Source organism: Carcharhinus amblyrhynchos, chromosome 8, assembly GCF_965287045.1.
Source record: "Carcharhinus amblyrhynchos chromosome 8, sCarAmb.v2.hapA, whole genome shotgun sequence".
NCBI lineage: Eukaryota > Metazoa > Chordata > Chondrichthyes > Carcharhiniformes > Carcharhinidae > Carcharhinus > Carcharhinus amblyrhynchos.
Genome location: NC_137331.1, coordinates 85,616,441 through 85,755,856, shown reverse-complemented (window position 1 = coordinate 85,755,856; position 139,416 = coordinate 85,616,441). Strand labels below are relative to the sequence as shown.

At 41.1% G+C, this 139,416-nt stretch overlaps 2 protein-coding genes across 3 annotated transcripts; one reads left to right on the top strand and one right to left on the bottom strand.

Moving 5' to 3' along the window:
• Positions 1 to 2,304: 2,304 nt before the first annotated feature.
• On the bottom strand, positions 2,305 to 26,860 carry otud6b (OTU deubiquitinase 6B). 2 transcript variants are annotated; one of them, XM_080194393.1, is made up of 7 exons: positions 26,701 to 26,860; positions 22,587 to 22,741; positions 20,120 to 20,218; positions 19,636 to 19,948; positions 14,274 to 14,335; positions 4,780 to 4,886; positions 2,305 to 3,100 (listed from the first exon to the last, which is right to left on the bottom strand). In XM_080194393.1, exons 1-7 carry the CDS (start codon positions 26,768 to 26,770, stop codon positions 3,016 to 3,018), a joined length of 891 nt encoding a protein of 296 aa, XP_080050519.1. In that variant the 5' UTR covers positions 26,771 to 26,860; the 3' UTR covers positions 2,305 to 3,015. The 2 variants fall into 2 exon arrangements, with proteins under 2 accessions (XP_080050519.1, XP_080050520.1); XM_080194394.1 differs by lacking the exons at positions 2,305 to 3,100; positions 4,780 to 4,886 and adding an exon at positions 6,106 to 6,198.
• An 18,383-nt stretch (positions 26,861 to 45,243) lies between these two features.
• pip4p2 (phosphatidylinositol-4,5-bisphosphate 4-phosphatase 2) lies at positions 45,244 to 120,300 on the top strand. The gene is made up of 7 exons (XM_080194392.1): positions 45,244 to 45,422; positions 74,233 to 74,381; positions 84,771 to 84,877; positions 91,540 to 91,663; positions 97,776 to 97,828; positions 108,466 to 108,556; positions 119,340 to 120,300. The coding sequence occupies exons 1-7, from the start codon at positions 45,311 to 45,313 to the stop codon at positions 119,481 to 119,483; spliced, it is 780 nt and encodes a 259-aa protein (XP_080050518.1). The 5' UTR covers positions 45,244 to 45,310; the 3' UTR covers positions 119,484 to 120,300.
• The last annotated feature ends 19,116 nt before the right edge of the window (positions 120,301 to 139,416 follow it).

Here is a 139,416-nt window from a genome sequence, read left to right as displayed (position 1 = left end):
GATGTAAATATTCACTAGAAACATAAAACGTTATAAAATAGTAATAAAAATTGTTTTACTGATTCAAATACTCTATCGCCCATGTTTCTATTCCTAAAGTATTGAATCAAAATTATACCACACTTTGCATAGGTACACAAAAAAATTCCAGACAACTGATGCTTACGAACAACAGATTTCCAAACTGGAGAGGTTGCAGTTTATAGCTAAATGTGCTGAATAGATTCAAATAGGTGAGAAATAAGCTGTTAGAAAGGAGTTAGGCACAGGTTAATTAAGCAGTCCAGAGTGTGACATAATCTGTGGGAGGTGCATAATTATACACTTTGGTAGGGAGAAATAGGAAAGTAGATTTTTTTAAAGAAAGAGACTCGTAAATACTGGCAGGGAGAGAAATTTGGTGTACTTGCTAATAAATCACAAACTAACATGCAGATACAGCAAATAATTAGGAAGACATTTTGGTCTTTACAGCAAGTGGAGTGTAAAGGATGCCTTTTCATAACTAGATAGGGCTAACATAAGACCATACCTTCAGTACTGTATAGTTTCTGTCTTCTTACCAAAGCAAGGATATACTTGGCTTAGAATAGGTACAATAAACATTCACTAGATTCATTCAACAACATACATAAATACAGCACCTTTAACATAATGAAATATCCCAAGGTATTTCACAGAAACAATAGAAAACAAACCACATACCAAACCACATATTAGTTCAGGAAACCAAAAGCTTGCTCAAAGATGTAGGTTTTATGGAATGTCTTAAAAGGGGAGAAAGTGAGATGGAGAGATAACTACACCGTTCCTGTTACAAACTTTGTGCCCTCGAACTTGATGTGTTGCACACCACTCTTCTGGTTGTTGAATAGAACTGTCACGACCACCTGAAACAATATCACCTCTTTAACGCTGTCTGCCTCCTTCAATTATCCTAGGTTTCATTGCCATGACAAAAAAAATCATCAATTTCTTGGTGCAAAAAGCAAAGTGTCTATTTCATCGCTTCTAACACCTTCACTACCATGGCCACACCATAGCCTTACAGTCCTCCATCCAGAAATGCTCATCATTACCCTCCATCAACTCCAACCATATGCAACTTGTTATTTAAATTTGCCCCACCACACCACATCTTTCTCATCTGCAAGTCTTTCAAAATCTCCCTCTTTGACCACATTGTCTGTCACATAACCCTTCTCCTCTGTTTCTTGTGAAACACCCCGGAACATTTTATTAGGTTAAAGACACTAGAGATGTCTACTACATTTAGAGTTGTACTACAACTCTACTACAACTAGAGTTGTTTCTTGCTTTATCTAATAATATAACTGCCAAGCGTTGGTCACTGTAGAACAACTATTACTCATGTTCTAAAAATATGATCTATTTTGATGCATCTCACCGTTGAACAAATAGATAAACAAGTATTAAAACATTTACAACCTGCTTCAGTCTTAATCATCATAAAACTTAATTGATAACATTCTTTATATGCTCTTGTGCCCACTTAACTGAAATCAGTGGGTTTTCATTTTCATTTCCACTTTCTATCAGTTCAGTTGTTGACTTATCCGAGATGGTCAGTGATGAGTTTCTGGCAAGTGCAAATACAGAATTCCAAATATACCTGACATATTGAGGTATCATGTTTTCAAGTGGAACAGGAATCTTTTCCACCTGACTCCAACCCAGTACACAAAGATTTTTAGTTTTGCACTGGAATCTTTCTCCTGCAGAAACGCACAAGCATTTCTTAAAAAGCTATGAACAGTATTTCTGTTTTGTCAGAAAAACGTAAAAGATTTGAAGAGGATTTTATTTCAAAATCTGCCAGGGGTAATGCTCCTGACTTCTGGCTGGAATGAACAAGTGGACCCTGACATGATAGAAACAGGCTTTGACGATATTCAATACTCTCACTCTGGATTAACATTCAACAGATAGAAGTTTACAAAATGTTGAGAGGAATAGATAGGGTGGACTCTCAGAGGCTATTTCCCCGGGTTGAAATGGTCGCTACGAGAAGACACAGATTTAAGGTGCAGGGAGGGAGGTTCAGAAGTGATGTTAGGGGTAAGTTTTTCACTCAGAGGGTGGTGAGTGAATGGAATCGGCTGCCGTCAGTGGTGGTGGAGGCGAACTTGCTGGGGTCTTTTAAAAGACTCCTGGATGAGTATATGGGGTTTAATGAGATTGAGGGTTATAGATAGGTCTGTAGGTTGGTAGGTGATGATGTGATCGGCGCAACTTGTGGGCCGAAGGGCCTGTTTGTGCTGTAGTGTTCTATGTTCTAACTGTTCATTTGTCTGAAACAGTATAGGCAAGTCAATATCCATGAAGCTATATCTTATTTATGTATAGATAAGGGAGAAAACTGGAAAGGCAAATTTTGCATGGGCAAGAAACTATTCCTGATTCATTTTCAAAACCCAAATTATGAATTTTTAATAATAAGTCACACCACAAGTTATTCTGCCTTTCCACATAAAATGTAGTGTCATTTGCAGAGTTTCAGAAAATTACTCAATCAATAGATCTTTGCAATCTGTATTACAGCATGATTTGTCTTAAGATTGAATGGCACAAAATATATAGTAAGCATTACACATTGTGTTATAACACTGAATAAAAATTAAAAGTGATTTGCTGCAACTTCCTTTACAGAAAACATGGATATATGATTGAGACAACCTACTGGGTCCATCTCCATTGCTTTTCACATCTGAAATTTTATTTGTCTCACTATGCACAGCATATACTGAACAGCAGGATCACTGACATTGTTTAATACCAATGAACACATGCAGTCTTCATTCAGCTTTTATCGCTGGTCGTCACACGATTAAATGGGTCTGTCCACAAAAGAAAAGCTGGGATATGCATCGTCATTTTCAAGTTCTCCATATGAACTGTGCACACAGTACAATTTTCAGCTCAACATGAAAATTACAACATTGAGAAATTCAAATACTTTGATGTAAGAATTGAAATGTGAATGCTGATCAGTATTTAGCATACATCTTCTGCAGGTAAGTCAGTTAATTGTTCTACAGAGTTATAATGTTCTCCTAAACCATATGCATGTCTCATATACCTGTAAACAAGAAGAAAATATTCAACATCGTAAGATTGTAAAAACTGCTTCGTATCAAAGAATAAGCAGCATTAGCAGATGTTCCAATTTCACAGCTAACACTCCCGGCTGAATTCCTGACTTTTTTTTCCATTTATAACCCATTTGTTACAAATTAATATATTCTTTGACTGACTATGACAATAGTGCAAGACATTCATTCTTAGACCATTAAAAAAAAGCACAGCCAGTAACGTTTCCTAGTTTAATCTAATCTTCAATGCTTACCCTGAAATAATGTAATTTCCCTTCACATTGAAGAGTTTCATCATCCAAAATAACAATTTTTACATATACGTAACTATAGATGCAACAGCACTGTCGATATTAAAATTCTGACTCATTGGATGGGGAGTCATTTATGCACATATTTCTGATGCAATTTTTGTTTCCTCTAGGCCCAGTGAGAACTACTGACTGTCAACTTTGGAAGTGTCGACTTGCCAGAACACATTGAGCCACTGTCAGCTCGCGATATCAAAAATATGCCCAACCTACAATATAAAGTCAATCCACAGCCATTGCACCAGTTATGGGGTTGTGTGCTCAAGGCGGGGTGTGGGTGCTATTTTCTTTTTCTAAGATAAAATTTATAAAGGAGCAGGGATATGTAGTCAGCGATGTGGAGCAGCAAGAAACCAGTGTGAAATACAAAGGAAGAAAGATGATTTAAGACTATAAAGCTAAGTCTAAAACTGAGACCAGTGATGTTGAACTCAGCTCAGAAATAAGATTTGAAGACAACTCATTCTTTGCCGAAAGAATGAATTAAAAAACAAATTTTCGAACAATGAATTGGTCTTAATTTGTTTCCAACTTTTAAGACTGATGTTTTCATTCCTTGAGTTTTACCAATTTCCATATAAAAGGTGTTAGCTAAACATACAACTTCAAATTATTTTGCCATCTACAGGTTAACGTGTATTGTAGGTAAATCTAAAATGAAAACACAGCCACAGAGGTTAATATAGGAGTTTAAATGTGAAATGGAATGTTTTGATCCTCTTACCATTTTTCTTATACATAATAGATAATGGCAAATCTGTTTCACAGGTGAATAACATGAGTAACACTTAGTTTCTCATCTCAGCGGGACTGTGCTGAGCAGAGGTGCAATTCTTTCCTGTGCGCATCGGAAGGAAATGAAGTCCATTTAGTGCCAGATAAAGTGGAAGGAATGTCCTCCTGCCCTGCAGTATCTACCCATGGTAAGAAGTCTCACAACACCAGGTTAAAGTCCAACAGGTTTATTTGGTAGCAAACGCCACTAGCTTTCAGAACGCTGCTCCTTCGTCAGGTAAATGAGAGTTCGTCACCTGACGAAGGAGCAGCGCTCCGAAAGCTCGTGGCGTCTGCTACTAAATAAACCTGTTGGACTTTAACCTGGTGTTGAGAGACTTCTTACTGTGTTTACCCCAATCCAATGCCGGCATTTCCACATCGTATCTGATCCATAGCAGCGTTAGTACAGCCATGAGAACAGACCACCTTTCACCTCATTGCCAGTGTGTTACCAGGAAAGATATCATTTTTAAATAGGAATATTTGATCCAAGTGACCTTTTCTCAATTCGATGGAAAAAAGACTGTTGTGCAGGACCAGTATTATTGTAGGCCGTAGTCTCCAAAGTTTCCACTTACACTAGAATTATTGGTTTGCTTCCATACTCTTCACCTATTGTGACTGGAGCAGAGTCAGCTTGTATCACCTCCACTGGCATTTTCAAAACATGTGATAAAGCCCTCAACTGCAAGGAATTAAACAAATATTGAAGGAAAAAAGTTAGATATTTCTATCCTCTTGCAATTTTGAATGAAATGCAAAAACATTAAATCAATTGCATGCGCAGTTAGTCGACAGCCCTTGCATTTTCAGGATATGCATTTATCATTCTAAATAAATGTAATATAGAGTTCATTAGTTTAGAAGTTAGTTTTAAAATGAAAATAATGTTCTCCAACAATTGACATCTGCTTAAAAAATATCACAATAGAAGCATTAAATAGTTTGAAAGGTAGAGCAAAAGTGTATAGCAGGAAGACTTTAATTTTTATTGAGTGATAACAATCTTTCCAACCAAGATAAAACTACATTAATTATCGCAGAGGATTAAATAATATTTATAGTATCAATATAAAAGTAAAAATAGAATTCATGTATCAATTTCAATACTACACTTGGAAATAAAACTAATCCTGATAAGTATAAAGAATGAAATCTTGCAACTTCAGATTTGGAGAAGTTCTCTGGACTTCAAAGATATTTAAATGAACTTTATGATTCCCAAAAGACTTTGCACAAGTTACTGAAAAATGGCATTGGCATTCGAATACAATCTCACTGAAAGTGGTGGCTTCCGACATTATGCAGACCATCTATGCAATCAGAAGATATTATCAGAGTACCATAAGTAGAATTGAACTGTGAAAATTATTGAAGGGCTGGCATATTATCCAATTATGGAGACTAGCACCAACTTTATAAGGATAATTAGGGATGGGCAACAAACACTGGCCTTGCCAGTGATGCTCACTTCCCATGAACAAATAAAACAATTGCTAACTGACCTCTAAGAAGTTAGAACTAAATGCAGGGAGAAATCTACTGAGACAACAATAGATAGGTGTTAGCAGATTGACTGTTAAGAACCAGGAAGAAAAGTGACAGAAGCCTCACTGCTCTGCTGGCTTATGCAAGTCTTCAATGAAATTAATTTGGATAGCAATTATAATAACCATTACAAGGCAAAAGTAATGACAAAAAACAATCATACTAAAACAAAGCAAACAATACATTTCACTGGTTAAGTTTATTAATTGTAGAATCATTCAATACTTAATTGTATTCAAGTGATGGATATTAACTGGGAATTCACTTGGGGTCATATATATGGGAGCAGACTGAAACTATGGTAATTAGGTTAGGAAGTGCATGTTTGTAATGTGTGAGACTCCAAATATAAGCATTTAAGCATGAAAACATTAGATTCTAGCTCCATCCTTCATTACTTTCTGAGAGTACAACAGGGTAGCAGGAAATAATTGCCAGAAAGTGAAGATCTGAAAGAAGTTCAGAAATAGAACAAAAACACCAATGAACATTGTGGAAGAACTGGGTGAAAGAGCACAGAGTAAGAAAGCATAATGCAAGTATTGATAGAAACTCCGGAAATGATTTTAGCATCAGAAAAATTAACCCATACTGGAGAAAGAGTACCCGATAGTGCACGAGGGACATCTGACAGTACTAGTCCCAATTAAATTAGGCAATGAACTAAAGGCCACACAATAGTCTTACAATAGATCTAGAAGCACGAGTGTGAAGGTTTACTGGCTGCCAGTAAACTTGATAACCTTAATGTAATGAGAGAGGCAAAACAAAGGGTGTTAAATAGTTGGAGATAATAAATTCCAAACTCAGGAAGTACCAAATAAGAGTCAATCACCTTTGATGCAGAGGTGAATTTGTACTGAAAAAGCATACAGGTGGTACGGAGAAGGCTAAAGTGATGTCATTTTCTGGGAATTTTGTAGAGTGACTGAGTGATAACGAAGTTAGAGTGGATTCTCCCAAAGCTGGAAAAGTAAATTTAAAACCCTTTTTTAGCTCTTTTGGCTATATTCACAGAAGTGTAGATCAATCAGCACAAAATACTCATATTTGCAGGGTGATCTTTTTCAGAAAGAAGTTTCTGAAATCACTAAAGAACTAGTAGATGCAGAAGGAAAACTATGGAAACTAAACAACTGAGGCAATGATCTGATGTTATGATATTTTTCAGTGGGGATTGCTGAAAATACATTGTTTCATTGAGGAAAGAATCAAGCATCTATATTTTGATTTGTCACATGCATTAGTATACAGTGAAAAGCATTAGTTTTTTTGAGCGCTATAGATGTCAAAGCATACTGTACATAGAGAAAGAAAGGAGAGAATGCAGAATGTAGAGAATGTCTTTCTCTAGCATATAGAGAAAGACCAACTTAAAACAAGGTAGGTCCACTCAAAAGTCTGACGGCAACAGAGAAGAAGCTGTTTCAAGTTGGCTGATACGGGTCCTCAGACTTCTATATCTTTTTCCTGATAAATGAGGGTGGAAAAGAGTATGTCTGGGGTGCATGGGGTTCTTAATTATGCTGACTGCTTTTTCGAGGCAGCAGGAAGTGTAGACAAACTCAATGGATGGGAAGCTGGTTTAAGTGATGGACTGGGCTTTGTTCACAACTCTTCATAGTTTTTTTGCAGTCTAGGACAGAGCAGGAGCCATACCAAGCTGTGATACAATCAGAAAGAATACTTTCTATGTTGCATCTATAAAAGTTGGTGAGTGTTATCGCGACATGCCAAATTTCCTTAGCCTCCTGAGAAAGTAAAGGCATTGGCGGGCTTTCATAACGATAGTGTCCGCATGGAAGGACCAGGACAGGTTGTTGGTGATCTGGACACCTAGAAACTTAAAGCTCTTGATGATTTCCACTTCATCCCCAATGATATAGACAGGGATATGCCCTCCACTACGCTTCCTGAAGTTGATGACTATCTCCTTTGTTTTGTTGACATTGAGGGAGAAATTGTCATCACACCAGTTCACTAGATTCTTTATCTCTTTCCTGCATTCTGTCTCATCATCATTTGAAATCCAACCCACTATGGCGGTGTTATCAGCAAACTTGAAAATCGAGTTGATGGGGAATTTGGCCACACAGTCACAGGTATATAATGATGTATGCTTTGATTCATTATGGAGAAATATTGCAGTCTTTGAGAAATATGTTATTAATAAGATTGGAGTAGAATTTAAAATAGGAAGTTGAGCTTGTGGGCTTTTAAAAAATATTGTCTAGACATTAAGCAAAGTTAAGTCCTATTACAGCAATTTCCTCATAACTGGTTCTCACAGAAATATGATATTATATCTAAATAGACAGAGCAATTGGTCAGTGGAAAAGGAGATTGGATAAACACTTGAGGGAAATTGGACAGACTAAATTGTTCTAAATAGAGCTGGCATGGACTTGATGGACCAAGTGGGGAGGCAGTGATGTAATGGTATTGTCACTGGAGTAGCAATTCAAAGACCCAGGGTAATTCTCTGGGGACTCAGCTGATGAAGGGGCAGCCAGCGCTCTGAAAGCGAGTGGCTTTTACTACTAAATAAACCTGTTGGCCTTTAACCTGGTGTTCTGCGACTTCTCACTGTGACAAATCTACCCATGGTTGATGGTGAAATTTGAACTCAATAAAAAAATCTGGAATTAAAAGTCTAATGATCACTGTGGAACTATTGTCAATTGTTGTAAAAATCCACCTGGCTCACTAATGTCCATACTTACCTAATCTGGCGTACACGACTCCAGACTCTCAGCAATGTGGCTGACTCTTAAAACATCTCTAAAAGTTGAAGGGCAATTCAGGATGGGCCCAGCCAGTGATGCCCACATCCCATGAATGAATAAAAAAAAAAGAATGACCTCCCTCTGTGCCCTAAATGATGCTATAATTGGTTGCGCACTCAGACTAGACAAAATGATGGTTTTGATGTGTTAGCAATAAATACCGCAATGAAATATTGTAAATTCCATAATGTTTTAAGAGAAAATAAACAGTAAGAAAACCAAATCTGATAAATGCATACTTTAGTTCCCATCCTTAAGTATCCCAAAGAGCATGAAGCTGGTTATTTTTAGCGGATGTTTCACATGTTATTTTCCAAATGGATATTCTAGTGCACTCAGTTTCATATTATTTCTCAGGAGCAAGAATGGGAAATACTTGGGAATCCAAAAGAAATATAAAGAGTCGTTAGAAGTACCCTGTCTCTGCAGGGGGGCAGTGAATACGGAACTCCATTTGCCAAATATTTTAAGTGAGATTCTGCAAGTTTGAAATACTGGAGAGAATGGACACACTAAACGTGATGTAGGTAATTATTCATATGGAATAAGATTTGTGTTATCCATCACTGTACAAAACCAGAACGCTCTAGTAACTGGAATTTCTGACATCCTACAATCCTTGTCAGTTCCAATTTTTTTAAAAGGCAGCTGGAAACCCATGAAGCTGCCCGAAGGTCAGAAACAGCAATTAACGCTCAGAGCAACTGTCAGTAAAACAGGCAGCTTGATTCGTTTTTTTAAAAGCAGTTCTGAAGGTCAGAAATGAAGATTGTAATGGTGGAAATTTCTCATCCCTGATAACACTGCAATAATATATCATATACTTCATAATTTATTAATGAGAGTGCATTTGTTCACATCGCATTCTACTGTCAAATATACTCGGAGTGACCATCTGGATATCCATACTCAAGAGTCATTTATCCAAACCAGTGAGAGTTTCTGTTCAGCTTCCGTCTTCAGCTATGGTAGTGATCTGTTTCATCCTGGGTTTACTAATCAACCCTGCTGTGCTGGGGCTCTTGACTGCCCAGCTGCTTGGTTTCTCCCCTCAACTCCTCAAAGACTAGAGCAACACCTTGTATTGTATCTAGAGTAATGCAAGTCCTCATTAATTGGCATTTTTGATTAACTGGCAGCACCCATTCTTGGAACATGCCAGATAACAAAAATTTTACTGTATTCTCTTTGAAAAGTGTATGAGTTAGAAAGGATTACAGATTAACCTTGCTGACTTGAAGCATGGGCAGCACGGTGGCACAATGGTTAGCACTGTTGCCTCACAGTGCCAGGGACCCAGGTTCAACTCCGGTCTCAGGTCACTGTCTGTGTGGAGTTTGCATATTCTCCCTGTGTCAGTATGGGTTTCCTCCAGGTGCTCTGGTTTCTTCCCATACTCCAAAAATGTGCAGGTTAGGTTGATTGGCCATGCTAAATTGCTCCTTAATGTTAGGGGGAATTAGCACAGTAAATGTGTGGGGTTGCAGGAATAGGTCCTGGGTGGGATTGTGGTTGGTACAGGCTTGATGGGCTGAATAACCTCCTTCTGTACTGCACGGATTCTATTCTAAATGCGAGCAAGAAAGAATCTCTTTAAAATTAAATGGGTGGATGTTTTAAAATTATTTAATTGGTAAGAAGAGAATCTGTTTGGTATAGTAATTGAGTATTTAATAGCATTTGGGTAACGGACATTAACTCATAATTCATTTGGGCTCCTATATATGGCAGCAGACAGGAACTGTGGTTACTCGGTCAGAGGTACATGTTTGTCTCTCTAAATAAATGCTTGTAACTTTGTAAGATTAAGACTCCAGCTCTACCCTTAACCGTCCGGCTATCTGGATTGGTACAAGGTTAGCATTGTAGACATTATCTGTCATTATACCAAGACATTTGTCTTAAAAGCAACACTTGCCTGAGGCAAGCTTCTATCCTTCCACATTGTCTTGCTGCAAGAAGATTTGTAATTAAACTTTGTGCCAGCCAAACTACGTGGCAGTTTAAACTACTCACTGCCTTAATTTACTTTATCTGCGTCCTCTGAAATAATCAATTTTGGTGCAGAAAGTGGTCATTCAGCCCATCAAATAAGCATTGTAACTTAGCACCATTTTCCTACCTTTTCCCTGTACGTTTCATCAAATGTTCACTTGAATGTCTCAACTGAACTTGCCTCCACCATACTTCCAGCCAGCGCATTCCAGACCCAAACCTCTCGGTGTGAAAAAGTTCCTTCTTGCATCAGATTTGCAAATCATTTTACATCTGCGTCCTGTCGTTCTTGATTATTTTACAAACAGGAACAGTTTCTCCCTATTTACTCTGTCCAACTCACTCCTGATTATACATACCCCTTTCAAAACTCCTCTTAGCCTCTCTGAGGTACACTCACATTGTCTGTATCTTTAAGACTTGACTACCTGTAAAGACTCACATTCCAACCTTTATTTTGTGAAACTGAGTGTGCGTCTTTATATGCCCTGTTTGTGAACAGAACTCCCACTTATCTGATGAAGGGGCAACACTCCGAAAGCTAGTGGCTTGTGCTACCAAATAAACCTGTTGGACCTTAACCTGGTGTTGAGAGACTTCTTACTGTGTTTACCCCAGTCCAACGCCAGCTTCTCCACAACATAGCATCTACTTATGTGACTTACAGTAACCTATTTATCAATTGCTCCACTTTCCCAGAGTTCACACCACAACTCCACTCAAAGCATCAATTAATTATTCTGATTTAGATATCTACAGTAATGTTCTGATACAATACCCAGTGGTGCCAAATTCTCAGTTACCATTTAAACATAGTAACAAATATTAGTTTTCTATGGCCATAAATCAAATTTTTTTTTTCCACTCAGAATCCTATATTTTCACTTTGCATTCTTTAAGGACATAAAAAATAAAAGCATGAAAATTCCAGAGGATTCTTTGAGCCTGCTCCACTATTCGATATGATTGATCTTCACTTTCCTGCCTGCTCCCCATATCACTTCATTCCCCTAGGGTGCCAAAACACTTCTTTACAGCTTTGAATACAGTCAGTGACTCAACATCCAACAGCACTCTGAAGTGAAGAATTCCAAAGGTTTGCAATCTCTGGATAAAAAAATCCTGTGTATTCCTAGACAATATCCCTGGGTTCTAGACTCTCCAGCGAGGGGAAAACAGCTTCTCAGCGAATACCCTGCCAGGTGCCCTCTTTCTATATTTCCCATTCTTACATATAATCAAGGAGCAGCAGCAGCCATTCAAATCTGCTCCTCCATTTAATAAGATCACTGCTGATCTTAAAACTGCACTGCACTTGTTCCCAATAATCTTTCATCCACTTGCTTACCAAGATTATATCCACCTCTGCCTTAAAAAGATTCTAAGGCTCTGCTTCCGCAATCTTTTTGGGAACAGTGTTCCAAAGACTCACAATCCTCTGAGTAAAAGAAATTTGCCTCTTCATTTTAAATGGGCAACCCCTTATCTTTAATGTGACCTCTAGTTCTACATTCTCCACATCAATCCTGTCACGATGTCTCAGGCTTCTCAATGTTTCATTCAAGTCACCAATTATTTTATTAAACTACAGTAAATACAAGACTAGCCTGCCTAACCTTTCCCTGCAATGGCCCTTCCTAAGCCCAACAATCTTCAGCTACTTCATCAACGATCTTCCCTCCCTAAGGTCAGAAGTGGGGATGTTCACTGATGATTGCACAATGTATAACACTATTCGCGACTCCTCAGGTATAGATGCAGTTCCATGTTCAAATGCAACAAGATCTGGATAGTATCCAGGCTTGGGCTGACAAGTGGCAAATAACATTCGTGCCATACCAATGCCATGCAATGACTATCATCAATAAGAGACACTCTAGTCACCGCCTCTTGACATTCAATGGTGTACTAATCATTGAATCCCCCACTGTCAACATCCTTGGGGCTACCATTAACCAGAAACTCAACTGGACTCACCGTAAACAGTGGCTACAACAGCAAGTCAGAGACTAGGAATACTGTGATAAGTAACTCACCTCCTGACTCCCCAGAGCCTATCCACCATCTACAAGGCACGTCAGAAGTGTGATGGAATATTCCCCACTTGCCTGGATGGGTGCAGCTCCAGCAACACTGAAGAAGCTTGACACCATCCAGGACAAACATTTAATCCCTCCATCACCAATGCTCAGTAGCAGCAGTGTGTACTATCTACAAGCTGCACTGCAGCAATTCACCAAAGATCCTTAGACAGTACCTTCCAAACCCACAACCACTTCCATCTAGAAGGACAAGGGCAGCAGATAATGAGGAACACAGCACCAGCAAGTTCCCCTGCAAGCCACTCACCATCCTCACTTGGAAATGTATTGCTGTTCCTTTGCAGTCACTTGGTCAAAATCTTGGAACTCCCTTCCTAACAGCATTGTGGGCCAACCCACAGAACATGGACTGCAGCGACTCAAGAAGGCAGCTCACCACCATCTTCAAGGGTGCAAGGGATGGACATTAAATGCTGACCAGCCAGCGATGCCCACATCCCTCCTATGGATAACAAAATAACACAACCCAACTATTCTAAGCATCAGTCTGGTAAACCTCCTCTGAACTGCTTCCAATGCATTTACATTCTTTCTTAAATAAGGTAACCAATAGTGTACACAGAACTCCAAATGTGGTCTCACTAGCTCCCTGTGCAACTGAAGTGTGTCCTCCCTACTTTTGTAATCAATTAACCTCACAATAACTGATTACATTCAATTAGCATACCTGCAAGTAATTGTACTTGCATACGCATCTTTTGACATTTGTGCACTAGGACACCCAAATCCCTTTGTACCTCAGAGCTTTGCAATTTCTTACCATTTAGGTCACGAGCTTCCTTTTCAGTCTTCCTGTCAAAATGGACAATTACCTGTTTTCCCACATTATACTCTATTTGCCAGGTCTTTGCCCACCCACTTAACCTAGTGATATCTTTTTATAACCTCCTTATGCCGTCTTTACAATTTACCTTCCTACCTACATGTCATCAGCAAATTTGGCAATTCTACCTTGAATCTCTTCATTCAAACTATTTATATAAACGGCAAACAGTTGAGGTTCCTGCACTGTCTGTGTGGCACATCACTTGTTACATCTTGCCAACCTGAAAAAGACCCATTAATGCTGACTCTCCACTTCCTGTTAGCCATGCCTATATGTTACCCCCTATAGCATAAGCTTTTATTTTCTGCAATAATCTTTGATGTGGCATTTTATTAATGCCTTCTTCTTAACTTCAGACAGCACAATTTCATTTCAATGGGCATCCCAGGAATTAACCCAATGAACATGCTTTCTAATTGCCTGTTCCTTTATGCTAACTTGGTGTTTCTTGTCTATGAGCATGTACAAAACCAGAATTAAATAACTTCTTAGAAAGCAGAATATTTGGAAAAATTTTTCCCCAAGGAAACAAATGGCAATGGTGGCAAAGCGAAGGACTATTTTTCATAAAAGGAAAACACATTTTGACTACAATCACGTTTTGTGCATCAATTTCAAATCTGATTCCTCCTCATTAGGATAGTGGGAAAGCAGTTATAATTTTAACATAATGTGCTGGTTATGATTAGCTGAAGGACAGTGAGAATATTATTCCAGTGAAAGGACTAGCATTTGTACTGACGGATGACTTCTCTTATCACTTAAGAATTAAAATATGATCTAAAAATAGATGCAATAAAATGTTAATACCTTACCTCAAGTTGTCCACCCCAGGCTGTTGTGTTGGCTACTTCATCACAGTACTTTTCAAATTCCTCTGAAATAGAAATACTTTTTCAAGGTATGACAGAAAAAAAGTTGCAAAGTATGATACAAATTGTATTATTTCATTCAACTAAAAGATGCAAATCAAAGGCTTCCAATCAGGAACTCAGCAAGTCGGAATATTGTGGTCACATCCAACCAGTCTGTGACATTCTATTGCAATATATCACCAATCACAAAAATTGCATTGTTTAAACTAAAAGAGTAAGAACTTCAAATGGACAGATTCAAATGATAATTCCTGATACAGTATGGATGATGAAGTAAGAAATAACAGCTGGATTCCACCATCCAACTCTTTGTGAATACTCTGCCATTCAATAAAATCATGAAATTCACATTCCTACTGTATTCCCATATCCCAATGAACATGGACATTAACCAGAGAAAATCGCTTGTGTTCCTATACAAGGGGGCAGATTGAAACTGTGGTTAGTCGGCGAGTGGGTGCATGTTTTAAATGCGTATCTCTGAAACATCTGCTGATATAAAAAAAGTGTAAGATTGGCTCCGCCTAAAAGTCTGGATTATAACATGGTAGGCAAGAATGGATCTATGTAGATGAAGATTGGAAACTGAAAAAAATATTTTCACACAGGAAGTGAAAACCTCAGTGGCCATAGCAAAAAATGGCAGCAAGCTGTTGTAAATTCAAAGTTCTCAATCTGAAAATGACCAGTGGAAGAATAAAGTGGGCATGTGAACATGAAGTACACCTACCAAAGAGAAACAAGATGGTGTACTTTACTTCTCATTTTACTTGTAGAAAGCAATGTGAGAAGCCTATCTGTTGGATATTGATGAATCCTGGACTTTCTAATATAGTTCCTGGATAAAAATCAATAAAAAAAAACAATTAAATGCTTGCAAGTCACGGTCAGAATCTAATAGCTTTCAGAAACAGACGTTCATTTTGTTGAAAAATATATCACAGACTTTAACAAGTAAAAAAAAAATGGACAAAATTCAATTTCGGGGTCACTGAATCAATACTGGATGTCTCAAATGGACAGGTGTTTGGTTCTGGTGAGGGGGGTCCTATTAGATCAAATGTGTGCTGCCTTAAAAGGAATCCCTGGAGAAACAGACATCTCATTCACTCCTTCATGGAACAAATGAGACATTTGGTGACAGCACAGAGAATAGAGGGTATAATTATGACCAGATTTCAAAACAGGCAGAATGAAGATGGAAGTACCTTTAACAGATCTGATGACTATGGCAGAAGACAAAACATGAACAGCAATAACTGATGAATGAATCACAGGAATATCGAAGGAACAGTTATTAGGTGCTTCAGGTTTCATTCAAACTATCATTATGTGGTGAACTACAAAATTATATATAAAAACAGAATTCTGAGGAAGAGAATTAAGATAATGTGAACCTGAATTTATATGGGAGTGGGGGTGGGGGGGTCACAAGAAATTAGTCCTCTGATGAACTTGTTAACCAAGGACTATTTTACCTATGCAGTACTAGATTCGAGTACTTCAACAGTATGCAGTTGAAATTGGTCAAAATTTTGTTTTCACTCACCAAGTAGCATAAGGTAAAGAATATAAAAGCACTACTTAGGGTTTGCTGTTAATAAAACCTTAAGATCAATAAAGAGAATTGTAATTCCATGTAAAACAGCTAGTGTATGGCCTATTACTGATGTAGTCTCTAATAAGATACCATTCTGTTGGGTAAACTGTCTATATAAAAAAAAGAGTACAAATGAAACTTGGCACAGTACGACAAGGCAATTACTTTTGGAAAGCCAGTTGATCTGCAGTCAGGACATTATCGTATCCCCTTAATAAAAGTGACAGTTCTCTCAGAGAGGTCAATCAGGTGACAAGAATAAGGGGAAAAAAGATTGCCGTAAAAACTTACATGGACAATTTGGTCACCCTACTTGTTAAAGGTTTAAAAACACTGCTAAGAGATACAGGTTTGGTTGGTGACGAGTACACGAGGCTAATGAAAGAGAGAATGATGAAATCTGGAGAAAGTATCCGAAAGCATTGTCATATCCTATTGCAAACCCTCCAGTGGCACATGACTTTAGTGAGAGAGATGCCGTGGATCTGCTGGTATGAGATTCGTAGAAATTAGAGCACGGAGAGATATTATTCAGCCTACAATGTCAATGCTAGCTTTTCATCTGGAGTTATTTATTCTAATCCTATTTGCACACAACTCCATATTCACGAAAGAAAAGTTGCCCATTTAATACAATTACCTCAGCATGAAATAGTAAATATTCTGAACAACTATACATATATTGAACACGTTCAATTGAACATATTCATTGAAGACACAACCAATATGCACTTCAAGCAGTACAAAAATACTTTCAAACTTCAATATAATAAGGCTGAAGATCTAGTCAAGCTGAAAAGACTTAGAACAAAATGAGACACAGACAGAGTTGAAGTCAAACTCCTTACATCCATGCTATCTTAAAAACATGATGTTTTCTGTCAATTTTGTCTACAAGGTGGAACCAAGGATGTAATACTTGTCACAGGATTCAGAGCGTCTGACCTGTTCTTACAGCCACATTATTTACATGGCAAGTCAGTTCAGTGTCTGGTCAATGGTAATCCTCAGGATGTTGATATCATGGGATTCAGTGATGGAAATGCCATTGACCACCAACGGGCGATGGTTAGATTCTTACTTGTTGGAGATGATCATGCCCAGCACTTAAGTGGCAAGTAATATTCACACCACTTATCGGTCTGTTGCATTTGGACATGGACTTTCTCAGTATCTGAGGAGTCATAAATGATGCTGAACATTGTGTTATCATCATCACTGAACATCCCTACTTCTGATCTTGTGATGGAAAGAAGGCCATTGATGAAGCAGTTGAAGATGGCTGGGTCTAGGACACAACCCTGAGGGCATCCTGCAGTGATGTCCTGCAACCAAGATGATTCGCCTCCAACAACCACAACCATTTTTCTTTGTGCCAGGTATGATTGCAATCAGCAGATCCCAGTGACTTCAGTCTTGCTGAGGTTTCTTGATGCCACATTCAAGTCAGGTGTGGCCTTGATGTCAAAGACAATCACCTCTTGAGTTCAGCTCTTCTGTCCATCTTTGAACCAAGGCTTTGGTCAGGAACTGAGTGGCCCTGGTGGAACTCAACCTGAGTGTCAACGAGCAGGTTATTGCTTACCAAATGGTGATTTCTAGCATTGTTGAGAATAACTTCCATCAATTTATAGATGATCAAGAGTAGATTCATTGGTTCAGTTGGATTTGTTCTGCATGAGTCGCAAAAACCCAGCTTGCAGGTGCAGCAGGCGGTCAGGAAGGCGAATGGGATGTTGGCCTTCATAGCAAGGGGGATTGAATATAAAAGTAGGGAGGTCTTGCTGCAGCTGTATAGGGCATTGGTGAGGCCGCAGCTGGAGTACTGTGTGCAGTTTTGGGCACCGCACCTGCACAAAGATATTTTGGCCTTGGAGGGAGTGCAGAGGAGGTTTACTAGGCTGATACCGGAGTTGAGGGGGTTGAGCTATGAGGAGAGGCTGAATAAACTGGGCTTGTACTCGTTAGAGTTTAGAAGAATGAGGGGATATCTCATTGAGACGTATAAGATAATGAATGGGATGGATAGGATAGAGGTGGAGAGACTCTTCCCGCTCAAAAAAGACAGTAGGACTAGGGGGCACAGCCTCAAGATAAAAGGGGGGCGGTTTAGAACGGAGTTGAGGAGGAACTTCTTCACTCAAAGGGTGGTGAATCTCTGGAATCCTCTGCCCGTTGAAGTGGTGGAGGCTGCCTCGCTAAATATTTTTAAGACGCGGGTTGATGGGTTTTTGATAAGAGAGGGGATTAAGGGTTATGGGGAGAAAGCGGGAAAGTGGAACTGAGCAGCAACACATCAGCCATGATCTTATTGAATGGCGGGGCAGGCTCGAAGGGCTGGATGGCCTACTCCTGCTCCTATTTCTTATGTTCTTATGTTTTGTGTACTGGATGTACCTTGGAAATTGCTGGTTAGATGCTAATGTTGTAGCTATCCTGGAACAGCTTGGATAGGGGCAGAGCAAGTTCTGGAGTCTTCAGAACTATTCTGAATTTTGTCAGGACCCACAGCCTTTTGAGAATGTAGAGCCTTTAGCTGTGTCTTGGTACCACATGGAGTGAATTGAATTGGTTGAAGACTAGCATCCATGCTGCTGGGAATTTCCGAGTGGATCATCCACTTGGCACTTATGGCTGAAGATCATTGCAAATTCTTCAGCCTTATCTTTTGCTTAGTGGAATGCAATAGAAGGGTTTTTTTGGGGGTGGCCAATGTGTGGAAAGCCAAAGTTTAACAGAAGAATGTGAAGTAGGATGTAGACATTGCAGAGCTATGGTGAGAAAAGGGCAAAGAGATCAGTAGATAAAGACGAAGGTCTTGAGTTCAATCACTGAGGAACAGAATGCCAATAGAATTTGGTACAGGTAGAGGTGATGTGTGTGATTAGTGCAGGGCAAGATTCAGGCACAGAAGTTTTAGAAAAACTGTAGTTTAAGGAACAGTGGAGCTGCTGAGATGCCTCCTGGGGAAGTCAACTCCAGAACAGAAACCTAGTTAAGAATTTCAGCAATAATGAGGGGTAGAATAATAGTGCAGGGAAGCAATGTTGTTAGGTTACAATAAGCAGCCTTAGTTGTACAGAAGTATGGAGTTTGAAGTGCAGCTTCAGGTTGGACTGAATAGCTGAGGTCTGCATTATCAGATTCACCATGAGAGAACAGTTGGGGAAAGATTGTGTTTTTGTCAGGTGCCAAACAGGTGACTTCAGTTGTACTACAAAGTTCTGGCGGATCCACAGTTTAATGTTTAATAACTCTCACCAGTTCAAAGATTTCCCATTCATTGCAACTCCCAAACAGTGCGCCCTCTGAAGAAGCATAGAATAATTGGCATCAGTTTCTGGATTTCCACATTTGAAAAGTACACTTCAAGTTTCAGAGGGACAACAAAGGCAAATGTTGACAGTTTTGTAATCATTACCATGACAAACTCCAGGCCAAAAATCACTAAAATTAGCACATAAATGAGGAGCAGGAGGCAGACTAGAATCTTAATACAACTGAGTTGCCCTCACCCATACGTGAACAGAAAACTGGAGATGCACCAGTTAAAATATATTAATGGCCTCTATCAGAAGGAGAAATGGCATTACAATGTTTGTTCCTTTGTGCAACAAAGGCATACAACGTAAATATGATTGCGAGTTAACTTTTAACAGAATCTGTAACTTCAAGCAAGTGAAGCACCAGATTGACACTTACCAGGTGTATACATGTCTCCTGTATTACAGTTGCTCAGAAAAGGCAAAAAATCATCCATGTGACTTCTCATGAATTCAGCTGCCTGTGTTCTTAGCTCTGCAAGGGTCAATAGACTGTTCTGTTTTTTAAGTTGATCTTCGATAGCTTTGTACATGCAGTGACCGTCAGATGGAATCTGCTTGATCTGCAACTGCCTTTTAGCAAGGATTTCAGCAAGTTTCTGATTTTCCAGGTGCCTGACTCCTTTCAAATTCTCAATTTCAGCTTCAGCTATTCTCTCTTCCCTTTCTTTGTCCTGAGCAGCTTTCTTTTCCTTGCATTGGAGTTGAAAATATATATTTGTAAAAATGATTTCACTTAAATATTAGAAAATGTACTTAAAAACATCATCTTGAACTTAAAACTGTACATTTGCTTCATGTTTTCTTATCTCAAAAAAATCAAGAGGGAAAATACGATAAGATATTTGTGGTCCAAAACATACCCTTCTTTTCTGTGCCTTTGATATCCGAGACTGTTTAATTGCTTTCCCATTTTCTATCTCCAATTCTAAATTTGCAATTCCATTGGTAGATGATTCAACCTAAAGGGAAAGGATATGATCAGAACTGAAGACATTGCTCAGATATCCATTGTGACAAAGCTTTGGGGCATTAGTTCAGACTATTAATGCCATTGCCCTTATTTGTGCAAATCCCAGAACAGAAAAACAAGGCTTTCTGCAGCTTTACCAATCATCAATACTATATGACAGAGAACATGTAAGGTACAATGCATGAAATTAAGGCTTGCATCACTTAAAGTAAAACTGATCCAGAGAATCTATATTCCCCCAGTTCAAGAAGTCAGACTAATGAATAGTATTCTTTGCTTGTATATTATTGCACACTTTTTAAATATATGAAAAAGACATAAAATAGCACAAAATAAATCCAACAATAATCGTTTTAAAACACGCTGATAACTTCGGACTGCAAGGCTTTGGATTAGCTTATCTACGTTGAAAACTGACCCCATTGTAAATTGCAGCTTTTGATTGATTAGTAGCGAATTGCCGAAGTCAGCAACGTTAAAGCACAATTTTGAGATACACACTTTCCGTCAGTTATTACATAGTTCTGACTACAATTCCTGCAAGCTGGGCAAATGACTGCATTGGAAAATTTTATAAGATTTGGAAAACTTAATATTTTTAATCCATCAAAACAGTTGTTTTACAGAATTAGGCTCTATCATTTCATTCACTTTCAAAAAGTGAACACATTATATGGTAAACTGTATTAAGATATGATTACATGGTCTTATAACCTGTAAGGATTCAAGTGTTATGGGAATAAGGTGGGAAAGTGGAGGTGATCAGCCATGATCTAATCTCATTGAATGGCACACCAGACTCAATGGGCTGAATGGCCAACTTCTGTTCCTGTGTGTTATGGTCTTGTATCGAAGAATTTATTTTCCTTTCCATGCAGGATAATTTTTACTGATAGTACTCCCTTATTAAGATTTCTATTGTAACACTAATTTTTAGAATGCAGTTGAGAACTTCATGGATGGAATTTTCCTGTTCTGCCCGCCAAGGAAATTGTATTGAGTGGGACATGGACAATGCAAAGGTCTGTTGACTTCGGGCAAGACTTTCCCGGTCTTGGTGTGAACGCGGCCGGAACATCCTGCCCCATGTATCAGTATTTATCCAAAATGACATACTGAGAATGAACTGGTAGATATCAAATGCAGCATTTATTTTCAGCTTTGCTTTCACATGCAAGAATGCTTAACCAATGGAAATAAGAACATAAGAAATAGGAGCAGGAGTAGGCCATCTAGCCCTTCGATCCTGCCCCGTCATTCAATAAGATCATGGCTGATCTGTCGTGGTTCAGTTCCACATTCCCGCCCTCTCCCCATAACCCTTAATCCCCTCTCTTATCAAAAACCCATCAACCCGCGTCTTAAAAATATTTAGCGAGGCAGCCTCCACCACTTCAACGGGCAGAGAATTCCAGAGATTCACCACCCTTTGAGTGAAGAAGTTCCTCCTCAACTCCGTTCTAAACCGCCCCCCCCCTTTATCTTGAGGCTGTGCCCCCTAGTCCTACTGTCTTTTTTGAGCGGGAAGAGTCTCTCCACCTCTATCCTATCCATCCCATTCATCATCTTATATGTCTCAATGAGATCTCCCCTCATTCTTCTAAACTCTAACGAGTACAAGCCTAGTTTATTCAGCCTCTCCTCATAGCTCAACCCCCTCAACTCCGGCATCAGCCTAGTAAACCTCCTCTGCACTCCCTCCAAGGCCAAAATATCCTTGCGCAAGTACGGTGCCCAAAACTGCACACAGTACTCCAGCTGCGGCCTCACCAATGCCCTATACAGCCGCAGCAAGACCTCCCTACTTTTATATTCAATCCCCCTCGCTATGAAGGCCAGCATCCCATTCGCCTTCCTGATCACCTGCTGCACCTGCAAGCTGTTGAATCAAGAACTCTCACAAATTCACTTTTCTTTTCAATGTTGTACATCAGTGCACCATTGCGATATTTATATACAACAAATGATTGGAAATCTATGTTAAAGCTGTGACAGGCCATATATTCAAAATGTATACAAACCATGAGAATAAAGCTCAAGACTGTGGCAAAACTAAATAACTTTTCACTATTCTATTCAAAATTGAACAAAAATGATCTGAGATTTGGATTTGCAAGTTCAAGTTTAATGACGAACACTTTTCACTTCTGTGGTGAATCTTTCATTATAGCATTTATACGATGTAGCAAAAGCAAGAATGAGGATGCCCTAAGATTACAACTCTCAATCTGAGGCCGCATCATGCACTGACACCAGGAATTTTCTACAATATACCTAGAAATTGTATATCCCAGTTTATTTAAAAAGTAAGAAATCTGATGTATTTGCAGAATCTAAAAACAATGCCATTCCCTCACCGTACTAGATTTATCAAGTGACTGTGTGAGCTGTTTAAGTTCCTCCTCATGTCTTAGTTCCAATTCGGCCTCAAATTTTGCGACTTCCTCTACCAGCTGTTTTCTTCTTTTCTTGTCATTTTTAGCAACAGCATTTTTCATTGCCTGTATTTTAGCTGCAATTCAAAGGAAAGGTATAATATTTAGCACTTTTTTTTGCCTATAAGAATTATTTCTACATATACACATAAAAAAGGACATGCCTATTTAGGTGTAATTTAATTGAGAAGTTCAGTTATATCATATAAGTAGTAGTTTGGCACAACTGAGTGGGTTGCTAGACCTTTTCGGATGGCAGTTAAGAGCCAAACACATTGTTGTAACTCTACCATCACTTGTAAGCCAAACCAGGCAAAGATGGCAGATTTCCTTCCCTAAAGACCTTAATGGACCAAATGGGTTTTACAACAATCAATTCTAGATTCACTGTCACAATTACTGAGATCAGCTTTCAATTCCAGATTCATTAATTGAATTTTATTTATTAATTGAATTTAAATTTCAACAGCTAGCAGCGTAGAATTTAAACCCCTGTGCCAAGAGCATTAGCTTCGGCCTCTAGATTACCAGAGAAAAGACACTGCCACAACAGGTGGTGGTGTAGTGGGAGGGAGGGTGGCGTAGTGGGCATGTCACTGGACCAGTGACCTAGACTAATGCTCTGGGAACATGAGTTGACATCCCACCGTGGCTGCAGGTGGAATTTAAATTCAATTAATAAATCTGGATGAAAGCTGATCTCAGTAACGATGACCATGATGCTATTGCAATTTGTTATAAAAACCCACCTTGTTCACTACTACCCTTAGCTGGTGTGGCATATATGTGACTCCAAACACACAGTAATATGCTTGACTCTTAAGTGTCCTCTGAAATGGTCAAGCAACTCACTCAGTTTAAGGCGAATTAGGAATGAGCAGTGAAGTCTGACCCAGCCAGCCCATGCCCACATCCCATTCCGAACTTGCCAAACCTACTTCAACAGCAGCTTCCAAATTCAGGACTGCTATCACCTAGAAGGATAGAGGTAGCAAAAGTATGGCAACACCATGACTTGCAAGATTCCCTCCATCTTAACTTGGAACTATATCACCATTCCTTCACTGTTGCTGCCAAAATCCCGGAACTCCCGAACACCTACTCCAGATGGACTGCAGCAGTTCAAAGCGGCAGCTCACCATGACCTTCTTAAGGACAATTAGGGGTGGATAACAAGTGCTGGCCTAGCCTGTAACATCAACCTCCCATGAAAGAATAAAAACAATCATAAAAGTGAAACTCAAATCTGAAGCATAGTTCAGTAATATTTCTTAAATATCACAACTTTTGTAACTGTGTAAAGTAAATTAACACACAGAAGTGATACTGCTTACTATTCACATGGAATTATTCAAGCACCAGAATGTAAGGGACCACATGTTGAAATTGTTAGCTTGCACATTTAAATTTTCCCAAGTCTCTATCACAATTGCCCTCAATAAATACTTACTAAACTAACAAACTAACCTGTCTCTGGATACATCTGCTTTAGAGGGACTGCATTCTCAAACTTTGGCATAAAGTCTGTTCTTAAATAAAGGGGGCGTCTTGTAGTAATAAAATACAAATGCTTAGTCTCTTGCTAGTGTTACCTATTTTCACCAACTTTAATAAGAAAGCTCAGAGTCTACATAAGAACATAAGAAATAGGAGCAGGAGTAGGCCATCTAGCCCTTCGAGCCTGCCCCGCCATTCAATAAGATCATGGCTGATCTGTCGTGGCTCAGTTCCACATTCCCGCCCTCTCCCCATAACCCTTAATCCCCTCTCTTATCAAAAACCCATCAACCCGCGTCTTAAAAATATTTAGCGAGGTAGCCTCCACCACTTCAACGGGCAGAGAATTCCAGAGATTCACCACCCTTTGAGTGAAGAAGTTTCTCCTCAACTCTGTCACAGTTTTTCTTAACTGTCTGATTTCAATCATTAGTTAACAGTTTTAATGATTGCGATATAATCTCCATAAATATTAAATTTAATTTCTTACTTATATGAAACAGTTGTTCAAAATCTCAGTAACATAGAATAAGAATAGAACATTAAGAAAGAAAGCATAGCAGAGATTATTTACTTCTTTTATTATTTCCTACCTTTTTCTCCAACACTCTTTTTCAATCTGGTACTGCTGGTAACGCACTGTAAATCATTCGGGGAGTTCAAGTTGCAGTGACAACACATATATGTGGTTTGGAGCTATGGATTGTGATGGTAGAGGTTCTAACTTTCTTTCAATCACATGGCTAACCAGGAATCCCTCCTACTTGTATTAATTTCCATTTGTAAGTATTGGAAGGTAAATAACCAACCTGTTTGGATGCGCCATAAACGTACCTTTCTTGACCAACAAATCCCATGGTGGGACTAAAACCTAAAGCTTCTGAATCAGAGGCAGGGAGGTTACCCACCAGACCAGATAACTTTCTAATAAATATGCCCAAATATTTCAGAAAACATTAGATGTGTTTGGTACCAACATCCTGCAGCTCAATACAAATGCAACATCTTCTCAATTGCAATGTCGCTAGGTAAATAAATGTATTAGTGCCAACATTTGTGGAAAATGTCAACTCAATGTAAATGTAACATTCCTTTAAACGCAATAAACGTCTTGTTGCCAAAGCCAGTGTATGACAATGTAAATGCAGCAATCTTTGGATTGCAATGTTTGAATGTATTTAGTCAACATTGCCTGATATACCTCAAAGTGCTTTTGAGCTATGATTATCACTTTTGCAATGTGCAAGATGTTTTTGCAATGTACAGAATGTCTTTTGGGATTTTAATATATTTGCTTTATGAAAATCATTTCGTCAGTAAAATTGAATGAAAAAAGGCTATCCCTCAGCCCTGATAAATGTCAATTTCATAATTTTCAAAACTGACAGTTGTTAGGCCAGAGTGATCATTCATCTTAATTCCAAAGTTAACAATCAAACCCAATAATTATCCACACCAGTGCTGCGCAAACCCCACCCCCAGATTTGCTTCCAAGCTCAGTGTACAACTGTAAGGTAACCAAATGAGTACAGTCAAATTTTACTTTTCATTTAATAACATTACATAATTACAAAATAAACTGTATTTTGTGTCAGCTATGGCTCACCTCTGAGTCACAAAGTCCCAGGTTCAAGAACCACTCGAGGACTGTGCACAAAACTTAACACTCCAATGCAGTGCTATTTCAAAGAATCATAGAATCCCTACAGTGCAGAAGAGGTCATTTGGCCTATCGAGTCTGCACCGACACTCTGACAGAGTGCCCTCTTCCCCAGCCTATCCCCTTAACTTTGCACATTTCCCGTGGTTAATCCACCTAACCGGCTCATGTGTGTGGGAGGAAACCAGAGCACGCAGAGAAAACCCATGCAGGCACGGAGAGAATGTGCAAACTCCACACAGTCACCTAAGGCCAGAATTGAACCCCGAATCCCTGGCGCTGTGATGCAGCAGCGCTAACTGATGTGCTGCCCCACACCTGATGAAGGAGCAGCACTCTGAAAGCTTGTGATTTCAAATAAAACCTGTTGGACTTTTATCTGGTTCTGTGAGATGTCTTACTACAGAAGGGCAATGGAGTTAGTTATCTCTGCTGTCCTGGCTAATAGGTCACACACACAAAAAAAAATCATTTCTGTTCATCACATTGTTTTTTAGGGTGGGGGGGGGGTAATTTTTGCTGCATGCGCCCAAACTGATTTCTCACGCTGAAACAGAGCTTTGTGAGTGATTTGAGGGGTTTGGTGAGTCTGGAGGAAAGAGTCAGGGAAATCCCATGTGAGGGCCCAGCAGGCTCACTCAGCTCCAGGCCGGGGAGAGTGAGTGAGGCCTCGGCCCCGGGGATCGGCCCCGGGTCTGCTCCCCCACAAGCCGCGAAAAGCAGCGGCCGGGCGGTGTAAATGTCACGGCTGGCCCGTCGGCACCGTCCCCGCCACACACAGCCGGCGGCTCCTCTCACCCTGGGGACGGCAGCCGCTTCCCGGCCCAGCTGCCGCTCCCTCTCTCCACTCCTAGACCTCCCCGAGTCCCTCTCACCTACCCTGCAATTCTTTCTTCTCCTTGCGGTGCTTTTTAAAAAGCTTCTCCTCCTCCGTTTCTATTTCCTCCATGGTGTCTGCAGCGACCCAGTCCTCTAACTGAAATGTGGCCTGAGTCTGTGAAGATCAGACATTCAGAAACACCTCCCTCTGCAGCACAACTTTCCCCTTTCAACTCTAACCTTCCCCCACCCCCACCCAACACTATTAAAGCTGCACCACCCTGAGTACCTCTTTATAAATTCTCAGTACATATCGGAAAAAGACACTACAGTATATCGTCTACTTTCGTTGAAACAATAAATCCTACAGTCAATTACCGTGCCAAACACCAATCATATTTTGAGTCTACAACCCTAAATTCAGTTGACAACTTGCATCTGAAGAGGGCATTTAAACAAATTGACATCGCCCCAACTGTGCACAAAATAAGAAGGTTATAAAGCATATTTTTGATTCCGAGCCACATAATGAGATATTAGAGCAGGATTTAAAGGTTTGAATCAAAGAGGTATGTTTTAAATGGAGGAAAACAAGATAGAAGGATGAATAAATTAGAGCACTAAAAGCACAGTGACTGGAACAATTAAATTTTGGGGTGTTTTGAGAGTCCACGATTAGAGCAGCAGAGACATTTCAAAGGTTTGTTTGGGACTCCAGGATTTTATGGCCAAGAGAGGTACAGCCAAACAAGTTAGTTATCAACCTTCCAGCACATGCAAATAACAATTGATAAGAGTGGGAGGGGCCTCTTGTTTAGGTCAAAACAAGTAAACAAACTCCAATTGCGTTAGGACAAAGTAAAAGGGGCCCTATTTTTAGGTCAAACCAAGTAAGCAAACTCAAATTACATTAACACAAAGTGAAAAGGGTGGCTCCCCAAAAGGAAAGGGGAACAGCCCAAAAAAAATGTACAAAGGAAGCTTAAGACACATCAATCAAAAGGTGATTGTCGGGGTCTATAAGGCACCTCAGTCCCTGGGGTGCCCAACGGGCGCGGCAGGCGTCGACTGTGCCCGCGGACACCGCATGCTCCCTCTCCAGGGACACTTGGCTGCGAACATAGCCGCAGCAGAGGGGTAAGAGTGAGAGGCAATTCTTGGTCAGCCATGTGATTGAAAGAAAGTTGGAGCCTCTACCATCACCATCCATTGCTTGAAACTGCAACATTCGTGTTACCATCAGTTCCAGAAAAAAGTGTTGGAGAAGGTATGAAAGAATAAATGAGAATTAAATAATCTTCTGCAGGGTGGGCAGGAAAAGAGAATCTTGAAGAAAGAACTAAAAAAAATCCAAGACTGACCAAGATGTTAGAACATTGCAGCAGCAGCAGAGACAAGCTCCAACACCAAAACAGTAAGCAACAGCAGAGAAACAGGATCAATTGCAGAAACAATTCTGGGGCTTAGCAGAAGCATGAAATCCACCCCACCGCTCCCAGAACCATTTCAGAGTGTGAAGATGTTCCAGTGAATAAAATATCCATTAACAACTTAGATAATGACATAAAAAGTGAAATATCCAAATTTGCAGATGACACAAAATTGGGCAGCATTGTAGGTAGTGTTGAGGACAGCATAAAGCTACAACAGGATACTGATAGTTGGGTGAATGGGCCAAGTTGTGGCAAATGGATTTTAATATAAACAAGTGTGAGATTCAGATCAAAAAAGAATAAGGATATTTTTCAGAAGACACAAAGTTAAATTCTGTGGATATTCAATGAGATTTCAGGGTTTAGGTGCCCCTTAAACTGCCACAAACATATGCAAAAAATAGGAATGCTGGCCTTCATATCTAAAGGGCTCATGAATAGAGATGCAAGTGTTATGCTGCAGTTGTACAAAATCCTAGTTCGACCTCACTTAGAGTGCTGTGAGCAGGTATGAGCACCGCACCTTAGGAAGAATGTTATAGCCCCGGAGGGAGTTGAACACAAGTTTTCAGGGAAAATACCTGGAGTTCAGGAGTTAAGTTACAAGGAGAGATTAGACAAGTTAGGCCTTTATTCTCTTGAATTCAGAAGGTTGAGGGATGATCTGATAGAAGTCTACAAAATATTTATAGGGAAGGACAGGGGGGCTATTTTTAGGTCAAACAAAGTAAACAAACTCAAATTACATTAGGACAAAAAATAGGGGGCAGCTCCCCAAAAGGAGGGGGAACGGCCCGAACAGAAACAAAAAGTACAAAGGAAACTTAAGACACATCAAATCAAAATGTGATTGTCGGGCTCTGTAACGCACCTCAGCTCCAGGGAAGGACAGGTTGGATAGGATAAACTGTTTCTACTAATTGAAGGCTCTAGAACAAAGGGCATAATCTAAAAATTAGGGCCAAGCCATTCAGGAGAGATGTTAGAAAACACTTATCCAATCAGAGAGTGGTAGAGGTTAGGAACTCTCTTCCTCAAATGGCGATGGATGCTGGTTCAATTGTTAGGTTTAATCTGAGATCAGGAATATCAAGGGATGTGGGCATAGGGCAGGGATATGGAGTTAGGCCACAGATTAGCCATGATGTTATTGAATGGTGGAGCAGGCTTGAGGGACTGAATAGCCAACTCCTGTCCCTACATTCCTATTTTACCGATCTCAAACTTGTTGGACAATTGCAAGGGCTGAGGCCTGCATTCCTGCCTGACTTACAGTCACACCATCTGACCACTGACAAAATCAGAAGATCTTATGTTAAGGGGTTTGATTGCCTTCAGGAATAATCCATGCAACTTTCCCCCTCCCTTATGTGTTGCAGTGTCTGCAGCTCAGGGTCCAGCTCAATGACTGAGTCAAAGAGCCTCAAACCACAAGAATTTACTGCAGAAATGTTTGCTTCGGATCACACTGGCATCCAGAAGGTCCCACATTCTGTAATTGCAACACATTGCCTGGCCTGCTATCCTTAATCTGTTTTAATCAATTAATTATTACCACCACTTAACTGCACTAATTCAAACTGTAGTAATAGATCTATGACTCTTAAAAAATTTAAAGATGTACATTTTTTTCTAATTTCCAGCTAATTACACACTGTCCCTAAGAGGACTTGCTCACCAATCAATCAGCTTATGGCTTTCCTGTGATGCCACAATTTAATTTTTTTTCAAACCTGGTGTCCCCCTGCAGTCCAAGCTTTGCTCTTTATTTATACCTTCTCCCTCCCCAGTGTGTTTCTTACTGGTCCACTTTCTCTACACTTTCCCAATAATGGTAGATCTTGCTCTGTTTTTATACATTTAGGTGTGTACCCTGTAGGTTTGCTTTCTCCACTCTCTCCCAGGTGGAGGATGTAACTATGATGGGAAGAATGACTTGTGGGGAGATGTAAAGTGAGGGTTGACATCAGAAGTATGTAAGACACTGATATGTTGTCAAATCACATGACTGAATAGCAAAAGAGGTCTTGAAGAGAATATGGTAGAGGTCCAAATGTGTAAATACCTGCTGCAAATAAATAGTTCTGGTTAAAAAAACAATGGGCACTATCTTACCTGCCGTTAACACCATGTTCCCGCTGCAACGAGGTCAGAGAATTTGGCGGCCAACCAAATCTCCACTCACTGCAGCAGGATGGGAAAATCCTGCCAGCATAAATGGCAGTAAGATTCCGGCCAATGGAATTGAGCAGCATACTTTTTGGGAGACTAGACAATCCCCAAATCCCTTACCATACAAAAAAACAGTTGTAGGTTTGGAAGGTGAGAGTAAGTGGAGACTATTCCATCACATTCCCCTGACTTGTGCCTTATAAATAGTGAATAAGTTTTTGGGGAGTCAGTAGTTGAATTACTCAGAATTCCTGGCCTCTGACTAGCTCTTGTAACCACAGTATTTATTGGCTAGTCCAATTAAGTTTCTGTTTAATGGTGACCTGTCCTGAGATGTAAATGGTGGGGGATTCAATTATGGTAATGCCATTAAAAATCATGGGAGATGGTCAGATTGTGTCTTGTTGAAAATAATCATTGCCTAGTAGTGTGTGGCAAATATTACTTGCCACAAATCAGCCTAAGTATGAATGTTGTCCAGGTCTTGCTGCATGGGGGCATAGATTGCTTCACTTTGTGAGGAGTTGCAAATGGTACCAACTTATTATAAGTGAAAATTCTCACTTCTGATCTTGTGTTGGATAGAAAATCATTAATGAAGCAGCTGAAAATTGTTGGGCCTTTGTTGGATACTGGCCCTGAGATGATCGGCCTATAACACTGAACCCTATCTTCTTTTGTGCCAACTATTACTCCGATCAATGGAGTTTTTTTAATGTTGGAATGTAAAAGAAAAACCTCCCGTTAGTTTATGAAATGAAGTATAATGTAAACAATAGTTTGCCTGGGTAATCAGCAAAGTGTAATACGCTTGCAGATTAATACTGCTTGAGGACCCAGCTTGGAGCTGTTGGCCCTTTGCCAGCAATTAAGGTTCACAGTGCAAGTTCTTAGTTTAACAGATTTTGTTTGGGAAATGAAGCTCAGAAGAACACACACAAGTATCTGATTGTGGCCTGAGACCGTTCAGTTGTGAGGTTATTTGCTGTCCAGGCCTTTGTTAAATTCTTACAAGTATCCCGCTATTTAAGCTTAGCTGAAAAGCCATTACATCACACATCCGACGTGACCTTCACTCTTGTTTCACACTAATTTGTAACACCTCAGCATTCTGGAGAGTTGCTTTCATAACAAAGACCATGTTTACTTGTATGGAAATGGTAAACATATGTATCTAATAGAAGGTTAAGACCAACACAAAGTTATTTGCTGATGTTAATCGGCAAAACCTTGGATATTTGGGCTGATTTATTGCCATTTTATGGAATGTGTTTCAACAGTTCCACATAAATTGTCTTTGACATACAAAACTGTGATATGACTATGAAATGGATTCTTTAATGCTGCCTTCTCTGCTAGGCTTTTCAACAGCATTTATTTATTTTTACAGTATTACATGACAACAATTTGTATCTATAAAAAAAGCAAAGATGATCAGAACTATTACTTTGAACATACTTATTTGGGTTGGAAACGTACAGCAACTTAACATTTTAAATCAACACCACATTTTCACTTAATTGCCTTCATGGCTGATGCAAAGGTAGTGAGAATTTTAAATGATCTTTAACACAGATCTATTAGGTCGTGGTTCACTGGTAGATTTCTTGAAAAGTTGGTTTTCAAACCAGGTAATACATTTGTTCCTAAAGAGAGACAGAGGGAGAGAGCAGCAGTTTTCCACCTGTTTCCTCTGCTGAAATCTTTCTTCAAATCTCTCTGCAGTGGCTGGTAGTCTTTCCCAGAAATATTGTCCCCATTGTGTATTTCCGAGGAGTTATGGGAGGGTCTATCAGTGCCAGCCATAATGTTTCAGTGTCTATCACTTTGCATTTTGGTGGGTCTTTGAATGATAGGAAATCTCTCTCTCTCTCTACGTACTCTCGGAAGATGATTTGGTTGTTTTTATCTTCACCTTGGAAGATTGCCTTGCATTTTTAAGTAATTGCTATCTCAATTCAAATTTCAATACTTCTAGTTAGTTGAAAAATCATATTTTCAAAAATGAAGGGGCATAGCCTTCCAACATCAGTAATTTACAGCTTAAGTACCCATATACTACATGATATATATTTTTAAAACTTTCAGACAATCTCCTTGCTCATAAAGTGAACAATTGTAAGTGTGGATTCTCATTCCTTCAGGCAGTGAATCATTGTTGATGGTTTTTAAAATGTCACGTTTTCATTGATTTTTCTCTTACATTTCCTTTTGATCTCGAGTTTCCCACTCTCTTGTTCTAGTCTTTCTTTCCTTCTTACTATTTCACTTTCTGTACCCGATTTGACATTTAATTTACCAACTCTAATTCATCCTTTCTCAGTTCTTAATCTGTTTCTTAATCTTTCATTGGTAAAGGAGATACACTATTTATCCTACTGTTCACCACGATTCCAGATAATCGGTTTCCCTCTCTAGCTGTTCTCACTCACCCAGGAATTTTGTGGTGACACAGGTTTGGGGCTGAAAGATGCAGGAACAAGTCTAACTAACTATAGAAGTCTATAAAATTATGAGAGGCATAGATAAGGTTGACAATCAGAATCTTTTTCCCAGAGTTGAAATGTTGAAAGTGGGGGGCATGCACTTTAGCTAAGAGGGGGAAAGTTCAAACGAGATGCGGGGGGTAAGTTTTTTTACACAGAGTGGTAGGTGTATGGAACACGCTGCCAGGGGGTGGTGGAGGCAGAGATCAGAGGGGCACTTAAGGGACTTTTAGATAACCACATGAATATGCAAGGAAAGAGGAATATGGACCAAGGGCAGGCAGAATGGATTAGTTTAATTTGGCATCATGTTGGGCACAACATTGTGGGCCGAAGGGCCTGTTCCTGTGCTGTATTGTTCTATGTTCTAACAAAGAACAGAAGATGCTGGGAATTCTCAACAGATCATGCAACATCTGCAGAGAGAGAAACAGAATTAACATTTCAGGTCTGCCTTTGTAAGGTATCACATGGGATGCTCTGCTCAGCAAATTCTGAGCTGTGAATACTGTAGTGTGTCTTCTCTGTGCTTGCGGACCCCAGCTCACAAAAAAAATTCAGTTAACGCCGTGTACATTGCTTCTCCTAGAATGACAGTATAATTTAAATTTTTAATACAGACAAAAACAGACTCACATTACATAAAAGACATTTAAGCAGGGATCCACCTGAATGTATTAATAATGATATCGTTATGAGGCAAAATTTGTATACTGCAATTACTTTCAAGGGATCAGAACTAAAAAATTGAGTTATTAAAACTATGATGGGTTGTTCTAGACTGAATGGAGAAAAAGACTATTTGTTGTGACTGGCAAATCAGTTTAAGATGGCCACTAAGAAATTCAGAAGGTAAAAGGAATTTTTACATATGGTGAAATGTTCAGAGCGTGGGATGCTTTGGTACAGAGATGAGTTGAGTCACATATCTTAATCTTTACATGAGGACAGATAAACATTTGAAGCAGAGAAAGATACTGGGCTTTAGGCGCTGAGATTGGTTTTGAATTGCTACAACAAAATACCAGCTGTAAACCCCTTACGTGTTGCAAGATCTTATAAATCTTTGTTTCAACAATAAACAAAAACTAAACCAACCCCTTTTGAATGATAAGGCTGCTTCTCCAGTTACCTCACTATACCTTGCTAAGAATATAATTTATAACAATGAATACATTACAAGTTAAAATAATCCTATAGCTGTAAGAATCACACAGAATCACAGAACTGTTACAGTGCAGGAGTCCATTCAGCCTATTGTGTCATCACCAGCTCTCCAAAATTCACTTAATGTTATTCACCAATTTTCTCCCCATAACCCTGCACATTCTTTCCTTTCAGATAACTGCCCAATTCCCTTTTCATTACTTTGATTGAACTTGCCTCCACCATATGCTCAAGATTTGCATTCCAGAAGTTGAATTTTTACAAGTTTCTGCATCTCTTCTTTGGCTTGGGCCATTTAGCTGGGCACCAGAGCTATTTTAAGGTTTCTTTTCATGCATGACTTAATTGCTCCTTGGTATGTATTGAGTCAGTGTGTATATAGCCAAACAATAGTCATGTCGGTGGCTCGATGGCTAATTTCAAGTGGATGGTTTGGACGGCACCACAGCTGCAACCTGGAAGGTCTTGATGACCCCCTGATGTTGGGTGGCTATATAGAGGGCTTTGCCAGTCCAGAAATGGTGTATAAAGCCTGTATTGCTGTGAGGGATAAAATTGATTTTTTCTAACAACTCTTCTGTCACAAGTCCTCAGCTGTTACTCCATATGGGATGGTGTGAGGGAAGGCATACTGCTGGTGGATCATGGAGGTCTTTGAATAAAGGCCAGGCTGGTTTGGTGTGGGCAGATCAGTACCATACTGGTGCACAGTATTCTATAGTTGTGTATGTGATAGCAACAGCAGAGATCCTTAAAGTCTAGGTCTATAATCCCCATGAGGTACTTGCCAATTTACTAAGGAAGTTATTGTGGGTTTTATTTTCTTCCTGCAGTCTTGCTATGGTGCTGTCAAGGTTCACACCTAGGTAAACAGTGTGGGGATCGTGCTTCAGTCTCTGGCTTTCAGGGTGATGTTCAGCCCCTTTTAGTGCTGGCATCGTGAAGGTGGATTGTGTTAGAGATTGTTTTACTGATGCTCAGTTTTAGGCACCATATCTTCCAGTAGTCAGCCAGCTTTGCAATATTGTTGTTTAATGTGTCTTCAGGCTCAGGAAGTGTTTGAGCCTGTATGCCACAGTGGACATCACCTGTGTAAATAAATGTGCGGGATTGGGTTGGGGTAAATCATTGGTATACATGTTGAATATGGTTGGGACTAAGACACACCCTAGTCTGTTTCCTCCAGGCACTCTTCTCATCACCCACATGCACCCTGAACTATCTGTCGCAGAGTAGCAGTTCTATGGTGCCAGGAACCCAAAGAAAAACTGTTGGTATTTTGATGAACAAGCCAATATGTCAGATTGCACTTGATGCTGCAGCAAGGCCAAAGAAAAGTTCTATTGTTTTTGAGACTCCTTTGTAAGCCATTTTCAATTAAAATATTTAATGACAGAACCTGTTCACATTGCATCTTCCTTGTGGAAAGCCTACTTGCTGTGTACTCAAGGTGTTCTCTAGTTCTGGCCACTATGATGAGGTGCACAACAATCTTGTAGCATGAGGATTTTGAGATTTGTCTGCTTTTGGGAGACCAATGACTTTAGACATGTGCTAGGGTTTTAGCTATCATCCCTTGCACATGACTCTTGTAAAGAATTGGGCCAACCAAGGGTAGTATTTTAGGAACTCAGGGATGTTTTCGTAACTGGCAGCAGCGATCTGCTTGATGGTTTGTGGTTCTTTGTTCAGGGTGGTGAAGTGTCCAGATCTGGAAAGAGAGTGGCAATGGGAGGATTTCCATTCATTCCGTATTTGCTTCTTCACTCCTTCACCACCTGAAGGAAGTAGCTTGCTACCTAATTGGCATTTACAGATGGCTGTCTTTCTGTTAACGGTTGCTAGACTTCTCCAAGATCGAGTAAGACTTTCCAACATTTCTGACTTTGGAAAGTGAAGTTCCTTGTCATCTCTTGCCATCTGGCCAGACGAGCACAATCCAGACTATTTGCTCTTTGAAGATCTCACTGCACTTCGGTCTCCAGTAGATTCTGCACATATAAAACCTTTCACTGCTGAAACTTGAACTAATTAACTGGGGTGGGAGAAAAAATACACAGCAATTTTTAATGCGTTCACTGCCAACAGTAATTTGCTTCTAAACATTATCTGCTCTGGCAATGGATGAGAAATTGTTGATACTTATGGTGCAAAAAAAACACAATTCTGTTTATTTAATCTCTTGGTCCAGTTACAACAACCCAAGCAACAAACTGAATAAACAAAAAGTGAAAATCAAAAACGTGGATGTCGAATGCACAACATTTTTTCACTGATGTGTTGAACATTAATAGCTAAATATCTGTAAATAATGGACAGCATTTTCCAATTGTATCTAACTTCACCCCAAGAACATTTATCAGACCCCTGTTAGATGCATTGGTGGTAGGAAGTTTGAGGTCCGCCAGGTGGGATACACTGCACAACATACTGGTTAGGACAGTCATGTGAGCATACCCTGCGTGTGCTGGAAGTTCCCAGTTGGGCTATATTATGATATCAGACAGCACATCTAGCTAATTTGATGCATATATTCCAAAATTCACTGTTTGCATTTCCTTGTCACTCAAAGCTGAAACATCCCCCACCACCCAGATAAAAAACCCCTGCCCCCGCCAACTGACACCAACCCCTGGTATTATTCAAAGATGTGGAAATGCCAGTGTTGGACTGGGGTAAGCACAGTAAGAAGTCTCACAACACCAGGTTAATGCCCAACAGGTCAGGTGATGAAGAAGCAGTGCTCCAAAAGCTTGTGCTGCCAAATAAACCTGTTGGACTTTAACCTGGTGTTGTAAGACTTCTTAATGTGATTATTCAAAGAGTCAGCCATCCAACTTTCAGGTAAGATAGTCCTGTCTATAGCAACATTTGGGGAGGTACCATGGAATGACTCTAGAAATGATGTGATGAGTTGCTAGACTTGAGAGACTCATGCTACAACTTCACAGGGAGGGCAGATTTGGGTGACCTGCCACTTAAATGCTGTAACAGGTTATGAGGAACCTGTTGCAGAACCTCTAAGTCTGCAATATGATAGGGAGGTGGGTGCAGAAAAAGAAATGGTGATGCAATTGGAAGTCACCATAAGATCCAGAAGTGGTAAAAAACATATGTCAGTCCAAGGGAAATGAATAGGAACCAGACTGCAGCTAAAGTACTAATCTGTCGAAATTTTATCACCTTGCCCGCCCGAGGGTTGTAGAATCCCGCCCAAAGCCAATGGAGGATACCGTTCTGTGAGCTTTGCCCACCCCGGAATCAGGGCGGAAAAATATAGGTGGAAAAATTCCGGCCTATATAGAATCAATAGGCCAGCAGAGATCAGCATCGGTGTGGCAAGGGATGTCAGCTGGTCAAAGTTATTTTAAAATATAAGCAGATCAGAGATGCAGCAGCTGAATCATAAGGAGGTAGTTGTAACCCAGAAAGGCAGTTCTGGGTGTGGTAGTGTTGTCAGCAAAACTGTCTGCTTAACATTATTATTTCTCTGAAATTAACAGCAACGTTGTTAGTCTTCAGTTGTGCATTCTGGGAAATTCAAATGTTGCTGATTCTACACTTTTGCTTAACTCTCCACAGACAGCAAACAATTAAATGATTCAACTTTTGAGAAGTTGCTTTTTTAGGATATTAGTCTCACTTTAAATACCTTTCAAGAATTTACAGAAGTCAGCTTGAACGATCAATAGTCTAGTGATAAACAGATGCTTGGATTTTGAGGATATTTATGAAAGATCCATGAGACATATTAATTGATTACCCAATTAGGCAGAGGAGGCATCAATCAAAGAAGGGAGACCCAGTAGCCACAAAATACATAAACCGCTGTCTGCAGCATTGATCAGACAATAAAAAATCTTGTATCACCTCAAAAACTCTGAAAATATTAACATTAAGCTGATCATAAAAGAGTTTAAGTTGTGGACAGTAAAGAAGGAAATGTGTGGCAAATAAAAAGCCACATGCTAAGTTTCTATTAGGTTGCAATAATATTCTGCATTGGTGCTAACAAAACCGTCGCTAAATTTTCTCCATATTCCTAAGATGACTTCTTGGAATAATGTATGTCAATGCACAGAACGGAGTTTTTTTTAAATTTTGCTTGATAAAATATTGAACTGAATTTAAAATCATTTTGATATTCCTACATTGAGCCAATGAGACATCAGGTAGGAATGAATATTCAAGCAATGGAGGAAGTAACAGGAATTTAGAAAACAGGGCAAAGTAGAGAAAGAATTACTGACCACAGACACAGAACATGACTCATGAGAATATTAACACAAAATTTGGGAGTAGGAGTAGGCAATTAAGCCACTCAGCCTGCTCTGCAATTCGATATGATCATGGCTGATGCCATCTCAACCTCATTTCAACCTTCCTGCTCGGTCTCCGTAATCCTTCATCCCACTACTAATTAAAAACTTATCGATCTCTTCAGATTGGTTTAGTGTTCCAGCTCCACTGCACTCTGAGTAGAAAATTCCATAGTTTCATGATCCTTTGAGTGAAGTAATCCTTTCTCTTTTCTATTTTAAATCTGCCACTCCTTAACCTTGTTTTTGTTTCGGTCTTCACGGAGGAGGACGTGAATAATTTGCCGGGTGTTAGCGATGGAAAGATGGTAGGGGTGGAGGGCCTGAATGACATTATTGTTACGAGAGAGGCAGTGCTCGACAGACTGGAGGGACTGATTGTGGACAAGTCCCCAGGACCGGATGGAATGCATCCAAGGATTCTGAAAGAAATGGCGGAGGTGACAGTGGATGCCTTGGTGTTTATTTTCCAAACGTCGCTGGATTCCAGGGAAGTGCCGGAAGATTGGAAAATGGCTAATGTTACGCCGTTGTTTAAGAAGGGTGGCAGGCAAAAGGTGGGGAATTATAGGCCGGTTAGTTTAACGTCTGTTGTAGGAAAAATGTTAGAAACCGTGATCAAGGAGAAAATAGCGAGGCATCTTGAGGAGAATTGTTTGGTAGAGCAGACGCAGCACGGTTTCGTTAAGGGGAAGTCGTGTCTGACAAATTTATTGGAGTTCTATGAGGGTGTGTCTAGAGCGGTGGATAGAGGAGAGCCGGTGGATGTGGTCTTTCTTGATTTTCAGAAGGCGTTTGACAAGGTGCCTCACAAGAGGTTATTGCAGAAGGTCAGGGGGCATGGAGTTGGGGGTAGGGTGTTAGCGTGGATAGAGGATTGGCTGTCAAATAGGAGGCAGAGAGTGGGGGTCAATGGGTGCTATTCGGATTGGCGGTTGGTGACTAGTGGAGTGCCCCAGGGGTTGGCGCTGGGGCCTCAGCTATTTACCATTTATATAGATGATCTGGAGGAGGGATGGTGTCGAAATTTGCTGATGACACCAAAACTGGTGGAACGGCAAATTGTGCGGAGGGTGTGGAGAGTCCACAGAAAGATCTAGATAGGCTGGGCGAATGGGCCAGGAATAGGCAAATGGAATTTAATGTTGACAAATGTGAGGTTGTCCACTTTGGTAGAATAATGGTAGAAAGGACTATTACTTACGTGGTGAAAAACTGCAGCATGCGACAGTGCAGAGGGACCTCGGGGTCCTTGTGCACAAGTCGCAAAAACCCAGCCTGCAGGTGCAGCAGGTGGTCAGGAAGGCGAATGGGATGCTGGCCTTCATAGCGAGTGGGATTGAATATAAAAGTAGGGAGGTCTTGCTGCAGCTGTATAGAGCACTGGTGAGGCCGCAGCTGGAGTACTGTGTGCAGTTTTGGTCGCAGTACTCACGCAAGGATATTTTGGCCTTGGAGGGAGTGCAGAGGAGGTTTACTAGGCTGATTCTGGAGTTGAGGGGGTTGAACTATGAGGAGAGGCTGAATAAACTAGGCTTGTACTCGTTAGAGTTTAGAAGGATGAGGGGAGATCTCATTGAGACGTATAAGATGTTGAATGGGATGGATAGGATAGAGGTGGAGAGGCTCTTCCTGCTCAGAAAGGACAGTAGGACTAGGGGGCACAGCCTCAAGATAAAGGGGGGGCGGTTTAGAACGGAGTTGAGGAGGAACTCCTTCACTCAAAGGGTGGTGAATCTCTGGAATTCTCTACCCGTTGAAGTGGTGGAGGCTGCCTCGCTCAATATTTTTAAGACTCAGGTTGATAGGTTTTTGATAGGCGAGGGGATTAAGGGTTATGGGGAGAGGGCAGGAATGTGGAACTGAGCCACGATAGATCAGCCATGATCTTATTGAATGGCGGGGCAGGCTCGAGGGGCTAGATGGCCTACTCCTGCTCCTATTTCTTATAAGAACATAAGAACATAAGAAATAGGAGCAGGAGTAGGCCATCTAGCCCTTCGAGCCTGCCCCGCCATTCAATAAGATCATGGCTGATCTGTCGTGGCTCAGTTCCACTTTCCCACCCTCTCCCCATAACCCTTAATCCCCTCGTTTATCAAAAACCCATCAACCCGCGTCTTAAAAATATTTAGCGAGGCAGCCTCCATCACTTCAACGGGCAGAGAATTCCAGAGATTCACCACCCTTTGAGTGAAGAAGTTCCTCCTCAACTCCGTTCTAAACCGCCCCCCCTTTATCTTGAGGCTGTGCCCCCTAGTCCTACTGTCTTTTTTGAGTGGGAAGAGTCTCTCCACCTCTATCCTATCCATCCCATTCATCATCTTATATGTCTCAATGAGATCTCCCCTCATTCTTCTAAACTCTAACGAGTACAAGCCTAGTTTATTCAGCCTCTCCTCATAGCTCAACCCCCTCAACTCCGGTATCAGTCTAGTAAACCTCCTCTGCACTCCCTCCAAGGCCAAAATATCTTTGCGCAGGTGCGGCGCCCAAAACTGCACACAGTACTCCAGCTGCGGCCTCACCAATGCCCTATACAGCTGCAGCAAGACCTCCCTACTTTTATATTCAGTCCCCCTTGCTATGAAGGCCAGCATCCCATTCGCCTTCCTGACCACCCGCTGCACCTGCAAGCTGGGTTTTTGCGACTCATGCACAAGGACCCCTAGGTCCCTCTGCACCGTCGCCTGCTGCAGTTTTTCGCCACGTAAGTAATAGTCCTTCCTACCATTATTCCTACCAAAGTGGACCACCTCACACTTGCCAACATTAAATTCCATTTGCCATTTCCTGGCCCATTCGCCCAGCCTATCTAGATCCTTCTGCAGACTCTCCACACCCTCCGCACAATTTGCCTTTCCCCAAATCTTGGTGTCATCAGCAAATTTCGACACCCTACACTCGGTTCCCTCCTCCAGATCATCTATATAAATGGTAAAAAGCTGAGGCCCCAGCACCGACCCCTGGGGCACTCCACTAGTCACCATCCGCCAATCCGAATAGCACCCGTTGACCCCCACTCTCTGCCTCCTATTTGACAACCAATCCTCTATCCACGCTAAGACCCTACCCCCAACTCCATGTCCCTCGACCTTCTGCAATAACCTCTTGTGAGGTACTTTGTCAAACGCCTTCTGAAAATCTAGAAAGACCACATCCACCGGCTCTCCTCTATCCACCGCTCTATCCACTTATGTTCTTATGTAACCTAAAACTATGGCCTCTTGCTAGAGTGTTCAACAATGGTAAACATCTGCTCTGCATCTCCCCTGTCAATCCTCCTTAGCATCTTATATAGCTCAATTAGATCTCCCCTCATCCTTCTAAACTCCAGTATCAGCCTAAACTGCTCAATCTCTCTTCATAAGAAAAGTCCTTTATCCCTGGAATCAATCTCGTGAACATTTACAGAACCATGTCTAATGCATTTACGTAGAAACATAAAAACATAGAAGCAGGAGGAGGCCATTTGGTCCTTCGAGCCTGCTCTGCCATTCATTATGATCATGACTGATCATCCAATAGCTTAATCCTGCTTTTTTCTCCAAAACCTTTGATCCCATTTGTACCAAGTGCTATATCCAGCTGCCTCTTGAATTCATTCAATGTTTTGGCATCAACTACTTCATGTGGTAATGAATTCCACAGGCTCACCACTCTTTGGGTAAAGAAATGTCTCCTCGCCTCATCTTACATTCTTTCTCAAGTAAGGGAACTAAAACTGTTCATAGTACTCCAGATGTGGTCTCACCAATGTCTTATACAGTTTGTTATAATTCAGGTCAGAAACTCCAAAGTGTTTTATGAAGCCTGCCTGGTTCATTAGTTTTGAACTTTGAATTTGGCTAGGATAAACATGATATGTTTCACTTCAGGTATGATTCAAATGACTCACTAGGGTGCTTTTATCAAACATATTTAAGAATATGTTAACATGTATGGAAAGAAAATTAGCAGTAACTTTTATCAATTACAAACAAAAACAAAACAACCAAGATAATGTATTACTCTTAACAAACGTATCTAAAATGTTCCAATCAAACAAAAAACTTCCCATAGACAATAAACCTTTCCACATGTTTAACACAGCAATGACTAATGCTCATGTGATATTGGAGCTGAGTCATTTGGTTGAATGCTGCAGTTCTCTTGAGGCACACACAGACAGGCTTAGAGTCAGAACAGCTTCCCAGAACACCAGAGAGAGATTCCGGTTGAGCCACCAACAGCAGATTCTCTACTGCAGGAAGGCAAGAAGCGTTGCTTTCAGCTAACCAGCAGAATTTCCGAAAAAGAGGGAACCATTTTCGAGTTTGATATCCCTTCTAAACTGCTGCCAACCAAAATGAAACTTTAAATTCACTAGGAAGGAAAGGAAATACTGTCCAAAACAAATGACCTTCCTCCTAACAATGCAGAGTCATAAAAGATCCCTGAGTAAAAATAAATAAACCCATTTAAGTAGCAATGAAAGGACTTGCACAGACAACTCAACAACACTGAGAGCGGCAGAGAACATGATTTTTTAAAAATCTCTTGAATGTACTCTAATGCCACAAGTTGCAACAGCACCTCCCTACTTTTAAACTCTATTCCATTAGCAGTGAATGTCAAAATTCTATTTTTCTTCCTTATTACCTGCTACATCTGCATACTAACTTTCTGTGATTTGTGTATGAGGAAACACAGATCCCTCTGCACCAAAGCATTTTGAAGTCTCTCTTCATTTAGATAATAAGTTGCTTTTTTATTCCTGCAACCAAAATGGATAACCTTACACTTATCCATGTTAAATTCCATCTGCCAAATTTTGGTCCACTCACAGCCATATCCATTTATAAATTTCTTATTTCTTCATTGCAACTTCCACCTATTTTAGTACCAGCTGCAAATTTGGCTATGGTACATTGTATCCCTGCATCTAAATCATTAAAATAGATTGTAAATATTTGAGGCCCTGAGGTTCGAAAAATGTGGCTAGCACCCCATTAGTTACAGCTTGCCAATCAGAAAAATATGCATTTATCCCTATTCTCTGCTTCCTGATGGTTAACCAATCTCTATCCAAGCTAAGACATTATCCTCAACCCCATGGAATCTCAACTTGTGTATTAGTCTTTTGTGCGGCACCTTGTGAAATGCCTTCTGGAAGTCCAGATATACTACATCTCCAGAACCCCATTATCCACTTTGCTTGTTACATCTTTGATGAACTCCAGCAAATTAGTCAAACACTCTCCATAAAACCATGCTGACTCTGATGGATTGTGTTTTGACATTCCAAATGTCCTGTTATTACTTTGGGAACAACGGATTCCAACAGTATCCAACCAACAGATGTTAAACTAGTTGGTCTGTAGTTTCTTACTTTCTGCATTTCTCCCTTTTTGAACAGGAGTGTTACATTAGCCTTTTTTCCAATCCACTGGCACCTTTCCAGAATCAATGGAATTTTGGAATATCATAACCAATGCATCCCATATCTTTGTTGCCACTTTCTTTAAGACCTGAGGATGCAGATCATGGTGACTTTTCTGCCTTTAATCCTGATAGCTCGCTCAATACTTTTTCCCTAGTAATGGTGATTGTCTTAAGTTCCTCTTTCTCAACAACCTCTGCATTACCAGTTACTATTGGAATAGTTCTAATGTCCTCCACTGTGAAAATGAAGGCAAAATATTGATTTGGTGTCTCTGCCATTCCCTAATGGGGAACACATAATGTGTTTCTCATTATTAACTCCTCAGTCTCATCCTCTGAGAAACCAATGTTGACTCTAGCTACTCTGTATTCACTGGAATTTAGAAGAACAAGAGGGGATCATATTTAAGTGTACAAACTTCTGATATGTCTGCACAGATGGGATTTTGTTCCCTCTGGCTGAGGGGTTTAGAACAAGAGGTCATAGGTATGGAGTGGGCCATTTAGCACTGTTTAAATCCTCACCCATTCTTTTGCTACCATCGGACTCATATGTTCCAATGCTCTTCTGGTAAGCCTCCCATTTTGAAAGCCCCATAAACTTAAGATTCTGCTCCACTTAGCCTAACTTGTACCAAGTCCTATTCATCCATCACTCCTGTGCTTGCCGACCCACATTGACTTCAGTTCTATTAACCCATCAACTTTATAAATCTCAACCTTTGATTAAAATTCTCCCATGTCCCTGTTTACATCTGCAACTCCTCCAGCCCCACAACCGTTCAAATGCTCTGCATTCCTCTAGTCTTGTCTCTTGTGCACACAAACACAATGTGCTTGCCCCAGTACTGGCATGCATGCCTTCATCTTGCTGGACCCTAAATATCTCCAATCTCTGCCTCTTTCTATCTTTCTCTCTCCTTTAAGAAACTCCTTAAAACTGAGTTCTCTGACATAGCTTTGGTTTCCTTTATTCGGCTCACTATCAAATGAGGAGGTAATGGCCTAATGCTATTATTGCCAGTCTTCCATTATCCAATCCAGAAACTCAGCTAATATTCTGGGGACCATGGTGGGTGGTGAAATTTGAGTTAAAAAATCTGGAATTAAGAATCTATTGATGTCAATTGCCAGAAAACCCATCTATTAACTTTAGGAAAATAAATCTGCCGTCCTTAAGTGGTCTGGCCTCCATATGACTGCAGAGCCACAGCAATGTGGTTGCCTCTGAACTGTCTTAGGGTAACTCGGGATAGGTAATGGATGTTGGCAATCAGCGACACTCATGTCCCACAAACTATTTTTTTAAATGTTGTTTCGATAATGGGCTTATTCTGGGGTGTTTTATTGCCTTGCGATTGTTGTTTACAGCGACTGATGTGTGTACACCATCGTCCTCATCCTTTCTGCGCCCTTTGCTCTCCTCTTGGGGTTTACTGCACCTTGCTCCTCTGCAATCCACCTCCTGTAGGTGCACACCCACAGTCTGAGCGTCACCTTTGTTTTGAATTAACTATGCTACCCTTGCCTCTGCTGTGTGGAGCTTTCCTTTTCCCTCGTGGCCCCCTTGTGACAGAGTGAAGCCCCTCCCCACTCGGTAGCGAGTTCCTCCCCGGCTCTCTCTCTCTCTCTCTCTCCATTCTCCGCTCTGCGGCCCTGGGCTGAAGCTATGGCTGATACAGACGGGGCGGTGGATGAACGATCTCCACTGCTCTCGGGCAATAACTCTGGCAATGTCACTCCTACCACTCCCCTGTACGTGGAGGAGCCCAGTCCTCGGGGTGAGTGCACGCTGCTTTATTGTAGGACAGTATTTTTTTGGGGGGGACACATAGAGTTACTTTTGTTTCAATCTCGAGCCGATGAAAGCTTTGGAGAAAGGAGCAGCGGCGGGCCGGCTTCTCACTCCCCTACATGGGGGATGGCTGCAATGTCACGGCGGTGCGGGAGGCCAAGTGGCGGCACTGGGGAGGCTTTGAATGGGCGAGCTGCAGTAAGGAGATGGCCGGGTTAAAATCCCGGGCAGTCTGCGCTGCGCACACAGCTCACTGCAGATGAACCCCCAATTATCTGCAGGAAAGTACAGCGTTTTCTACATCCTCTCTTTATTTTTCCTCCAAGGGCTCCCGGGGTTCAGGACAACTTCAGTCTTTATTTTTTTTCTCCCTTACTGTTGAGTGCATTCGGCACACGGATAATCATTTTCCAAAAAAAAACTTAAAGCAAACCAAAGCGGCGTCCCGTTGTCACGTTTCCACTGCCCCTGGGCGGAGGGTGAGAAGAGATTTGGATCTTGCTGAGATTTACAGGCACATCATTCTGGAAGGCGGCCTTGTCTTGTGAAATTAGGCTGTGTGGGTCTGATACCAGGCTGCAACGGGTTGAATATATTCAATGCCCTGCTTTTGTTTTCTTGCATCTAGCTGCATGATAGAGACTGGTCAATTCTTCAGTCTGTCTGCATCAGCTTCCCTCCCACCAACTTCATCAAATTGCACTGTTCATTTCACAACACAGGCCCTAATTTTGTCAACTGTGAGCCAGCTGAAAATGGTTTGAGGTCTGATATGAATCATATCCCAGTCCCAAATAACAACTTGCATTTTTTTTGTAGCGCCTTTTAACGTGGGAAAAAGGTTCTTCGCAAAGCTTTGAGAAAAATTAGTGCAGAGAGAGAGAAGGATTGGGAAAAGTGGATTGAAAAGGCCTGGAATCGCTTGCAGGGCTGAACAAATGCAAAAGTCAAGAGGCCAGGCGATTAAAGCTGACAGACTGAAACATGGTAATAGGAAGTCCCGTGTGAGCAGCTCATATCCCTTGTCTGACAGCTGTCAAATTGGAGCTGGTGCTGCATGAGGACGTTGTTCTATAGTCACCTACGTCACCATTCCCACAAATTTAAATTGCAGCAAATTTGCACAGGGGTGTCCCTTTGAGTCAGAGTTGAGCAACCTTCAAATTCATGGTTCTAGCGGCAGCTATCCTTACAACCCAGGCCTGACTCTGCCTTTCTGCTGACTCAGCCCTTGTGGCAACCCAGTTGCTAACAGGCAGCATGAAAATACCTGCAAGTGCTTTTTCTAATTTGTCCCTGGGATATGGGCATCGCTGGCTGGGCCAGCATTTGTTGCCCATCCCTGAAGGCATATGAGAGTCAACCACATTGCTATATGCTTTTAACTTGAATTCAGCTTTCACCATCTGCCATGGCAGGATTTGAATGCAGTTTCCCAGACTATTATCCTAGGTATCTGGATTATTAATCCAGCAATAATATCACTATACCACTGCCTCCCTGCTTGTCCCCACTACCTCCTTGTTTGTGTAACTGTACTTACCAAACAGGTTTTGCTTGGTCATCTTGACATCATCTCTCCAGTGCAGCATTATGTAAAGTATGCCATTGTGTCATTAGAATATTTTTGAAAAACTATTTAGCATAGTGGTAACTCAGGCACTCATGTACACCTGTGCCAATGGTTTTGCTATCATAACCTAACTTCAGAGTTGGATCTTCTATGTATGAATCACCTGCAGAACTCAGTTACCTTCATCTTTTATCTGTAAATGTTGATGTACTGGTGAGTGGGTATAGAGCACAAGAAGCACAGGCTTCATATTTTTCATTGCTGCTTCTGTTGCAAGTCCCTCAGATAATGAGTTTCCTGTTGTGTTGGCAAATGATAATTGAGGACAATTAACAAATATGTTCATAATCTAAAAGCAGGAAAAGAACTAAACATTTTAAAAGTAGTAAATATGGCCTAGGAGTTATAGAGCAAACCTTCTTCCTGGCCTTTGAATACAGGCCTAGAAGCTCTGTGTACTTGTTCACTTTCAGAAATAGATTGTGATACAAGCCCAGTGTAAATCGCACAAAAATGCTCTTGTATTGTTTCTATTGTTATTCAGCATTGTTCATCCTTGAGTATTAAAGACGACCATTTTCATTAGTCACCCGGGCATTGGATTGTGTGGATGCAAAGGTGACTGATAAATCCCATCTTGGACAAAACGTTCTAATGCAGTGAGGACAGAAAAATGAGGCTGGCAGGTTATTGGGGGTGCTGCTCTCATGGTTTTTAAGTGTCTTGCACTTGTTTTGGGCTGACACTATCCCTTACTTCTCATGTGCTGATGTGACTTTAGCAATTACAGCCTTTTGGGCTGGGCGATCCTCCGATGACACAGTGTCAATTTTCAAGTCTCTAAGGCATGCTTTCAGGTTATTCCTGAAACTTTTCTTCTGACCACCACAAGACCATGCTCTGTTCTGCAGTTCACTGCAGAAGATTCACTTAGGGAGTCGGTTGTTAGGCATTCTGGTGACATGTCCAGGCCATTGGAGCAATATTGTGAAGATGCTGACCTTGAAGGTTCCCCCCAGGGCTTCCATGTCTGAGATTTTGTCTTGCCACTTGATGTTGAGAATTTTGCAGAGCAGCAAAGGTGGAAGTGATAGATTTTCTTTAGGTATAGATGATGGGTCCAGGTCTCACTCACATTGAGAAGAGTGGAGATGAGCACTGCTCGGTAAACCTTGAGCTTGGTTTTTAGACTCAGCCCTCTACATTCCCATATTGAACAATGAAGTCTTCCAAAGGACGCACTGGCCTTGACAATTCTAGAATCAGTCTCATCATCAATATGAACACAGTGTGAGAGAATGCTGTCTAGGTAGGTGATCCTGTTCAGATTGGTCAGTTTCTGGTCACTTACTCTCACTGTCAGCTCTTGGTAGAGCTTTCCTGGAGCAGATTGGAACATGACTCTGTCGTCTTTGTGCTGATGGTGAGACCAAAACATCATAGGATGCAGAGAACAGGCCCATAGTATGCTGCATGTCTACCTCATTTCCAGTGTTTAGTGCACAATCATCACCAAATAGAAAGTCAGACAGTCTGTCTTGGCCTAGAGGTGTTACAGGTTGAAGAGCTTGCTGTCTATTTGGTATTTGATGTCTACACCTGAATCCTCATCCTGGAAGGCATCAGTGAGCATGACTGAGAACATGATGGCAAAGAGGCCCAGTGTCAGTATGGAGCCCTGAGGTGGTATTTGAACCTAAAGCTCCTGGCTGAGAGGCAGGGATTCTTCCCACTGCACCATCAGAACTCCCCTTGAGATTATTTTCATCCTTTTTAAAGCTTATGGTTTGTCTCTTCATGTTTGTTTTGCACTGGGGTTAAATTCCTAAAATGTAATATTACATAATTTGCTAATTTTCTCATTTTAAGTTACTTCTCCTCATAATTGTTAGAGCCACCAGTGTTTTTAAATGAGAACAATAATAGAACTGATCTTTATAAAAGAAGACCCCCTTATTAGGGGTGTGGAATTTAACTTTATTTTGGAGGAGTGTTTCAACCCCAGTTGTTTTCTATTAATATTATAAATAATACATTAAATACATTCCAAAACATATTAACCCCACTAAAATATTATTGGAATGTAAAGTGTTTTTAAAATTCAAAACAAATATCAAAAACTTTCAGTGAACACAAGCAAGTAGAATATTTCTCTTATTGCAGTTGGAGGATTTGATGAATGGTGCTTGTGTCCAGGATTCCCATTCCCATTTTACAATGTTAGCATTTCTTTTAAATTATTTTTTTAAGAGCAGGGAAGCACTCTCCCAGTACATAAGATAACCTCATTTTTCCTGTGTTTAAATTGCTGAAAACTTTAAAGAAAGTATGGCTGCGTAGTAGTAGCAATTTAGTTTTGAAGATAAATTGGAAAACTAGGACAGTTTTCCTTGGAGAAAGGAAGGCTGAAAGGAGAGTTAATAGATGTATTGAAGATCCTGAGATGTCTGGACAGAGTAAATTGAACAAACTGTTCCCATTCGTGAATGGATCAAGAATGAGAGGACACAGATTTGAAGTAATTGGCTAAAGAAGCATAAAGTGATGTGAGGAAAAATCAGCAAGTGATTACTGTGTGATGGAGGCAGGTTCAATCAAAGCATTCAAAAAAGCTGCTTTCTGAAAATGAATAGAATAAAATCACTACTGTGCAGGAGGGGGCCATTTGGCCCATCGAGTCTGCACTGACCACAATCCCTCCCAGGCCCTAGTTTTGCAACTGCACATAGTTAGCCTGCTAATCCCCCTGACTCTAGGGGCCATTTACCATGGTCGGTCAATCAACCTAACCCGTACATCTTTGCCCTGTGGGAATAAAACAGAGCACCTGGAGGTGCATAACAGGTTTGAGGTTCTTGCTTCCAGTCTGGAAGAGGACGAGGCAGGTGAGGTTGGTGAGCAAACTGCACACGGTACAGTGATGCAGCAGGACATAGGCAAAGAGAAGGGGAAAAGGAGCGTAGTAGTGATTGGTGATAGTGGGGTGAAGAGTATTGACACTGTCCTTTGTCACAATGACAAAGTGCACAGAAGGGTGTGTTGTCTGCCTGGTGCTCGGGTACAGGATGTTGCAGCTGGGCTGCAGAGGAACCTGGAGTGGGAGGGTGAGAACCCGGTCGTTGTAGTACATGTGGGTGCCGGCGACGTAGGCAAAGTGCGGACTGAGGATCTGGGGAGGGAGTATGAGAAGCTGGGAATGGAATTAAAAAGTAGAACCGACAAGGTGGTCGTCTCTGGGCTACTGCCTGAACTGAGTGCAGACGGGCGTAGGATTGACAGGATAAAGGAAGTGAATGGGTGGCTCAGGGATTGGTGTGGGAGGAATGGGTTCGAATTTATGGGGCATTGGCACCAGTATTGGGGTAGGTGGGACTTGTTCGGGCGGGATGGGGTTGGTCTGAATCGTGCTGGGACCAGAGTGTTGGCGAATCGAGTAAAGAGGACTGTAGACAGGGCTTTAAACTAATTAGGGGGGGGGAGGGTGCGAGGGTAGGTGACGCTACGAGGTCTAAAGTTAAGGATAGGGTACAGGTAAGGGAAGAGGCCGAGGATGTCCCAATTGGTGGCGTTACGGCAAATAGGGTCCAGGTGAAGGCTGGGATGAAAGCGCTTTATCTGAATGCACGAAGCATTCGGAATAAAGTGGATGAGCTGGTGGCGCAGATCGACACAAATGGATACGATCTGGTGGCCATTACAGAGACGTGGCTGCAAGGTGACAGGGACTGGGAGATGAATGTACAGGGCTATCAAGTGTTTAGGAAGGATAGGCAGGAGGAAAGAGGGGGTGGCGTAGCTCTGCTGATTAAGGATAGTATCAAGGTGGTAGCAAGGGATGATATCGGAGCCAAAGAGCAGAACGTGGAATCGTTGTGGGTGGAGATTAGGAACAGCAAAGGGAGGAAGACGCTGGTGGGTGTCGTCTATAGGCCCCCGAATAATGATCTGGAGGTGGGGCGGGCTGTTAACACGCAAATAAGTGCGGCGTGCAGGAATGGGATGGCAGTAGTTATGGGAGATTTCAATCTGCATATTGATTGGTCGACCCATGTTGGACGAGGTGGGCTCGAGGAGGAGTTCTTGGAATGCTGCCGGGATAATTTCCTTGAACAGTGTGTGTTGGAGCCGACGAGGGAGCGAGCTATCTTGGATCTGGTGCTATGTAATGAGGCGGGTAGAATTAGGGACCTTGCGGTGAAGGATCCTCTTGGAGAGAGTGATCATTGTATGGTGGAGTTTCTGGTGCAGATGGAGGAGGAGAAAGTGGGTTCCCGGACACGCGTCCTTTGTTTGAATAGAGGGGAGTATGGTAGGATGAGAGAAGAATTGGCGAATGTGGACTGGGGGAGTGCGTTGGAAGGTAGGTCTGCTGAGGAGCAGTGGAGGATCTTTAAGGAGATCTTTCTTGGTGCTCAGCAGAAATTTATTCCGATGGTTAAAAAGGACAGTAGGAAGAGAGGTAATAAGCCGTGGATAACGAAGGAGGTGAAGGAAAGTGTTAAATTAAAAGCGGAGGAATTTAGAGTAGCTAAGAGTAGTGGGCGAGAAGAGGATTGGGAAAGGTTTAAATGTCAACAAAGATTGACAAAGAAGTTGATAAAGGAGGGTAGGAGAAGCTATGAGGCTGGGCTAGCACTTAATATAAAAAAGGATAGCAAGAGTTTTTATAAATATATAAAAAGGAAGAGGCTGGCTAGGGTGAACATTGGTCCTTTAGAGGATGAGAAAGGGGACCTAGTGGTAGGGGATGGGGATATGGCTAAGGTCTTGAATAACTTTTTTGTTTCTGTCTTCACGGAGGAGGACGTGAATAATTTGCCGGGTGTTAGCGATGGAAAGGTGGTAGGAATGGAGGGTCTTAATGACATTACTGTTACTAGAGAGGTGGTGCTCGACAGACTGGAGGGGCTGATTGTGGACGAGTCCCCAGGACCGGATGGAATGCATCCGAGGGTTCTGAAAGAAATGGCGGAGGTGATAGTGGATGCCTTGGTGGTTATTTTCCAGACGTCGCTGGATTCCGGGGAAGTGCCGGAAGATTGGAAAACGGCTAATGTTACGCCGTTGTTTAAGAAGGGTGCCAGGCAAAAGGCGGGGAATTATAGGCCGGTTAGTTTAACGTCTGTGGTAGGTAAAATGATAGAATCCGTCATTAAGGAGGAAATTGCGAGGCATCTTGAAGGGAATTGCTTGATAGGGCGGACGCAACACGGTTTCATTAAAGGGAAGTCGTGTCTGACAAATTTACTGGAGTTCTATGAGGATGTGTCTAGGGCAGTGGATAGAGGAGAGCCGGTGGATGTGGTCTTTCTGGATTTTCAGAAGGCGTTTGACAAGGTACCTCACAAGAGGTTATTGCAGAAGGTCAGGGGACATGGAGTTGGGGGTAGGGGGTTAGCGTGGATAGAGGATTGGTTGTCAAATAGGAGGCAGAGAGTGGGGGTCAATGGGTGCTATTCGGATTGGCGGTTGGTGACTAGTGGGGTGCCCCAGGGGTCGGTGCTGGGGCCTCAGCTATTTACCATTTATATAGATGATCTGGAGGAGGGAACCGAGTGCAGGGTGTCGAAATTTGCTGATGACACCAAGATTGGGGGAAAGGCAAATTGTGCGGAGGGTGTGGAGAGTCTGCAGAAGGATCTAGATAGGCTGGGCGAATGGGCCAGGAAATGGCAAATGGAATTTAATGTGGGCAAGTGTGAGGTGGTCCACTTTGGTAGGAAGGACTATTACTTACGTGGCGAAAAACTGCAGCAGGCGACGGTGCAGAGGGACCTCGGGGTCCTTGTGCATGAGTCGCAAAAACCCAGCTTGCAGGTGCAGCAGGTGGTCAGGAAGGCAAATGGGATGCTGGCCTTCATAGCGAGGGGGATTGAATATAAAAGTAGGGAGGTCTTGCTGCAGCTGTATAGGGCATTGGTGAGGCCGCAGCTGGAGTACTGTGTGCAGTTTTGGGCGCCGCACCTGCGCAAGGATATTTTGGCCCTGGAGGGAGTGCAGAGGAGGTTTACTAGGCTGATACCGGAGTTGAGGGGATTGAGCTATGAGGAGAGGCTGAATAAACTAGGCTTGTACTCGTTAGAGTTTAGAAGAATGAGGGGAGATCTCATTGAGACGTATAAGATGATGAATGGGATGGATAGGATAGAGGTGGAGAGACTCTTCCCGCTCAAAAAAGACAGTAGGACTAGGGGGCACAGCCTCAAGATAAAGGGGAGGCGGTTTAGAACGGAGTTGAGGAGGAACTTCTTCACTCAAAGGGTGGTGAATCTCTGGAATTCTCTGCCCGTTGAAGTGGTGGAGGCTGCCTCGCTAAATATTTTTAAGAAGCGGGTTGATGGGTTCTTGATAAGAGAGGGGATTAAGGGTTATGGGGAGAGGGCGGGAAAGTGGAACTGAGCCACGACAGATCAGCCATGATCTTATTGAATGGCGGGGCAGGCTCGAAGGGCTAGATGGCCTACTCCTGCTCCTATTTCTTATGTTCTTATGAAACCCATGCAGACGTGGGGAATGTGCAAACTCCACTCAGGTGGTGACCTGAGACTGGAATTGAACCTGGTCCCTGGCGTTGAGGCAGCAGTGCCAAAGTGCCACCATACCATCCCTGTGCTGGGTTAGGGAGAAAGTGGGAGAATGTTACCAAGTGAATTGTTCATTCAGAGAGCAAGTGCAGACATGATAGGCAGAATGGCCTAACTTTCTGTTCTGTAGCATCTATGTGATTCCAGCCCAATGACACGATTTGGTAGGTGGCTTGACCCTCTGCCTTGCATCACTTTCTTTGTCAAAACCTCAATGTTATTGAGTGAGCTTTTGGAGGACTCCCCCAAATCTTTTATGTTTCACCAAGTCGCCTTTTACTCGAGCAGAGACGAGCTTAGCTTGTCCAATCTTTCTTCTTTAGACAATGTGTCCATTCCCAGTGTTAGTCTAGTAAACCTCTGAATTGCTTCTAATGCATTTGCATCCTTTCTAAAATAAGGAGATCAGTACTGCAGCTATAGCCTCACCAATGCCTTATATAACTGAGGCATAACCTTACTCCTTTAGTATTCAAATCCCCTCACAATAAGTGATAACATTCTATTAGCATCCCTAATTACTTTACAGCAAAATAACCTCTTGTGATTCATGCAGATTGCAAACAAAGTGAACTAATACAAGTTTGGTGAGTGGAAAGTTTTAAGTATCACTATTTTTATAAATATCTGGTCTGCAGTTAGCATTTGACTGATATTTACTTAAACTAAAAGCAGGTTAATTAATTAAACTTTCTTCCAGCCTGAGGCAGGATAAACATGTTCTACAGGAGAGTAGTTTATTGGATAACTAGTCCAATCTAACTGCTGTAGTCTCAGCTCCAAAGATCATAAATATTGAGGTCTGGGTGAAGCTTTGCAAAGAGTATGGTGAATATGGAGGTGTTTTCCTAATTTGGTGCTGTGGAATGAGCTGGTTGGTGAGTAACTGGTAAAGTGAAATTATATAACTCTTCGTTGAAGGTGGTATTGGCATTTTTAAAATGTGTTTTTTGAAATAATTAAAAATGAATTAAATTTGTAAAGTCTTAAAAACATGGTTCTGGCATTTTATATGTACAGTAAACTGTAGCATACATAGGAATTATTCTGTAGTTTAATTAAATGAACAGTGGAAGGACAGGTGTTAATGTTGCAGCTGTGGAATGTCAGATGCCAGTGTAATCCAGGACTAACACATCAGGAAGTGTAAGCAGCTGGAGGAATTCTGGATTAGATTTTCACACTAAAATTCATTGCAGTGTTAATGTAAAAATTCTTGTGACTAATAAATAAACTTCATAAACTTTTTACTGATCTGGAAGTTGGACTGAGGACAATGCACATCAGGGAAGTGGAAAAATACCTGGATGCTTTGTACCAGAAAACGGTCACATTTCTTTGAATAGCACCATCTGTTTTGGTCAGTGGTAAGGGGCAGGAAGGTGTGATCCTAAGTGAAGCAGGTAAACAGATAGTGGTGGAGCAGCCTTAGGTTTTGCAGTTGTCAAACATGTTTCAGGTGCTGCATCTTGCGCAGATGAAAACAAGGTCTGTTGAATGTGAAAGAACTTGGCGATGGGGGATTGTGGGAGGAGGGTGGGGTAGAAAGAAAGGTTAAAGTAGGAGACATTTTATTGAGGAAGATGGGCACTGTTTTCTGTAGCTTAGAGTGAGAATCCACAGGTCTTTTGCGTGCCTGGTGGCAGGGTTCAAGGTTTCTGCTCAGGGCTGGAAAAGAATTTGCAGGGGGAGGGGAAAATCCAGTCATTGTGGTCCACGTAGGTAACAATAGTATAGGTAGAACCGGGAAACAAGTTTGCATACTCAGTAGAACTAGGCACTAAATTGAAAAGCAGAACCTCAGAGGTGATCTCTGGATTATTATCTGAGCCACATGCAAATTGGCATATGTGTGTCTCAAAGACTGGCGTAGAAAAAGTCAGTTTGAGATCGTGTGGCATTGGCACCAGTAGTGAATGTGCGCTAGGTAGTAGCGATCATAATATGATTGAATTTTATATTCAATTGGAGGGAGAGAAGAATGAGTCTATGACTAGCATTTTAAACTTAAAAAGGGCAATTATGATGGCATGAAAGCAAAGCTATTTGAAGTGAACTGCCAAATTACATTAAGGGATGGGTCAATAAAAGTGAAGTGACACACATTTTGGGGGATATTTCAGAATATACAGAATAGAAAGGTTCTAACAAGGAAGAAAATTCAAAGGACCATCCATGGTTACAAAAATCATATCAAACCTATACCATTCACCTTAACTATTTCCTGGAGTGGCAAGTTACACATCCTCACCAGTCCTTTGGTAACAAAGATTTTCCTGAATTTCTAAATGGATTTGCAACTAACCAGTTTAGATTTATGTTCTGCTTTTCCCCATGGGAGTAAACATTCTCTCACCTTCTACTTTATTATATGAAAGACTTTTATAGATTTAAAGACTCCTATTAGGTTGCTCAAGTTCAAGAATAAAAAAGATTCAACCCAATCTTCCTCACCCAGCAGTCTTGTGAATCTCTCCAGTATCTATATCTTTTAAAAAGGAGTTAAATATAGCTCTTTGTGTGAAGGCAATCAAAAAATATGGGGGCAAGGTGGGAACAGGCTATTGAGTTGGATTATCTGCCATGATCATAATGAATGGTGGCAGAGACTTGAAGGGCTGAATGACCTACATCTTCTATTTTGTATATGTCTATAATATGGCAGCTGGAATTGTAAACAGTGCTCCCAAGTGTGGTCTTAACAAGATTTGTTACAAGTTTAGGATGTCTAAGGAGCCGTGGTATGTTCATTTTATTTTCCCAAGTTCTATTTTGAGCTCCCCAAAATCAGCTTTCTCAGTTTCTCCAGTCTATTATCCTTTCATCTTCATATTTATGCATAGTAAAGCACATCTTAACATATTATATTGTGATTGCTCTTGCTTAGATATCCTCCTCCTTTTCCTTTTTATGTGCTCTGGCTCGTTCCATATTAGCGCATGCTGACTATCGGGTAAGGATTATACACTGACAAGTGCTCTAAACATGTCCTTTCACTTAAATTTCAATTAAGCTGAAATGAACTGGTGTAACTGTCTTCAGAGGAGACTACACATTTTCTGAGTAAGGTTGTTATTGCAAAGTCTTTTTTTTTCAAATAATTAAAAACAGCTGGGAAATTCCATTTAGTATTGGTGTTAAAAGTTAATGTTAGCCTCCAGTTTCCTTAAAAATGAATGAGAGCTATAAAGCTTTAACTTTATGGAGGTTTTCAGGTGTCGTTTCTATCCCGACCACCCCGTTTGTATTTAAAACTGGGGCAGCAGTGGAATTGAACTCTTCACAGAATTGCAACATCGCAGAAGTATATTTGGCATGTTGTATCTGTATCAGATCTTCATAGGGTCAATTTATCTAGTACCATCTTCTCCCCGTAACCCAGCACATTCATGCTTTTCAGATAAATACTCAAATTTCCTCTTGAATGCTTCAATTGAACTTGCATCTACCACATTTGCGACAGTACATTCCAGATCCAATCCACTTGCTGCATGAATAATTTCTTCCTCATTACCTCCCCCATTTCATCTTTTGCCAATTACTTTAAATCTGTATTCTCTTATTTTTGGTCCTTCCACCAGTTATAACAGCCTTTCCTTATCAACTTTGTCCAGACCATTCATTATTTTGAATACCTCTCTTAAAATCTCCTCTTAACCTTCTCTTTGAAGCATTTCACATTTCTCTCACTGTAACTAAGGTTCCCATTAATGTACACACAAAAGGAAGGTACTCATTCATGGAACAGTTCTTGTGTTTTTTTTCTGGGTTTTCTCTATTGCTTTCTCATCTGAAAGTGTGGTACCTAACTATTCAGACTTTGAGTGGGCCTTGAGTTAGATAGCCAGAGTTCCTGTTGGAAGCGGCAAGAATAGATGCAAACTAGAATTATGTGGTTGCTATGTCAATGCTATTCACATTTTTTGTCAGCAATGCTACCACCACTTCCTCATCCCACTTGCCAAACATGGGAAATAGATGCTGAGAAGTAGGCATTTTATGTGTATGTTACAGGACCCTGAGCTGCAGTGAGGGAAGTCCGAAATGCTTCAAAGCCAGAGAGAGTTGCTTCGAAGAAAGATGTGTCTGTGAAACAGGTTTTAGTAAACGCATGATAAAACATGAGGCAAATCACAATGAAGGCAAGTGAGGTAAAAGAAACAAAATAAAATATGTCTTGGAGAAAGAGTTTTTCAGCATGGCTACTCCTGAGGGTGAACTGAGTGAATTAAGTAAGAAAAGAAAAGTGGATATTGCTGAATATTTTAAGTAACAGAAAAATCTTAGAAGAGCAGGTCAGTCAGAGAAAAAGAGGTAGAGCTAACATTTCAGGTCAATGATTGTTTGTCATGTGTGTTCCGATGAAAGGTTGACTAATAACATTAGTCCTGCCCTTCCGCACAGATGCTGCCTAGCTTTCTGAATGTTTCCAGATTTTGCTGTTTCTAATTCTGATTTCCATCATCTGCACTGTTCTGCTGTGGGTAAAGCTGGTTTTGACATTTTTTTCACTACTGTGCTATGATCTATATTTCTATAATATGGCACTAAGTTTTAAAACTGAACATCTAATTTTAATGAATGGAACTACAAGATTTAAAATTTTTAAACAAAAGCTTCACTGTATATAAAGATTTAAAATGAGCGTTATTAATTTAGTAATATGGTTTTTATCTGCGTATGTTATACAGTCAGGTTCATTTTTTTTACTTCTGTTATGACCACATGAGGAGGAATGAACTAGGAAGATGGTAGAGGCTAGTTGTCTCTCATCCTTGAGCTAAGAATACTATCCCGGAGGAACGTTTGGGACTGAGATGAGTGATCTACATCTTCCTATTCATATTCACTAGGTATGACTGCAACCACTAAAGAGATTCCTCCCCACTTCCCGCTCTCTGATTGCCATCGAATCCAGATTTGCTCGTTCAGTCTAATGCTGTCTTGACATCAAGGACAGTTGGCTCACTTTTTGTCTATGCTTGCACTAAGGCTGTAATGTGGTCAGGAGTAGATTGGGCCTGGGGGAACCCAAACTCAATGTAAGCAGGTAGGTTATTGTACCAGGATAGAATTAAAGCTAAACCATGGATACATTTATAGCATCCACCAACTTCTGAACCAGAAATTGTGAAAATTATCAACCTCACTAAGTCAACAAGCAGGTAATCAACAGGGCAATGGGCCAAGTACTGACAAATGAGATTAGGTGGGAGTTTAGGTGTTTCTAATGTGTTGGAGCAAATGCGATGGGCCAAAGAGCCCCTTTTGTGCTATATGATTCTACGTTTTAGGTTAGCTGGTTTCTTGGATGTGGTCATGTTTAGATGGTGTTGCAGTTATTATGAGATCTGGGTTAACTGATATATTCCTAATGGTTGTCGTCTTGAACTGAACGATGCACACTTTTCTTGAGAGAGAGAGAGCACCTCTTTTTCAGTCTGATTCCTCCACTGAAAAATGTCTTGATGTTACCTATGCAATAACTTCAGGCTGTTCTATTATACCTCACCCATTGTGTATTTCTGAGGGGTTTTGGTGGGTCTGCCTTTGGCAGCCATCATGTCAGTATTCAGCACTTTGTATTTTTATGTCTAGTTCATGGTGATGACTGTCGATGGGCCTGCAAGCTTGTTTGTTTATCACCTTCTCCTGGGAAGGCGGCCTTACATTTTAAGTAGTTAGTTCTGTCTCGTTTCAAATTACAGAATTTCTAGCCGGTTGAAAAGTTATATTTTCAAAAATGAAGGGCATAAATTGTGACGCCTCCGTATCACAAGAAATAAAATGAGTTGGGCCCTGGGTAACGTGTTATTTCTTTTTTTTCTGGTGGTTGGTTGGTTACAAAAAAAACCTGTCTTAATTTGAAAATACTAGGCTGGCATATCAGGGTTTTGAATTTGCTGCTTTTTTTTTGTTGGTAGGCATGACAGAAAATTTGGTCAGTAATCTTGGTAAGTGTTGCTTGTTGCTGGAATATGTATCGTTTAAGGGTTTTTGTGGCTGTTAGCTCCCGGATTGCTTGTAGTAGCCAAGCTGTTTTTTTTTTGTACCTGTAGGGATTTTCCTTGCTGCTTGTTGGCCCCTCCTTTTGTGATGTTTAGCACAGAAGCTTTTAATGTGTATTTAACAGATTGTTGGCCTGGTCGCCTCAGCTTGTTTTTAACCTTTTTCTGTCCACCTCTATAACCTGGAAGTTTATTATCTCCTAACCAGCCACACTTACAAATCTGATTGCTAGGAAGTTAATGGGTTGCAATTGAATTTTTACCTCCTGTGAGAAATCTGGTTTTGCATCTGGTACTTCATTTTTAGTGGGGTCTGTTTTCCTTGCTCATCAGTGGTTAACCCTTCATGAGTTTGACTGCTATTTCCCTTGTGATCTCAATAAGTGTTTCCTGGTTTGGCATAGGTTCTCTCTCCCTCGTTTTGGGAATGGGAATTCCATGCGCATGTTCCATACCCCCAGGTGGATGTTCAGCTTCTGCTCCTTTATCTCTTCAGCTGAGTGGGGCATCACCCTTAGTCTTTCTTGGTCTGTTTGGGAATTCCCTTTGCCCCCATTTAAATCTGCCATATAGGTGTCAGCTAAACAGATTACTGGCTCCTTTCTCTTCACTCCTACCGATATGCCTTTGGTCATAGATTCATAGAATGGCCTCTTCCTGCACTGTAGGCATTTGGCCCATTGAACCTACACTGACAACAATCCCAGTCAGGCCCTATCCCTGTAACCCCCATGTATTTACCCTGCTCGTCCCTCTGACACTAAGGGGCAATTGTGCATGGCCAATCCACCTAACCCACACGTCTTTGGATTGTGGGAGGAAACACATGCAGACATGGGGAGAACATGCAAACTCCACACAGACAGTCACCAGAGGCAGGAATTGAACCCAAATCCCTGGCATTGAGGCAGCAGTGCGAACCAATGTGCGACTGATCCTTTTTAACTTTGTATTTTCATTCTTTTTACTGCTGGTCTGAGTTTGGCTCTTCTAAGTTCAAATGGCCATTCCTTTAGCTACCACAACTTCCATGGATTCTGTCCTGATCTGCTTTACTTCTGCTGGCCTACCCTTGGCATTTTTAAGTCCCAGTAGCTCTTCCTCAGTCACTCCAACTCCATGGCTTCTATCACGTCCTGTAGGATGTCTGAATTCCTCAGATTCCTGCTCGCTTTCTCCAGCCTTTTAAACTTCTCTAAACTGTCTCTAACTTTTTTGGGAGTAGTATTCTTGACCCTGCCTCGGCCTGTCTCTACACAGTTCATGTAGTCTTATTTGCCTTTCTTGCTTGCTTTCTTTGGAATTCTCTCTTCTCTTCCTGTTCCTGCCTCTTTTTTTTTCCCTTTCCTGTCACCCCCTCTCTATCACACTCGTCCTCAAATTCCAGTTCCACTTTATGCTGCTCCAATTTTAATTTTTTTGCTGCTAACTTGTCCCCTCAAGATTATGATGGGCATGGACAGGGAGCAGCTGTTCCCCTTAGTTGAAGGGTTAGTTACAAAGGGACCCAAATTAAAAGTGAGGGATTGGGCGGTTTTGGGGCGATTTGAGATAAAACTTTTTTACCCAGAGTGTGCTGGAGGGGCACATCACTGCCTGGAAGGGTGATGGAGGCAGGATGCCTCACATCCTTTAAAAAGTATCTAGATAAGTACTTGGCATGCCATAACACTCGAGGCTATGGGCCAAATGCTGGCAAATGACATTAGGTGGGCAGGTCAGAGCCTTTCGTGTGTTGATGCAGACTTGAACCGAAGGGCCTCTTCTGCACTGTGATCTGTTTGTATCCTCAATTTCCACCACTAGATGCTTTACATTTTTAAACTTCCATTTTACTTGCTTTTGGGCAGAACTTCACACCTAAATGTCTTGCTACATCTTTTAATTCTTCCAGGATTGTGCCCTTAACTTCATACCAGTTACCTCATCTTCCACTAATAAAGCATTGACATTGAATGGGGACATTCGTGTACAATATTGCCAATCAGTTGTAAGTTAAAAAGTCATATTTTCAAAAATGAAGGAACATAGTTTTATAGTAATTACCCCAGAATTCTCTTATTTACGACGTATTGAAGTTATTTATTTCTGTTGGGACCATTCAAAGATATGCCATAGTTCTCTGAAAATTACTACTCAGTTCCAAGGTAAAACTTTTATTTACTACCGCTTTCATGCAATGCCTCAGTCCCTTCTTCTGGTTGCTTTCTCAAAGTTTCAAGCTAATCTGCTGAATGCTTTCTTTTGCCATAAGACTCTGTGAGGACCACTGTGCATTTTTCCATCAGCTGTAATGAAGTCCAAACTGAGAGTGAACCCTACACATTCCATGTGGCAAATTACAAAGTTAGCTTTTGTTTGCATGCAGTGCAGGCCTGCTAACTGCCATTGACTTTGGTTATCTTCTGTCATTGCACTGCAAACCAGAATGGGTGGGCCTCAGAAGTGTTAACCCAGTGATCGTATGATTAATGCTGGTTTTAGGCTCAGCAGCCTTATTACCCCAGGACCCAGCAGATCAATCAGTCATCAGCCAGTCCAAGAACCAGACTCTGGCTGTTTGATAATTTGCCGCTCGTTTCAAAGTACTTAACCTGTCCCAGTTTCCAAGTTCACCTGAGGATAAACCTCATAGATATTCACCGACAAGAAACCTTGCAACCTGCTGTGAACCCTTTGCTTTCAAAGACCATCAATTAATTAATTCTAATCTTAAAATGTGCAGTATGTATGTGCAGGCATGAGACCGAGTGTGTGACATTGAGTTAATTAGGAGCAAATATGTGAGAATAAATAATCTTTATTTTAAATTTCTGAAAGCTTGCTGCTGAATTGTTTAATTGGAATGCACACCAAGTGCAAAAAAAACACATCCCCTTCCCCGACAGAACATATTGATTATGGGCAGTAAGAAAGCAAAGTAAAGGAAGAAGACAAATTAGGAAAAACAGAAAATGGTGGAAAATCTAAGCAGGTCTGAGGGCATTTGTGGGGAGAGAATGGAGCCGATGTGCGCCCCATGATTCTTTTTGTAGTGTGGAGGTGTACCATGACACTTAAAAGGTTGGGAACCACTGGGCCCAAGCAATGAATTTTAAGTTGGGTTCCAGCGTAGGAGAGGGCAGTGGTGAAGTGAAGAAGTTTAGGGAGGTATTTTCTAAACCCTGGTGGGTAGTTTCAGTGCTCAGGCCTCCCAGAGGAGGGCCACTCTTGAAGGGGGCATGGGTTGGATAATCCATGCACAGTATTCTAGCCCAATCTGCTGAACCATGGTCCCTTTTTCTTTTTGCTATGGAAGCACTGAATTTACCTTTTTAAGGTCAGCCATTGATAAGCTCGTAAGTAGCAAGCCACAGTTGTTACATCTGTTGACTTGAAGACTGGATAGCAACTTGAAGTGTACCAACAGCTGCTCTTGGCATATAAACACCCACTAGGTCAATGTCAATTCTATAAAAAGTTATCACACTGGTTCTGAGGTAGTATTCTAATCTTGGGGTTCAACTGCTACTCGTGTCTTAACTACAACTGAATCTCTAGAAGTTTATATTTTGACCTGCTTATGATCACTCCTTGCTTCCCTTTCTATAAACTTAATTACTCCTTATTCAGAAGCTTCCTTAATCTTTCCTTCATATGTTTAAATTCTAGATGCCTCCGATTATTTCCATTGTCCACCTTTGTACTCTTTCAAGTACTTTACAGTTATTTCTGTGATTGGATGACCAGAACTGCAGGCATTACAATGGGTCCCATATGGAATAACAACTATGGGCAGCACAGTGGTTAGCACTGCAGCATTACCATGCCAGGAAACGGGTTCAATTGCAGCCTTGTGTGACTGTCTGTGTGGAGTTTGCATGTTCTCCCCATGTCTGCATGGATTTACTCTGGGCTTTGGTTTCCTCCCACAGTCTAAAGATGTGAGGATTAGGTTGATGGCCCATGATAAATTGCCCCTTAATGTCAGGGGGATCGGAAGGGTAAATATGTGGGGCTACAGAGGTAAGCCAGGACCTGGGTGGGATTGTTGTCGGTGCAGGCTTGATGGATCAAATGGCCTCCTTCTGCACTGTAGATTCTATGATTCTATGAACTATACTTTATCTGCCTTTTGTTTTAGTTGAGCTTGAGCTGAGAATTATAACTGGGAGAGCTTTTCCTGATTTGCTATGTTGTGTTTAAAATGTGAACAATGTTCCTTCTGGGCTCCTTGTTTGTTAATACCTATTCACCTTGAATAGTTTCTGCTACCTATTTCCTAGTTGTATATTGACCCAAGTTACTATCTGGCTGACTTGTTGATTGCCTGCTTGTTGACTTAGTGAGGTTGATGATGTTCGCAGTTTCTGGTTCAGAAGCTGTTGGATGCCATAAATGTATCCAAGGTTTAGGTTTACTTCTATCCTGGTACAATAACCTATCTGCTAACACTCAGTTTGGGTTCCCCCAGGTCCAATCCACTCCTGATCTCATTACAGCCTTAATGCAAGCATTGACAAATAAAAGTGAGCTGACTGTCCTTGACATCAAGGCAGCACTAGACTGAATGAGCAAATCTGGAGTCAATGGGAATTGGGGAGGAATCTCTCTACTGGTTGTCGTCATACCTAGTGAATAGGAAGATGTAGATCAGTCATCTCAGTCGCAGATGTTCCTTGGGGTAGTATTCTTGGCTCAATCATCTTCAGCTGCTTCATCAATGACCTTTTCTTGTCAGAAGTGGGGATGTTCACTGATGACTGCAGCATTTACAACCCCTCAGATACTGAAGCAGTCCATGTCCATAGGCAGCAAGACCTGAACTTTTAGGCTTGAGCTAATAATTGGTCAGTAACCTTCACACTACAAAGTGCCAGGCTGTCACTATCTCCAACAAGTGAGAATCTAGCCATCTCTTTGACATTCACTGGCATAACCATCTCCGAATCCCCCACCATCAACATCCTCAGGATTACCATTGACCAGTTACTGAAGTGGACCAGCCAAATAAATTCTGGGCTACAAGCGCAGGTTGGATGCTGGCAATCCTGTGGAGAATAACTCAGCTCCTGACTCCCCAAAGCCTGTCCACCACCTACAAGGTACAAGTCAGGAATGTGATGGAGTATTCGTTACCTGCCTGGATGAATGCAACTCCAACAATACTTAACATGCTTGACAACGTCCAGGATAAAGCATGATCGGGATCCGACCTATCACCTCCAACGTCCAGTCCCTCCACCACTGACATGCAGTAGCAGCAGTGTATTCCATACACAAGGTGCACAGTAGCAACTCACCTAGGCCCCTTCAAAAGTGCCTTTGACCTTTACTATCTTGAAGGACAACGGCAGCAGATACATGAGAACTCAACCACCTGCAATTTTCTCCCCCCCAAGCCACTCACTGCCCTGACTTAGAACTATATCACTGTTCCTTCACTGTTGCTGGGTCAAAATACTGGAACCCCCTCTCTCTCAGCACTGTGGTTATACCCACAAAATATGGACTCCAGTGATTCAGGAAGGCAGGTTGCTGTCACCTTCTTGAGGACAATTGGGGGTGGGCAATAAAAATGTTGGCCTAGCCAATGACATTCCCATGAAAGAATAAAAAAAAAATTATGGGCTAAATTCCAACCAGCTTAACTTGAAGCATTGATTTTTCTGGGGCCAGATGTCTGAAGAAAAATTCAAACCTGTTATCCAAATATAAATCTTGGTGATACTTGTTGAAAGGTACTTTATAACCTTTTTGAATTTAATAGCCAGTTTAATCTGTTTGTTCCCAGCTTTTTTCTGAAGAGATTTACCAGTCTGTCTGAAGTCTGTCAGGAGATATATTTGAGCTATACCTTCTGTAGATAGCGGCAAAGGAAAATAATCTCTACTTAAGAAATATTACTTGAACAACAGCGATTATTGCACTTAAGAAGTAATCCATTGGTTGTCAAGTGCTTTGTGTACTCTAGTATTATACATTAAGTTATTGAAGATTGCATGAGATTGTGATGTTAAACCAACAGCTGATAAAAGCTGCCTTTCCTCGTGCATGCTATGAAATTGCCCAGACACCCGGGTTAGGTAAATGCTCCTTAAGGCATAAGAATTTGGGGTACATGTATCACAGCTAAAAGAAGGAAGTGTAAAATAACTAAGATTTGAGCATATAATCTGCTAACAGTTGTGCAATATCACAAAAATACATGTGGTCACCATTGCCATCGTTTGTGTGAGGCTTTTAAACTGAGGTTCTGTCTGTTCAGATTGACACTAAAATACCCTGTGCCAAAACTCTGAACAGCTGGGAGTTTTCCCACTGTCCTAGCCAACATTTCTCACTGAACCAATACCACCACAAAAAAAATGCCCAAACCTCTTTGTGACATATTAGTGCAAAATAATGGCTGCTTCATTTACCCATTTAATAGTTCTTGTTGCTGTAGCACCCTTCCTTTAGTGACTTTTACTGTAACAGTTGTGGAATCATGCCAAAAAGCTTCTTTTGAAAACGCACGTATATAAAATTAACTGTATTTGCTGCTGCTTGATGTTAGTGATCTCTGGAAAATTTCCAGCAGGATAGTTAAACATGACCCTTCTTCCTGAATTTGTGCTGCCTTTCTGTCCCATGCTGATTTTTTTTTTTGCTTGCTTGCTAACTAGATCTCTGAAAATTATTCTCCAGATACCTTGTAGCTCTATGTTAACCACTGTTTCATTGGGCTGGATTTTGTTTGTTTGCTTGGTGTGTCTTGGAGCGGTGTCAGGAGTGAGGGGGTGGGAAGTGAATGTAAAATAGGGCAGATGCCAAAATTGTTAGCCTGCCCACTGTATTTAAATAAATAACTAGGGGTCATTTCAGCTTGTTAACAAGCCAATTGATCCCAACAATATGCTGACCATCCCATTATATGTTTGGCAGGATTGGACAGGCTGTTTTTAAAAAAACCTCTCGAAGAGTGGGAAGGAAGGGAGTTACTATCTGGCAGAGGGGGTTGCTGGTGGAGGAAGGTAGTAGCCCTGACTTCTTACTACCTGCCTGCTGTGTTAACTGCCCAAGACCCAGGACTTGCTGCGGGATCCATGGGCTGCCTTCTTAGGCCTACTTGTGATCCCGGCAGTGCCCACCAATGTGCCTTGGTGCTGTTGACACTGGCCACAACTTCTTTCTTCCTCCCCAATACATAACGTGGGGGGAATGATAAGTAAGTTTGCAGATGACACTAAGATTGATAGGGTGGTTAATAGTGAAGAAGTTGTTGGTAGATTACAGGAAGATATAAACAGGCTGGTCAGATTGGCAGATGGTAATTAACCCTGATAAGTGTGAGGTGATGTACTTTGGAAGTAACAATAAGAAAGGGAGTATGGCAGGATGCTAGGAAGCTCAAACAAACAGGTGGATCTTGGGGCATTTGTTCACAGATTCCTGAAGGTGGTAATGAAGGTGAATAGGATTGTTAAGAAGGCATATGGGACACCTGCTTTTGTCAATTCTGGCATAGAGTATAAGGGCAAGGAGGTAATTTTGGAGCTGTGCAGAACTTTGGTTAGGCCACAGCTGGAATACTGTGTACAGTCCTGGTCACCTCACTATAGGAAGGATGTGATGCTATACTAGAGGGGTGTACAGAGGAGGTAACACTTCTAAACAAGTTAAGTATAAACCTGCAGAATCCTTCCAACAAGCCAACGGCCTGCGGTAAGAGCGGAAGTGACTTCTGGTCAGCCATGCTTGATACAGAGTGGCACCCTCAATCAATAAGCCTCTGGCTACAGGCTAGTGATCTGTTCCACAAAAAACCTCGCTATGGGAACAGGTTAAAATCTGCTTTGTGCACCACTAGGTGTGGGAAGTGAAACAACAAAGAAAAGTGCATCAGTCAACTTTTATTCTGTTTACTTGCAGGGATTTGGATAGACAAATCTTTGTTTGATTTGTACCAGTTCAACATTTCTATTATAGTGTGGCACATCAAAGGATGCATTCAACATTGTAGGCTGCAGCCAACTTGCATAGCCTTGCTTTAAATTTCCCTTTTAACAATCATGCATCTTCTACCTTGAGTCTGCTAATTTGTGAAATATCTTGTGGAGGGAGTCATCAGGGTCAGTAGACCCGACCTGCAAATGTAGCAGACCCTGAGGCCGAAGGCTTTTAAAACTCATTCTGGTTAAGAGTGTGGTAGTTTAGCTTCCAGTGTTCAAATTATTTTTTTCCGGGATGCTTGAGAAAACCATGTTACAACTTTTTTCTAAATTGCTCTTTTTTAATTTGTTTATTTTCAATCTAAATGCGTTCTACCCAATCTGGTCTAGATGTGCAGTCAGTCCAAGACTAACGTGGTGGTGCCAATTTGATGGGGTATGTGGAGGGCTGTGCCTGATGCAATATTTGGCATCATTTAAAATGAGGCACCAATCTGGTAAAACCATAACACAATGTTACCTGTATGTGCTAAATGCCAAAGGAGCAGGCTGTGTGAACAACAAGTGGTCCCAAAGCCAGTGGATTGAAGTTCTCTAGCCCTGTCTTCCATTTAAAAATAATGATTAGACAATAAATGAAAGGACGTGGCTCCATAAACTTCTTCATGATCAACTTTGGTGGATAAGGTGTGACTGCAAAAGACAAAGATGAGGTGATTATAAGTAGGTATAAGTTCAGGCTTGGTCTGACAAGTGGCAAGTAACTGTAATGCAATATGAGTGCCAGGCAATGACCAACTGAATTAAAGGGAATCTGGTATTACCATTAGAGTCTCCCACCTATCAAAATGCTTGCAGTTACCATTGACCTGAAACTTAAACTTGATCAAGCATATAAATGTGGTTACAGAGCTACCAAAGCCTGTCCAAGGTACAATCAGGAGTTTAACGGAATGTTCTCCACTTGTCTGGATGAATGTGGCTCCAACAACATGTAAGAGACATCTGCCAGGACAAAGCAATTCATTTGATTGGCACTCCATCCACTACCTTAAACATGATGCTCTCTGCTCAACATCTGCATTAAGACACCTTTGAAAGCACCTTCCAAACATGCAACATCCATCATCCAAAGGACAAGGGCAGCAGATGCATGGGAACACCACCACCTGCAAGTTGCCCTTCACACCGCAGTGGCATATTTGGCACCATCCTCGTGTGGAACTGTATCGGTATTCCTCCACTATTGCTGGGTCAGAGTCCGGGAACTTCCTCCCAGCAACACTGGGGGTGTTCCTACAACACATGGACTGCAGCAATTCAACGTGGCAGCTGATCACCATCTTGTCCGGGAGAATTAAGAATGAACAACATATGCTGGCACAAGAGGGGAGCCTCTTAGTTTTCTCAAATCAAATAATGGTCATTACACTTGGAAAAATGTCTTGTAATTTGTACTTTACCATGAAGGCAGTTGGGTATATATTTTGCAGACTATCAATCTAATATTTAGCTTGACTTCCTGCAATTTGTAAATAATACACCTATGGTCAGAAGAGGACACAAGCCACAGTGCTTTGCTGGTGATCATCTGTGATTATGCTTATCGCTATAATCCTCAATCGCCTTCATAGACAAGACTAGCAAATAAAGGAAGGAAGGTGTTGTAAATGTGTTTTATAACAAAAGTCAGCAGACTTTGAACAATGAGAATAAATTCCGAGTTTGGATAGCATTCACAATTATTTTTTCAGGTCCAGTATATTATCTGAACCTCATGTCAATGTTGTAACAACTTCCCAACAATTTGATTTATTTGTAATAAATTTGATATTCATTTATTTATTGATTTTTGAAATGGATTCCCAAACACATTATTTTGCAGAAGCAGCACTCCCTTCAAAACTTGCTTACTTCTACAGAGTAACCAGCCAGTTAGGGAACATGCTTTATTATCAGTTTTTATACATGTATTTTTATGTTAACAATGAGACTCTTTCTGAAACAAATTAACTGGGACAGTCCAACTGAGTATATAAATATTAGGTCCTGTGACCCATGAGTTTTATAATTTATAGAAACATAGAAGATAGAAGCAAGAGGAGGCCATTTGGCTCTTTGAGCCTGCTCTGCCATTCATTACAATCGTGGCTGATCATCCAACTCAATAGCCTAATCCTTTTTCCCCATAACCTTTGATCCAATTCGCCCCCAAGTGCTATATTCAGCCGCCTCTTAAATACGTACAATGTTTTGGCATCAACTGCTTCTTGTGGTAATGAGTTCCATGGGCTCACCAGTCTTTGGGTGAAGAAATGTCTCCTCCCCTCTGTCCTAAATCGTCTACCCTGAAACCTCAGACTGTGACCCCGGGTTCTGGACTCCCCCACCAAATATCCTCCCTGCATCTACCCTGTCTAGCCCTGTTAGAATTTTTATAAGTCTCTGAGATCACCCCCTCAGTTGTCTGAACTCCAGCAAAAACAATCCTAACTTACTCGACCAATCCTCGTACGTCAGTCCCACCATCCCCGGAATCAGTCTGGTAAACCTTTGCTGCACTCCCTCGAGAGCAAGAATATCCTCCTTCAGAAAAGGAGACAAAAACTGCACACAATACTCTAGGTGTGGTCTTGCCAAGGCCCTGTATAATTGCAACAACACATCCCTGCTCTTGTACTCGAAACCTCTCGCAATGAAGGCCAACAAACTGTTTGCTTTCTTTACCACCTGCATACTTACCTTTAGTAACTGGTGCACAAGGACACCCAGGTCCTGTTGCACACTCCCCTCTCCCAACTTGCATCCATATGCCTTTGAAAATTACACAAGTGATAAAACCAGGTTTTTGTTTTGCCAAATGGGTTGAAAGATGTTATTGTAAGCAGATGTAATGAAGTATCACCTTGTAATTAAAATTATCTCGGCCTTGAATTTCCTTGGGTTGAACCTGGAAAAAGCAGCTAGTTAATTAGGCCAACCCATTGCTAATCCTGGAGTTCTTGGTGCAAACCTCTGTTCACCACTTACAAAGCCAGTATTGGCAAGAGGGCCTAACTGAGGTGGGGACTCTGCACACTTCAAGTCCTAGGTTTCCTAGTCTGGAACGAATCATTGGTATGCCACAGTTGGTTGTGGGGAGGTGGATTGTAGGCAAAACTGAAAGGAGGAACAAAGGTGTGTGGGTTAGGTTGGCCATGGAAAATTGCCCCTTAATGTCAGGGGGACTAGCTGGGTAGATATGTGGAGTAACGAGGATAGGGTTTGGGTGGGATTGTGGTTGATGCATACCCAATGAGACAAATGGCCTTCATCTGTACTGTAGGAATTCTGTGATTCTATGATAACATTTTTATTTTGACAAATAATGTGTTGCCTCCTTTGCATAGTTGGCCTGAAGTAGAGATGGTTATTGTAGCACCATTGGCATCGTTCCTCTGGTTGTTAGGGAGCACATTTTGCAACCCAGTGCCAATGAAGGGCCTTCGTGTTCCCACCAGTTCTGATTGGAGTCAATACATTAAGATATTGGTGGGTGCAAATCTGGTGTAACTGTTGGGACTGTGGATTTTGTATCAAATGCATAATTCCTTCATATCTAAAGGACCAGAGCCACAAAGGAACAGAAGTCTTGCCTCAGCTATACAATGCTCTGGTTAGGCCACAGTGAACAATTCTGAGCACCATATTTGGAAAGATAAGATAGCCTTGGAGGGATTGTGGTTTAGGGTTATAAGAATGATAGATGAACCACATGAGTTTAACAACAAAGTGACACCATTATAACTTAGGGTTGAAATTGCTGAAATTTAGAAATTAAAGATGATTTGATCAAAGTCCCCAAGATATAGTGGGGAACAGATGGGGCAGATGGAAAGGAACTATTTCCACTGGTTGGCCTTGTACCATGCTGTGTCCCAGTGGAGTCTTGAGTCCTCAACTGCAGGTGATGCAAATTCTGCTGCACTCTACTTGAAGTCTCACATTGGAAATTGGCATCCTTCAATATTAAATAATAAAAAAAACTTCTAAAGCTTTCCACTTGCAATGTTCTACTGTAAATTTGTCTGATAACTACTTGTCCCTGACAAGAAAACCAGAACCTGGTTTTGAGTTTTTCTCGCTTTTTTTCACTGGAGCTTGCTTTGTTCAGCGATGTGTTGATTCCTCATGTGGGTGGAACCTTTCAGTCTGCTGCACATGCATGCTCGCAGTTACTCTGTCAACCTGTCCTCCTCCTGACCACCAACACGCTGCTGCTTGTGGCATGGTTGATTCAGAATTTGCCTTGAGCAATGTTTCAGGAGATTGATTCCCAGTTAAAATGACAGTTTTGGCATTCATTTGCTGAACCTGAATCGTAATAGTGTTCTTCACTAGCATCCATAAAACACTTTCAGAAACGGGTACATTGAAACAATGAGAGCGCAAACTCTGGCTTTTTTTATTCCTCCCTTCCTTGGTTCAAGGTTGCTGAAGCCAGTTCCATCACTCCATTGATATCCCAAGGTTAGATCAGCCCAGGAAAGAAAACCTTTGCTGAAAGTTACTAACTCCACTAACCCGTTGTTATGGAGTCATAGAGGTTTACAGCATGGAAACAGGCCTTTTGTTCCAACTTGTCCATGCTGCCGTTTTTTCTTTAACCACTTAGCACTAAGTCCCAATTGCCTGCATTTGGTCCATATCACTGTATACCCATCTTATCCATGTAACCGTCCAAATGCTTTTTAAAAGACAAAATTGTACTCACCTCTACCTCTGGCAGCTTGTTCCAGACACTCTCCACCCAGTGTGTGAAAAGACTGCCCATCTGCATCCTTTTGTATCTCTGCTCTCTCACCTTAAACCTATACCCTCTAGTTTTAGACTCCCCTACATTTTGGAGAAAGATGTTGACTAGCTGATCTTTGCCCCTCATTATTTTATAAATCTCTATACAATCACCCATAAGTCTCCCAAGCCTCAAAGGAAAAAAGTCCCAGTCAATCCAGCCTCCTTATAATTCAAATCATCAAGCCCTGGTAGCATCCTAGTAAATCTTTTCTGTACTTTTTCTAGTTTAATAATATGCTTTCTATAATAGGGTGAACAGAATTGCACACAGTATTCCAAGTGTGGCCTTATCAATACCTTGTACAATTTCAATAAGACGTCCTAACTCTTGTATTCAAAGTTCTGAACAATGAAACCAAGCGTGCTGAATGCCACTTTCTGCACTCTGTCCCCCTGTGATTCCACTTTCAAGGAGCTATGAACCTGTACCCCTAGATCTCTTTGTTCTATAACTCTCCCCAACACTTCACCATTAACTGAGTCCTGTTCTGATTCGATCCCAAAATGCATCACCTCACATTACTGACCATACCACCTAAATTCTCATCCAAATCATTAATATAAATGACAAATACAAGTGGACCCAGTACCAATCCCTGAGGCACACCGTTAGTCACAGGCCTTCAGTTCGAGAAACAACCTTCTACAACCTCCCTCTGTCTTTTGACATCAAGCCAATTTTGTATCCATTTGGCTACCTCATCCTGGAGTCCGTGAAATGTAACCTTGGGCAACAACCTACCATGCAGTATCTTGTCAAAGGTCATGTCCATGTAGACAACATCAACTGCACTGCCCTCATCTATCTACCTTGGTTTCCCCTTCAAAAAAACTCATTCAATTTGTGAGACATGATTTTCCACTCTCAGATGAATGCTGACTGTCCCCAATCAGTCCTTGCCTCTAAATGCATTTAGATCCTGTCTCTCAGAATACCTGCTAACGACTTACCCACTGCAGATCTTAGACTCACCGGCCTGTAGTTACCAGGCTTTTCCCTGCAGCCTTTTTAAACACAACATTTGCCACCCTGTGGCTGTCGATGATTCAAATATCTTTGCTAGGGAACCTGCAATTTCCTCCCTAGCCTCCCACAGTGTCCTGGGATACACTTCATCAAGTCCTGGGGATTTATGTACCTTGATGCGCTTTAAGACTTCCAGCACCACCACCTCTAATATGTACATTCCTCACGGCATCACGATTTATTTCCCGAAGTTCCTTACCATGCAACAGTAAACACTGATGAGAAATATTCATTTAGGATCTCACTCATCTCTTGTGGATCTGCATATAGAAGACCTTCTTGATCCTTAAGAGGTCCTACTCTCTCTTTTGTTACTCTTGTCTTTTTATGTATTTGTAGAAGCTCTTTGGATTCTCCTTTGCGTTGTCTGCCAAAGCAATCATGTGTCCACTTTTTGCCCCCCTGATTTCTCTCTTAACTCTACTCTGATACCCTCAAAGCTCTTCAAGGGATCCACTTGATCCCAGCTGCCTATGCATGTCATATCCCTCCTTTTTCTGAATACCCTGGGCCTGAATATCCCGCGCCATCCAGGGTTCCCTACTTCTACCAGCCTTGCCTTTCACTCTGAAAGGAATGTACTTACCCTAAACCTTGGTTAACACTCTCTTGAAAGCCTCCCACTTACCAGCTGTCCCTTTACCTGCCAACAGTCAACATTTGAAAGTTTTTGTCTAATACCATCAAAATTGGCCTTGTCCCAATTTGGAATTTTAACTTTTGGGCCAGATCTATCATTCTCCATATCTATTTTAAAACAAATGGAATTATGGTCACTGGTCCCAAAGTGATCCCTCACTAACACATTTATTGTAAAACATTTTAATATTTTGCAATTGGTGTTTTTCTTCACAGGAGAGCTCCCACCTCCTTACAGCCCAGTGGCTAGTCCTGATGTTGGAGGGGTGCCAGTAATAAACTGTCGTGTGTGCCAATCCCTGATTAACTTGGAGGGCAAGCTCCACCAGCATGTTGTTAAATGCACTGTTTGTAATGAAGCCACGGTAAGAATATCTATTATATAAATCAATGACTAGCAGTAGCATGCAATAAAGAGCAGTTTTGCCTGGATATGTGTATAGTTTTTAATTTTCTCAAAAGCACTGAAGATTAAATTGTTTTACGGTTTCCAAAATAAACAATTTCTTCTATTTTTGCATTTTTGTTATGGATTTGATTTTATTAAATGGAACATGAACATGTAAAGATAATTGGAATGATTTTCTTGAGTGAAAGTTGTGTTGCTAATATTCTGAGTAAGTTGATGCTGAAATAATACTCTTTTAAAATACTACACGTAACAAAGTTTCCTTTACAATCTTTGCTAATGGTCTGTTATAAACTGTGCAAGGATTTACAAGCCCATATTAGAGCTCATCTGGAATTTCCTTTGTCTATGTTCCATGACCAGAAATCAGTATTCGCAGTAGCAGCTCTTTGTATGTGCGGAAGCTGCTGCTGTAGTTTCTTAGGATTAATATTAAAATGAACCCACAATTTATTTTTGTACATCAAATCTCCCATTTTTAAAATATATATCTGGAAGCGAGGTGGATGCAGGCAAAGATCCAGTTTCTTTTGGAAAACCTCAGTTCTTACGTGCCTTTCAATTAAGGATACAACTTCAATTTGGAAATGATAAAGGATAGAGTGGTTTATCAAAGCATCGTCTATCAGAACTATCTATCAGGAACACTGTTCCTTGTGTTTATCAGTTTCTATATCCTTTTTACCTTGTATAAATTTGGCAGCTAAAATAAAAATAGTAATTACAGTAACTGCAAGTCTAGTGACCTTGTAAGATCATGTCCATTGATAGACTTTTTTCATTTAGAATAAGAATATTGACACTTAATTGTTTAATTTCTTCCTATTTACAAAGAACAACCCAGCAAGGGAAACAGGCCCTTTGGCCCAATGAGCCTGCGCCACCGCATCCTCCTACACTTACCCTGCCCTGCGTGTCTGCGAGTGGAACCCCTAACTTAGCCAGATTCAGGGGAGAATAGTGTCAATTTGGTAAAACCAATCAGCCTAACAGCACATCTTTGGGGTGTGGGAGGAAACCGGAGCGCCCGGAGGAAACCCACGCAACCACAGGGAGAATGCACAAACTCCCACAGACACAGGCCCAAATCCATGTATCTGCACAGCTAGCAGTGCAAGTCACTGAGCTGTTGCGGTGCCCGTCCACCGGTCCAGGATCAAGCACACACACCGACACGAAGTACTAGGCCACTCCCGGAACCTCCAAGAGCAGCCCACGCACGACCCACCGTGTGCATGCCCCTTGTTTGACAACAAGGTGGACCTCCACCTGCGGAATAAAAAGACAAAAACGTTAACTTATAAGTCTGCATTTCCGGTATCTCCCAAGGCTCTGACCCTATTTAATACCCCCTACTATAACCCTCCATCCTTGTTTCGCTCATGTGTCTATCTAAGTAAACCTTAAACAAGTCCAACGTTCCTGCCTCCACCAACGTAGTCGGTAGCGCGTTCCATACCCCCACGACTCTCTGCGTGAAGAACCTTCCTCTCACATCCAAATTATACTTCTCCCCCCTCACCCTTAGATCATGACCTCTCGTAATTGTACCCAGTCTAGGGAGCAGCCTCTCACTATTGACTCTATCTGTTCCCTTCAGTATCTTATATACCTCTATCATGTCTCCCCTCAATCTCCGTCTTTCCAAGGAGAAAAGTCCCAGTTTCTCCAACCTTTCCTCGTAACTCGGTCCTTCCATGCCAGGCAACGTCCTGGTAAACCTTCTCTGCACCCTCTCCAGAGTCTCCGCGTCCTTCCTTTTGTGGTAGAGTTCCACAAAATTGGCATACAATTTAATAGAATATCATACAAAGGAGCAATAATTTAATCCGCAATACATTTGTTTCAAGATAAAAATGTAAATTGCGCTCATGTTACTCGGGGGGGACACACGCTAACATGTTATTTTCTGTGGGTGTACATAATACCTTCCCCTCAATTTTCTTTTGAGTCTGACTAATTCTTTCCAGGTAGTATGTCCCAAGTGCCGTATATAGTTTCACGAAGAAATAGCTGTGTATCCAAGTTTGCCAATGGCGCTAAGTTGGGTGGCACGGTATTCCAATGTAGGTGAGAGCAGAGAGTTACAAAGGGACATTGATAAATTCAAATGAGTGGGCAAAACTGCAGTAGATTGAATTGGAAAGTCTGAGGTCATCCATTTTGAATGTGCAAGAGATGCATCAGCATATTTGTTAAATGGTAAGAAGATAGGAGCTGTAGAAGAGTTGAGATTTTAGGGGGCCATGTATACAAACTTTTAAGATCTAGTAGACAGATACAAAAATATGTGAAGATGTAACTGAAACATCTCTAGGAGGCTAGAATACAAAAGGAGCAGAAACTGTACTATAAAGGTCCAAAGCTCAATTTGGACAACATCACTGAACCTTAGGAGGGAAATGTTGGCATTGGAGGGGGTGCAGTGCAGATTTATCAGAATGATACTAAGGGTCAGTGAGTTAAACTATGAGAGCAAGTCACACAGACTAGTGTGAGATTGAGAGCGGTTTGGTGACTTGTGTTTCTTGATAGAAGACTTGAGGTGATTTATTTGAGGTGTTCAAGGTGATTACAATATTTGGTAGGGTAGATGCAGAGAAACTATTCCATCTGATGGGGATATCCAGAATAATAGGACATAATCTTAAAATTGCTGCTCGGCCATTCAGTGGTGATATGAGAAAGCACTTGTAGGCTGGAATTTTACCGCCTCACCTGTCCCGGAATCAGCAAGTGCGAGGCTTGCAGAATGGAATTCCCCATTGGCCTCGGGCGGGATTGTATGAGCCTCGCCCAAGCAAGGTCGTAAAACTCTGCACAAAGACTCCAAAATGCAAAGAAAAAAGCCAATGTTGGAGCATCAAATATCCAGTAACATACCAGAGTTACCATCTATAATGATGACACTCTCAAGAACACAAGAATTGGGAGCAGGAGTAGACCAAATGGGTTATTGAGTCTTCTCTGCCTGAGATGGCTGTTTTATTCCATGTGATCATGGCTGATCTTGGGCTTTTTGCTGCTGAGAGATCATGGATCAAGCCCAATCTCAGAGACTTAACATTTCAATTGAGTACTGCAAGACTGCAGGTGCAGTTTGTTGAAAAGGATGTTAAACTGATTCAAAACTAACCCCTTAAATCAACATGAAGACTCCATGTCATTACTTTTGATTTGATTTATTGTTGTCACGTGTATTAGTATACAATGAAAAGTATTGTTTCTTGCATGCTATACAGACAAAGCATACCATTCATAGAGAAGGAACAAGAGAGTGCAGAATGTAGAGTTACACTCATAGCTAGGGTGTAGAGAAAGATCAACTTAATGCAAAGTAAGCCCATTCAAAAGTCTGATTGCAGCAGGGGAGAGGCTGTTCTTGAGTCGGTTGGTACATGACTTCAGACTTTGATACTTTTCCCCGACGGAAGAAAGTGGAAGAGAGAATACCTGCGGTGAGTGGGGTCCTTAATTATGCTGGCTGCTTTGCCGAGACAGCGGGAAGTGTAGACAGAGTCAATGAGTGGGAGACTGGTTTGTGTCATAGATTACGCTATATCCACGACCTTTTGTAGTTTCTTGCGGTCTTGGGCAGAGCAAGAGCCATACCAAGCTGTGATACAACCAGAAAGAATGCTTCCTTCGGCACACCTGTAAAAGTTGGTGAGAGTCATACCATGTTGTGATATTTGAAAATATTCTGATCGATACTTGTCTCTACCAAATATCGCTAAAAGCGATTTATATTGCAATTTATAATACCTTGCTGTAATAAATTGCTGCATTTCGCTACAGTTACGAAAGTGCTGATAACCTCCAATGCCAGGAAGTGAAACGCTTTGGGAGATCCCTATGGATGTGAAAGATGTTATGTAAATGCAAGTTTGTTGTTTTTACCTTTTTTTTTCTTTGTTTCGTTAAAGCATTCCAAATACAATGAATTATAAAATGCGGTCAAACTTCTGCAGACAATCCGGCAGTGAGAGAATGATCAGTTAATGTATTTTTGACTTTCTTCTCTCAAAGGTTACCAATCGGCTGAATTCCTTGCCCCTCTTTGAATAGTGTAACATGATCTTTTATCATCTGATTGACTAGATCAGGCAGATAGATCTCGATCTAACATCCCATCTAAAAGATGGCAGCTCGGACAATACAAAACTTTGTCAGTGCTTTTACTGCTAGAAATGCTTCACAGGAACATTATCAGATAAAGTTTGATGCCAAGTCACACGCATGTCAAGACAGTTGATCAAAAAGATGGATTTTATGGAATGCTGAGAGGAAGAAAGAGAATTAGGGAATTTGAAGTTTTTGGGAGGACATTCTACAGTTTAAGATGAAGGCACCTTACCAGTGGTGCCTATGAAGTGAACTCAGTGAAGGGTTGACTAGTTGAGAGAAAGAGAGATGTTGGTGAATGATCTGGAAGTGTAGTAGAGCACGTGATGAACTTGGTGTCTGTGGGTTCATGTTTTTGTATACTCAAGATTGCATGTATTTTATCTCTAAACATCAACATAATTAATTCCTCTAAAACACATCAACTTAAAATTAATTTCCCATTAGTTTCTTGAACTATATCTGTGAACCTAGCTAACTACCCTAGTGTAGTTAGTGACTACACTGGGTAATTAAACATCGGCACTGACTCATCAATTGGATTGCGTAACTTGGTAGAGTATTGTATAGCATAATAAATTTAATTCCTTTAAATTGTTTGCAGTTTTTCAACATAGGCAATTTTCAGGCAGCAATGCAATCAGTAACTTGTGTTTTTCATTTTGTTGCTGTGCTGATCTAATTCCTTAATCAATTCTGCAGCATTGAGATTCTTTGTGCTACGCCAGATTCTAGTATGCTGGGTTTGTACATGACCGACAATACAACAGCTTTTGTCCATTTTAAGTTTGACAGTCAATTTTTTTTTGTCAAGACTGAACGTGGCAATTTTTGGTTGGTTTCAAGTTGTGAACTTTCACTTCCTTGGGATTTCCAGTGTGTACATTGGGACATATTTACTACCTATTCTTGCCTTTTCATTTAAACAAAAACTGTTCAGAATTGCCTCTCCTGGCAGATATTGTATAGTTTTTGCTGTTCTCAACTGATCAGGTTTCCAAGGAAAAAAGCCCTAAATCTTAGATTCACAAAAATTTTTGAGTAAAGAATTATAGTCAATTAAAAGACAAACCCTAGAAATCTTTTGGAAAAGATACAGAAGGATAGGATATGTGCCCCAATTGGAAGAAAATGGATTAGTTAGTGACAGGCAGCATGGTTTTGTATGGGGAAGGTCCTGTCTCATAAGAAATAGGAGTAGGAGTAGGCCATCTAGCCCTTCGAGCCTGCCCAGCCATTCAATAAGATCATGGCTGATCTGAAGTGGATCAGTTCCACTTTCCTGCTTTCTCCCCATAACCCTTAATTCCCCTGTCTATCAGAAACCTATCCACCCTTGACTTAAATATATTCAGCGAGGTGGCCTCCACCATTTCAATGGGCAGAGAATTCCAGAGATTCACCACCCTTTGAGTGAAGAAGTTCCTCCTCAACTCCGATCTGAACTGCCCTTCCCTTATCTTGAGGCTGTGCCCTCTAGTCCTGCTATCCTTTCTAAGCTGGAAGAATCTCACTATCTCTACCCTATCTATCCCCTTCATTATCTTATACATCTCTATAAGATCTCCTTAAGGTCTCACCAACTTGATTGAATTTTTTGAAGAGGTAACAGATAAATTGATGAGGGAAGGGGTGTGGATGTAGTTTGTGGACTTTGGCAAAGCGTTTAACAAGATCCTACATGGCAGATTGGTACAAAAACTAAAATCATATGGGATTCTGGGTAGGCTGGCAATATAGATACAAAATTGGCTTGGTGATACAAGATAGAGTAGCGATGGAAGGGTGCTTTTCAAAATGGAGATTGTAGTCAGTGATGTCCTGCAAGGGTCAGTACTGGAACCGCTGCTGTTTGTAGTATATATAAATGATGTGGAGTAAAATGTGGGTGGTCTGATTAGTAACTTTGCGGATGACACAAAGATTGGGGGAATTGCTGATAGTGCTGGGGATTGTCAAAGGATTCAACAGAATAGGTATTGATAGATGAGACTAGGGCACAGAAATGGCTGATGGAGATTAATCTAGACAAATACAAGGTGATGCATTTTGGAGGATCAAATTTAGGTGTTGATTATACTGTAAATGGCAGAGGGATCTGGGCATGCAAGTCCATAATTCCTTCAAAGTGGCAACACAGGTGGCTAAGGTGATTAAGAAGGCATGTGGTATGCTTGCCTTCATTTGCTGGGACATTGAGTACAAAAGTTGGAGAACCATTTTGCAGTTAAATAAAATCATGTTTGGGCTGTGTTTGGAGTATTACGCGCAGCTCTGGCCACCACCCTATCAGAAGGATGTGGAAGCTTTGGTAAGAGTGCAAAATAAGTTTATCAGGATGTTGCCTGTTCTTGGTAGAATTGGCTATGAGGAGAGTTTGAATAGACTGGGATTGTTTTCAGTGGAAGGACAGAGGCTGAGGGGAAGATCTGATAGAGGTCTACAAAATTATAGAAGGCATAGATGGGGTGGATAGTGAGAGGCTTTTTCCAAGGGTAGAAGTGTCACTTGCAAAGGAGCACAAGTTCAAGGTGAGAGAGTGAAAGTTTAAGAGACATGTACAGGGTAGGTTTTTCACACACAAAGTGGTGGGTGCTTGGAACGTGCTGCCAGAGGAGCTGGTGGAAGCAGGTGCATTAGCAACATTTAAGAGTCATCTAGATAGTAAATGAATAGAGAGATATGGCCTGAGTAAGGGTCGAAGGTTTTTTGTTTAGTGAGGCATCGTGATCGGCATGGGCGTGGAGGGCCGAAGAGCCTGTTCCTGTGCTTTACTTTTCTTTGTTCTTAAGTATTGTTCCCTTTGATAGCCCTGGCTGGTTTGAACCATTTCCCATTCAATATTTTTGAGAAACTTGGACTTTGTAGAATTTTCTCCCATCACTGATTGGCAATGGAATCTGAAAAGGATCTGTGTTGGAACCTCAGTCATTGATTATATTTACTAATGACTTGCATGGGGGGATAGAAATCTACATATCCAAATTTGTTAATGACGTATCAGCAGGTGGTATTAAGAGTAATGAGATAGAAGCATACAATTACGAGAAATATTACGAGATTGTGAATGGGCAAAACTGTAGTAAATGGATTTCATCTTAGGCAAATGTGAGATTTCCACTTTTACATCTTGGGAAAAAAACTTTCTAAATGGTGAAAACCTAGGAACAACTGAGATCTGGGTTCGGGTTTCACATATTTAGATCATCTAAAATGCTTAGAACTGGTACAGAAAATAGTCAAAGTTAATGGAATACCGGCCTTTATATCCAGAGGATTGGAACATGAAAGGATGGAAGTCATGCTTCAGCTATTCAAATCCTTGGTTAGACCACATCTTGAGTACTGCATGTAATTCTGAGCCCTATGCCTTAGGAAGGATATATTGGTGGGAGTGCAGTGCAGATTTAACAGTGTGATCCTTGGATTCCAAGGGGAAAGTTATGAGGGTGAGGTTACAGAAATCCGAGTTGTATTATCTGGAATTTGGAATGAAAAGGGATGATTTTATCTGAGTTTGCAAGATGCTAAGAGAACAGGTAGGATGGATAATAACAAAAAATTGTTTTGGTTAGTTTGACAAGGGCCATTGTCTAAAAATTAGTGCCAGACATTACAGGAGTGAAATTAAGAAACACTTACACACACACAAGATTGTAGAAGGTTGAAACACTCTTCCATGCACAAGAGTTGATCTAGATTGCTAGATAGCGATTAATCAAAGGGTTTTTAAAAAAATAGGCATTATTGCCCATCCCTAATTGCTGTTGAGCTGCTGCAGTCCATGTGGTTTTAGGGAAGGGTATTAAGGGATATAGGACAAAGGGAACTAGGAGTTAGGTTGCAGATTAAGTGGCAGACAATTGTGCTCTAGGCTGCTGTGAGAGGCAAGGGAGGAGATCGCAGGGGCTCTGATCCAAATTTAGAATTTCTCTCTGGCCACAAGGGAGGTGCCAGATGATTGGAGAACAGCTAATGTGGTTCTGCTATTTAAAAGAGAAACCAGGGAACTGCAAAACAGTGAGTCTCATGTCAGTGGTAGTGAAACTAATGGAGAAACTTCTGAAGGAGAGCATCTATCTCCACTTGGAAAGGTAAAACTTGATCAGGGATAGTCATAGAATCATAGAAGCTACAGTGCAGAAGGAGGCCATTTGGCCCACTGAGCCTGCACCGACGACAATTCCACCCATGTCCTATCTCCATAACCCCACTTGGAGTACTGTGCGCAGTTCTGGTCACCTCACTACAGGAAGGATGTGAAAGCTATTGAGAGGGCGCAGAGGAGATTTACAAGGATGTTGTCTGGATTTGGAGGCATGCCTTAGGTTGAGGGAGCTAGGTCTCTTCTCCCTGGAGAGACAAAGGTTGAGAGGCGACCTGATAGAGGTTTATAAAATGTTGAGAGGAATAGATAGGGTGGATTCTTGGAGGCTATTTCTGAGAGCTGAAATGGTCGCCATGAGAGGACACAGGTTTAAGGTGCTGGGGAGCAGGTACGGAGGAGATGTCGGGTAAGTTTTTCACTGAGAGGGTGGTGAGTGAGTGGAATCGGCTGCCGTCGGTGGTGGTAGTAGAGGCAAACTCGCTGGGGTCTTTTAAAAGACTTCTGGATGAGTGCATGGGATTTAGTGGGATTGGGAGTTATAGATAGTCCTATGGCCTAGTAGGTATGGATATGATCGGCGCAACTTGTGGGCTGAAGGGCCTGTTTGTGCTGTAGTGTTCTATGTTCTATATTTACCCTCCTTGTACCCCTGACAAGTGGCAATTTAACATGGCCAATCAACCTAACCTGCACATCTTGGAAACCGGAACACTCGAAGGGAAACAATGTACAGACAGTGACCTGAGGCCGGAATTGAACCTGGGCACCTGGCGGTGTGAGGCAACAGTGCTAATTGCTTTGCACTGTCAGCATAACTTCGCCAGAGGGAAGTCATCGCTAATGAATTTGACTGAATTTTGACAAGGTCCACATGGGAGACTTGGGAAGAAGGTAAATTCACATGTGATACAGGATAATTTGATAAAATGGATTCAAAATTGGCTCAGTTATAGGGATCAGGGTGGTGACAGAAGGCTGCTTTAGTGACTGGAAGCCAGTGTCCAGTGGCTTACACAGGGATCTGTGTTGGGCCTTCTATTCATCATTTATGACGTGTGTGTGTGTGTGTGTGTGTGTGTGTGTGTGGTGGGGCGGGTGGGGGCAGGATTAGTAAGTTTGTGAATAACACGATGGTTAACAGTGAAGCAAAGTGTCTTGGGCTACAAGAAGATATCGACATAATGGCCTAAGTGACAGATGGAACTTCACTACCAATGGAAAAGTGTGAGATTATACACTTTGGAAGGAGTAATTTGACAACAAAGTACCCCTTGAATGGCATGACACCAGGAAGTTCTGTGGACCAAAGGGACCTTGGCGTGTTTGTCCATAGATCTCTGAAAGCGGAAGGGCATGTTACGTTAGGATGGTGAAAAGGCATATGGGAAGCTTGCCTTTATCAGTGGAGGCATAGATTACAAAAGCATGGCAGTCATGTTGGAGTTGTATAGAACTTTGGTGAGGCCAAGGCTAAAGTACTGTGTGCAGTCTGGTAGCCACATTATTGGAAGGATGTGATTGCATCTGACGGGGTGCAGAGGAGATTCACTAGGATGCTGTCTGGGATGGAACGTTTCAGAGAGGTTTGGTCGGTTTGGGTTGTTCTCATTGGAGCAGAAAAGACTGAGGGGCGACTTAATCGACGTGTACAAGATTATCAGAGACGTGGACAGAGTGGATAAAGAGCAGCTGTTCCCTTTAGTTGAAGGGTCAGTCATGAGGAATGTGAGGAAAATCTTTTTCACCCAGGGAGTGGTGACGGTCTGGAGTGCTCTGCCTGGGATGATGGTAGAGGCAGGTTGTCTCGCATCCTTTTAAAAGGTATCTGGATGAGCACTTGGCACATCGTAACATTCAGGGCTATGGGCCAAGTGTTGGCAGATGGGATTAGGTGGGAGTTCAGGTGGTTCTGAGATAATTAGATTGGCAGTATTTCTAGTATGAGTTACTGGTTTGTTAATCCAAAGGAATCTTTTATTGTCAGGATTCTGATTTGCATTGTGTATTTTATATTTTAAATAGCGTTACTTTAATCAGCCTTTGTGGTAACAAGATATTTTAAGTATTTGTAGAAGAAGCTTTTTTGTTAATTAAATGTTTTTTTTCCCCTAGCCGATCAAAAATCCTCCAGCAGGAAAGAAGTACGTACGATGCCCTTGCAATTGTCTCCTTATTTGCAAGGATACATCACGGCGCATTGGGTGTCCAAGGCCTAACTGGTTGGTATGAAGTTGCTGCTTTCTAGATTCGAAGGATTCAAGAATATTCTTAAATAAAAACTTGGTGAAATCTTTAACTTGCCATCCTTTTGGCATGGGACATTTGCAATAATAAATTGCATAAACCTTGTTAACTAAAAGAACACCTGATGAAGTAAATGCATCAAAATGAATCTACCGCTTTTTAAAATTTGTTATTACTTCTTGCACAATGGCAATTTTTTCATCGTTAGAAATTGCCCTTTTTTTTAGTGGTTCCCTTTTCCCTAATGAGAGAGAATAATATCAAAGTTCATCACTGATAGAATTAGGATTATCTGACAAACCTCTAAGATAAACTTGAGAAAAGTTCTACAGGTAGCAATATGCAATTTTTGCAATATAGGCATGCACAAGCATCATGTAAAGAAATGTATTGATATCTTGAACTTGATGGTTTTGCACAAGACTCTGCCCATGGTCGATACATATCTCATGCAAAATGTTTATATTCTATGATTTGAATTTCACAAGTTACTTATAAGATTGTAGTTTTGAGTTGCTGGCAAATGCATTTTTTATGCTGTCAACTGTATTTTGGTTGGTTCATTTTTCATTCATTATTCTTAGTTGTTACTATTTAAAGAACACCCACAAAAATACTTAGGCCGGGAATCTCTTTGAGGTTTCTAAGAGCCTCACATGATTTAGATGTGGGGTAACTGGTTTATAAGAGGACAACTGAAGTCCAGTAATATCTGTGCAGAAAGACTTTGCACTTGAACTGCCATATGGACAATTACCAATTGCAGGTAAGTCATATATAATGTATTCTACTGCATTTTTCTTTCCATTAACTGGAGAGTACGATAAGTAGGCTATTAGCAAATAATAAAAGTTAAAATCTAACCTGAGATGTTTTATTTGCATCTATCTTTCCCCATTAATCAGTGTTTATAGATCCTTCCCCACAACTAAGCATGTCAAAGAAACTCTGCTTCTGCTGCACAAGACATGGCTGTTGATTTATTGTGCTCTGTGCTGAAAAGTCTGAAACAGAGAATTGCTTTCACCATAGACATGAATGTTGAAACTCTGCCAGAAGGAGACCTTGCTGCCTCAGCCAACTTGTAATGGATACATAAAGCCTTTTGGCCCTTCTTGGCTGTGCCAAACCATTTTTCTGCCTAGTCCCACTGACCTGCACCTGGACCATATCCCTCCACACCCCTCTCATTAATGTACCTGTCCAAGTTTTTCTTAAAAAATGTATAAAACAAGTGACAAATCTTTTGTTTGCAAGAGGCAACAACTTCGTCTGTTTGCTTGTTGAAAAGTGACCTTTGCTAGATAAAAGCAAAACTATCACTTTCCATGCAAAACATTAAAAGTGGCCCCAAGCTTGAGGTCCACATCAGTCTTTTCGTCAAAAGAAAGAGAATTGGCATTGACTTTCTGCTCCAACATATCTGACCACAGAACCATCATTTTGTATATCAATATTCATCATCTTGGAGGCATAGATTATTCCATAACTATGCAGAAATCCACAGATCTCAGGTTAACGGAAGGGAGACGAACATTAGAAGGACAGCTTAAGGAGACAATTTCTATAAATTTTGGTTTCAATGACAAACCTCACAATGGCAGAAGAATGCCTTCAGCTAGAAACCATCTACGTGATTTGTTTTTCTTTGGTCATCTGTTTCACTTGTAAGTAAAGTGTGCTATTCAAAAATGTAAATGGTGACTATACCTAACTTGGCCCAAAGCTAAGTGGCAGTTCTACTTGTGAATCTCGGGGGTTTCCACCTATTTTCTGCCAAAGTAATGATAATCTGGAGAACATCTGAAAAATTTTCAGCATAGGTTTGAGAATATGCAGGTATCATTGGGTAACATTAATATCATTTCCTGCTGACCATGACCTTCGAAATTGTCATTGTTTTAATAATTCGTACTTGTATAATGCCTTATTATTAATAAAAATATGCTGCACAGAAAAATCCATTGCCAGAAAGGAGTTATCAGGTTTGCTGCTGGAGATATTTCAACCAGCCAATTAATCCTGAATGTTTGTGAAGCTTGAACTTAATTAAGCATTTTGTCATAGCAAAGGAACGTCCTGTAGTGTGTTCTGGGGAAGAGAGTTAATTAATTGTTCCGTGTCCAGGTAGATAATTTATTGCACAGCTTATAGTCTGTTATAGCTCCGTTCTTTCTGTGCAGAAATGAGCATTTTTAAATTATTCTTTCATGGAATGCAAGCATTGCTCCCAAGGCCACCTTTTGTTGCTCATCCCTGATTGCCCTTTGGAAGATATTGATGAACCTTGAAGTGCTGCAGTCCATCCAATATATCATAGAATCATACAAACCTTACAGTGCAGAAGGAGGCTATTCAGCCTGTTGAGTCTACACAGATAACAGTCCCACCTCTGACCCTATCCTCATAACCCCACACATTTCCTCTGCAATCCCTGTAACCTCTACATCCCAGGATACTAAGGGGCAATTTAGCATGGCCAATCAATCTAACACGCGCAATTTTGATCTGTGGGTGGAAACCGGAGCACCTGGAGGAAACCCACACAGACATGGGGAGGATGGCGTAAGTACACCTGCAGTGATTCTGGTTGTTCCAGAATTTTGACTCAGCAACAGGGAAAGAATGGCAGTATAGTTCCAAGTCAGGATGGTGTGTAGCTTAGTGGGGAACTTGCAGAAGATGGTGTTCTTATGGATCTGCTGCCTTTGTCCTTCTAGATAGCAGTAGTTACAGGTTTGGAAGGTGTTATTAGAATCTTGTTGAGATCTGCAGTGCATCTGCTAACTGATGCATACTGCTGATGATAGGGGATTCAGTGATGGTGTTGTGATCCAGACCAGAAACTCCATTTATGAAGATAGCCCAGACCCTAAGGTTTTACCTTTTGAATTTGGCACAGCTGAGCATAAGGTATTTCACTCCAGGTATGATTCAAGTGATCCACTCAAGCTTTTATCCAAGTTTATTTAAGATTAAAGTTAAAGTACAATAAAAATTAGCATAACTTCTACTAATTGCCAGAGTCAAGTATGATAGGGTATAATCCTAACAGTTGGTTATAATGTTGCAAGTCAAACAACATCCACGAAAATACATCCCTTTCTAGGCTTTGCACAAAAAGCAAGTATGTTCACGTGATGCTCTCATCTTGCCGCCTTTGCCATTTGGCCATTCAAACCCTTTATTCTCTCTGTGGACTGCCATTAGCAGTTTTTTCCCCTGGTTTCTGTGGCTATGACTCATCTTTCATTCCTTCACCCTGCGGTATAAATAGCTCCCACTTTGTGCCTTTTAGCTTTTGACCAAGGGCCTTCTGGACTCTCAACGTCAGCTCTTTTCTCTCCTTGCAGATGCTACCTGAGATTTTCCAGCATTTTCTCTTCTGGTGTCAGATTCCAGCATCTGCACTAGTTTGCTTTTATGCTCACGTGATGCTGGATTTTTAAGCTTTTTAACACTTGTGAATTGTTCCTTTGAATGTTGGATTAAAACTCTGAGGCGTCCTGTCCTGGAGCTTTCAGCACACTGCTGGGGAGAGAGAGACAGACAGACAGAGACACTGCCTGCCTCCACCAGCTTCTGGCTAGCAACTAACAGACAGCAGAATTTTCAATTGCAGAAAGGGGAAAACAAGAGTCACTGCTTTCTGTGATGCATCTAAGAAAAATCAAATCTAAACCAACTGTCTCCAGGTAGTCCCTGACCTGTCAATTATGCTCCACTCAGCAATTCCAAAAGGACAATAAAACCCTAGGACACTGCATTAGACCAGATCAAAAATAAAGATGATGTCCATTATATTGCTACAGTAACAATTAGAGGACACCGACTGCAGACAAAATAGTGCCAGTAAAATGCTAGAGCTGCACGAAAAAATTTGCAAAGAAACATGATTAAAATACATGTCTTAAAGGCACAGTATTGTCACAACAGTAACAGTGTTGATTGTCAAGGGGGAAATGGTCAGATTCTGTCTTGCTGGAGATATTCATACCCTGTCACTTTTGTAATGTGAATTTTACTTACCGTATTACTCCAAGCCTGATGATGTCCACGTCTTGCTGCACATGGACACATGCTTCAATACCTGAGGAATTGTGAATGGTACCCAACTCTGAAATCATAAACTCCCCACTTCTGCCATTATACTGAAGGGAAGGTCATTGATGAAGCAGCTGAAGATGGACAGTGCCCTGAGGAACTCCCGCAGTGATGTCCTGGAGCCCAGATGTTTGCCCTCCAAACATAACCTTCTTCCTTTGTGCTAGGTATGACTCCAACCAGTGAGGACTTTTCCCTCTGATTCAGTCATTTTCACCTTGCCTCCAGAGTTCAACTCTTGTCTGTTTTTGGGCCAAGAGTTCACTGAGATCAGTTCTCTAAGGAGTGGAGTCAACTTCATGTAAGTTTGCGTTCACAGTATTGGAAGGTAATTATAGATGAGTCTTGTATATTCTACTAGGTGCTCTCTTGCCTTAGTCATGCATTTATGCCTCATTCATTTCCTGTGACAAAGCATTCAGTGTTCCAACTCTGTGTGAAGACGTTTCATCGAAACTGTTTTCTCATTTGTAATGACTCTAAATTGATAACTTCTAATCACTGACTCATTAGACAAAATGAAATACTCCTATTCGGTCAATGGCTTCAGTTTGGTCAGAGCTCCTTGATGCCACATTTTGTCAAATGCTGCTTGGATGTCAAGGGCAGTCATTCTCAGCTCATTCTCATCTCTGGAATTCAACTGGTTAGGCTATGTTTGGACCAAAGCTGCCATGGAGCTGAGTAGTCCTTGTGAAACATAACCAAAGCATCAGTGAGTATATGCTACTTTATAGCAGTGTTGATGACTGCTTGAATCATGTTGCCAATTAAGAATTGGCTGGTGATAATTTGCCAGACTGAATTTGCCTTTTCTCTTTTTGACTGGACATATCTGGGCAATTTTCCACTATGGGTAAATATTGTAACTGTACCGAAACAACTAAGCTAGCGGATGGCTAATTCTGCAACACCCATCATTGATACTGAAGTTGGAACCTTTGCTACATTCATTGAACTGAGCCATTGCTTGCTGTTACATATAGTGAATTAAATTGCTAAACACTGTCATCTGTGATGCTACGGACCCCAGGAGGAGGCAGAGGTGGACCAACAACTCAGCATTCCTGGCTGAAGGTGGTTCAAATGCTTCAGCCTTGACTCTTCTGCACTGCTGTGCTGGGCTCCTCCATCATTGAAGATTGGATTATTCATCAAGTACTTTTTTGTTTGTTTATTTTTTCACCTTCATTTATGACTGGCTGTGGCAGAACCACAGGGTTTTGACTTAACCAGTTGGTTGTTAGACCTTTTAGTTCTGAATATAGTTGCTGTTTTTGCTGTTCAATGTGCATGTACTCCTATGTTCTAGCTACACCAAATTGGCACCTCATTTTTAGATATATCTGTTGCAGGCATGTTGTCTTGGACTCCTCACCAAATCAGGGTTGATCACCTGGCATGTTGATAGTGGTAGAATAAGGGATTAGCCGAGTCATGAATTGCAGATTATGGTTGAATACTGTTCTGTTGATGCTACAGCATCTCATGGATACCCAGTTTGATCTGTTGTGAAGCCACCCCATTTAGCAATAGTATTGCTACAAAGCTCATTGGAAAAGTGTGTAAGGACATGACCATATCTCCAAAAAGTGGCTGTTTGGGTTGTCACTTCTACCAATGTTGCCTTGGACTGATTGGTCTACCACAGGTACATTAGTGAGAATGAGGTCAAGTAGGCTTTTCTCGTTTGATTCTCTTGCAAACAGCCACAGGCCCAATCTGGTAGTCATCTTCTTCTAGACAATGCCAGCTCAGTCAGTAGTGGTGTTTCTCAGCCAATTGAGTCGTTTGCTTGACAATTTTGCCAGGCAGTTGAAAGTCAACAATATTGTTGCAGATATTGGGTCATGTATAAGTCAGACCAGGTAAGGGTGGCAGATTTCCTTCCCTTAAAGACATGAGTGAATCAGCTAGATTTTTATGTGAATCCAGTAGTTTTATTCTCATTATTATTGAGAATAGCGTTTTATTCTGGATTTATTTAATTGAATATAAATTGCCTTCAGGCCTCTGAATTACTCTTTTTCAGTAATTAATTTTGCTACCATATGCCATTGCATATTGTTTGATGCAAGTGGAGAGTAGGTAAAATGGAGGAGCAACAGATTAATTTGGGTACAGGTAATTTGTACATAAGCAGTTATGTTATCTCTTGACCCAAGTGAAGTTGAAATCTTTCAGAAATACACTGATTGTACTCCAGAATTAAATGAGGTCCCAGTATACCACAATAGGTACAGCAGCTGATTCCAATGCAAGCAAACAAACATGATTTTAAGTAAAAGTATGCATTATAATCTAGAAGAAAGTAAAAACTAGCACAAGCTCTCATTTTAGGCAATTTATTTATTATTGAACTATATTGCTTTAGTTTGAAATTTATGATTTTATGCAGAGGAATCATTCAATACACAATTCTGGGCCTGATAGAAGTGGGACTAACTTATTACAATGCCCTTAACAAATGACAAATGTTGTCAGAGCTGCGAGATCAGTATGCAATGTCTAATGCAGCACTTGTTTCCCACAGTAGACGCATAATTAATTTGGGTCCAGTGATGCTGATACCAGAAGAACAACCTGCTCAGCCTGCCCTGCCAGTGCAACCTGAAGGTACACGTGTGGTGTGTGGACATTGTGGGAATACCTTTCTGGTATGTATGCAGCAACTAACTGAATTGATGACCATGAATAAGGTCTACCAACTCGGGTATTGATTCAGAAAGGCTTAACTGTGAATCAAATTATTTCCACGTAATAACTCTCTGCGCAGCATATCTTGCTTTGATTAACATGTGTTCACTGCACAATATTCAGACTTTTTTTAATCTGGACACACAATACCAAAAGAAGTTCAGAGGACTGCTGGTACGGCCAGATGTTTTAAGGAGCAATTTGATTTGATGTACAAGACTTCCTGCCTACTGCATTTAAAAGAAAACTTGTCTTTTCAAGGGATGTGGGCATCACTGACAAGCATCCCTAATCGCCCTTGAACTGAGAGGCTGGCTAAGCTATCTCAGAGGACGGTTAAGAGTCATGGCCTGTTTCTTTCCACTAAATAGATTAGTGAACGCGGTGAATTTTTACAATTGACAATGGTTTCGTGGTCACTATTATTGACAGCAGCTTTTCAATTACAGAAAATTAATTGAATTTAGATTCTACTGGTTGACATGGTGGGATTTGAACCTATGTGTGCATAATATTGGTCTGGCCTCTGGATTACTAGTGCAGTGACATTTACCGCTCCACCACCATCTCCCCACCCAGTGGTAAGATTGTGGATAACCTCCAAAAACATTAGGGTTCATTTTACAATTGGACATTTTAAAAATAAAATCATAATCCTCCATATTCTGTACAAAGCATTACATTGTGAGACACCCCACCTGTCAGGATCCTAAATAATTACAAGATCATAGAATGGTTGTAGCACAAGCAGAGGCCACTCAGCCTGGTAAGTCTGCATTGGTTCTCTGCAAAAGCAATTCAGCTGTTCCCATTCACCTATCCAAATCCCAGTAATCTGTACATTTTCTTTTTATCTCTGCTCTTCCAATTCCCTTTTGAAAGCTACCAGGTAAGGCTAAATTTGCGTCCATCATCCTCACAAGCAGTACATTCCAGATCCAAACCACTTGCATTTTTAAAAATAAATTCCCATGTCACCTTTAGTTCTTTTTGCTATGTTAAATCTGTGCCCTCTAGTTTTCTAGTTTCTCATTGTTTATTCTAGACTCCATGAATTTGAAAACTTCTATCATCTGCTCTGTTCCCTAAGGAGAATATCCACAGCTTTTCCAACCTGTTCTCATAAATGGAAATCCCTCAGACCTAGAGTCTTTCTCGTAAATTCTTTCTACACCTTCTCTCAATCCTTCAAATTCTTCCTAAAGTGCGATGGTCAGAATTGGACACATGACTCCAATAGAGACCAAACCAGTGTTTTATAAAAGTTCACCACAACTTCCTTGTTTTTGTATTCTATAAATTCCTCAATCCTTTGTTTTTGTTTAAATCATTTTTTAACATGTGCTGCCACCTTCAACAATTTGTGCACATATACCCTCACTTTCACTGTTCCCGCACCCATTTAAGAATTTCTATTTCTCTCCTCGTTCTTCCTACTAAAATGTATCACTTCATGTCTCTGCATTGAATTTCATCTGCATCGTGCCCACCAATCCATCTATTTTTGTTTGAAGTCTATCACTGTTGTCCTCACAGTACTTCAAAGATTTAAGTCACCTGCGCATTTTAAAATGTTGTCTATGCACCCAAGTCTAGGTCGTTATTTCTATATCAAGAACCATGATGATCCAGCAATTGCCCTGGGAAGACCTTCCTCTAGTCCGAAAAACAGCTGTTTACCACTCCTCTGTTTTCTGGCAATCTTGAAAGTCCATCCATGTAACAATGTAGATTTGACTGTTGGTACTTAATAGTGTAAATATGAACAGACAACAGCAATGCCCATCTTTGCATTCATAACGTTTTCTAAGTAGGATTGTTGATTTAATGCTATTCTGCTTAATACCTGAACAAATATCTTATGTCCCAAAAGTTTGACTTTCAATTATAAATTCTACTCTAATCTTTGTTAAATAATGCACATTTCTCAAATTCTGCAAAAAAACCCTATAAATCATCAAAATACACAATGAAGATGCATGATACTTAATGCAAATAAAACAGTCCACGATTTGCAACTTGTTGAAGGCAGAATGGATATTTTTGAAAAATACCTCCAAGCATCATTTATGTTGTGGACAAATTTATGTGGTTTCCAAGGTTTCATTCTGCATCTGCTGCTTATATTTGGGATTTTCTGAAGACTTTGCTTTGAAAAACATTGCCTAATTGCTTTTTATATTAATTGTTCTTTACTCCAGCGTATATGATGCATAAAAATAGGAGTAGGAATAGGCTTTTTAGCCTGTTGAGCTTGCTCTGTCATGCAATGCGATCATGGCTGATCTTCCAACTCAGTAGCTTACTTCTGCCTTCATACCATATCCTTGATCCCCTTTGCCCCAGGAGCTACATTGAACTCCTCCTTGAAGATAGTGTTTCGGCCTCAACTCCTTTCTGAGGTAATGAATTCCACAGGTTTACAAATTTCTGGGTGGAGAAATTTCTTCTCACCGCAGTCCTAAAAGGTTTACCCCGTATCCTTAGACTATGGCCTATCCTGGACTCGTCCACCATCGGGAATATACTACCTGCATCTGCCCTGTCTAGCCTTGTTAGAATTTTATAGGTTTCTATGAAAACCACCCCCCACCACCATTCTTCTAAACTTGAGCAAATGTAATACTAATCGACTCAAACTCTCCTCATCTTCAGTCCTGCCATCCGAGGAATTTATCTGGTAAACCTTCACTGCATTCCTTCGATAGCAATAACATCCTTCCTCAGATGGAGACCAAAACTGCACACTATTTCAATTGTGGCCTCACCAAAACCCTGTATAATTGCAGCAAGACACCCCTGCTCTTGTACTCAAATCTTCTCGCTGTGAAGTTCAATGTACCATTTGCCGCCTTTACTGTCTGCTGCACTTACATGCTTACCTTCAATAACTGGTGTACGAGGACACCCAGGTTTCATTGAACATTTTCCCCCTCTCAATTTATAACTATTTCAGACAATACTCTGCCTTCCCGTTTTTGCTACCAAAGTGGATAATCTCTCATTTATCGATATTATACTGCATTTACATGCACTGGCTACTCGCTCAACTTGTCCAAATCATGCTGAGTTGTGTGAAGAAGTTCAGGATTACTTCTCCAATCGTTGGATGTCCAGCTTCAATGTCTGTAACTCCTAGTTGCACTTCAAAACTCTTGGCAATTAACCTGACTTTAGCAAGGATTTTTTTTCAGTGCAAATCCACTATGTGCTAAAGCAGAAGGTTTGTTCCATCTCTGAAAATATTGGCAGGTAAATCATACCATGACAATTTTGACTTGCTTTCCGGCATTCTTCACACAAGCTGCTCTGATTTAATCTTCTGTCTGGAAAAATAATTCTTTATTTCCAGTCTTCACCTTTCAGCAAGCTTTCTTTGCTACTGGTATTAAATTTCTTAGAACCAATTGCTGAAGGAGGGAACCAACAGTCAAAATTTAGTGGGTTTTAGATTAACTCACAAAGTGAGACATTAACAATATATATTTCTATCTCTGCAAACCACCACCAGTGTCCATAAGCATCTCTTTATATACTTTTGAGCAATCAAAACAACAAATGATCAAGTTGTAACTAAAAACTTAGCAAAATTAAAATGTTGTTTTGGTGCTGGTGATCTACTCCAGCCCCCTCCAACATGCACAAGTCATTATCTAATGAGTGCCCCCCAATCTGTAGACACTTAATCCTAATTTATGCAACTAACCTGGCACTTTATCAAACTTTTGGAAGTACATTGTTACAATCCTACAAGAGACCAATAACTTGTTTAAAAAAAAATTGATCTACCTGACAATAGGTTTGACAAGATTTTAACTTTTAAGACTTGTACTATTATAACTAAAAGCGCCATTAACTAAACACTGGGAAGAATGAGGAGATCAAAATAGTACCATTTTTGAAGGGAACTGGGAGCTTCTGTTACCATTGGCAGAAGGGCTAAGAGGTCAGATGATTGACAAAAGATTCATACCAAACATGAGGAAAAACGTTTTTTTACAAAATCAATTTAGGATCTGGAATGTGCTTCCTGAATGTAGTGGAGACAGATAGTTGTTTCAGAAGGATAGTGGATAATTGATTGAAGAAAAATTTGCAGGGCAATGGGGCAGTGGAACTACTTGAGTTGCTCTTGCAGTGTGCTGGTACAGACATGATGGTTGAATGGCCACCACCTGTGTTGAAACTACTCTGATTCTATAGAGATGGCAATGTACACAAATCATTGGAGGTGGTAGGATAAGTTGGAAAAGTTATCAGCTTCACATATAGAGGCATAGAGTACAGAAACAAGGAAGTTTAGTTAGGCTGCAGTTGGAGTATTATCGCCATTTCTAGGCATCAAACTTTAAGAAGATGCCAAGGCCTTAGAGCGAGCAGTGAAGATTTATTATAATGGTGTCAAGGACGAAAGACTTGAGCGACGTGGTGAGACTAAAAAAAAAGTGGGGTGTTTTTCATGATTAAGAGAAGAAATGCTAGAGCTGTCCAAAATAATGAAGAGTTTTGATAGAGTAAATAAAGATAAACTGTTTCCGGTGGCTGAAAGGAACCAGAGGGCACAGATTTAAGATAATTAGCAAAAGAACTAGAGGCGACATGAAAAAATTACTCAATGCATTATGATTTTGATTGCTGTGCTGGAACAGGTGGAGCAGATTCCAGAACAATTTTCAAAACCAAATTGGGTAAAAAATTGAGGGGAAACATGCAGGGCTATGGGTAAAGAGCAGAAGATTCTGACTAATTGGATAGATGGTTCAAATAGTTGGTGTGGGTTGAATGAACTCTTCTGCTGTGTTGTTGACTCAGATTCTACAAGATGAATCTTGACTTTCTCTATATTTGTCACAGTTTAAAGATTACATGTAAAGTTATAGATGAGCACCTGGCTCAATGCAAGAAAAGCTCATATGATTTTTATGAACTTTTGTGGCACATTTCCTTTATTTGCTCTGACTCTTAAGGGCAAGTTTTTACCAGCTGGTTTTGGGGAGAGCTGGGGATGCTCTGTGGTGAATGTGAATTTTGAAAAGTGTGCCAGGTCAGCAACCTGATGCGTTCCTGTCTATGGGCAGTTTTGTCAGAGGCAAGTGAGCAATTGAAGGGCTCATTCCCTTAGTGTCAGGGAGATTAACAGGGTAAATCCACAGGATTATGTGGCTAGGGCCTCGGTGGGATTGTTGTCAGGGCAGGATCAATGGGCCAAATGGTCTGTTTCTCATTTGTAGGGATGCTATGGTCCTATGATTTGGGACCAAGTTGGGGATTCTGCCAGGATGTTGATGATTATACTGGCAGTGGATGGGGCCAGTACTGCCTGACAGATCCTTGGAGACAGGAGGCAGCCTCCAGGCAGCGTGCCGAGTGCTCCCAAATCCTCCTTTTATTTATGGCTGACCCCCTGAGCCGCTTTTACCACAGATCGCAGGCTATGCTGTGGAGGAGATCCATCTCTACAGTGTTTGCCTGACAGCTGTGGCCATTTATAATTTTAAAATCTTCCAACATCTTCAGAGGGCACACCTAACTATCCTAAGGTGTCCTTGTGTTCTCTTCTTGCAACAGTAGAACCCACCGATATTGGTGGGACTGCTGACAGGACAATGCTGCAGGCCATCCCACTGCCCAGCCAAGTGCATGTCACATCCACTGTTGTAAATTGGACAGGGCTCCCAGGTAAGGCCTCCTAAATGGTTGCCACCCAGTAAGGTTGTACAGGCGTCTTGATTATCAACCGATTATCACCAGAAGGGCGAGGACCTGCTTTTGGTCATGACCTCTGAAAATCTGTTAGTGGTTAAGTTCTGTCCCAAGAGCCTCATAATCCATTCATAATCCAAGTCATTAAATTTACTCCATTTACTTCTACTGAAATTTTTGTTACATCATGGGAAACTTTCTTGGATGTCTAAATGATGTTGCAGTTGAAAAATGTTTTCCCTTACAAGGACATGAAGGAAGAAACAAGTTTAATGTTTGAGAAATGGAAAGTTTTTTGTGACCTTTTGGAGACATTTTAAGGAGGGAAGGAAAGGTTTTAACCATGGCCTGATTTTGTTTTATTTACAGTGGATGGAAGTTCGGTTCAACACTCTGGCAAAATGCCCACACTGCAAAAGAATGTAAGTTCAAATTATTTTATGGCAGATCGTTATTTTTTTCCTGTATACTTTGCATTTAAGGGTTCAGGGTCTTTTCAAAAACAGTTTTGTAAGAATGTGAACAATTTTATTGTTTACTGATGAAGGCTATTCACTCACTTTATGTATGAAAGATATACTTCTACGTAATGGGATTTGGCCATTAAGATTGCCAAATGTGCCAAAACGACACTTCTGCCTCTTTGGAATAAGAACATAAATAGGAGCAGGAGTAGGCCATCTAGCCCTTCGAGCCTGCCCCACCATTCAGTAAGATCATGGCTGATCTGAAGTGGATCAGTTCCACTTTCCCGCTTTCTCCCCATAACCCTTAATCCCCCTGTCTATCAGAAACCTATCTACCCGTGACTTAAATATATTTAGCGAGGTAGCCTCCACCACTTCAACAGGCAGAGAATTCCAGAGATTCGCCACCCCTTGAGTGAAGAAGTTCCTCCTCAACTCTGATCTAAACTGCCCTCCCCCCTTGAGGCTGTGTCCTCTAGTCCTGTTATCCTTTCTAAGCAGGAAGAATCTCTCTACCTCTACCCTGTCTATCCCCTTCATTATCTTATACGTCTCTATAAGATCCCCCTCATCCTTTGAAACTCCAACAAGTACAGACCCAGTCTATTTAGTGTCTCTTCATAGGCCAACCCCCTCATCACCAGTATCAGCTGAGTGAACCTCCAAGGCCAATATATCCTTCCGCAAGTGAGGCAACCAAAACTGCACACAGTACTCCAGCTGCGGCCTCACCAGTACCCTGTATAGTTGCAGCAAGACCTCCTTACTTTTATATTCTATCCCCCTCGCCATAAAGGCCAACATTCCATTCGCCGCCTTGATCACCTGCTGCACCTGCAGACTGGGTTTTTGCGACTTGTGCACAAGGACCCCCAGGTCCCTCTGCACCGTAGCATGTTGCAGCTTTTTGCCTTTTAAATAATAATCCCTCCTACTATTATTTCTGCCAAAGTGGATAACCTCTCACTTGCTAACATTAAACTCCATCTGCCAGGTCCTCGCCCACTCGCTCAGCCTATCCAGATCTCTCTGCAGACTTTCAATGAGACAGGAGGCTAGTCAATATTTTGTTAACATTATTTCACACTTCTGAGCTTTGATGGTTTTGAATAATGATTTTTCAAAAGAAAAAATATGATACTTTCATTGTGCATTGCAAAGCTTATTGTGTGGTAAATGAAATGCTGTTAACGGGGTTTGCAAGGTGACAGGGTATCACCGAAACTTCAGAATGCAGGACACTCAAAGCCATTTGAAGTCAAGATAATGGTTGGAATCGAGTCTTCACAGGTAATCATGTATTTACAGGTACAGCATCTTTGTAGAAACTTGATGTCTGTCAATATGCCTGATCGTCTTGGAAATCCTCCCTAATTTGTGCATTCTGACCATTATGTTGCAATTGTCTTTGCCCATATATGCCATGTTTCTGAACCCAACTCTCCACTCACCTGATGAAGGAGCAGCACTCCAAAACCATATGATTACAATTAATCCTGTTGGGCTTTAACCTGGTATTGTGAGACTTCTTACCGTGCCCACCCCAGTCCAATACCGGCATCTTCACATGGCTACCATCAACACTGCAAACTGCTGGCAAAGTATACAGGGGGTGGACTGTGTGGTAGATCCTAAATGAATATTTCTCATTTGTACTTACTGTTGAGAAAGGCATGGATGTTAGGGAACTTGGGGAAATAAATAGTAATATCTTGAGAGTATATGTTACAGAGGAGGTAGTGCTGGAAGTCTTCAAGTTCATCAAGGTAGATAAATCCTGGGACCTGATGAAATGTATCCCAAAACGTTGTAGGAGGCTAGGGAGGAAATCACAGGTTCCCTAGTGGAGAGATTTGAATCATCGACAGCCACAGGTGAGGCGCCTGAAGATTGGAGGGTGGCAAATGTTGTACCTGTGCTTAAAAAGAGCAGGGAAAAGCCTGGGAACTACAGGCCGGTGAGCATCACATCTGTCGTGAGGTAGGTATCCTGAGATAGGATCTACAGGAATGTAGAGAGGCAAGGACTAATTAGGGACAGTCACTATGGCTTTGAGTGGAAAATCAGGTCTCTCAAATTTGAGTTTTTTGAAGGGGTAACCAAGAAGCTAGATGAGGGCAGTGCAGTCAACGTTGTCTGCATGGACTTTAGCAAGGCCTTTGATAGGGTGCCACATGGTAGGTTGTTGTATAAGGTTAAATCTCTCAGGATTCATGGTGATGTGGCCAATTGGGTACACAATTGGCTTGATGACAGAAGTCATAGTGTGGCTGTAGAGGGTTGTTTTTCAAACTGGAGGGCTGTGACCAACAGTGTGCCTCAGGGATCAGTGCTCCCTAGCCTCCCATAACGTCTTGGGATACACTTCGTCAGGTCCCAGGATTTATCCACTGTTATTTGTCATTTATATTAATGATTTGGATGAGAATTTAGGAGGCATGCTTAGTTAAGTTCGCAGACGGCACCAAGATTGGCGTAGTGGAAAGTGAAGAAGATTATCTAGGATTGCAACGGGATCTTATCAATTGGGCCAGTGGGCTGATCAATGGCAGATGGCGTTAAATTTAGATAAATGTGAGGTGATGCATTTTGGTATTTGTTTTTTACTGGGGCAGGACTTCTCAGTTAATGGTGGGGCATTGGGGAAAGTTACAGAACAAAGGTTCATAGCTCTTTGAAAACGAAGTCACAGCTGGCAGGTGGGGAAGAAGGCATTTGGCCTGCTTAGTTTCATTGGTCAGAATATTGGATATAGGAGTTGGGATGTCTTGTTGCAGTTGTAGAAGACATTGGTAAGGCCACACTTGGAATACTGTGTATAGTTTTGGTCTATTTTAGAAAGGATATTCCTAAACTAGAAAGAGTGCAAAGATTTAGTAGGATGCTACTGGGACTTGATGGATTCAATTATAAGGAGAGGCTGTATAGAGTGGGACTTCTTTCCCTGGAGCATAGGCAGAGGGGTGATCTTACCGAGGTCTATAAAATAATGAGGGACATAGATAAGGTAGAGACAGTCGATATCTTTTCCCAAAGATAGGGAAGTCTAAAACTAGAGAGCGTAGGATTAAGGTGAGAGGGGAGAGATAGAAAAATGTCCAGAGGGGCAGTTTTTCCAGATAGAGGCTGATGAGTGTCCAGAGCGAGCTGTCAGTGGTAGTAGTAGAGGGGGTACAGTTTTGTCTTTTAAAAAAGCAGTTAGACAGTTACATGGGTAAGATTAGTGTAGAGGGATATGGGCCAAACGTGGGCTATTGGGATTAGCTTAATTGTAAAAACTGGACAGCATGGACAAGTTGGGCCAAAGGGCCTGTTTTCCTGCTGTAATCCTCTATGACTCTGAATGAAGCTCCCTGCCTCCTCTCCTACTAACCACCATGGGATCAGCCCTACATGGTCCTGTTTTGGAGGGCACCCTGTCTAACTGACTGTCTTCCAAGCGTGGAATCTGTCAGTATCAAAAGCACACATCGTGGAATTAATACAGTATGAGGAAAAAAAACCTCAGGGTTTCCTGTCCAAAACTGTACATCCCCACCCTTCTCATCTATCCAGATCTCACTTAAGGAGTGACTTTTTTGATACCACATTCTGAACGTTCCCATGTGGCACAGTTCCATGTTTGACAATACTTTGTAGTTTCCTGTTATTGACATTACAGTGAAACTCTACAAACTAACAACTTAGAAAGAAGTTCTTTCTCCTGGGATTGGACCCTTACACAGTTCTGTCACTGATATAAAGGTCACTATGGATGCTGGGTAAAAAGATAATGATTACAGAAAAAAACAGTAACTGCCACTTTGGTGGAGGAAGGATTTGGGAATTGGGGATCAGGTGTGGGTTAGAGGAAAGAAAAACTGCATGATCAGGTGTTGGGGAGAGCACAGAAACTGCATGATGGTGTGAGTCAAATTGTGTGAGGTGCTTGAGTTACGGAGGGAGGAGGACTGAACTGGAGCCTCAGATGAAGAGAATGGTTTTTCCCTTTTTGGATTTGTCCCTGTATTTTTTTTGGCTGTTGTTGGGTTTTTCCCTCTTGGCCTGTCCAAAGAGGCCTCCTGGTCCATGAAACTTGTCTCTCAATATAGTTTGAAACCACAAAAATTTTCAACCACAAGAGACCCGATTTTTATGGGGTAATTCCAGCAACATTTGGAGAAGTCATATGGTCAGGATATCACATGTTCAATCCTGGGGGAAGCCTTCCACTGGAATTGGCAGCCCTACCTATCAGCAATACTAATGTGCTGTTTAAAAAACCCCTGCCAGTGCAAGAACACCTTAAGCGTTAACCAGCTGCAGCAAAGGGAGGGTGAGTTCCTGGACAGAAACCTACAGGATTTTAATTCCATCCTCCTCACCCCTGAGCAATTTGGTTGAAATCTATTAGCCACTGGAGCCCTACAGCCAGCTTGCCACGTGAAGGGTGAAAACAGAACCGAGCATCAAGATGTTCCTCCCTCAATGCAAAAGGGCCAGGCGGGGTGGTAATGAACTAGGAAATCCAACCGCAGAAAATGTACTGAAATCACACTCTCCGGAAGGGCTCCTGAATTTGTCAATTTCAGGTGAGGTTGGATTAAAAAAAAATGGGTTTACTTCCCCCAGAGAGTGAAAGGGGTCTGGAATTCTATCTGATGAATGGCAGAGGCAGAAACCTTCATGCATTTAAAAAGTATTTGGGTATGCTCCTGAAAATGCCCCAACCTACAAGTCTACAGACAAAGCTGGAAAGTGTAATTAAGCTGAAACTTTAAACTTTCTATTCAGACGTTACTGTAGCTCCCATGTGAGTAATGAAGGAGCACAGAGAAAATTGCTGTTGAACCTTGGCCTGGATTGCTGTCTTAACATAGAGCACTACAGCACAAACAGGCCCTTCGGCCCACAAGTTGCGCCGATCATATCCATACCTACCAGGCCATAGAACTATCTGTAACTCCCAATCCCATTAAATCCCATGTATTCATCCAGAAGTCTTTTAAAAGACCTCAGCGAGTTCGCCTCCATCACCACTGATAGCCTCTGAGAATCCACCCTATCTATTCCCCTCAACATTTTATAAACCTCTATCAGGTCGTCTCTCAACCTCCGTCTCTCCAGGGAGAAGAGACCTAGCTCCCTCAACCTATCTTCATAAGGCATGCCTCCCAATCCAGGCAACACCCTTGTAAATCTCCTCTGCACCCTCTCAATAGCTTCCACGTCCTTCCTGTAGTGAGGTGACCAGAACTGCGCACAGTACTCTGTCAAGGGTCTTATAAAGTTGCAGCATTACCTCCCCACTCCTAAACTCAATCCCTCAATTAATGAAGGCCAGTACACCACATGCCTTCTTGACCACATCCTTCACCTGCGAGGCCAGTTTGAATCCTGTGGACCTGGACCCGGACCCCAAGGTCCTTCTGCTCCTCAACACTGCTAATATGCCTACCCTTGATATTGCACTCCTTCATCCCATTGGTCCTGCCAAAATGGACCACTACATATTTATCCGCGTTGAAGTCTATCTGCCACTTCTCCGCCCAGCGTTGCATCCTATCTATGTCACGCTGTAACTTCTGACATCCCTCCAGACTATCCACAACACCACCAACCTTCCTGTCATTGGCGAACTTACTAACCCATCCCTCCACTTCCTCATCCAGGTAATTTATGGAAATGACAAACAGCAAGGGTCCTAGAACAGATCCCTGGGGCACTCCACTGGTGACCGACCTCCATGCGGAAAAAGACCCATCCACAACCACACTCTGCCTTCTGCAGGCAAGCCAGTTCTGGATCCACAAGGCCAAAGCCCCTTGGATCCCATGCCCTCTCACCTTCTTGAAGTCTTGCATAGGGGACCTTATCTTGGCAGCCTTGCTGAAGTCCATGTAAACCACATCCACCGCTCTTCCTTCGTCAATGTGTTCAGTTACATTTTCAAAGAACTCAACTAGGCTCGTAAGGCACGACCTACCCTTGACAAAGCCGTGCTGACTATTTTTGATCATTCTAAACTTCTCTAAATGCTCATAAATCCTGTCCCTCAGACTCCTCTCCATCAACTTACCAACCACTGAGGTCAGACTCACTGGTCGGTAATTTCCCGGGCTATCCCTGTTCCCTTTCTTGAAAATAGGAACCACATCTGCAATCCTCCAGAACCTCTCCTGTCACCATCAATGACGCAAAGATCATTGTCAGGGGCTCTACAATCACTTCCCTCACCTCTCACAGTAACCTGGGGTACATCCCATCCGGTCCCAGCGACTTATCTATCTTGATAGTTCCAACACATCCTGTTTGTTAACGTCCACATACTCAATCTTTTCAGTCCACCGCAAACCTGCAGTACAACCTCCCAGCACACTTTCCACCGTGAATACCGAGGCAAAGTACTCGTAAAGCACCTCTGCCATTTCTTCCGGTTCCACACAGACTTTCCCCCTTCATCTTTTATAGGTCCTATACCTTCACTTCTCATCCTCTTACGCTCTACGTATTTGTAGAATGGCTTGGGATTCTCCTTAATCTTACCCGCCAAGGCCTTCTCATGACCCCTTCTGGCTCTCCTAATTTCCCTTTTTAAGCTCCTTTCAACAAGCCTTATACTCCTCTAGATCCTTAACATCTCTTAGCTCTCTGAACCTTTTGTACACCTTTCTTTTCTTCCTGACTAGGTTCATCACAACCTTCGTACACCACGGTTCCCACGACTCATCGGAACGTTGTGCAGAGCACCAGACAAACATTCCTTGAAAATCCGCCATCTTCCTTCAGTACTTTTCCCCAAGAACACCACCTTCCAGTTTACTCGTCCAAATTTCTGCCTGATGTCTTCATATTTCCCCTTACTCCAGATAAGCATCTTCCTAGCCTGCCTGATCCTATCTCTTTCCAATGATATCGTGAAGGAGATAGAATTAGGATCTCTATCGCTGAGATGCTCTCCCACCGAGAGATCTGACACCTGTCCTGGTTCATTAGCCAGCACCAGGTCAAGTACAGCCTCTCCTTTCATAGGCTTATCCACATGTTGTGTCAGGAAACCCTCCTGAACACACCTGACAAACTCCTCCCCATCCAAACCCCTTACCCTAGGGATATTCCAGTCGGTGTTTGGGAAGTTAAAGTCTTCCATCACGACAATTATGTTATTACTACATCTCTCTAGGACCTGTTTCCCTATCTGCACCTCAACTTCCCTGTCACTATTGGGCGGCCTATAGAAAACACCCAGCAAAGTTATCGACTCTTTGCTGTTCCTAACTTCCACCCACAGAGACTCCGTAGACAATCCCTCCACAGCATCCTCCTTCTCTGCAGCCATGACACTGTCCCTGACCAACAGTGCCACTCTGCCACCTCTTTTGCCTTCCTCCCTATCCTTCCTGAAACATCTGAATCCTGGCACCTGAAGTACCCAGTCCTGTCCCTGAGACATCCAAGTCTCCGTTATGGTCATCACATCACATTCCCAAGCAGCAATCCATGCCCTAAACTCATCCACTTTATCCGCTACACTCTTGGCGTTAAAATAAACACACCTCAGACCCTCTGGGCGCTTCCCTTATCCATCACCCATCTAACCTCCCTCTCATAGTGTCTACAGTCCTTCTCTACTTGGGAGCTAACCTCCTCGCTCTCAGTCACCTCAACTCGATTCCCTCCCCCCCCAACCTTTCTAGTTTAAAGTCCCTTCTTCTATGATGTTGTAGGAGAGCCTTAACACACTCAAACAAAGCACCAAGCCACCTGCTTGTCAATGGCTGACTCCTCCTCTGCAGTATTTAAACTTTTAAACCTATCTGATTTCCTGGAGTAACCAAAATGATTTCTTTCCTCTGGTCTGCCCCATTCAACATACGCAGCTCTCGTTTCAAAAAAAAATCTCAAAGCTCCATTAACCAGCTCTTGTAATGACTTCCTCAGCCACCACAATTGGTCTTAATCAAGGATCAGGCCAGTTGCCCTAGTAAACATGGCGAGCACCACAGCCAGTATCTGGAAACTGACCTGCTGACAGTATCAGTATTTTTGTGTCCTTTTGGTCTCTGTTCCTGCCATTTTCAGATCCTAGAAATTGAGCCCTTTATGATGTCCAGAGTGCTAAAAGGGAGCAGATACAATTAAAATGTGGTAAAGTTTGTGCTCAACTGAAACTAAATTTGCGTGACTAAGTTGTTGCCGAGTATCATCACAGATGATTGTTGATGGCAATCAGTAGGTTTTCTCATCTCATCTCTCCAGCCACCACTTGCTCTGCTTCACTCGTGCTCTATAAGTCCTCACTTCCTTCAAACATAACATTAGAAATGGCACAAGGAGTAAACCGCGTAGCCTGACGAGTCTGCTTCACCATTCTGTCAGATAATGGATTTTTTTCTGCCCCAACTACACTTCCCTGCACACCTTGATTCCCTGAGAGATCAAAAAATCTATTTATCCCAGACTTGATTATAATTGATGACGGAATATCCACAACTCTCAAGGAGAAAATTCAAAAGATTCACAAGCCTTCAGCCCAGTCCTATTTGTTTAATGCATTATCCTGAGGCTGTGAGACCAGATAACCAAGCCAGGGGTAACAACCGCCGAGTGGAACCGATCAACCCCTTTCACAATTTTATATGTTTACATGAGATCATTCCTCATTCGTCTAAATTTCTGAGAATATAAGTCCAATTTACTCAATCTCTGATAATCGTCTCCATGTAGGAAACAATCCAGTGAACCTTCACTCTATCAGTTCCAAGGAAAATACATCCTTCCTTAAACATGAAACCCAAAACTGCACTGTTTGAGGTGTAGTCTCACCAAAGCCCAACACAATTGTAGCAAAATTTCCTTGTTGTAGTTCAATCTCTTTACAATAAAGTCCAACAGGTCTTCTATCTTAATTGGTTTCTGTATCTGCATACTAAATTGTGTTCCATGTATGAATAGGTTCAGAGAGACTTTTACAAGCTTCATGCGTTTTTAAAAAAAAATGTTGTTTCCCTATTCTTATTGCCAAAGTGAATGACCTGACTTCCTGGCATCATACCCTATCTGGCATCTTGCTGCCTACTACTGTACTGTGTGTGTCATGCTGAAAAGGGAGACATGTTGTCAAAGCTTTTTGACTTGCACTCATCAGGACAAATGCAAGAATGGCAAATTTTAAAGAGCATAATTTATACATGAGAGAAGGATACTGATTGGTTAACAAGTCATTGATCGGCCAAGCTGTTGGGTTGGAGAAAGCCATGAGAAAACTATACTGTAAGCAACCCTTCAGTGTTCTAAATATATGTTTCAATGCTAGATGATTGGCCTTGTCAGCAATCTTGCAACTAAGGCCCCAGCTATTTGTTCACTTTGCAAGCTGGATGCAGGAATGGAGTAAGTCAAAGCTATCCGGTGGAACATTTTCTATGCTGATCAGATCATTGGCCATTGTGTATTTTCTAAACTGCAACTGGGCCAGGGACCTCATTTTTGGACTAGAAAAGTGCCTTGTTAACTTTAAATTAGCCGACAAAGGCAAAGTATCTGAAAAGTTTGAACAACAGGTTGAGCAAGGCATGTCACTCAACTATAATGCAGTGGCTGCACAACTGGTACTTTTCACTAATAAGATGCTGCCGTCAATCCAAAAAGATGTCCTGCCATTACAAAATTGAGCCAATTTGTTTACTAATTTCAGTGCCAATGCATTGCCAGGTAGATAGGCTGTACACCCCAATGATTAAATAAACAGTATGTTTCTTTGGTTGTTAGTAGCAGGCAGATCAGTCTGTACTCAGCCAGCCCATGCTTGCAAAACTCAAAAAAAAAGTCTGCTGTTAGATATGTTTTTTTTCAATTGGGCAACATTTGTTGAACAACCCTGAGTGTGTCAGCAACCTACGTTAACAACCAGTTTAAGATAATCAGTAGGGCTTGTAATATGGTTCATTTACCCTTGCAAGAAGTGAGATACATTCATACACAGCGATCGTTCTCCGAAAACAAAAGGAATATGTTCAACCTTGTGCCGCCTTTGAATTACTGGGGAACTTGATGAGCCTATAGATCTCCATTGCTTTTTCCACGGCAGTGCATTGACAATTCAGAATGGACTTGCTAACCAATCTGTCCCCTTTTCACCTGCATTATAAATTGTTCTGATCATTAATCTTGCAGTCCCAGTTCCTAATCTCCTGCTTCCCTGCACTCAGATCAAGCACTTTCCAAAAAGAGAAATTGAGTGACTATCTTCTCTGGATTGATTGTGTGCCATTTGCCAATTGCTCATAAGAATGGATGTGATCATGGCGTACGTTACTTGACTACCGATGTAGTGTGATAGTGCCAGAAAAGATGAAGAGATTACCACCCCCTCTTTTAAATGGTGACAGTCGAAGAAAGAAATCATTAAATGTGACTTGGGGATTTTGTATTATGGCAAAATGGTGCTGCTAATATTAATGGGAGATTCACCAACTAGATGTGTGATTTTTGTAAAAGGAATCCTTATGTATTAAAATTGTTTTTCTTTACTTCTTTGCCACAATGTCACAGTAACCTACTGCTGGGATAACAGATGCAACATAAGCATCTCTATTTTGGTTTCTTTTTAGATCGTCTGTTGGCAGTGCATTGCCTCGAAGGCGTTGCTGTGCATATGTTACTGTTGGAATGATATGTGTTTTCATTGGAGTTGGTTTAACTGTAAGTAGAACTTAATCGTATTGTAGACATAAAAGCAGTATTGATTCTGAAAACACTTGTGTTTTGGCTGCATTTTGCAATGGTGGAGCAGTGGCACTTGCCATTGACTTCAATCTGTGGCCTGGTCATTTCCCCGATGCCAGTTCAGGGGAAATCCAGGTGATTAATAGCGGTGATTTCATTGGTAAGCAGCCTATCATATTGAATTATTTTCATATTGAAACAGGAAGTAAAACCCAAAGATTCACTTCCGTTTTAATTTTTAACTTTTACGGGTAGTAAATGAGTGGGACATAAACATGAAACTAAAGTCGAACTTGAAAAAGTTACAAAGCAGTTTGATATTTTAAAATACGTATTTTTCATCATCGTGGAGCAGTTTGACATTCAACAAATACAAATTTACTCTTTCAGGGCCAGCAAGGGTGTTGAACAGTAATTATGAACTAAGTGTGCAGTTAAAACCTACTTACAAGGGGTATTACAGCAAGACTGACCCTTTGGTTGTGGAGACATGTTTTGATGCATGAATGGCCACAGGTCAATTGTTTTTTTTAGAAGAAATCTGATTTTCTTCTGCTTCTGATCCCGTGCTATTTTCCTCGGGCCTTGTTTGCGGGTCATGGATGCCTAGTGTGCAAAACGAACTCCTGTCCCCACTGAGATTGGGTTCCCCATTTTCAATGGGGCGGGACAAAAATCACATTTCCTCATTTTCACCTGGCGGTGCCAGGTTTTGTAAGATCACTAAAAGCATGCCAAGCTTAAGCATTTATGAAGAAAGGCTCCTGCTGAGGAGTCCGGAACATTTTGAAAGGCAAGTATAAAATCTTTGAACATCCTCAAACGACAGTCAGCTGCTGTCCTGTAATATAGAAATGTTTTTGATGCAGTGATTCATGCAAATGTAAGTTGGCCCCTACATTGACCAGTGTTTTGTAATCATTCACATGCATTTCAGTACTTTTCCAAGTACCATGCTAAAAATGTAAAAAAAAACTCTGCTGCAGGCATGTGTTTGTGCTCTGATTTAACTGGACTGGCAGATTTGGCTTTTTATAAAACCCTGCTTGTAAAAGTAGAAAAGTGGTCTGCATCTGCTCTTCCACCAGTGATTTCCAGGCACACTGCTTTGAAATGGAAATGGATATCTGTTCTGTTAAGAGTTATGACACCGTTATGAAATCTTGGCTAGATTTCAGAAACTTCTACTCAGCCGGTGGCCATATTGTTGCAAGAACTATTGAATATTTTACAAGCATTATTATGCAGAAAGCAACACAGTGTGCCTTTGGTGTGGTTCCTTACTTGTTTTACACAGCTAATAGGCCCTTTCAAAACTTTTCTTTGGCTTGGGTTTTTTGATCCAGTATCAGTGATAGTGAGTTTGAACTTGGGTTTTCTAAATTGTTAGCAGTTTAATGTTTTCCCAATAATTTTTAAATAATTCCCATTGTTATTGCATGACTCTTGAAAACCATACATAGTGTACACTGGAAGAGTAGCCATGCAGGTTACTTGAGGATCATGGGGAATGTTGTGTAGCAGTGGAACATGTGAGAGGAATGGGGTGACATGGAGGCTTGATTTTGGGGCAGCACTCCCACTAAGCACATATGGCCATGCAGCATTTCAAAGTGCTACTCACATGCGAATGGTTAAATGAGGTTTACTGTCACTCTAATCCATGAGCAAAGAACTGATGGATTCCCCAAGAACGTGAAATAAACAGTAGAGAGCCAAGCTGGACAAGAATAGTTGAGTAGAATCAACAGCTGAAATTTACTCATCAGTTCCTGAAGCCCAAAGTTTCTTCTGCATTTGTTTTTCCTGCATCCTGCTTCCCTCCCAGTTGTCTGCGCTGTTGCTTGTTACCCTACTGCCCACTGCCTCCCTCCGTGACCCTTTCATTTGGTGATCCTTCTGCTTGCCACTTCATGCTCACTGCTTTCCTCCCCAACCTTCCTACATTGAGCCACTCTCATTTTCTCACAGGGCAGGTGACAGGGTAACCTGGCAGGCTGGGAGTGGTCCTTAATAGAAACAGATATTGTTGGAAAAACTTGACTTGAATTATTCTACGAATTCAATTTCTGTCAAATGACTAAAATACAAGCTACAATATAAAAATTAGCAAGTGTCTCTAGTGTTTGGTGGTATAGTGGCTATAGTATTGAACTTAAAATCTCAAGACAAAGTTCAAATGCAAACATAATTTGCAATTCAATGAAGCACATTATTAGTTTATATTGGTGCTTCTAATATCTCACTCACAACTGCATCTACCAAAGTGACTATACTTATTATTTGTTTTTAACTTGGAACATGTCCCAAGTGATAAGCAAACATTTTTTGTTGTTAATTAAGGTAACCATTGAGTTTAAACTAGATGACTTTAATAAGCTTACACACAGCCTCGAGTGTATTTGGTTCGTTAGTCCCATATGTACTCTGATAATGCACCTCCAGCATAATCCATTATTTAGTTGCAGTGACTTGCTTGTGTAAACACTGAAAATCAATGCTAAATCATTGGCAGTGAAAAAAATAATGAACGTTGAAATTTCACTAGTTGCAACTAAATGCCCTATGACCCCATTATGTTTCATATAATCAACCAGATGACACAATGCTCCAGCATCATTCTACCTTTTGACAGGATACATACCCTCCTTTTTAAGAGGACAACTTTTGTCTCCCTCCAAGACTGTTCCAGGAAACCACTACAGTCTGGAATACAAATTTCTTCTAATCTTAATCGTTATTTATGTTCCACTTATAAACATTATTTAATTTGAACATCAAACTGAATGACACATCTATGTGGCCTACACCTTTCAGAATTTTGAACGCTTGAATCACCTTTCTCTTTTTTCTCTTGATCCAGTGTAAGCACATTGGCGGCAGTGTTAATAATTGTAATGCCTTGTATTAACGGGGCATCAATGACTTCAAAATAGAATCATTATATCCCTTTACCTTTGCAGTTGACTATATTTTAAAACAAACTTAATACAGGCACCCAGAATTGTTTAATTTGGTAAGCCACTTTAAAGATGAAAATCAGGTTTTACTAAGTGAAGGGAGACAATCTCTCAGGATTACCTAGAGCATACAGCAAAGGAACAGGCCATTTGGCCCAGCAATCTATGCTGGTGTTCAAGTTCCATTAGAGCTCCCTCCTATCTATATTCATCTAAAATCTACCATTGTAATCCACTATTCTCTTCACTGTCACAAGCTTGACGAGGTTCCTCTTCGGTCCATCCATATTATTCATTTCAACCACTCTCCGAGCGCAAGCAAGAACTTTCTTCTGAATTCTCCATTGCACGTTTTGGTAAATTGATGTCTTCTAATTGTGCTGTTCCCCAGAAATGGGAAGATTCTTGCCGCTGTATTAAAACCTTCCATAATTTTATGGATCTCTATTAGGTCACCCCAGCCTGTTCTTCATTTCCTAATTATGTATATCTACACATTGTGGTTTTGATCATTAATGCTATGTAAACAGTAATGCTCTCAGCATCGATCCCGTTTCCCATTCCCCTCCTCTGCCACTCCACTCTTTATTCCCACCATTCTGTCATTCTTTGACCTCATTTATTAATCTATTCTAAAGCATCTTACCAAAGGTCTTCTGAGATTCAAATACGTTACATCTTTATCATTACCTGCTCCCTCTGTTGTCACCTCAAAACATTTAAAAAGGCTGGCCAAGCAAGATTTTCCCTTTTGAAATATAGGAGCAGAATTAGGAGCAGAAGCAGTCCTTTGGCTCTTCAAACATGTTCCTCTTCTGGCTGATCTGATTATGGCATCATTTCACTTTTCTACCAGCCCCCTTGACTCCCTATTTGATCAATGACCAATCTGTCACTGCTTTCTGGGGAAGAATATTCCACAAACTGACGACTCTGAAATAAAAAATATTATCCTCATTTACAACTTCAGTGGAAGACCCCTTATTTTTAAACTGTTCCCAGTTTTAGCCTTTCTCACAAGGGTAAACATCCTTTCAGTATCTACACTGTCATGGGCACGCGCAGGATCTTATGTCAGTAAGATCCCCCCTCAGTCTTTGAAACTCCAGTGGATTCAGGCCCAACCTGTTTAACCTTCCTTCATAATATAACCTCTTCATCACAGGAATCTATTGAGTGAACTTTCTCTGAAGTGCTTCTAACGCAATCGCATTTGTAAGAAAAAAAAACTGTACACCATGCTCCAAATGTGGTTTTTGTAATGCAGGGTATAATTGTAGCAAAACCTCCTAACTTTCATATTCCATTCACCTTGCAATAAATGCCAGAATCCCATTTGCCTTCCTAATCATTGCTACGCCTCATCTAACTCTTTTTGAATCATGTGCCAGGGCACCCAGATCCTTCTGTATCAGAGAGTTTGGCGATCCCTTTGCATTTCAATAATGTACTGCTTTTCTGTTCTTACCACCAAAGTGGAAGAGTTCTTATTTTCCCACATTATACCCCATTGTCTATTATCTATCTGTCTATTAACCTGTTCAAATCCCTTTGTACACCTTATGGGTGGGATTTTCCCACCGCACTTGCCCCAAGTCTGGAAAATCCTATCCAAGATTATTGGACCATTGCATGGTCTGTGTCCTGCCCGCTACGATTCCCATGGTGTGGGACTGGAAAATTCCACCCCTTGTCTTTGCAATTGGCTTTCCTACCTGTCTTTGTGTTATCTGTAAATTTAGCAACCATATATTTGGTCCTTTCATTCAGATCATTTTGAGGTCCCAGCACTTCACTGGTTATAGCTTATCAGCCCAAAAATGACCTATTCATCTGTACTCTTTGCTTCCGCTTAGCTAATCATCTATCCATGAGCTCTTATTTTGTGTAGTAACCTTTGATGTGACACTTTATCAAACAGATTTTGTAAATCCAAATACCCAACATCTGAAGGTTCCCCTTTGCCCTGTTACTTGTGACTTCCACAAAGAACTCTAATAATATTAAAATAATCAAACATGATTCCCCTTTCACACAATCAAGTTGACACTGCCTGATAGCATGGTGCTGAGAAAATTTTTAATGCAAAAACCTCCTTAATAGATTCTAGTATTTCCCCTCTCAAATGTTAGACTAACTGACCTGTAGTTACCTGGTTTCTGTCTTTTTCCTCTTTCAATTGAGGAGTTACATTTGCTATTTTCTGATCTGATAAATCTTTTTCAGAATCTAGGAAAATTTGAAAAATTACAATTGGTGTCTATAGTACTCACTTCTTTAAGATCCTTGGATGAAGTCCATCTGCTCCTAGTGACTTGTCAACCTTTGTTCTAATTGTTTTCTCAGTACCCATGAGTACATAGTGTCCACATTCATCATTATTTTTCCTTCCTGGATGATTTATTCTCCTTCAGTAGGAAACTCATTATTTTGCCTGCAACCAAAAATAAGTTGTCAGGTCTGTAATATCCTAGGCATGATCTGTCCCTCTTCATAAAGAAAGGAATTTTGCTATCCACCAGTCTACTGGGACTGCACCTTTATAGAATTTTTTATTCTATAAGTACATAAAAAGAAAGGAACAGGCAGAAACCATTTAGCCCTTTTGAGCTTACTCTGCCATTCAATCATGGCTGATCTACTTCAACATCATTTTCTTGCACTATCTCCATATCCCTTGATGATTTTGATGCATAGAAATCTGTTAAATATATATAGTATTGCCTCTGCTGTAATTCCCCTTGATACTTTTAAATGCATAGAAGCAATCCATCCAGACTAGGGATTTTATTCTGAGTTTGATTTGTTTATTCAATATATCCCCTTTTGTTTTAAATGCTTTCACATCATTGCAAATCTTGTTATTTAAAGTCATGTCTATATCCTATCTGGTAAAGAAGAAAATGATGATTTAACATTTCTGTGAACTCTGTCATTACCTGTGGTATTATTCTTTCTACCTCTTAATACAGTAGCTGTCAAACTTTTTTTCAGGTGACCCACTTTAACCAAATGGTTCACTTATGCCAATTGTAGATACACGTCACACTGCCTTGTGAACATAATGTGTACTGAAGAGACAAAATGTATATCAGTTACCCAGTGAAAAATGATCAGGGAGTCTTTGCAAACTCAATATAGGTGGCCTAATCTTTTACATCCTGTGGCCCACCCGAGGGTCATGGTCCCCAAACTATTGTCTTAATAGCTCGGTTCACATCAGAGCTTTCCCTTTTTAGTGAGGTGCCTGGAAAAAAAGAACTATGAAATTAAATAATCAATAAACAGACGAGTTTTTTACCTTTTGAAAATATTTCTCTCCTAATCTCTTTAGATTCTCTTATCAGGTACTCCTCTGATACCTGTGTATTTAATGAATGTCCCTTTCCTAAGCTAGGCATCTTTGTTGCAATCTCTGAACCTGGTTTTCATTGTATTAATATCCTTCTCTCAAATTATCTTAAAACACATTATAACGTGGTCACTGTTGTCTAAGTGTTAGCCTAGCTTTAATTTTTCAGCTGCTGTAGTTTATTGTCCAATACTAGATCCAATAATGAATCTTCCCTTATTGGGCTCTTTTATATATTGGGTTAGAAAGGAATGCTGTACATTTTATAGAAACTCTTTTCCTTTTATCCACTTCACTTAATTTTTCTGCCAATTAATATTTAGGGTAGTTTAAATCCCCTTAGACATTCAATGTTTTTTTTACTCAATTTCCAAATATGTCTGCATATTTCATGCTTCACCTCCCTTATACTATAGATGTCTGTAGATTTCATCTTTTAGTGTGATTGATCTTTTATTATTTTTATCTGTATCCTTGTTGCTTCTATTTTTGTCTTACTAATGGCAGCATTACTTTGTCTACTGCCATTGTTATGCCTAATAAGTGCAGCTACTCCACCCCCTTGTTTTCCCCCTATATCTTTTCTAAATATGTTACACCTTATAATGTTTAATTCCCAGTCATGATTTTTAGATGTGTCTCCATAATCCCCATTATATCAGCTCACCTTTGTAGCTCCCCAGTTTTATAGGGAAACCGTATTGCTGTATAGATGTTGTAACTAATTATAATAGGAATTCCTCTCACTTCATGTTTAGTCATCTGTTTAGAAAATTGTTTAAAGTTTATATATTATTTATTAATCACAAGTAATACTTACACTAACACTGCAATGAAGTTACTGTGAAATTCCTCTAGTTGCCACACTTCGGCACCTGTTCGAGTCAATGCACCTGACCAGCATGTCTTTCAGACTGTGGGAGAAAACTGGACCACCTGGAGGAAACTCGCACAGACACGGGGAGAATATGCAAACTCCACACAGATATGACCCAAACCAGGAATCAAACCCGGGTTCCTGGCACTGTGAAGCAGCAGTGCTAACCACTGTGCCACCCTGCCACCATCTTTATTCCCTTTTCATCAATGTCCTCCTTTACTTTATTCTTGCCTGTGTTTCCATTCCCTTTTTGTTTATATTTGGGCTGCTTATATTTATCAATCTCTTCTCCTAGGTTACTAAATTAAAGATTTTACCATCTTCCTGTTTACCCTTTCCTTGAGGACATGTTAACATCACTACACAGTTTGAGGTAGTTGGACTTTTTAGCCTGGAAATTGGGTTGTAACAATATTTTTCATGTGTTGTTGATATGGGAGGGAATATGAGGTAGTTCATGCTTCCTGTGAATAAATTGAGGCCCAAGGCTTTTTGGATATTGAATCTGGCCTTACTTTATGCCCCTGGTGAAGAGTGTGTCAGTAAAGAGGACTCAAGTTTGGGCATCTTTTAGTGTTGTAAAAGATATCTAGATTCTGGAACTGGGGTTGGCATGGGGTATGGGCTGGAGCAGGGTGCAAATTAGGATCAGCAGTCTGGTCAAGTGAGTGTGATGGATTGGAATTGGAAGTTTTGGAAGGGGACAGTGTCAGGGTTTAAGAGTGGCTTATGATTCTGCTGGATCCATCTTCAATTAAGTTTCTTCATTACAAGCAGTTTCTAGGACCAATTTTGCTGAGTAACTGTACAAAGGACCTAGTGTCAAGCACAAGTAAAATGATGCCCCATATTTTCCCTTCTCCAATATTGCAATTAGTATATTTGCAGTTGGAATGTGCACATGTTTCTTACCTGCCGTATTGATGGCGACTCAGTACTCCATGCAACATACTTTGTACGTAATTTCCTATATGGGGAAGGTTGTTAGCAGTGATCATTTTACCTTTGGTACGCTGTCACATGCATTACATCATGACTATTTCATTTTCTTGCTTTTGTCACTAGGATTAAAAAAAAAATTTCTTTTGGTTGAAAGGAGTCTGACCAAACAATCTTTTATGTAGACAAACCTTTGCATTGATACATATTTTCCTGTCAGCTGTGTGCCCTTGTTTATAACAGATAGCTCTTTAAAAGTTAAACTCAGGGATAGTTCCTTGTTGGAGTTGCTTACTCGAGGGCGTATTGAAAACAAGGTTTCTGTATTGGATTAATTGCTGACCAATGGAGAGGTACTGCTGTCTGATTCCCTTATTGTAGTGTCCATTGATACATCTTGGGAAAAAAAAAGTTCAATCCTTAAAAATCACCAGATTTGGAACATCAGTAAGTTGGAGGTAATTTGAATTTCTGATAGTAAATGGAAGTCAATGGAAAAGAAAATGGATGGGTAATGGAAGGCCATAGTGTTACCATCAATTTCCTCTTAAGCTTGACTTTCGTTATTACTTCTGACTTTAATTTTTAATTTCTGTTCCCTGAAATTTGCATGTCTCACGTTAGATGTCTGGATCGTTCTTGTCAAAAGAACATAAGAATTAAGATTAGGAGTAAGCAAGTCTGTTCCTTTTGTACTCTTGGAAATTTTGGTTACAGTACAGGCCCTTCAGCCCTCAGTGTTGTGCTGAGTTATGCCCAATCCCAAGATCAAGCTGTCCCACTCCCTATAATTCTGGTGTGCTCCATGTGCCTATCCAGTAACCGCTTGAAAGTTCCTAAAGTGTCCAACTCCACTATCACAGCAGGGAGTCTGTTCCACACCCCAACTACTCCCCAAGTGAAGAATCTATCTCGGACATCCCTCCTATATCTCCACCATGAACCTTATAGTTATGCCCCCTACTAACAGCTACATCCACCTGAGGAAATAGTCTTTGCACGTCCATCTATTAATCCCTCTCATCAGCTTCAAGTCTGTTTTCCAAAAAGAAATTGCAAATTTCCTAAAAGGGTTCCTTATACTCAAGCTCATTATCTCTGCACTGTACTGCCTCAAGAGCAATAATATTTTTCCTATAATCAAATGACTAAACTTTTACACTGCACTGTTGAACAAGGATCTGAATGCCTTCTATAGCAACATTACATACTTGTTTTGTTAGTGTTTTATCCTTCTGCAATTGAAACCATTATGTATTTGCTTTCCTGTTAAACAGTGAAAAACTCTACAGATGTTTCATTTCCCTTTTTGATGTCCTTCATTATTAAGGAGACATCAAAACAGTGAGATTATGTTGCAGCTGTGTAAGGTGCTGATGAGGCCACACCTGGAGTACTGTATCATTTTAGTCTCCTTACTTGAGAAAGGATATACTGGCACTGGAGGGGGTGCAGAGGAGATTCATTAGGTTGATTCTGGAATTGAGAGGGTTGGCATATAAGGAGAAACAGAGTAGACTGGGGCTATACTCATTGGAATTCAGAAGAATGAGGGGAGATCTTATAGAAACATATAAGATTTTGAAGGGAATAGATAAGATAGAAGCAGGGATGTTGTTACTACTGGCAGGTGAAACTAGAACTAGGGGGCATAGCCTCAAAATAAGGGGAAGCAGATTTAGGTCTGAGTTGAGGAGGAACTTCTTCACACAAAGGGTTGTGAATCTGTGGAATTCCCTGCCCAGTGAAGCATTCAAGACTATCTCATTGAATGTTTTTAAGGCAAGGATAGATAAATTTTTGAACATTTAAAAGAATTAAGGGTTATGGTGAGCGGATGGGTAAGTGGAGCTGAGTCCATGAAAAGATCAGCCATGATTTTATTGAATAGTGGAACAGGCTCGAGGGGCCAGATGACGTATTCCTGTTCCTAATTATGTTCTTAAAACATTAAACATTTGTTCACATTTTGCACCAGTATTATTTTTGTTACTTGATGTGCAGTTGGTGGGTCTGTCTGTATGTTCCTGAGATAAGTAAAGTTGTAGTCTGGTTTGGATGCTTAGGAATGGTAAGCTGGTTGTCCATGTTTGGTTTTTCCTGTGTGCTGATAATTTTGCAGCACTGAATTAACCTGGTCTTTTTTAAGAGGATGTACATCTCAAGCAGTTTGTTGAAAATTGTGCAACATAGTGTGTCTAGACTTTCAAAACACATTTGATAAAGTTCCTTCTGAAGGGCTACGAGTTAAGTAGTGAAGATTCAGAGTACAACTTGGAATGGATAAGAAATTGGCTGAAGAATGGAGAACACAGAGCAGCTGTGCTAGGGTATGGGGAGAATTGATTTGAGAGTAGAAAGGCTGAACTAAGTTGGGAAAATGCCCTTCCTCATTTATATTTATTTGTGATATCCTTTATACTTATTAGTTAGACACATAATTCAATGTTAATAAAATATAAATCAATTTCTGAATGGTGTGCTCGATTTGACAGTCAATTTCTTTACTTTCTGCAGTAAATTGTGGCTAATCAATTAACTTAAATAATTAGTAAATCTGTTGAACTGTGATTTTGGCCTTCAAAATGTGATGTCACTAAGATTTGACTATTATCTTTTTTTTCAAAGGTCGGGACTCAAGAATTTGCCAGACGTTACACTGCAACTTACGTTTCCTGGGTTTTTGCTTATCTTCTAGGCTTGATCTGTCTAATTCGAGCTTGTTATTGGGGAGCCATCAAAGTTAGCTATCCTGAGCACACCTTTGCATAGACAAATCATTTATCCACTGGAAGGTGTGATGGTCTACTAAATCTTTAACTCCAAGTTAATGGACATTTTCAAGTTAATATAAATCAACTTCATAAACTGATTAGGTCCAAAGAGGATAATGGTGTTAGAACATGTGCATATTGCACTACAATTTAAGCAAGTAGATTTTTATTTTGCATCTAGGTTGCTATGTTTTTAAAATAAATGCTAAATATAATTTGTCCACAATGTACAATTCCATTTGTCATAGTTAAATTTTGTTGAAATCTGTTGAAAATCTCTTGAAATTCTTTGCTTTTTCTGGTAGCAGTAGTATTTTTAATGTTTGTCGGTACCAGTGTTACTCTTTCGAATTGCAACAGAGGAACGTCGTAGCAGAACAAACTGGCTTTGTACACTTTAAAAATATTTCTATACAGTCTTGATGTTTAAATTGCTCTCTTGAATCTGAACATTCTGGACAAGCTGCATCATAGCTCAGTAATAAAAATAAGTTCTATATGTTATATTTTGAATATTTTCATTTTTAAGTATTTGCTTTTTAGGATATAAAGCTTTTTAAAATGCCTATGGTGAGATTGTCAAAGCATTATGGTGGCAATAGTTAGTGATGCTTGACTTATGAATCATATTTATCTCACTGTGTAACTATCCATACTATAATTATTCTGACAGATCACTAAACAAAAAAACATCAGGAAAAGTACAAATTTTTGCTGTTATCATAATGGGATTACCTAATTTAAGAATAAACACAAACATCAGCTATTGAATGTAATGTCAAAATTTGTACCAAATTAGTCACAGATCCATTAACTATGTTGCTTTGCTAAACTGGATGCAGTCTTTTTTAAGTAAGGTGATCAAAAGTATTCTACAAATAAAACAAATATTTGTTGACTATAGTGTTGATTTTATGACTGAACACTTATGCAGTTTACAATGATGAGACAAGTTGTTTATTTTTAAATTGTAAAAAGACATGGTTAGGTGAGTGGACAAAAATTTCTGGCAGCTGGAATACAGTGTGGGAATATGTAAGGTTGATCACTTTAGTGGAAGGAAAACAAAAAGCCTATTATTTAAATAGAGACTCCAGAATGCAAACATAGAAGTGTGTATTTTCGCAGCATTGAGCCGAGTCACAAGGCCTTTTAAAATGATGTGTATATCCCGATTCTCCCATTCACTCTAATTTCTGGCAGTTTTTCCTGGTACAGGATAAGGGTGTCAATAGCCAGCTTATAAGTGACCCTTGTGCCATTGCCATGATGTTCGTGAGGAATTTAGATGTGGTGGCAGTGACAGAGACGTGGTTAAAGGAAGGGCAGGACTGGCAGCTAAATATTCCAGGGTATAAGAGTTTTAGGCATGATGGGGGAGGGTTGAAAAGAGGAGGGGGAGTGGCGCTCTTAGTTAGGGAGCAGATCACAGCGGTGCAGAGGGAGGATAACATGGAGGGGTTGGAAATTGAGTCTGTGGGTGGAGTTGAGGAATAGGAAGGGGGCCATTACTATGCTAGGAGTGTACTATAGGCCACCCGACAGCCCACAGGCAGTGGAAGAGGGTATATGTAGAGACATTTTGGACAAGTGTAGGAAGAACAGGGTTGTTGTAGTGGGAGATTTGAATCTCCCTGGGGTGGATTGGAAGGTGCTTAGAGCTGGGGGTTCGGACGGGGAGGAATTCGTAAGATGTGTATTGGAAGGATCCTTGCAGCAGTATGTAGCTAGCCCGACTAGAAAGGGGGCTATACTGGATTTAGTTATGGGAAATGAGCCAGGTCAGGTGGTTGAGGTTGCGGTAGGGGAACATGTGGCTAATAGTGACCGCAACTCTGTCTACTTTAGGATACGAATGGAAAAAGATGAGTGCTGTCCTAAGGGGAGGTTGCTAAATTGGGGGAAGGCTAGATACAGCCGGATTAGGCAGGAGCTTAGGGATACACACTGGGATAGGCTGTTGGAGGGCAAGACCACGTTAGGCATGTGAGAGTCTTTCAAGGGAAAACTGCAATGGGTGCAGGAAAGGCATGTGCCAGTTAGGAGGGAGGATGGGAAAGGTAGAATTAGAGAGCCATGGATTATTAGAGATATAGAAGACCTGGTTAGGAAGAAATGAGAGGCGTATGTCAGATCTAAGCAGCTGGGAATGGAGAGAGCGTTGGAGGAATACAGAGAGAGTAAGAGGGATCTCAAACGGAGTTAGGAGAGCAAAAAGAGGGCATGAGATGGCTTTGGCAGGTAGGATTAAGGAAAATCCAAAGGCGTTTTACTCCTATCTTAGGAGCAAAAGGGTGGCTAGGGGTAAAATCGGTCCTCTCAGAGACAGACGAGGGGAATTGTGCTTAGAGGCTGAGGGAATGGGGGAGATCCTGAATGAATACTTTGCGTCGGTATTCATGAAGGAGAGGGGCGTGATGTCTGGTACGGTCATTGAGGGAGTGGTAGACCAACTGAAAGATCTATCGATTACAAGGGAAGATGTGTTAGGGCTTTTAGGTAGCATTAAAACCAATAAATCTCCGGGGCCCGATGGCATTTATCCTAGGCTGCTTAGGGAGGTGAGAGATGAGATTGCTGGGCCTCTGACGCAAATCTTTGTCTCTTCTTTGGACACAGGTGAGGTCCCAGAGGACTAGAGGATAGCAAACGTTGTACAGTTGTTTAAAAAGGGTAGGAGGGATAACCCAGGTAACTATAGGCCGGTGGTCAGTGGTAGGCAAGTTGATGGAGAGGATTCTTAGGGATAGGATGTATGAGCACTTAGAGCGTTGCGATCTGATTAAGGATACGCAGCATAGCTTTGTAAAGGGAAAGTCTTGCCTTACGAATCTGGTAGAATTTTGAGGAGGGGAGGCGGTTTAGAATGGAGTTGAGGAGGAACTTCTTCACTCAAAGGGTGGTGAATCTCTGGAATTCTCTGCCTGTTGAAGTGGTGGAGGCTGCCTCGCTAAATATTTTTAAGAAGCGGGTTGATGGGTTCTTGATAAGAGAGGGGATTAAGGGTTATGGGGAGAGGGCGGGAAAGTGGAACTGAGCCACAACAGATCAGCCATGATCTTATTGAATGGTGGGGCAGGCTCGAAGGGCTAGATGGCCTACTCCTGCTCCTATTTCTTATGTTCTTATGTTCTAAAAACGGTCGACAAAGGACGAGCCATTGATGTCTATATGGATTTCAGTAAGGTGTTTGACAAAGTCCCTCATGGTAGGTTGGTAGAGAAGATTAAAGCTCATGGGATATATGGCCAGGTATCTAGATGGGTTGAGAACTGGCTTGCAAAGAGGAGTCAGAAAGTAGCAGTGGAGGAGTCCTTTTCTAGCTGGAGGTCTGTCACTCGTGGTGTGCCGCAGGGCTCAGTACTGGGACCTCTTCACTTTGTAGTGTATATAAATGATTTGGAAGAGGGAGTAAGTGGTGTGATCAGCAAATTTGCTGATGACACCAAGATGGCTGGATTGGCGGGCAGTGAGGAGCAGTGTCTGGCAATACAACAGGATATTGATAGGCTGGTATATTGGGCAGATATATGGCAAATGGAGTTTAATCCAGATAAATGTGAGGTGATGCATTTTGGCCGGAATAATGTAGGGGGAGTTATATGGTAAAGGGTAAGCCCATAAGGAGTATAGAATCGCAGTGAGACCTGGGGGTGCAAGTGCACAAGTCTTTGAAGGTGGCAGTACAAGTGGAGAGTGTGGTGAAGAAAGCCTATGGTATGCTAGGCTTTATAGGAAGGGGTATAGAATATAAGAGCTGGAGTCTAATGTTGCAGTTGTACAGAACGTTGGTTAGGCCGCATTTAGAGTACTGCGTCCAGTTCTGGTCGCCTTACTACCGGAAGGACGTGGAGACTCTGGAGAGAGTACAGAGGAGGTTTACCAGGATGTTGCCTGGTATGGAAGGACTGGGGTATGAGGAAAGATTGAATAAATTGAGGCTCTTTTCCATTGAAAGACAGTGACTGAGGGGGGGATCTAATAGAGTTATATAAGATTATGAAGGGTATAGATAGAGTAAACAGAGGTAAGCTATTTCCTATGACAGAGACACACAGGACAAGGGGACATGGGCTTAAGGTGAGGGGGGAGAGGTATAACACAGATATTGGAGGTTTTTCACACAGAGGGTAGTGGGGGTATGGAATGCTCTGCCAAGTAAGGTGGTGGAGGCAAGCACACTGGAGTTGTTTAAGAGTAACTTAAACAGGCACATGAGTGCATTGGAGATGGGTGGATATAGGAGATTGTTTTAAATAAGGGTCATTAGCATTGGGGCGTCCCTGGTAAAGTAAATGGATATGGTACAATAATGTTTTTTTCCTCTTTTCATTCACAGGTTTTAAGTCGGTCCACCTTGTTGTCCAACGAGGGGCATACATCCGATGGGTCGTACTTGGGCTGCTCTTGGTTGTTCGAGATTGGCCTAGTCATTAGTGTGTGCTTAAACTGGACCAGATATTGGGCAAGACGACAGCTCAGTGACTATCACTGATTGCTGTGCAGACACATGGATTTGGGCCAGTGTCTGTGGGAGTTTGTGCATTCCCCCCACGCTTGCGTGGGTTTTCCCCCGAGTGCTCCGGTTTCCTCCCACATCCCAAAGATGTGCTATTAGGCTGATTGGCAGTAATAAATTGTCCCTAAATTAGTTTCCCTCAATGTGGATGGCCATAAAACATTAGATAAGGGTCATGGGTGGAGGGGGGGACTGGTGGTGTTAAGATGGCGGCACGGGCTCGTTGGGCTGAAGGGGCTGTTTTGTTCTTTGAGCCCTGGTCCTTGATAGGCAACCAACAGAAACAGCTATTCAACATATATTGCTACTCTTACCTTCTCATAATTTTAATCCATCTCAGACATTCGTGATATAAATTTCAAAAAATTTTATCCATTTCAGACCTCTTTAAGCTAGTGTAAATATGCGAACAGGCACTGAAAAACCACGTCAAAAAACATCACAACAGCAGTTTCAGGTCATTGAGCAAAACATTAGCAGAATCGTCCCATCCTGCCCGTGGCAGGTTCCGTGATGGGCAGGAGCAAGGATCTAATGAGAGGCAAAAAGTCAGACTCCCACCAGCGTAAAAATTGTTTACAATTCTCTCAATGGTGAGTTAGGTATCCCACTGCTTAGTGGGATAAACACTATTTGTATTCGTTACTAAGTCATGATTGCTCCTTAAAAACAGTTCACCAGAATTATGTTTCCATCTTGCATCATGCCATCGGGAAATATCATCATTCCGAATCTTATGAGGAAAAAGTGGCGTGCACAGATTGGACCTCCCTTCACTCAACTTTGAGGTGAGTGCGTGCAACATATATAGTCTACCTGCCACAGTGATGTTCTTTTTGCACTGCCAGTGGAACGTTACACTACTGTGGCTACAGGATTGGTCTTCTCCAGGTGTTTGCCTCCATAGTTACAAGAACACTGCACAATGGTACTCAGACATGGCTCAATTTCCTGACACTGACTAGAATTGTGATAAAGGTTGCAATGGAGAAATAAGGCTTTATAATGGAATGGGGTGAGGTGGGAGGGAGGCAGAACACACTGGGGCTAATGGGGAAGGAACTCTGCAATGGGTTGTGTGGGGGAATGGGGCATGTTGCAAAGCAGCAAGGAAGTGGATGAAGAGGGGGGATGATATAAGGCAGAGGGTAGATCGAAGGATGGGATGCTGGAGACTGACAGAAACATTAATAATCAAGAGGGTGAAACGCATACCATGTGAATGAATAGGAAGGGGTTAATCGTAAATTCAGAATAGGAAAGGGGGAGGTTGTTTGGCACAAGATGGTCGGATGGAAACTATGGCAGTGGGTGGGAGGTTGGGAAAGGAGACAAGTATATTATTTAGTTATGAGCATGATGGAGAACTCTGAAAATCAAATTCCTTGGCGTGGGGGTTGCATTTGCAGGCTGGAGACCAGAGATAATCCTGGGTTCTATGGAAAGTCTTGGGGCTCTGTGGACTGAAGAACATAAGAAATAGGAGCAGGAGTAGGCCATCTAGCCCTTCGAGCCTGCCCCACCATTCAATAAGATCATGGTTGATCTGAAGTGGATCTCATAATTAAAAATAGTTAAAAATCAGATATTGGCGACAGTTATGGTGTCCAGCAGGCATGCTGTAGGAGTATTCATTGGGAGCATGCTGCGCTCCAGGGAAGGGCAAGGGTTATACGCTCAATAGGAATAATACACAGCTTGGTGTGCATGGCTATCTCATGGTTGCAGTCCATCAACTTGTCTGTCTCCATACTAGACTGTAAATGGGATGTTGATTGTTATGGGAGACATATGCAGTCTGTAATTGGGAAAAATAAAGCTTTGTGAAACTTCCTTGGGGGATCGGCAGGGGGTGGGGTGCATTTAGTAGGAGGCTGTCCACACAGCCTTTGGATGGGGAGGGTGGAGATTCACATATGGCATTGGCACATCAGTGGTGATGGGCTCGGGAGAAATTAGGAATCCAGTATTATTGGGGTAGGCTGGAGGGAAGGAGCTCTACTTTTACATTTGTGAGATTTCATGTAGATTTCTAGTTCATGGGCAGTGAAAAAGGGAGCATCAAACTTCATTCTGAAATAGACCAAGATGGTGATCCTGTACTATTAGAGTAATGGCACAGTTATAATTTGAAGGAAGCAATTTTGAATGGGAAAGATTTTGAAGTTGTGTGGGAGGAATGCACTGCTGGATTAAGGGGCCCTTTCTGGTACTGCTCTCTAACTTGGTACATAAAAGTAAGTTGGAGAATGATTAAAGAGAAAGGAAGAAGACCTACATGAGAAGGAAACCATTGGAAGCCCGTGTCTTTATCTGTGCTGTAACAGGGATATTCAGAAGGTCTTAACAACACAGTTACTGCATTGCACCGTTAACACGTAAGAATGTAAAATTTGGCACTGCAGACAGTCATTAAAGATGAACAGGGTTAGCAATATATGACGTTCCATCAATGGAGGCCAGCCAGGTGCTCTCCAGAAACGATAGTCATAATGGCCCAGAGGAATTCCAGTCATTAATCATAAACAACTTAATGTGCCAGATCAGAGATTGGAGCACCAAGCTAGGCTAGGGAACCTTTCTCGTACTGCTGAGGGATTCAGGAGTATGTGTCTGGGATGGCATCTTGGTCACCACAGTAGCACCTCAGATGAGGCTGCATCAACAACAATGCAAGTAGGGTAGAAACCACTATAGACCATTACAATTGCTATAGTAACACAAAGGTAAAAACAAAAATGAATCCAGGCTTAAACCCTGCCTGTTGGTGGGGTTTTCAAGGTGGCTGGGTACCGTAAGAAATTTCAGACAATGCAAGACTCCCAAAGTCAGCGTCTCAGTTAAAGGCATAACTTTTATTTTGATCAGCAGCCGTTAGGAGAAATCATCAAAGGGTCGGGACAGCTCTCGGGATGGAGCAGCTAGACCTCTTCAATGAATTTCAAGGTATACAATTCAAAACCAACCAATTATAGATTTTCTTATCAATTACTCCTGCCTTTCATTAGCTTTAAATCAATCATCTTCAATATACATAAATCAACAATAATACTTATCATATACTTTAGCCAATCTTACCCTCTGGCATAATGGCATTTCATTAATCCTTAGAATCAGGGCACTTCCTCCCCTTTTTGCTAATTCAGCTTCCTCTGTTGCCTAGTAACCTCAAGCGCTTGCTACAACTTTCAAAGTGAAAGTTCCCACAAGTTCCCCAACTGGTCACTGCCAAACCAAATTAATGCATGATTCCATGTTTGGGCATGCATCCATCTTATCTGGACAGTGAATAAACCCTATTCATGAAGTTTGATTAAGTGCTCTGAATGTTCTTACCATTAGAAACTTGCATATTTCCAAGGTTTATGTATTCCCTTAGAATGTGGCTTTTTCCAAATGTCCTTTACCATGATGCTTTTCAACAATCTGCCTTTGGCTAAAGTAAATAGTAATTCTTAAAAATATATTAATACATTCAAAATATTAGCATATGTGTTTTTAAATCATAATCACTTGTTTAAATCTCTTACTGCATTTCATATGTGTGTCAACTGCTTTTTTGTTAGCTTACAAGTCTGTTTTAAAGTCATTTAACTCAATGCTGGTAGTTCTGTCAGTAACTTAATGTTTAATTGTTTAAAAATCTTTACAAACCCATTCGGATTTCTTTCCCTTACAACACCCTCCTTTCCTGGCCATTAGCTAGCCTAATACTAGGCCAATAAATAAATGTATCTAAGGAAATTTTCTTAAATTCTAAAAGATGATTTTTGTTTCTTGATTTCTTTCTTCTTCACTTTGATTATCATTACTAATACTGTCTTAGTTGTGCATAACTGCATTTGAATTTATAATTCCCACTAATGCTAAAATCATAAGGAAAAGTATTATTATCTCATGTAGGCCATTAAATAGATGTCTGCCAGTACATATTCTCATACGCCAGAGGGGCAATTGGTATTAGGACATCTCTTTGACCAAATGGATTGATACCACTGCTGCTGCACCCCTCATAGACTTTGTTGCTAAAGAACAGCAGCATTTAAGTGGTTACCATGAACATTAAGATAACAAGAGCACTTTCCCTTGTACTATGTTTGTACCTAGAGAACCCATCCAGCCAGTTGTCTAGTTCAACAAAGAAAAGAGTGTTGGTTGTTTAAGTTTTTCAACCTCCTTTCTAATGCTTGTGACCAAATTGGTTATGTTCTCTGAAGTGTCAGCTATATATGTATAACACTTTGATTCAATCAAAGCACATGTTCCACCCTTAGCTGCTAAAATAAAGTCTAGTGCCATTCAATCCTGCGTAGCAACCATCTCATCACTGATCTCAATGAGGGCTGTAGCGATATGATTGGCAACCTGTTCAAAAACCAAAAGCAATCTCAGTCTTATATATGCATACGAGGGGCATGATTATACCAAGGTAGTAGTCTAGTTTCATAAAGGCATGTTGATTCCTCCCAGATGGGAGATGGTGGGAATGATAGATATATGGATCCACATATCCAAGATAACAACCTCTTCCATCCAATAGGTTGCCATGGATATGCCTTGTTTCCACAAATCCATCATGTGCCTTTGAGAGTTGAATAAGTGTGCTTCCCCTTGAAACAACATGGAATATTGCAGGATTGATCATTACTGGTTAGATCCATACATATCGGGTTGGTTAAATTTACTGAGTGTTGACACTTGCTTGTGTTCAAGTCCCCCCTCGGACCTTTTTTATTCTCAACACACAATGTCCCTTTCGGTTTTGATTCTGCTTCATTTAAAATAAGGCTGGATGCTGGACTGGATATGTTAAAAACTGATGAATACCTATTCATGTGACCTGCCCACCTGTAGCGGATCTATTTCTGTAAAAGTCTACTTGTGTTACAAGGTCTAGGAAAACCCAGTGCCACTGTCTCATAATCTCTAAAAGATTGAGTAAGCTGATCCCACACAATTAAATCAGACCATGACACGGACACTGGATGCAAAGGTATTCCTCCCTCAGCATGTGTAGAAATGTGCAAGGAAGTCCAACATTTAGACGAATTGGCAGTTTGAGCATTCCTGTATGCCATATACAGGTAAGTATTAGAATGTAGTTCCTATTGGACTGTCTATATCAAAAATTGTAAATTCAACAACAAAAGAATAGTTAAACTTACAATCATTTTGATGATTATTAACTGACAATCTCTATATTCTCTATATCTCCCAGCTGCTGGTCAATATTAAGAAAGATAAAAATTTATTTACAAATGCAACAATCACAACACCTGTAACTTCAAGTCTGGCACATGACAGTCAGTCTTGAGATTTGATTGTTAGTTGTCGTCTTCCCTTGATTTTGCAGCTATCTTGGTATCTTCATGCAAATTCTGTAAACATAAACAAAGTGCCCTTCGGCACTTAAGTTAGTATCACATTAACTGAATCATTTAGATTTCCTCTTCGAATATGTCCCTGATTTCCTGGTGCCATGATTTAGTCTAATCTAGTAACTCATCTCCAAATCCGAATTATTTCTGTTATTAGTAATGTGGTTACGAGAGCTGTGATTCTATTGGATTGTCCACTCATTGGGTCAATTTTTGTTATTACTGGATTGCCCATTAAGATATGGTTTCGGCTGTGTTCAGCACTGCAAACGCGGATTGTACTTTTCATCAATTAGGGCATATGTTTTTCCTGTAATAATCATGCTATAAGGCTCCTCCCAATGGACCTCTAGCCCTTTTTTTCTATCTGTCATGAGTTTTACCATTACCTTATCTCCTGATGTAGGTAATTTAAGAATGTTCTCCTCTGCCAGCCTCTTCCAATCTCAATGGTGCTGCTGAGTGATTATCTACTTTTTAAGAGAATGTAAACGGTCTACTAAACCTCTCATATACTGAAACACTGCTTCTCAGCCAATTTCAAGTTCTGCTGTCCCTGTTATTACATCCTGTGGGAAGCGTGTTGCCTACCGGTTATCAATTCCAAAGGGGCTAATCTTGTTCCTCGAGCAGGAATAACTCTGTTGTAGCAACATTGCAGGTATCGCCTGTACCCAATTGTTTCCTCCTTCTAAAATGGCTTTGGCTAAGCTATTCTTCAGTGTTCAATTCATTCCTGAGCTCTATTGGTTATATGGTACGTGAAACCTTTGTCTTATCCCTAACACTTGGCAGACTTCTCTCAAAACTCTTCCTGTGAAATGACTTCTCTGGTTTGAATCTAACTGAAGAGGCATTCCCCATCTAGGTATTACTTCATTCACCAAAGTTACAGTTTTGGCTGTGGCAACTTTACGTGGGAATGCATCAACCCATCGAGTAAATTGTTCAATAATTACTAAATAATAGGTCTTCCCTTTTGCTCTTGGCAATGGTCCTCTGAAATCCATTCGTAAGCATTCCCAGGGTCCTTTAGGTCTTGATGGGTTTCCCATCTTAACCTTGCAGTGATGGCCTGGTTCCACTAGGATGCACTGTAACCATCCCTGACAGAATTTTGCTATGTATTCTCCCATACCTTTCCATTACCAACAGTTTCCAACTAAATTGACTGTCTTATCTCTGTTTCTATGAGTAGAATCATAGAAAAACTACAGCACAAACAGGTCCCTCGACCCACAAGTTGCATCGACCTTATCTCTACCTACTAGGCTAACCTATAACCCTCGATTCTATTAAGTCCCATGTACTCATCCAGAAGTCTCTTAAAAGACCCTAACAAATTTGCCTCCACCACCACTGACTGCAGCTGATTCCACTCACCCACCACCATCTGAGTGAAAAACTTACCCCTGACATCTCCTCTGTACCTATTCCTCAGCACCTTAAACCTGTGTCCTCTTGTGGCAGCCATTTCAGCCCTAGGGAAAAGCCTCAGAGTTCACCTGATCAATACCCCTCATCATCTTGTACACCTCTATCAGATCCCCTCTCATCCTTCATCTCTCTAAGGAGGAAAGACCAAGCTCTCTCAACTTATCCTCATAAGGCATGCCACCCAATTCAGGTAACATCCTTGTAAATCTCCTCTGCATGCTTTCAATGGCTTCCAAATCCTTCCTGTAATGAGGCGACCAGAACTGAGCACAGTACTCCAAGTGGGGTCTGATACAGTTGCAGCATTATCTCCCGACTCCTAAAGTCAATTCCTCGATTGATGAAGGCCAGTACACCATACGCCTTCTTAACCACATCCTCTACCTGTGAATTTGGGTATCCTATGAACCCAGACCCCAAGATCCTTCTGATCTTCCACACTGCTAAGAGTCTTACCCTTGATATTGTACTCCTTCATCCCATTTGACCTGCCAAAATGTACCACTACATATCTATCCGGGTTGAAGTCCATCTGCCACTTCTCCGCCCAATCTTGCACCCTATCTATGTCACGCTGCAACTTCTGACATCCCTCCAAACTATCCACAACACCTCCGACCTTCACGTCATCGGTAAACTTACCAACCCACCCCTCCACTTCCTCATCCAGGTCATTTATAAAAATCACAAACAGCAAGGGTCCCAGAACAGATCCCTGGGGCACTCCACTGGTGACTGACCTCCATGCAGAAAAAGAGTAATCCATGGTCAACTTTAACAAGGTTTGCTGTACTGCTTCTGGTGCTATTATTTTCCCTTCTCTTCAGATACCATCTTGATGTTTTTGTCCCCTTGTTTTCCTCACTTCTGCTCTTTTTCTGATGCTTGTTCCTGTATGTACTTCACATTAATATCTGTAATATCACTAATTTGTAATGCTACCACGCCTGCTGCTTGTGTCCCTTTCAAATTCTGTACTAACAAATCTCTCACTGCTTTGTCAACTTGACTGTTTCCCTTCTGTGCTTGACTCTTAATCTTCTTATGTGCTTACACTTTAATTACAGCTGCTTTTAAGGGACTACAGGCTACTTTGATCAGATCTTTAATCAAATTCTCATGCTGTACTTGTCCCCCACAAATGTTATATAACCATGTCTGTGCAAAGCTATCATATAATCATGCACCATCCCAAAAGCATATTGACTGTCTGTACGGATGTTAACTTGTTTCCTTTTGCTCCATTCTAAAGTTTTATTTAAAGCTAACAACTCTGCAACTTGTGCTGAATTACTCCCTGGGATTTGTTCTCCTGCAATCACTGTTCCTTTATCATTTACCCACTGCCCACTCAGTGCGGGATTCACCCATAACATATTTTCTAGCTCTGTTTACATATAGGTTAATCACCCATTAACCTGTGAGTGGATCTTCTCCTAACCTTCACTTGCTCCTTCATTCACTTCTACAACACATTAATGCTCTATTCCTTGCATTGTCAAAACTCCTGCAGGATTTTCCCTTACATCTCTGCTGATTTCTGCATGCCTGTCCTGTTGCAAGAGATTTGCTTTCATTTTGAACATCTTCCATCTTTTTTTATTCTTTCATGAGACATGGCTAGTCAGCATTTATTGCCCATCTCTACTTGCCCTTGGAGAGCAGTTGAAAGTCAACCACATTGCTGTGGCTCTGGAGTCAGATGTAGGCTAGACCAGATAAGGACAGCAGATTTCCTTCCGTAAAGGGCATTAATGATCCAGATCGGTTTTTCTGATAATTGTCAATGTTTTCATGGTCATCAGTAGATTCTTAATTCCAGATTTTTTTTAACTGAATCAAATTCCACCATATGCCATGGTGAGATTTGAACCCACGTTCCCAGAACATTAGCTGAATTTCTGGATTAATAATCTAGCGATAATACCACTAGGCCATCACTTCCCCATTAATTCTGAAATCAGATCAGAAACTCCTTTCAATCTCACAGCTTCTAAAGCTGGATGATTGTGTGAGTACTGTGGAGAATCATTTTTCCCATCAGGCCGAGTGGCTCTGAAATACATACTACCCATGACGCACATGCTGGTGCTCTCACACATCGATGCATACCTTGGCACCTGAATCTAGTTAGGAGGTGTAATACCTCACTGGCCTTAGTCTGTCCCCATGCTGTCCCCGTGCTACTACAGCGGCTTGTATTCTGTCAAAAATGTGAAACAGATTAGTGAGATCTGGTAGTCCTAACGCAGGAACTTTTATCACTGCTTACTTTAAATTGGAGAAAACTTGTGCTTCTTTCTTTCCCCATTCTATTTTTTCATTGCTATTCCTTCCTCCTTTCGTCAAAACCTGTAAGGACTTTGCAAACACTGCATAATTTTCCACAAAATTCCTGCAATGATTAAAAAGTCCTGACACTTGTCTCATCCCTTTTATGTAAGTGGTATGCTTTGTGTGCAAGTTATTACCTTGGGATATAACATGTCCCAGGTATGTCACCTTCCCTACCCCAATGAGTTTTGCTGGGATTTAGCTTAAGACCAGTTTCCTGAATGCTTGAATCACTTTGTATATGGCTAAGCAATGTGCTATTGAACTCTCTGATATTATCAAAATGTCATCCACATATTGCAAAATGGATGCCCCTGTGCAATCTAAAGGTCCTAATATCTGTGCCATGTATTTATGAAAAATTCTGAACTGTTATGGCATCCCTGTGACAGACGAATCCAAGTGTATTGCTGATTCCCGACTGTAAATGCAAACTTATTTTGGTTTTCCTCAGCTACAGGAATTGACCAAAATCCTTTAGCTATGTCCAGTACATAAATATCATCTGATCTATTCCAATGTCGTTCACTACTGTGGAGTACTCTCAAGTTGTATAACGATTCAAAGCTGTGTAATCGATAGTTAATCAATAACTGCTATCTGGCTTTTTTATTGGCCAAACAGGTGAATTAGTCTCAAAAGAGATCTTTGTTACTACTTGTTGTTTTTCTTAATCTGCAATGATGTTTTTAACTGCCCCCCTCGTTTCTGGTTTGAGGAGATATTGTCTATGTGGAGGGTAAACATTTATAGGAATTGGTATCAGAGGGACATCTAAATACCCACAATCTTGTTTGTGTTCAGCCCACATCTGAGGATACTGTGCAGCCAAATTTCCCCATGTTGTTCCATTCTCTCAATTTTGTCAGAGTGTTGCTATCCTAGAGATATTGCAACCCAACTTCTGACCCCACCAATTTCACTTCTATGTTACCTGCCTTGGCATCAGTTATAGTTTCCAATTGTCCTAACAGGCCTAGCCTTAAAATACTTCCTTCCTCCGTTGAACATATCTGCATCTGAACTGTTCCCCTTTACCCTCAATCTCCAGTATGGTAAGTTTACTCAAGGCAGTCTTCATTCCCCCAGTTACTCCTTGCAACTGTATGGTCTGACCAGTTGTCAGCAAATTTAAATCTGTTATAGATACAAATGCCCCGGTGTCTACCAACATGATGCTGGGTTGGCCTCCTAACCCTGCTTCTACATACGTTTGGGGATCTCTACCTGTAGTTTCAAGAGCAGCTAATTGTCAGTTCTGATCTAACAACTTCTGCAACTCAGCTGCTGTCATCTGAATGGCTGGCTGTGGTACTTGCTGTATTCCTGTGGGTTTTGGGGTTGAGCCTTGGTGGATGAATTCATCCCGTTGGGACCCTGTCCTTCTTTACCCCCCCCACCTTTCACCACCACCACCCACCCCACCTTTCATCACCACCACCCCACCCCCCTCCCACCGCACCCCCCCCCCCCCCCCCCCCCCCCCCCACCTTTCACCCAGCAGATTTTTATTTAATGATCCACACTGACAATTACTGCATTTTTTTTGTTAGCCTGGTTATTTTCTGTGGATTTGCTTCAGCAATCCCTAGTGATGTGCCCTTTCTTTCCGCATGTAAAGCACATTCTAGGTTTAGGTTGTAACTGATCAATCAGTACTGGAGCCATTTTGGGATTTTTCTGTTTATTGGATTTTGTTTTCATAGCCCAATTCATAACATTTCGGTAGTTATTTTCTATCGAAATACCCATACCTATGATTCGAGACCATCTTTGAACAAGCCCAAAAAATGTATCGTCATCCCTGGAAGGGTTTTCAACCACTCCATTATCCACATAAGCTCTGAATTTTCTTTCTCCATATTCTTCTACAGATTCTTTGGGATCTTGTTTAACTAAAGTTACCTTTGTCCAATTGGCATGTTCTTTACCTATAGCTTAGTCGATTGCCCATTTAAACCACTCATATCTTTGGTCCTCCCTATCATCTGTGGCAAATATCCAATCTCTCCCTTTTAAAGGCCCAGGTAACATTTGCCCCTCTGGTCCAGCTAACTTTCCCTTTATGAAAATTTTTACGTCATTCAACGTCAAATTATGAACCTCTCTTAACTCATTCATATTTTCCCAAAAGCGAATTTTGGTTATTATGATGCAAAGGACCTAACTTATCCAAAAGCATCTGCTTCTCAGTTGCTATTAACGGCACTTCCTCAGTAGATATAGTGGGTGTTCCTCTCTCTCTACCAGAGGATTTTAGTATAGTATGGAGTGGTGCTACCGGAACAGGCGATCCACCCTAACTACTATTAGGGGGATTTCTGTCTCCCTGAGTTATCCTTTCTGTTAAGTCTTCCCCAACTATTTCCTCCTCATCTGACTCTTCTGTAGTGGGGATACAATGGATTTGTTACAATCGTCCCTGTGGGCACAAGCTTAGAGTCTGTGGCTAACTGCTTATTAACTGCCTCTTTCTGAAGGCAATTTCTCATAACAGTGAAAATCACTGCGACCATTTCTAGTTTTTGCTTATTCTGCCCATTTCACTAAGCTTTTCATCTAGATTCAAAATCCGCTGAGTCGTATCCTTTCTCTTTCATTTTCCAAATTAATTTGTTGTGCTCAGTTACTATCATCTGTATTATTGAGTCATCCCTTCCCCATTTCAAATTTGCACTTTGTGCCATGCTCTACAAGACCACATGAGGGCGCTTTAGGCCTTTCAATCACTCTGTTTTTCAATATTGTATTAGTGACATTTTCTGTCTCACTCTTTTTGTCTAATAACTATCCGCTTTCCCTTTCAATTCCTCAAACCCCTTTCTGGGAATTACTCTAAGTCAGATCCCTCAGCTCCCCAATGAAAGCAACTCTTGCCTCCTAACTTCTCCTTAACAGGGACCCTTTACTGAATTTTCCATCCAAATAATTCAAAAATGTCACAACTCTCCCACTCACAGATGGTACTTCTAACACCCAGGGTGACCATCGCCCCCTCTAATTGGTCCTAGCCTCTTGCGTTAACTGATGCGTGGCACTATGGCTTGGCTTAATGAAACATACCAGGAGTCCGCCCCTGGCCTTTTGAATTAAGCACAGCTAATACTTTTAATATCTTATTCTAGCCCAAAGTTCTGTGGTTTGGGTAACAGACCAGTAGGGAAATTCTGTTAATGTTCCCCCCCCCCCACCCCCACTTTAAGCATGGTTTCTTTACTCAGTGACACTTTCTCTGCAACCCCTAACACACGTTCGGATGGGTCAATTTATAGATCCGACAACTTGATGTGTTATTCCTTCTAACTAACTTCAGTGGTAAGGTAAAGGTACTCACCCTTTCTTAGGGGGCATGTCTCACCGTCAGTTTCTGGTGATTCTATCTTGTCACTCATCACTAAAAAGCTGGGATTTTTGAGGTATCTGGGTACCATCAGAAATTTCCGACAACACAAGACTCACGAAGCCAGTGTCTCAGTTTAAAGACGTTACCTTTACTTTGACCAGTGATGACTAGGAGAAATTATCAAAAGGTTGGGGCAGTTCCCGAGATGGGACAGCTAGATCTCGCCAATGAATTCTAATGTATACAATTCAAAACAGAGATCAATTATAGATTTTATCAATTCCTCCCACCTTTCATTAGTTTTAAATCAATCATCTTCAATATACATAAATCAACAATAATACTTGACATATACTTTAGCCAATCTTACCCTCTGGCATAATGGCATTTCATTAGTCCTTAGAATCCGGACACTTCCTCCCCTTTTGGCTAATTCAGCTTCCTCGGTTGCCTAGTAACCTCAGGCACTAGCTACTAAGTTCAAAGTGAAAGTTCTCACAAGTTCTCATACAGGTCACTGCCAAACCAGATTAACACATGATTCCACATCTGGAAATGCATTCACTTTATCTGGACAGTGAATAAATCCTATTCATGAAGTTGATTAAGTGTTCTGAATATTTTTATCATTACAAACTCTGCTGATAAAAACTTGCACATTTCCAAGGTATATATTCCCTTAGTATATGGCTTTGTCCAAATGCCCTTTACCATGACGCTTTGCAGCAATCTGCCTTTGGCTCAAGTGAACAATGATTTTTAAAAACACATTAATACATTCAAATCATCAGCATATGTGTTTTACCTCACATTCATTTGTTTACATCTCTTACTGAATTTCATATGTGTGTAGTGTGCTTTCTTGTTAGCTTAAGTCTGTTTTAAAGTCATTTAACTCCATGCTGGTAGTTCTGTCAGTGCCTTAATGCCTAATGACACTGCCTTTTTCAGGATCCAGTGCAAAGGAGGAGGTGAAGGAGGAAGTTGTCAAGGGAGATAGAGCAAGAACAAGAGGGTCAGGAGAAGAACCCAGGCAACAGAAGCAACTCGCCAGAATTAGGGTATACGGAAGAGGATTCTCACTGCTTACAGTCCAAAGATATGCAGGTTAGATGGATTAGCCATGCTAAGTTGCCCCTTAGTGTCCAAAGATGTGTAGGTTAGGGGGATTACCATGGAAAATACGTGGGGTCACAGGCATAGGACCTGGGTGGGATTATTGTCTGAGAGTTAGTGCAAACTCAATGGGCCAAATGGCTTCCTTCTGCATTGTTGGGCTATTTCATTCAGCCACTTCATCTCAAGTATCATGTTAATGAGAATATTTCAGACTGGAATTGGTGCTGGAATGCCTTACTGTCGTAGATAGTGAAATGCGTACTCCATTTCAACGTTCTCAACAAAATAGCCTAAAAGGCAGTTTGTCCTAAAAATGTTACGAAACTGGTCCTGTATTCCCTAGAGTTTAGGAGAATGAGAGGTGATATAATTTGGAGTGTACAAAATCCTTCAGGCCTTAACATTGTAGATGCACGCAAGGTGTTTCTCCTGCTAGCGGGGAGGTGGGGGAGAGGTTGTTAGTCTGGAATCAGGGGACACCATTTTAGAATAAGACATTGGTCGTTTCAGACAAGATGACGAATTTCTTTAACTAGATGATGGTAAATCTGTAGGATTCTCTGGCAGTAAAAAGTCTGACAACACCAGGTTTTAGTCCAACCTATTTATTTGATAATATACTCGCAAGCTTTCGGGTTAGCCCCTTCGTCAGGTGAATTCACCTGACGAAGGGGCTAACCCGAAAGCTTGCGAGTATATTATCAGATAAATAGGTTGGACTAAAACCTGGTGTTGTCAGACTTTTTACTGTGTTTACGCCAGTCCAACGCCGGCATACCCACATCATGGATTCTCTGGCCCCAGAGGGCAGTAGATGCTTACTGAATATGTTCAGAACAGAAGTTGATTGGTTTCCAGATTCAATGATTTTGAGGAAGATGGGATAGTGTGGGAAGATGGCATTGAGGTAGAACATTAACCAAGATTGATTTAGCTGGCAGAATAGACTCGAGGAGCTGAATAGTTTACTCTTGCTTGTATATTCTGCAAATGCATCCTTTTTTTCTGACATTGTGCAGAATGCATCAATGTACATATCCAGGAAGCTCTTTGTCATGTCACAATCCCCATATAGACAGAACAAGTTTCTAAAATAATCCTTCTGAAGGAACAGATGAACAAAGTTTCACTTTTTAATTCTTTTACTGTAACAAACAAAAATCAACATAACTCAAACATTAATTCACAGGCAAATTACTTCAGATAAATAAATTTAATTTTAAACCAAAACCCCAAATGCTTCTGGTGCACCTGTAGCACTGATGGCCGTCCAAAAATTTCTCCCAGCATCCTGGCAGTTTCTCTACTCTTTGCAGTACTAACATGCAGCAAGTTAAGATGGAAGCTATGTGGCTGGACATTGCAGACAGAGAGCTGTAGCAGCGGGGTGAATGGAGAAGGCATTTCAACAAGGAGCTGTGTCTTAAATCAAACATTCAAAGGATGTTGGACAAAGACTACTACTGCTGTTGCTTCTAGTTAGCCAGAACTAACTAGACTGTTTAACAGGGCTTAATAAAGGATTCAGATAAAGGAATCTCTAAGTAATCAGTACCACCAAGACTATGTGAACCTAGATAAGGAGGATCTGCAAGAGCATGCCATTCAGATGACAACCATCTTTTGGAACATCAGATGAAATATGGCCATTGGTGGCATGTAGGCTGAATCAAGTGGGAAAATGAGAGCTCCTAAGTACCAGAGACTGAGTGAGATTTTCAAAGCTGCATCTGGTGTCACATTTGTTCAGGGAGTGATGCAAGTACTTCAGTGCTGTGTAAGATGTGGCTTTGTTGTGTCA

What these genes read in the sequence shown, in the direction of transcription:
- pip4p2 (XM_080194392.1), top strand. Translation starts at nt 45,311, where the DNA reads ATGGCTGATACAGACGGGGCGGTGGATGAACGATCTCCACTGCTCTCG. An exon ending in CTGTTTGTAATGAAGCCACG is followed by an intron (nt 74,382 to 84,770) that starts GTAAGAATATCT and finishes TTTTTCCCCTAG; the next exon opens with CCGATCAAAAATCCTCCAGC. An exon ending in TCATTGGAGTTGGTTTAACT is followed by an intron (nt 108,557 to 119,339) that starts GTAAGTAGAACT and finishes TTTTTTTCAAAG; the next exon opens with GTCGGGACTCAAGAATTTGC.
- otud6b (XM_080194393.1), bottom strand. Translation starts at nt 26,770, where the DNA reads ATGGAGGAAATAGAAACGGAGGAGGAGAAGCTTTTTAAAAAGCACCGC. An exon ending in AGGAGACATGTATACACCTG is followed by an intron (nt 14,336 to 19,635) that starts GTAAGTGTCAAT and finishes TTTCTATTTCAG; the next exon opens with AGGAATTTGAAAAGTACTGT. An exon ending in CCTGGGGTGGACAACTTGAG is followed by an intron (nt 4,887 to 14,273) that starts GTAAGGTATTAA and finishes AATTCCTTGCAG; the next exon opens with TTGAGGGCTTTATCACATGT.